This window comes from Gobius niger (assembly GCF_951799975.1).
Source record: "Gobius niger genome assembly, chromosome: 18".
NCBI classification, from domain to species: Eukaryota; Metazoa; Chordata; class Actinopteri; order Gobiiformes; family Gobiidae; genus Gobius; species Gobius niger.
In genome coordinates, this window is record NC_136869.1 from 2,447,127 (window position 1) to 2,569,022 (window position 121,896).

A 121,896-nucleotide genomic window follows, 5' to 3' on the forward strand; every position below is an offset into this window, starting at 1 on the left:
TTTCTGTGTAAATATACTTCGCATGAAAACACTTCACGTAACTTTATTTAAATAGGAAACACGTGGAAGAGCTTGGTAGCTTCTATCGTGAGCTTTTTTGGAGCTATGTGACATGTGGGAGAGGCTGCGTATGTGCTCCGTTTGCCTGACAGAGCGCACGGACAAAGACCAGACGGGGATATATTAACACGTCTAAAGTGAGGTAAGAACATATCTTAGTATGTAAAAACGGTGGCCTATTCCTTTAAGGTATGGCTTATGGTACTGGTGAAAAACCGGGACGCCTGGGACAGAACCTGTGTAAAACTGGGACAAATCAATGGTTTTGGAGAAATCCATTGAGACATGGGAAAGAGGGCGCACAACTAGGCCTGTCCCGGGTAAACTGGGACATCTGGTCACCCTGTTTTAACAAGTTATTAAGGAGACAGTTCCCCCTGAGACCCCTTTGTGTTCTCTGGAGAAATGGGAGACAGGTTTTCATCTGTAGCTGTGTCTAAATGGCCCTGTCTGAACATTAGGGCGAGGGATGGAGTGTCTGTATCCTGTAGAATCCTGTGGTCCAGGCTGTAGCCGTCTGCTCTCCCACAGACAGCTACAGCCTGGACCAGTGTCAAAGCGGGACAAAAAAATGAGGCTGCTGAAATCCACCAGGACACAGGACACAGAACTCAAAACCGAGGCTGTCCCAGGTAAACAGTTTGACTCTAGAGTTCAGAAGGTTGAGGTTTCAGCAGAGAATGAAGCTGGAGTGCTTAATTTTAGATATGTGAGAATATTATGCTAATATTTGTTTACGCAACACAATACGTTACCACTTAATGTAAGACATACAGTGGGGAAAAAAGTATTTGGCCAAAATCCAATAGAAAGTCTATGGGGAACTGACCAAATACTTTTCTCCCCACTGTAAGTGCAGTTGTGCATAAGACCTGAGGTGGCAGTAGTTTTAGTCCCTTTCTTCATTTTCCCTTTCAGTTGAATGTATTTTTGGAAGGAACATGAAAAAACATCCATATGGACTTTATTTTGCTTGACTTTATTGATGTGTGATAAATATGTTTTTGGTACAACAGAGTGAAACATTGTGATTCCCATGAGAGGTTTTCTGCCCCCTTGGCGAGGCCACTCCCCCTTATATTGTATTGTATTACTGTAGATCTATATGGGTTCCAATGGATTACCATGGCAACGCCCTAGAGTTCTATGACAGCTGTGTGGAATGTTTACAGCTGTTCTAAATGTGATGATGTCATCATCCCTGTATGACCTCATACCTCAGACAGTCATTCCTTCACACACACACGAGCCTTTCGACGCATTAGACACACTTTGACGTATCTCCACGCATTTTGACGGTTTTCGACGCATTGAACTGCATTTTGTAGCATTTCAACGCATCTGCCACATTCTCCGACACATTTTGTCGTGTTTTAACGCATTTTTCCGCTTTTTTCACCAACGCATTTGTGAAAAAAGCCATGAAAATGTTTGGGAAGAAGCGTTCTTCCGACGCCGCGCTCATTCAGGAGCTCCGGCTGGCGCTCTGTTCAGCGGAGAGGATCAACCTCTCTTTGCAGGAGCAGGTGCAGAGCGAGCGTCAAGTAAACTCCTCGTTAGCGAGGGACCTCGCCGACAAAACCCTGCGTTCACAGGACGAGCTGTACGTGGCCAGCGAAGCCCTGAGGCAGAGTAGAGCCGATGTCCTGGCTCTAAACGCCCAAAACCACAGTCTGAACGAGGAGAACTTAAGGCTTCAAGTCTCCATGTCGGAGAAAGATGCCAAAATCCTCCTCCTTCAGCAGGAAAACGATCACCAGACAGACAGTATGAAGCTGGTCATCAACGCCCTGAAGACGAACTACGGACAGTTAAAAGTAGCAGACGCGAGTCTTCGTCAGAAGATTAAAGACCTGGAGAACCAGGTCGGACACAAATCGCTTTTGCTACAGCGGCAGGACGAGGAGCTGGCGGAGAATCGTCTCAAGCTTGAACAGTTTATGCTGCTTGAGATGAAACACGCCGCCCTGAACGAGGACATCCACCAGATGGAGGAGGAAATGAAGACACTTCAACAGGAGCAGCTGTCCATGAAGGAGGCCCATAAAACCTCAGCAGAAGAAGCTCAGGAGACCATTTCTGCCTTGAGGAAAGAGGTTGAAGTCCTCAATAAAGATCTGGACTCACAGCAGAGAGCGAACCGGAATCTGCAGCTGACCCTAGACAAAAAAACGGTCTCCTGCAAGAAGATACAAGACCAGGTCCATCAGACAAGTCAAAAGCTGATGGAGGAGCAACAAAAGAACCTTGTGCTCCAAGATGAAGTCTCTAAACAGTACGACAACCTGGAGGAGAGTGTGAGAGACAGACTCCACGCTCTCCAAGAGTCTCATCGTCTGTTCGAGACATTTCAACAAGAGAAATTAGCCATGAAGACGGATTGTGACAAGGCTAACGAAGAAACGGACAGGTTTAGGCGAGAAGCAAGCGTTCTCCGTGGACAAGTGGAGAAACTGCACGAGAATTTGAACTCTTCTGCAGCTGCCAGAGAACGACTACAGTTAGATATTCAGGACAAAGATAAAATAATCAGTCACTTTGAAGAAATAAACAAGTCGCTTGTGTCTGAAAAATGCGTCCTCTCAGAAGAGCGAAAGACGTCTAAAGCACAAACATCAGGGACCATATTACAGCTGGAAACCCAGCTCCAGGAGGCCAAGATGGAGCTGGAAAAATCAAAGAACTTCCAACAGCAGCTGCAGCCGAATATGGAAACCGACCTGATCCTTAAGAAACTGGAAGAGGAGAAATTAGAAATGAAGGCGGACCGTGATAAGGCCGTGGAAGAGGTGGACAAGTTGAGAGAAGAAGCTCGGGTTCTCCAGATAAACAATAAGGTCATTTATGCGAATCTGGAACACGCCGCCAACGTCTATGTGGAAATGAAGGACGACATAGAGGCACTTCGGAAAGACAACATTAGCCTTTTACGCCAAAACATCGCTTATGAGAAGGCAGCGAAGGCAGCAGCCGCACAGCAGGAGACGAACGAAAAACCAACAGATCTGCTGAAAACCGTGGAGCCAGAGAGGAGCTCAGAACCTCAGGACACACGGGCATCCAACAACTACGCCTCACAAGACATCAGGAACCGGAGACAGAACGAGCAGATGAACGATTCAGACCAGAACACGCCCAATGTTCAAGGCCGGTGGAGGCAAAATGGCTTCAACAGGAGACGCTAGGAGGAGCAGGGTCAGAGGAGAAACGGTCACTGGGCCTGAGGGAACAGATCTCTCACGAGGTCTGAGGGAACAGATCTCTCTCGAGGTCTGAGGGAACAGATCTCTCACGAGGTCTGAGGGAACAGATCTCTCCCGAGGTCTGAGGGAACAGATCTCTCACGAGGTCTGAGGAGGACAGATCTCTCTCGAGGTCTGAGGGAACAGATCTCTCTCGAGGTCTGAGGAGGACAGATCTCTCTCGAGGTCTGAGGAGGACAGATCTCTCACGAGGTCTGAGGAGGACAGATCTCTCTCGAGGTCTGAGGAGGACAGATCTCTCTTGAGCAAGACACTTCACCCGCCTTGCCTCCAGTGTCTGACACTGGTGTATGAATGAGCGTGAATGGGTGAATGGTTCCTTGATGTAAAGCCTTTTGAGTGCCTCAGGCAAGTACAAAAGGTGATACATATATGGGACCATTTACCAGTTCCCCTTCTCTCTCTTCTTTCATTTTTTTCTTTTTCTGGGGTGACAGTGGCGCTGGGTCGTCGCTTAAGCGGAATGTCCTGTAGGCGCACACTGTCGTTGTGTCCTTGGGCAAGACACTTCACCCGCCTTGCCTCCAGTGTCTGACGCTGGTGTATGATTGAGTGTGAATGTGTGATTTTCTTTCTCTTTTTCCCTTCTCTCTGTTCTTCCCCCTCTCTTCTCTCCATTCCTGTCTTCTCTCTTTCTCCCCCGTCCTCTCCTCTCCACTCCTGTCATCCATCCTCTCCTGAAAACCATCTCGTTTCTCCTCCGCAGACCTCCTCCCTCCCACCAACAGATCCTGTAGCCTCTTTGTCCTCAAGCAGACCCCGTGTGTCCTCATCGCTGAACATCGCTGCTCAGATGAGACTCTTAACGCCTGACTTCTCGTCTCATCTCATTATTCTCTCTCTTCCTCTCTGTGTTCCAGGCGGCCGGTCGATCAGTCTTCAGCCCTGTCCACGGTTTACCACCGTCCAACAGCGACTGGACAACAAGGACTGAATCTCCAACAACTGGACGTTCTTTCACCGCGATCTTGGCCCCGCCTACAGAGAGACTCCCATCAGCCCCCATAACTTCTCCCCTCCTCCCTTCGGCCCTGGGTCTCTATAGCCTGTCCGTCCATGGGAGTGGATCTCTCCTTCTGTGGTTCTCCCCAAGGTTTCTCTTTTGTCCCGCTGGGTTTTTGAGTTGTTCCTTGCCGTACTGGAGAGTCTAAGGACAGGGGAAACCCGCGCCGCTCGCCGCCGCCTGCTGCCGACTTTTATTTGGACATTATGTTTGCCTGGATATTTCATTCACCTGAACTTTACACTGTCATATTTATTGCTCTGTTTTATTGCCTTAATGTTCGGTGCAGCCCTGTGAGGCGACTTCTGTTGTGATATTATACCGTTTGCACTGCTCTATTGCTCTATTGCACTATTTGTATAGTTTATTATTTATCTAAGTTATGTGTTTTATGTTTCATGATTGAACCAGAAAGAATTCCTGGTTGTGAACCTGTTCATTAACAATGGCAAATAAAACATTTCTGATTCTGATTAGTCTACGTCTGCTTTCTGGTCACATTAGCATCATTTTTCTTACCTGACGGCTTTACTTTTGTTTATTTCCTTTGAAACAGCTCGTCCTGGTAACATAGGCCTGTATAAAATGCTTGATGTCGTTAAACAAGGTTGAATGAACATCTAAACTTCATACGCAGGAAACAAATCCCAATCGAGGCGGGTTAGTGAGTTTCATGTTACTGACGCACTCGGATACACAAAAATATATCAACAAAATAAAACCATAAATTAAACCATACATTTAATCTCCCTATATTAAAGTATTGATTTTTCACACAGTGGTTGAAGTGGAGATTTTCTTCCCATAACATTTTAGTTTTCAAGTATCAAATTTGTCAAAACTTACACTGTGTGATTCTTATTTTGTGATGTTTTGAAGAAGCTGCAACATCTCTGTGGCGAATATTGACATATTTCATATCCACTTCTCCAAGATGACGCTGTAAACCAAATATGGAGTTTTTCCTTCTGTGAGGCACTCGGTTCAGGAAAACGGAGAAATGTTACTAAACAGTTTGGGCTTTTTATGCACAAAATGCCTTATTCTTATATGAAAACCAACGGGTGAGGAAAGCTCTTCTCTCTGGTCGTTTGCGCTGCTTAAAAGCCTGGCGAATCTGCAGTTACGCGTAAGACCTGAGGTGGCAGTAGTGAGTATAAAATGACGAACTTGCATCTAGTCCCTTTAAGTATAATTGTCAGGGGAGTTTCAGCCTCAGAGGGGATCATATTGAACATTTATTGTTTAAAGCAGTACATCAGACCATTTGGATTATTTTTATTGGCTTGGTGAAAGGGCCATATATTATAAGATTTGTCTTTGTGCTCCTGATTCGATCATGTAAATAAAAATGAACAGAACAGCACAATCACATCCATAGATCTTTATTGTCAAAGTACAAAATGGTACGAAATGAAACAGTTAAGGCACTGACGGTGATTTACCATCGCGTTTCTTCATGTGCAAAGTGGATCAGCAGCAGAGTCGTATGTGCAGATGTGCTCATTTACACATCAGATCTGGACTAAAGCTAGAGCTGTAAGAAACGCTATTTCAAATGGTAAACTAGGGCCACCCCGGCTACAAAAAGTAAGACCAGGCTTGTTTATTTATGCATTTCGTACACTGGGCAACTCAAGACGCCTTACCTTAAAGAAGATAATGCGAAATCACAATCAGATTAAGTTACAAGCACATATAGAAACATCAAGACATGGGAAATACACAGTACACGAGGTCACGTGCTGGAAGGACGACCGGCCATTGACCAGGGGGGGGCTGAGGAAACGTGTTGAGGCAGATGCAGAACGACGGGGGCGTGGTTCGGGGGGTATGTGTGTGCAGTTGTTTACAATCTTTGAAAGTCAGTGTTATACAAAATATGAGCCCGAGAGATCAGTCCTCATCTGGTTTAGCACCGTGGCCTGGCCTTGAAGGGAAAGTGTTGACGGCGTTGGAGAGATAAGAGGTCCAGCTGCTTTAAACCTCCTCTCAAAGGAGGAAGAGAAAGAAAGTAACGCTAAAAGGTCCCGAGATGGTACTAAAGAAAATCACTGGGTTGACCCAATTTACCAATAATCTATAAAAGACAAAAGTACTGGTTTTGCTCAAATAAAAATCAATAAATTATTTTTTTAAAAGATGAACTTTATCATTATAATTCATGCTTATGTACCGGAAAAGCAGATCATTCTGGCATTTATGTAAAACAGTTCCTTTTATTTCCCACATACCCCTTGAGCAGTGGCGTGACTTTTTCTTTCTTTTTTCTTTTCCCCAGGGGGCACTTATTTTTATGGTTTTGAAGCAGCACAACGTAAAGTGAGCAATAACAAATTCACCTCTGAGCCTTTAGACACGCCCCCTCCACACGCTGTCTGTGGCATCAGTGGGGAGGGGGTTCTGCTGAGGAGCAGTGGTTGGTTACTCGGCTGGTGACGAAAGCTCGGAGGCGTCTCCAGGAGGTGGGGGCGTTCCTAGGAGGACTCAGGCAAACCTATCCCTAAAATGGCCGCCATCAGAGTTTTTACAGATTACTCAGAAATACGTGAATGTGCCAAGGCAACACTTCAGGCATGTTTTTAATGAGGGAATGACAGAATAACATGATGGAAAGCTTGAAAAAGTCCATTTTGTCCATAATACCCCCCCTTTAAAATGTGTTATTTTGACGATTGTAGCATCTAGCTGCTGTAGCATATTGCTTTACCTTCACCGTTGCCTTGGCACCTCTGAATAATTCCATAAGGCAGCATTTGTCCACATCGTTCTCATTGGCTGACAAAACCTTTCAGGCCATCCTGTTGTTGCTTCAGTGATGCAGTAAACACATCTGTGGACCTGGGGGAGGGGTCAGGTGAGGGGGCGGGGTCAGATGGGCCACTTCACTAGTGGAAACCCTCGTGTGTACTGAGTTTACACATGATACATGACAAGTTATTTACTCATATGACTCTGTTTGTTTTGACAGGAAGACGGTGAAGTCGTCCCCAGAGATAAAGACACTTGTGGAAAGAAACAGCATCACTATGAGCAGTGTGGGAAGTCATTCAGCCTAAAATATACACTAACACAGCACCAGAGACTCCACACCGGGAACAACATGTTCTGCTGCTCCTTCTGTGACAAGAAGTTCACCACAAAACAGAACCTCACTGTCCACACGAGAGTCCACACTGGAGAGAGACCGTTTACATGTGACGAGTGTGGGTCGTCATTAAAAGACAAAGGAGTTGTGAAACATGTGGAAAAGCATGTCTCTCACTGAAAGACTTAGAGAGACACGAAGCCTCTCACTCGACAGATCGATGTCACGTCTGTGGCCAGTGTGGGAAACGATTCAAATGGAAACACACTCTCAGACTCCACGAGCGAGTCTCCCATGAGAACAAAAGGTTCCAGTGTGAGCAGTGTGACAGGTCTTTTACCCAAAGCCAATATCTGAAAGCTCATCAGAACCTTCACACAGGGACAGTGTTCTCCTGTGAGCAGTGTGGGAAAGAGTATTTTGATAAGAAGAGCCTGAAGCTTCACCAGCGCGTCCACACTGGAGAGAAGCCGTTCACCTGTGACGTCTGTGGAACATCTTTCTCTAAGTCAGATGATTTGAAAAGGCACCAGTTGGTTCACACAAGAGAAGAGAAACGCGCCTGTGACAAGTGTGGGAAAGCGTTTATTCACTTGGGAAGTTTGAAAAAGCATAAACAGAGTCATGTGCAGAACCGAGCGGCCAGACCCTCCTCAGACCAGGTCCCGCTCAAACCACTGGAAATCCGGCTTCAGCGAGTCCGAATGTGAGGCTCCAAACCACAGACTGTCCCTGAAGCTGAGTGTGGCTGAGCTCTGAGCCTTTGACCTGTGGTATTTTAGCTCTATAATGTAAAACTAATGTGATAGACTGAAACTATTCTTCTCACACGAGTTCATAAAGGCTCCTGTTGCCGTGACAGTGTTTCTGAGATGTTCAGATCAGTTCTGAGAAGTTTATTTTCCCATTTTCTGCAAATGATTAGCAGGTGTGAAATGTAAATGCAGTTTGAATATTAAAAATGTAACATCTTGGACACAATCAGCCATGTTTGTTGTCTATTTCTTTTTTTTTAACCTCATAACATGGCGTTTTCTATGGTAACGTTAAGCTTTTTCTGTGAATCCGGACGAATGGGAGCCCGGCAACATTAAAGCAACAGTCCCGTCCAAACTGTTTTTATGTTTTTATGTTTTTGTTCAAAATTAGAAGGCAGTAAATAGGTTAACAACATTACATTACAGCTCAGGTGGGGGAAACTGTCCACAGAACAACTATTAGTCGTACCTGCACAAATAAGAGTCCCGTTCTCTGTTTGCCAGAAGCCACAGACAGAAAATGGGACTTCTTATAGTTTTCTTTCAAAAATGGCTTGTTCTCTCCATAAGGGCTGTAATGAATGATGCGAAAACTGCTCATTCGCAAATGTAAAACAATGAAAGAAAGTAAAGAAATGGTCTGTGCGATGTCCAATGAGGCGGAGGATGCTGCGAGTGCAAAATACTATTTTACAGATAAAACTGAAGAACTGACCACTTAAGTATTTGCTCACACATTACAGATACTTCATTTCAATGTTACTCATGTACAAGTAAAAAGTACCATATGATAAAGCGACTCTAAAAAGTACAATTTCTTCAAAAAGCCTAAGTACGTGTACTGGAGTGAATGTAACTGAGTAGGTCCCGCCTCTGGTTTTAACCCCTTAACTCCCACCTGAACCGAGCACATTTTCTCCAGTTTGGCTTTACCCCAGTCCAAAAGCTTCTGGAAAAAAGGTGTGAAAATAACAACAAAACTGAGACGAAAACAATGATGGAAATGTGACAAAAAAGTGAGAAAACATTGACAAAACATTGACAAAAATTTGATTTAAAAAAAGACAAAAATGTGACAAAAAAAATGAAAAAAATTGATTAAAAATGACAAAAATGTGACATAAAAATTACAAAAATTTGATTAAAAAATGACAAAAAATTGACAAAAAAATGACTTTTTTTTTTAAATGACAAAAAATTGACAAAAAATTTATTAAAAAATGACAGTGTGACAAAAAAAATGACAAAAATTTGACAAAAAAATGAAAAATAAACAAATATTAAAAAATGACAAAATGTGACAAAAAAATGACAAAAAAATGATTAAAAAATGACAAAAATTTGACCAAAAATGACAAAAAATGGATTAAAAAAATGACAAAAAATGGATTAAAAAATGACAAGAATATGACAGAAATGTGACAAAATTTGACATAAAAAAGACAAAAAATTTTTAGAAAAAATGAGTTGAAAACCCAACAAAAAAATGATTACGTGATCTGATGACGTGAGGAAAAAGATCCTCTCGGTTCAGGCGGGAGTTAAGAGATTAAAGCACAAAATAAACCAGTCTGTCACTGAGCTCCACTGTGGGGAGCAGTTTCCACCCGGACAGATTCTGGTGTTACGCACAAACATGTCCGCCGTGTTGCTGTTGTTGAGCTAACGGTTCCCCCGTGAGCCCGAGTAACGATTAACCGTCCGGTCTGTGAAGTCATTCAGAGACAGAACCAGATTAAACTGTGTGACTTTATTGTAAACACTGTAATGAGTTTGTAAAAGGAGCTTCTTCTTCTTTATCTCCAGACTTCAGGCCTGGACCCAGAGCTGCTCATTCCTGCCCTGGACTCGGACTGACCCGTGTGTTTGCAGACTGACAAAATGGTGAGTAATATTTGAACCCTGAGCATAGACTGGTTGGATCGTGATATTGTTCAATGGAAAAACACTTAAATCCCGCTTGCACGCGCTCTTAGAAAGATGATCATTTCTGTTTATGAACTGGAAATGACGTGTGCGCTAAAAGACGCGCAGGAAACGGTGTAAACAAGTAAAGTCACGTGAGAAACAAAGTAAACACGAACTTGCTGCTTCAGTGGTTCAGTTCCGTTCGAGGCTGACACTTTGCATAAGCCTGTTTTTATGTTCTTCTTTATCGAAAATACATGATCATATAAGTGTGAGAGCCAGAATGTACTAAGTTTAACCCCTTAACTCCCACCTGAACCGAGCACATTTTCTCCAGTTTGGCTTTACCCCAGTCCAAAAGCTTCTGGGAAAAAGGTGTGAAAATAGCGACAAAACTGAGACGAAAACAATGATGGAAATGTGACGAAAAAGTGAGAAAACATTGACGAAAAAGACAAAAAAGACAAAAAATTTACCAAAAAATATATGACCAAAAATGGACAAAAAAATGACAAAAAAATTTGACAAAAAATGACCAAAAAATGACAAAAAAGCAGAAAAAAAGCAAAAAAAAGACAAGAAATTACAAAAAATCGCCAAAAAAGACAAAAAATATGACAAAAATATGACAAAAAAAAGACCAAAAAATGACCTAAAATTGACAAAAAAATGACAAAAAAGCAAAAAAAAAGCAAAAAAAGACAAACAAAAATTGACATAAAAAGTGACAAAAATGTGACAAAAAAAGATAAGAAAAGACAAAAAATTGACAAAAAAAATGACCAAAAAAATGTACTAAAAAATTACAAAAAATCGACAAAAAAGACAAAAAATGTGACAAAAAATGACAAAAAAGCAAAAAAAAAGCAAAAAAAGACAAACAAAAATTGACATAAAAAGTGACAAAAAAATGTCATTAGAAAAAAAATGACAAAAAAAAGAGTTACAAAAAAAGTTACAAAAATGAGTTGAATACCCCTCAAAAAAAAGATGGGAAAAAAATCTGAAAAAGATCAATTTTTGCTCTGGGTTCAGGCGGGAGTTAAGAGGTTAACTTGAGGTCACAAAAAGGAGGAAAACACGAGCAACAAACTGCAAACCAAAATGTGAGTCTGCAGATCTACTGCTGCAGCATCAGCCTTTAACATCTTTCACTTGATGTTCAGTGGAAACAGATGGAGGCTCAATGTGGGTTTCACACTCACAGGTACTGACGAGGCGAGTGCTTAGGTCGAAGCGTGTGGGAGACAAGCGTGTGATCTGGAGCCGCGGCGATATTGGCTCATTCAGTTTTTTCAGTCTTACTTTTACTCATGAACAACTGTGTTTGTTTTGACAGGAAGTGACAAAAAAAAGACAAAAAACGACAAAAAAAATGTTTTAAAAAATGACAAAAATGTGACAAAAAAGACAAGAAAAGACAGAAAATTGACCAAAAAAAATCGACAAAAAATGGACAAAAAATTACCAAAAAAAATTGGCAAAAAATGACAAAAAAGCAAAAAATGACAAAAAAATGACTAAAAAGTGACAAAAATGTGACAAAAAAAGACAAGAAAAGACAAAAAAATTACACAAAAAATGACAACAAATTGACAAAAAAATGACCAAAAAAATGGACAAAAAATGGACAAAAAAAATGGACAAAAAATGACCAAAAAATGACAAAAAAGCAGAAAAAAGCAGAAAAAAGCAAAAAAAAGACAAGAAAATACAAAAAATGGACAAAAAAATGACCAAAAAAATGGACAAAAAATTACAAAAAAATGACTAAAAAGTGACAAAAATGTGACAAAAAAAGACAAGAAAAGACAAAAAAATCACAAAAAAAATATGAAAAAAAATTACCAAAAAAATGGACAAAAAATGACAAAAAGGCAAAAAAAGACAAGAAAAGACAAAAAAATTGACAAAAAATTGACAAAAAAAATCGACCAAAAATTGACCAAAAATGACCAAAAATGGACAAAAATGTGACAAAAAAGACAAGAAAAGACAAAAAATGGACAAAAAAAGATGACAAAAAAATGACCAAAAAAATTTCTTCAGTGGAAACGGATGGAGGCTCAATGTGGGTTTCACACTCACAGGTACTGACGAGGCGAGTCGTTTTTTCAGTCTGACTTTTACTCATGAACAACTGTGTTTGTTTTGACAGGAAGTCGCCGTCCCCAAAGACTCTTCTGTGGAGAAACGGCACCGCTGTGAGCAGTGTGGGAAGTCATTCAGCTTCAAACAAACGCTAACCGAGCACCAGAGACTCCACACGGGGAAAAACCTGCTCTGCTGCCCCCTGTGTGACAACAAGTTCACTACAAAGCAAAACCTCACTCGTCACATGAGAGTCCACACTGGAGAGAGGCCGTTCACCTGTGACCAGTGCGGGTCGTCGTTTAAACGCAACAACGCACTGAAGCGACACTCGGTCGTTCACACGGGAAAACGAGACTTCAGCTGCGACGAGTGCGGGAAAGACTTCGGACGATTATCATCTTTACGAACTCACCAACTCATTCACTCAGAAGAAAAGAAGCATCGCTGTGAGCAGTGTGGGAAGGCCTTTCTTTTCAAAGCTGGGTTAAAACAACACAAACTCACTCACAGTAAATTGAGCTTCCCGTGTGGTGAGTGTGGGAAACTCCTCTCCAGTAAATCAGGCTTAGAGCGACACAAGCGGATGCACATCGGGCAGGACGTTTACTGCTGTGAGACGTGTGGCCAAGCGTGTTCCTCAACGAGTCATTTAGAATCACACAGAACCTCCCACTCGACAGAGCGACCTCACAGCTGTGGCCAGTGTGGGAAAACGTTCAAAAGGAAAAACGCTCTGAGACTCCACGAGCGAGTCTCCCATGAGAACAAAAGGTTCCAGTGTGAGCAGTGTGACAGGTCTTTTACCGAAAAACATTATCTGAAAGATCATCAGAGCCTTCACACGGGGACAGTGTTCTCCTGTGAGCAGTGCGGGAAGGAGTTTTTACATAAGAAGAGCCTGAAGAGTCACCAGCTCATCCACACTGGAGAGAAGCCCTTCAGCTGTGACGTCTGTGGAACGTCTTTCACTCGGGCAGGAAATCTGAAAACTCACCGACTGGTTCACACGAGAGAGAAGATGCACGTCTGTGGTGAGTGCGGGAAAGCGTTTTGTGACTTGGAAAATTGGAAACGACATAAACAGACTCATGTGGAGAAGCCTCGAGGATGTGGTGAGTCACCTTCAAGCTCGGTCTGAAACGGAGAAATAGTGAAAACATGATTCTGTGGGAGCAGTGTGGGAGGGACTTAGAATGTACAAGACACAACGCCGGATTTATAAATGCTACGTGTGGACTAGGCCTCAGACCAGATCCCGCTGAAACAACTGGAAATCCGGCCTCAGCAAATCCAAATGTGAGGCTCCAAACTAGAGATGCACCGGTCCAGCTTTTTTGCTTCCAATTCCGATGCTCCAGGTTTGAGTATCTGCTGATATCCCAAATAGAGCTCCACAGTCCCGCGGAAGAAAAGGCAAAGGTACAAGGCTGTGACATCATTCACTTCCTGACTATAGAAACTCCGTATCCCAAGAACCTTTGCGACATCGTCAAGGCAACGAGGTTTTCAGCAAACACGGCCAGTTTCTGTTACTTTGCAGACAAAAGTTCTATATTATTTCACTATTAAACAATCTGAATCCTGCTAATGGGAATAAAAATGATGGTGGTTCGTTTAATTGGATCGTTGGGAACATTTTTTTGACGTTTTTCTTACGGTCAGTGTTAGATCTGGATAAAACGTCAACTCTCTGCCTGCATTATGTTTGAATACATTGTTTATAATATATTGTCTACATTACAATAATAAACACGTGTGGGAACGTGAAGCTCCACCAATCAAAAGCCTCGTAGTAGATCATGGGACTCCCGAGCATCCTGGGTAATGTAGTTCTAGGACGAAGGCTCGCAGTTAAACTAGATGGATCTCAGACGTGCTTTTTTCACCTGCGTCTGACTTTGCGGTCGCTTTAGAACCACAGAGCTGGATTCAGCCCAAGAGTTAAAGACTTTATTCCAAATCAATACGGTCTCAAAGCAAGAGGGGGATTTTACTTCCGGACCGGAGAGGAGGCGGGACTGTGGAGCTCTATTAACCGATACCAAGAGACTTTCTTAAAAGTGTCTTTCTCTGAGTGAAAAAGTGAAAGGTCGTCTTATTTTCATTGTGAGATCAAAAAAGTATTTTCTTGTCATGATGTTGCAAATCAATTATACATTTTATCTAAACACTAACAAGACCAAAGAAATGTCCATCTGCTTTGGCAAGAAAAAGAACATTCTCCAGGCAAGTAGCGTACATGTACACGTACAAATATCGAGGTGTCCACCTGGACGGCAACTTGGACTGGAACATCAACACAGAGTCCCTGTACAAAAAGGGTCAGGCCAGGCTCTTTTTTCTGAGGAGACTGAAGTCCTTTGTGTGTAATCAAGTGCTGTCTATGTTTGATCAATCTGTTCAGGCCATCCTCAGTAACACCATCCATCCCTACAAACTTTTTCAAGCTTCACATCATGTTATTCTGTCATTCCCTCATTAAAAACATGCCTGAAGTGTTGCCTTGGCACATTCACGTATTTCTGAGTAATCTGTAAAAACTCTGATGGCGGCCATTTTAGGGATAGGTTTGCCTGAGTCCTCCTAGGAACGCCCCCACCTCCTGGAGACGCCTCCGAGCTTTCGTCACCAGCCGAGTAACCAACCACTGCTCCTCAGCAGAACCCCCTCCCCACTGATGCCACAGACAGCGTGTGGAGGGGGCGTGTCGGAAAGGCTCAGAGGTTCTTAAAGAGACAGAGGCCTATTATAAGACATTCACTACAGCCATTTTGAGAGAGACATTTTATACAAGGCAGTTATTCTAATTTACTGCATTTACAGACCAACAGAAGGTTTGGTCATCATTGTAGTGTGATATAGACTGGTGAAAAAAGCAGAATACCCCCTCTTTAACAGCTGACATGACGTGATCTGATCATTACAATGTGTGTTTTGCAAATATCGTATCAGTTTTTGTTAAATAGCATTACATAAACTAAAATACAAACACTCCAGCAGTGGCGGAGTTTAGATATTTCTAGCCCTTCAGTAGCTTCGCAGAGTGAGGCTAAATCACGCTGTGGCTGTTCAGAGCTGGTGTCGTTCCGATCAGATTCATGAGTCAAATTAATCTTATCTTTCCCTCCATTTCGCAGAGATTCACCCATCCTGCATCTTTCCAATACATCGTAAGACACTTGTTTTATTCACGCTGTGGTCAATCAAATAAATGTACAGACGCAAAGTTGTGGGTTTCCCGTGATTTTTACTTCTTGCTCAGTCAATGAATCAGAAAAACTCTTGGTTATAAATCTCTGGTCGGGTTTGTGGACCTGTTAGTTCATGCTTCACTGTTTATGCCAAATCCTTGATCATTCTAGCGTTAACCAGGAATCATTCCATTAATAGTCTCCGCAATTAACGCCTTAACTCCCACCTGAACCGAGCACAGTTTCTCCAGCTTTACCCCAATCCAAAAGCTTCTGGAAAAAAGGTGTGAAAATAGCAACAAAACTGAGACGAAAACAATGATGGAAATGTGAAAAAAGTGAGAAAAAAATTGACGAAAAAGTGACAAAAAATGTACAAAAAAACGACAAAAATTGACAATAAATTGACAAAAAAGTGAGAAACATTTGACGAAAAATTGAGGAAAAAATGGCAGAAAAAGTGATAAGAATAAAAAAAAAAAATGACGAAAAAGTGCCAAAAAATGTACAAAAAAATGACAAAAAAAACAGAGAAAAAAATTGAGAAAAAATGGACGAAAAAGTGATGAAAAATGTACAAAAAAAATGACAAAAATTGACAGAAATTTGAAAAAAAAACTGAGAAAAATTTTACGATAAATTGAGAAAAAATGGACGAAAAAATGACAAACTGAGAAAAATTTGACCAAAAAAAAAAAATCGAAAAATTTGACAAAAAAGTCACGAAAATTTGACAGAAATGAGACGACTGCCCAACAAAAAAAAGTGATGAAAAGAAATCTGATGACGTGAGGAAAAAGATCAATTTAGTTTTGTAGGTCTTTCAAATGAGGCGTTACACTGGCCTAGAGGATTTGGGTAAAGCTGAACTGGAGAAAATGCTCTCGGTTCAGGCGGGAGTTAAGAGGTTAAATGTTATGAGTAGGAAATATTTGTCACATCACATTTGCTCCTCTGTAATGAGTAGGAACTAATGTGTTTGGTTTCCACCCGGACAGATTTGAAAGTTACCCCGGAAACGTCTGCCGTGTTGTTGAGGCGACTGTTCGCTGTGAGCGCGAGGAACGCTCAGTCTGTGAAACCTGCAGAGACAGAACAAACTTAGTGTTTCTGTGTCTCTTCATTTGTAAATAATAATAATAAGTTTGTAAAAGGAGCTGCTCTTCTTTATCTCCAGACTTCGGGCCTGGAGCCGGAGCTGCTCATTCCTTCCCTGGACTCGGACTGACCCGTGTGTTTGCAGAGAAAGAGGACGGACGTTTCCAAAATGGTGACATAACACTTTTATGATCTACTTTATGTTCATGATCGTGGCGTAAAACGCGGTGACGTTAGATCTTTATTCGACATTAGCTCGAGTGAACCGGAAGAAGCTCTACAGCGGCTTCAGGGTGTCCGAGTTTATCAGCCAGCTGTGTCTCCTCTACACCTGATTGTCAAATGCAATCACTGTAGCTTTTGCCCCATTTGAGCGTCTTTTTTTTAGTTTATTTTTCCTGTCACTAGGCTATAAAGAGCATCGCTGCTGCGCTAATGTGGAGCTTTTGAGGACAGCACATCAGCGCTTACGCCTAATGGAACTTTCCACAAGTTGATCTACCAAACCTGTCTCACCTGTTCTTGTTCATATGAAATGTTTATGTCCGATGATTTATGCTCGATCTGTCAATAAACTTATCATCCTCCCTGCACTTCAATTTGCCTCTTTGGGGTTGGCGAGATAATGTGCGTCTCTGATGGAAAAGTGCAATGTAATGAGTACATGTGGTGGCGCAGCGGCTCGAGCTCAGGCCTCACAGCTAGAAGCTCTGGGTTCAATTCCCAGCTACCTTTTTTTTGTGGAGTTTACATGTTCTCCGTATCTGAAGACATTCTTAATCTCAGCGGGACTGTCCTGGTTAAATATAAAGGTCATTGGTTTTACAGACTTTGATTATTCCCATCAAAGTGGGTCGACGACCTCTGATCCAAAAGATACGATGTAGCCGTGTCTGACATGAGCACCGTCACTAAACTCCAGAACTACGACCATGGACATAACGGTCAGTGGTGAACACAGAGTTAGGTGGGTGGTCTTGGAATTGGAGAGTCGGAGAGTCACTTTTATGTCCTCGGGCTGGTGTATGAGAGAGTGGACCGTTTTATTTGCCCATTAAAAATTGCACTGTTTTCCATCAGAGAAATGGATTCAAAATATTACTAGACTGACTTGACATTATCTCGCCAACCCCGAAGAGGCAAACTGAAGTGCAGGGAGGAAGTTTATTGACAGATCGAGCATAAATCATCAGACATAAACATTTCATATGAGTGAACAAGAACAGGTGAGACAGGTTTGGTAGATCAGCTTGTGGAAAGTTCCATTGGGCATGAGCGCTGATGTGCTGTCCTCAAAAGCTCCACATTAGCGCAGCAGCGATGCTCTTTATAGCCTACTGATAGGAAAAATAAACTAAAAAAGACGCTCAAATGTAAAAGCTACATTATTTACATCCGTGCATTGAAACTACGACGTGAAGTCTGTAGAGGAGAAACAGCTGGCCGTCATGCTCGCTGTCAGGAAGTTGATCTGCCAGTAAGAGAAATTCGGACACCCCCCCCTGATTTCAGATTACCCCCCTCTCAACTGTTTGTAATGCTAAACTAAAGCTAACCTGACCATAGTCCTAAACTAGGGCTGTCACGGTATGAAAATTTTACCTCACGGATAATGTGACCAAAATTATCACGGTTTTCGGTATTATCGCTTTAATATGTTCAGAAAGCATTGATGGTCCTGCACAAACTGAAATAGTTTCAAAAAAGTTTAACAGTGCTTATTACATTTAAAAAAAAAATACAGACAAAGCCTTTTCACATCAAAGTAAAGGAACTATAACGATGTGTTGTTGATGTTTCGAGGGTTTTACATGAACTATTTATAGCGTCAGAAATGAAGATAAACCGTCTATATCAGGAACATTGTTGTTGTCCATCCAGTGAGCTTTCGCTTTGCAGATTTGGGAAAATGCCTCAGACAGTGATTATTGTTAAATTCATAAAACTGCGGCGAGAGTGAATCTATTGCAATCTGCCACCGGGAGCCCCGTGACGCATTGTGCCATTGTGCGGAGGTATCCGGACACGGCTTATGCTGGCGGTGGCGCTGCAGCCGCACTATGGGGCGACTCGTTACATTCTCCCTCAACCCAAAGTCCCACATCAGCATTTCAGCTAAAACGCTAACGTTAGCTTACTGCTATAGAGGGAGACGGTCACGCTAACGTTAGCTTACTGCTATAGAGCTGTGGAGACGGTCACGCTAACGTTAGCTTCCTGCTATAGAGCTGAGGGAGACGGTCACGCAGGAGAGTCACAGGTTCGAAGTCTCGCTGCTTTAGAGACACTTTTTCCTGCACGTTCCACAAACAGGAAAACTGTCTCTATCAACTGTCCTTCAGCTTCTTAAAATACCCAAAACATGCCCAGACTTCAGGCTCGGTCTCTGAGGCTGATCCTGCGCTGTCGTGTCGGACATGATTCCAGCTTCGAGACAGTTTAGTTTTGGTTGTAGCTACAGAGGCGCCTGTGGCAGCTTCAGCAGAGGAGACGGCGCCTCATGAGGCTCATTTTACCTAAACCGCGGGCGCCGTAATCCACTGCGGTAAAATATTTTTTCTAAAACAAGACGGTAATTATTATGGTCAACATTATTACGTGGGTTTACCGCTACACCGGTAACTGTGACATCCCTAACCCTAACCTTGAGGACAGTGAAGTTCATTTTCTACATGAACTAGTTCAAAGTTCAGTTCACAAATTTCAATATGAACTAGTTTGTTCATAGTTCATAATTGTTTATATTTCTTCTTTTGTTGTTGCTGCGAGCTTTTATTCAGGCATGAAAACAGATCAGGGGTGAAAAAGGAGAGAAGTTTATTTCCACTCGCAGGGAAATATTTTAAATTCCATATCTTAAAGCAACAATCATGTATTTTGTGATGAATTTTTTGCAAACCTTGAGAGCTGGAGAAAGTGGCCTCCTCTCTTAGTGTCAGGCTCTTCCATGTCGGCCTGTCACTGTTTTATCAGTGGATTTTGGATATCTTTGCTAATCATATTGTATTTTATTATTATTTATTCAGTTTAATAGGTAGATTCTTATTGGAAAGTGAAGCTACAAATATTCAATTGCATTTGTGTTAATTTGGTAAATTAATCATGTGAATAAGATTGTTTTAGGAGCTAATTTGTAATTTAAAAAACTCCACATTTATGCAAATGAGTGGCACCGCGGAGCAGACAGACGTTACACAAGGGAGACTCGCTTCGTAGCCTCACACTGTGGCTGCTCACGGGACCGTGTGGACCCGCTGGTTACACAGCAGAGTTCACCACCACAGACCTGGACACAGTCGGGCCGTGGGCGGAGCTGCACCGTGGCCAGAGTTTAGAGCCGCTGGTAAACTCAGACAGCGCGGCGAGGTTTTATAATTATATTCACTGATCCGCCGTCTTAAATCACTGGTATAAGAAATCTGGCACCAAAATGCCGCCTCCCGTGGGAGGTGTTCCAGGCATGTCCTCGTGGGACAAGGCCTCGTGGACGACCCAGGACACGCTGGTGGGACTATGTCTCCGAGCTGGCCTGGTGTGGCCTCGGGGTCAGAACATTTGGAGGAGGTGTGGCCTCGGGGTCAGAACATCTGGAGGAGGTGTGTGTGGATCAGGGAGTCTGGGCGTCTCTGCTGAGACTGCTGCCCCCGCAATAAAGCGGAAGAAAATGGATGGAACCATAATGAACGAACGTAAAAAGAACGGGATGCCGTTCAGACACCAGAATGAACGCGTTCATCAGGCAGTAACACTGAGTTCAGTTCACGCGTTCATGAACTTTGGTTCAGGTGCGTCACTGATAATGTTGTTACAATAAAAGCCAGACTGACACAAACTAATGTTGGATAGGGATGGGTACCGTTCGTTTTTTTTTCGATACCAAGTACTTTAACGATACCTGCTTTTCGGTTCCGGTGCCTTAACGGTACTTTTTTCGATACCAATGTTATTTTAATTCAATAAAAATGACGTGTATAAAAAAGTATAGTTCAGGAAAAAATCCTAAAACGGCACAGCAGAAGCTACACAGGAGCAGCAGCGTCGCCTGTGACTTCGTGTTTTGAGCACAATTTCCACTTAAGCAGAGATAAAGAGAAAGAAAGGACGTTATTACCTCTTAAGCTGCAGAGACAGGACAGATCTACATCAGGACATGGTTTTCTTTCAGCTAAACTTTTCTAAACACACTGCGCTGTTCGACGAAGCGAAAGCAACTTCACACTCAAAGATCCTTGCATGGTGTGAGCGCTCACTCTGCCACTGACAATTTACCAAAACTGGACCAACAATGTCTAATACAGAGTGAGCGCTCGCTTTCAACAAACCATCTTGGATATTCCTGTCGCTGCAGCTGCTGTAAAGTTGTAAACAAGAGCACGTAAGCTCAGCCTCCGTGGGTCTGTCGCTAAAGGTAAACACGTCTTTCTTGTCACTGCTCTTTTTTGCTTTTCAATTTGACTAAAAGCTCAAGTTTCTTATTCAGTCCTGGTTTAGTCCTGGTTTATAACTGGTTTTGTTTAGCTCTGGGTTTTACAACCGGTGTAGTATACGTCCTGTCTCAGTCCTGACGCAGACCGCGGCTCTGTCATCTCTATTACAAAAGTTTAGCAAGTTTTGCTTCGCTATAAGTTACATCTATAAAATATATCTTTGCTTCGCTCCATTTGCGCTGAAGCGGGTCAGTATCTGCGCACACGTTCATGTAGCTTTTTTGAGACTCACTGCGGGTCACATATTGACGTCTGGAGAGAAAAAGAACCGAAAGTTGGCACCGAAAGAATTAAAATTTTTCGATACCGCCCCCGACCGGAGCTTTTCGGTCGGTTCCAAGTAGGAACCGTTTAACGGTGCCCATCCCTAATGTTGGACGAGTAACAGAATCATGGGGATCGGTCAAATAAGCATTTTTTAGCTTATGTTTGTAAGTGATCAAAAGCAGCTACTTTAAAGTCAATGAAATACAACAAAATTAATTCAAAATGTTTCAATGAACAATCACAGTGTGAGGTCAGAGCAGCTGGAGCTGTGGGGAGGCGGAGCTTCTGTCCTGCAGTCGTCCAACAACTGACATTTACTCACATGAATAATTCTGTTTGTTTTAACAGGAAGTCGCTGACGCCGTCCCCAAAGATAAAGACACTTGTGGAAAGAAACGGCATCACTGTGAGCAGTGTGGGAAGTCATACAGCCAGAAACGAACACTAACACAGCACCAGAGACTCCACACCGGGGAAAACCTGCTCAGCTGCCCCTTCTGTGACAAGAAGTGGACGGCAAAACATGACCTCACTGTCCACATTACAGTCCACACTGGAGAGAAGCCGTGTGCATGTGACCAGTGTGGGAAGAGGTTTGCCAATAAGACGGCTCTAAACATACACTCAGTCGTTCACACAGGAAAACGAGACTTCAGCTGTGACGAGTGTGGGAAAGGTTTTGGACAATTATCAATTTTACGAGAACATCAACTCATTCACACAGGAATAAAGAAGCATCAGTGTGACCAGTGTGGAAAGGCCTTTTTTAAACAGTCCTATTTAAGACGCCACAAACTCATTCACAGTAAAAGGAGCTTCACTTGTGAAGAGTGTGGGAAAAGCCTCTCCAGTGTATCGGGCTTTAAATTTCATAAACGGATGCACGTCGGAGAGGACGTGTGCTGTTGTGAGACATGTGGCAGACCTTTTCCATCACTGAAGCATTTAGAAGTACATCAAGCCACCCACTCGACACATCGACCTTTCATCTGTGGCCAGTGTGGGAAAACATTCAAAACGAACGGCGCTGTGAGAAACCATGTGCGACTCTCCCATGAGAAGAAGAAAAGGGTCCCCTGTGATACCGGAGGGAAGCCCTTCACTTGTGACGTCTGTGGAAAGGCTTTCGCTCGTCCAGGATACTTGGAAAATCACAAACAGGTGCACACAGGAGAGAAGAAACACATCTGTGATCAGTGTGGGACAGCGTTTCGTCAAAAGGCACATTTGAAATATCATAAACAAACTCATGTGAAGAAGCCTCATGCATGTGTTCAGTGCAGAAGAGCCTACGCTCTTCCTGAGGAGCTTGAAGCTCACCTTCAAACTCACTCTGAACCGGAGAAAACCAGCCCAATAAACGAGGCTACAGACAGTATTTAGCTCAAGTGAGACAGGCCTATATATTATAAAACATTTACAAACATTCATCACTGTCATCAGAGTGCACAGTGAAATAAACTTTCATTTAAGACGCCATGAGTGTTTTTAGCCTCATAAAAAGATGTTGTCGAAGTTATTTGTGAAAAACAACCAGCCTGATGCATTAAGTTTACGCCGTATTCTGATTTGTTGATGATCTGTCAAATGACTTTCTTAGTCAAACTGTTAAGATGATGTTATTCACGTAAATCATTACTTTCTATGGGAAATGTGAGCAACAGCACATGTGTTCCAGTCATGTAATCTTATTTTCTTCTGATGGAAATGCCTTTTTTTTCATGTGCAAACTTCTTTGTTGTGGATACAGTTGTCACATATTACTGTGAGATGTAAATGTTTATTGTGTTGAATGTGGGGGAGGCGTTTACAACCTTCAAGCTTCAGCCGACTCCTCTTGAGCATCTACGACTGTTTAATGTGTATTATGTACGTTAGGAAAATGTAGCTGCTCAAATAAACAACTAAAAGGTAAATCAGGTACAAGTCCTTCAAATAAAACCAGGATAAACGCTACAATACAGGATATAAACAAGACAAAAACAGCAGAAAAAATACAGCAAAATATGAAAAATGCTCAGCTCAACTTTTGTTTAAAGCCTGTGCAAAAAAGTGTCTTTAACCCCTTAACTCCCACCTGAACCGAGCACATTTTCTCCAGTTTGGCTTTACCCCAATCCAAAAGCTTCTGGAAAAGAGCAACGAAACTGAGACGAAAACAATGATGGAAATGTGACAAAAATGTGACAAAAAATTCCTGACAAAGTGGCAAAAATGTCACAAAAATGTCAAAAAAATTAGAAAAATGTGACAAAAAAATGACAAAAAAATTAGAAAAATGTGACAAAAAAATTAGAAAAATGTGACAAAAAAGTGACTAAAAAAATAGAAAAATGTGACAAAAAAATGACAAAAAAATTAGAAAAATGTGACAAAAAAATTAGAAAAATGTGACAAAAAAGTGACTAAAAAATTAGAAAAATGTGACAAAAAAGTGACTAAAAAATTAGAAAAATGTGACAAAAAAATGACAAAAAAATTAGAAAAATGTGACAAAAAATTACAAAAAATTGATAAAAAATTGACAAAAAATGACAAATGTGATTTTAAAAAAAACTGACAAAAAAATGACAAAAAAGTTACAAAATTGAGTTGAATACCCGACAAAAAAATGATTGACTTGAGGAAAAAGATCCTCTCGGTTTAGGCGGGAGTAAAGAGGTTAAGAGACTCCGCAATGAAATATGAGTAGGAAATATTTGTCACATCACATTTGCTCCTCTGTAATAAGTAGGAACTAATGTGTTTGGTTTCCATCCGGACAGATTTAAAAGTTACCCCGGAAACGTCTGCCGTGTTGTTGAGGCGACTGTTCCCTGTGAGCACGAGGAACGCTCAACCGCTCAGTCTGTGAAACCTGCAGAGACAGAACAAACTTAGTGTTTCTGTGTCTCTTCATTTGTAAATAATAATAAGTTTGTAAAAGGAGCTGCTCTTCTTTATCTCCAGACTTCGGGCCTGGAGCCGGAGCTGCTCATTCCTTCACTGGACTCGGACTGACCCGTGTGTTTGCAGAGAAAGAGGACGGACGTTTCCAAAATGGTGACATAACACTTTTATGATCTACTTTATGTTCATGATCGTGGCTTAAAATGCGGTGAAGTTAGATCTGTATACGACATTCCCCCCCGATTTCAGATTACCCCCCTCTCAACTGCTTGTAATGCTAAACTAAAGCTAACCTTACCGTAGCCCTAAACTTAAGGATAGTGGAGTTTACGAGCTAACGCTAACCTTACATTAGCCCTAACGTTCTAGTATCACTTTATAGGTTCGTTTTGTCAGACACTAAGGTTAGAGATGTTAAAGATCTTTTACCTTTACATGTTTCAGCGCCATCTGCAGGCCGTCATCAGAAGCATCACCTGCGTGCTGTGACGTGTCACTTATCAGCTGTTCTTACTTCCGAGGCGTTACCAGTCTGAGGTCCCACACCTGGGACACCCTCCTCCAATGATCACGCCCCCTGTCGCCCTGAATCCACCGGGCGGCAGGGGGCGTGACCAGTCTGCCGGACCTGTTGGGACAGTCAGACTGGTCACGCCTCGGAAGTAAGAACAGCTGATAAGTGACACGTCACCGCACGCCGGTGATGCTTCTGATGACGGCCTGCAGATGGCGCTGAAACATGTAAAGGTAAAAGATATTTAACATCTCTAACCTTAGTGTCTGACAAAACGAACCTAAAAAGTGATAAAGCTAACCTTACCTTAGCCCTAACCTTAAGGATAGTGGAGTTTACGAACTAAAGCTAACCTTACCTTAGCCCTAACCTTAAAGGAATAGGCCACCGTTTTTACATACTAAGATATGCTCTTACCTCACTTTAGACGTGTTAATATATCCCCGTCTGGTCTTTGTCCGTGCGCTCACACATACGCAGCCTCTCCCACACGTCACATAGCTCCAAAAAAGCTCACGATAGAAGCTACCAAGCTCTTCCACGTGTTCCCTATTTAAATAAAGTTACGTGAAGTGTTTTCATGCGAAGTATATTTACACAGAAATGTAACATGTCGATTTTATAAGCAAATAAAAAGGGGGACTATATTGTGAGGCGTAATGATACGAGGATCACAGCGTCCGCGCAGTAACTCCTAAAGACTTCCCCGCTCACTTCCGTCAATAACCTTTAGGAGTTACTGCGCGGACGTTTTGCTCCTCGTATCATTACGCCTCACAATATAGTCCCCCTTTTTATCTGCTTATAAAATCGACATGTTACATTTCTGTGTAAATATACTTCGCATGAAAACACTTCACGTAACTTTATTTAAATAGGGAACACGTGGAAGAGCTTGGTAGCTTCTATCGTGAGCTTTTTTGGAGCTATGTGACATGTGGGAGAGGCTGCGTATGTGCTCCGTTTGCCAGAGCGCACGGACAAAGACCAGACGGGGATATATTAACACGTCTAAAGTGAGGTAAGAGCATATCTTAGTATATAAAAACGGTGGCCTATTCCTTTTAAGGATAGTGGAGTTTACGAACTAAAGCTAACCTTACCTTAGCCTTACACTTAAGGATAGTGGATTTTACAAGCTAAAGCTAACCTTACCTTAGCTCTAACCTTAAGGATAGTGGAGTTTACGAACTAAAGCTAACCTTACCTTAGACTTAAACTTAAGGATAGTGGAGTTTACGAACTAAAGCTAACCTTACCTTAGCCCTAACCTTAAGGATAGTGGAGTTTACGAACTAAAGCTAACCTTACCTTAGCCCTAACCTTACGGATAGTGGAGTTTACGAACTAAAGCTAACCTTACCTTAGCTCTAACCTTAAGGATAGTGGACTTTACGAGCTAAAGCTAACCTTACCTTAGCCCTAACCTTAAGGATAGTGGACTTTACGAGCTAAAGCTAACCTTACCTTAGCTCTAACCTTAAGGATAGTGGAGTTTACAAGCTAAAGCTAACCTTACCTTAGCTCTAACCATAAGGATAGTGGAGTTTACGAGCTAAAGCTATCCTTACCTTAGCTCTAACCTTAAGGATAGTGGAGTTTACGAACTACAGCTAACCTTACCTTAGCCGTAAACTTAAGGATAGTGGAGTTTATGAACTAAAGCTAACCTTACTAAAAAAGTAATGAAAAAGCAACAAAAAACATGACACAAATGTGACAAAAATGCGGCAACGTGACAAAAAGTTTCAATCACTTTTGTTGGCCTTAGCTTTCAAATCAGGCATTACACTGTTGCTGGTCAGAGTCCAGGGCCGACACAGGCTGACATTTACTCACATGAATAATTCTGTTTGTTTTAACAGGAAGACGTTGACGCCGTCCCCAAAGATAAAGACACTTGTGGAAAGAAACGGCATCGCTGTGAGCAGTGTGGGAAGTCATACAGCGAGAAACGATCACTTACACAGCATCAAAGCCTCCACACCGGGGAAAACCTGCTCAGCTGCCCCTTCTGTGACAAGAAGTACACTTCCAAACGGGGGCTCACTCGGCACATCACAGTCCACACTGGACAGAAGCCGTGTGCATGTGACCAGTGTGGGAAGAGGTTTGCAGATAATACGGCTCTAAACATACACTCAGTCGTTCACACAGGAAAACGAGACTTCAGCTGTGACAAGTGCGGGAGAAGTTTTGGAAGATTATCAACTTTGCAAGGTCATCGACTCATTCACGCAGGAATAAAGAAGCATCAATGTGACCAGTGTGGAAAGGCCTTTTTTAACCAGTCTTCTTTAAAACGCCACATACTCACTCACAGTAAAAGGAGCTTCACTTGTGAAGAGTGTGGGAAAAGCCTCTCCAGTATATCGGGCTTTGAATTTCATAAACGGATGCACGTCGGAGAGGACGTGTGCTGTTGTGAAACATGTGGCAGACCTTTTCCATCACTGACGCATTTAGAAGTACATCAAGCCTCCCACTCGACACATCGACCTTTCATCTGTGGCCAGTGTGGGAAAACATACAAAACGAACGGCGCCGTGAGAAACCATGTGCGACTCTCCCATGAGAAGAAAAGGGTCCCCTGTAATAACGGAGAGAAGAAACACATCTGTGATCAGTGTGGGAAAGCGTTTCGTCAAAAGGGACATTTGAAATATCATAAACAAACTCATGTGAAGAAGCCTCATGCATGTGTTCAGTGCAGAAGAGCCTACGCTCTTCCTGAGGAGCTTGAAGCTCACCTTCAAACTCACTCTGAAACGGAGAAAACGATAAGCCCAATAAACGAGGCTACAGACAGTATTTAGCTCAAGTGTTTTTGAGACAGGCCTATATATTATAAAACATTTACAAACAGTCATCACTGTCATCAGAGTGCACAGTGAAATAAACTTTCATTTAAGACGCCATGAGTGTTTTTAGCCTCATAAAAAGATGTTGTCGAAGTTATTTGTGAAAAACAACCTGCCTGATGCATTAAGTTTACGCCGTATTCTGATTTGTTGATGATCTGTCAAATGACTTTCTTAGTCAAACTGTTAAGATGATGTTATTCACGTAAATCATTACTTTCTATGGGAAATGTGAGCAACAGCACATGTGTTCCAGTCATGTAATCTTATTTTCTTCTGATGGAAATGCCTTTTTTTTCATGTGCAAACTTCTTTGTTGTGGATACAGTTGTCACATATTACTGAGATGTAAATGTTTATTGTGTTGAATGTGGGGGAGGCGTTTACAACCTTCAAGCTTCAGCCGACTCCTCTTGAGCATCTACGACTGTTTAATGTGTATTATGGACTTTAGGAAAATGTAGCTGCTCAAATAAACTATAAAAAATCAAATCAGGTACAAGTCCTTCAAATACAACCAGGATAAACGCTACAATACAGGATATAAACAAGACAAAAACAGCAGAAAAAATACAGCAAAATATGAAAAATGCTCAGCTCAACTTTTGTTTAAAGCCTGTGCAAAAAAGTGTCTTTAACCCCTTAACTCCCACCTGAACCAAGCACATTTTCTCCAGTTTGACGAAAACAATGATGGAAATGTGACAAAAATGTGACAAAAAATTGACAAAAAAATTTGACCAAAAATGACAAAAAATTAGAAAAATTTGACCAAAAAAAGTGAAAAAAATGACAAAAGTGTGACAAAAAAATTAGAAAAATATGGCAAAAACATTTTAAAAATGTGACAAAAAAGTGACAAAAAACTGAAATAAAAATGACAAAAATGTGAAAAAAAATTACAAAAATTATTTAAAAAAATTTAACGTGAGGAAAAAGATCTTCTCGGTTCAGGCGGGAGTTAAGAGGTTAAGAGACTCCGCAATGAAATGTTATGAGTAGGAAATATTTCTCACACATTTGCTCCTCTGTAATGAGTAGGAACTAATGTGTTTGGTTTCCACCCGGACATATTTGAAAGTTACCCCGGAAACGTGTGACTTGTTGTTGAGGCGACTGTTCCCTGTGAGCGCGAGGAACGCTCAGCCGCTCAGTCTGTGAAACCTGCAGAGACGGAACAAACTTAGTGTTTCTGTGTCTCATTTGTAAATAAGTTTGTAAAAGGAGCTGCTCTTCTTATCTTCGGACTCGGACTGACCTGTGTGTTTGCAGAGAAAGAGGACGGACGTTTCCAAAATGGTGACGCAACACTTTTATGATCTACTTTATGTTCATGATCGTGGCTTAAAACGCGGTGAAGTTAGATCTTTATTCGACATTAGCTCGAGTGAACCGTAAGAAGCTCTACAGCGGCTTCAGGGTGTTGGCTATTACCCCCCTGATTTCAGATTACCCCCCTCTTAACTGTCTGCTTGTAATGCTAAACTAAAGCTAACCTTACCTTAGCCCTAACTCTAAGGATAGTAGAGTTTACGAACTAAAGCTAACCTTACTAGATGAAAAGTTACGAGAGTTGTAGCTATTATTAGCAATTAACATCCGGGCATTTTCTATTCAACACAGCCGTGCCAAACAAACAAAACATATTGTGGCGGGGGTAATCTGAAATCAATTTCAAAGTACCGGGGGGATAGTTTGAAATCGTGGGGCGCAGCTGATTCGCCATGACAGTGCGCCCTCTGCTGGTGCAGCGGATCTGGACCGTCAGTTCACAAATTTCAACATGAACTAGTTCATTTGTAGTTGATAATTAGGCCCGAGCGGCCTGCGGCGCAAGGGCCTATTGTAATCGCAACGCAGGCCAGTGCGTGTAGCGCACGTACCAAGGTGCTCAAAAACAGCGCGGAGCTCTGTCCCCACGTCAACCGTAAACTCACCTGTAAAACAGTGACAGCCCACACCGAAGGTTGACCCCCTGAACATTGTCGAAAACTCACCAAACTTTGCCCAAAATTGAGGTCCGGCGAAAAATGTATTTAAATGTGTGTTTTTTATTGGGGGGAAAAAAATGGCGCGACAGCGCCACCTACAAAAGTGAAAATACATTACGCCTATGGGGCAGGGGCCAAAGTAAACTTTGTCGTAGAGCGACGGGATTCGGTACAGATATTCGTCATGTGACGACAAACAAAAAATATTATTGTGGCCACGCCCCCTGACAAACCGGAAGTCCGCCATTTTGACAGGAAGTCCGGAGAATGCTGAGTCAGCGTTTTCCTCGCATTTTAACAAACTCCTCTGAGGGAGTTTCACCAAATGAGCTCAAAATCGCTCCAGCTCATCTCCAGATGTGGGGCATCAAAAGTTATCCAAATTTTTTGGCTAAGTTTTACGGTTTGTTTGCGGCAAAGCCGCAATCTTTACTAAGAATTTTGCCATTCATCGTAAACTAAAAATTGCTCCCATTCGCACAAACAAACTCCGATTAAAAATTGAAAATATACATTTTATTGACCTTTCACCCCTGGACACAACAAATGTGAAAAAGTGACATTGGGCGCGATAGAAAAAAAAAATGCATTATGGGGAAAAAAATTGTTTCTCGGAAATGGATGAAATTTGGCACAAAAATAGTTGATGGCGTCCCGATCCAAAAAGCCAATGAGACCCATATCGTATTTTGTACGGTGTTGCCATGGTGACGCCCCCCATGTTATTCCAATGGGGCTGACACATAAATCTCACATTATACAACATAACAGCGCGTTAGCGCCCCCTGTCAGGAGCTTGTGGACAGTGGTCATGGAAGTACAGCCCGTTAGGGCCGACTGATGCCACTTGTGAAATTAAAAAGATTACGGGCGCCTTAGCGCCCTCTGCAGGCTGGAGCCATTGCTTACATGGAGAGGCTAAAAATGTAGATTAGATGTTTACTGACAAAGATAAATGGCACATCAGGACAATAAAATGCAGTCTGGCGCCCTTGGTAGGGTTACATAGATGCGGTAATAGAGGCGCTAAAGGAGGGTCGTTCGATGCCGCTTGTGGCTTTAATTGTTTATATTTCTTTTTTTTTTGTCATGTGCTTTTATTCAGGCATGAAAACAGATCAGGGGTGAAAAAGGTGAGAAGTATATTTCCACTCGCAGGGAAATATTTTAAATTCCATATCTTAAAGCAACAATCTCATGTATTTTGTGATGAATTTTTTCCTTGCTAATCATATTTTATTTTATTGTTATTATTTATTTAGTTTAATTGGTAGATTCTTAGTGGAAAATGAAGCTACAAATATTCAATTGCATTTGTGTTAATTTGGTAAATTAATCATGTGAATAAGATTGTTTAAGGAGCTATTTTGTTGTTAAAAATCTCCACATTGTGGCTTTATGCAAATGAGTGGCACCGCGGAGCAGAGGAGTTTGGAGCCACAGACGTTACACAAGGGAGACTCGCTTCGTAACCTCACACTGTAGCTGCTCACGGGACCGTGTGGACCCGCTGGTTACACAGCAGAGTTCACCGCCACAGACCTGGACACAGTCGGGCCGTGGGCGGAGCTGCACCGTGGACCCGCCAGAGTTTAGAGCCGCTGGTAAACTCAGACGGCGCGGCGAGGGTTTATAATTATATTTACTGATCCGCCATCTTAAATCACAGATATAAGAAATCTGGCACCAAAATGAATGAACGTAAATAGAACAGGAATGCCGTTCAGACACCAGAATGAACGCGTTCAGGGGCGGACTGGCCACATGTCCATTCTGGAGGAGCACAGAAGGGCCACTGGCTCTAGGGCCGGTCTGGCCTCTCAATTTTCTCCTCATCCCCCACCTTAACCAAGCTTTACCTAAATCTAAAAGCTTAAAGAAAAGCTTCAAAAGAGCGACGAGGATGAACACGGAACAAAAATGTGCCCGAAAAGCAACAAGAAACGTGACAAAAAAGCAACGATGAACCAACAAAAAATCCACAAAAACAAATCCACAACAAAAATATGACAAAAACACAACTACAAAGCAACAAAAAACACAAAAAGTGAAAAAACAAAAACCATGATAAAAACATAAAGCATGAAAAAAGCAATGAAATCCAATAAAAACGTGACAAAAAAGACGAAAGCACAACAAAGCAATGAAAAACCAACAAAATAGCCATAACAAAAAAACACAAAACGTGACGAAAAATGTGACGAAGACACTAAAAAAAGTTATGAAAAAGCAACAAAAAACATGACAAAAATGTGGTGACGTGACAAAAAGTTTCAATCACTTTTGTTGGCCTTAGCTTTCAAATCAGGCATTACACTGTTGCTCTTCGGTCAAGAGGTGTTGCATTTATTCTAATTTGGGCCAGGCTGGTCAGAGTCCAGGGCCGACACAGGCTGACATTTACTCACATGAATCACTCTGTTTTAACAGGAAGACGCCGTCCCCAAAGATAAAGACACTTGTGGAAAGAAACGGCATCACTGTGAGCAGTGTGGGAAGTCATTCAGCCAGAAACGATCACTTACACAGCATCAAAGCCTCCACACCGGGGAAAACCTGCACTGCTGCTCCTTCTGTGACAAGAAGTACACTTCCAAACGGGGGCTCACTCAGCACATGAGAGTCCACACTGGAGAGAAACCGTGTGCATGTGACCAGTGTGGGAAGAGGTTTGCAGATAAGACGGCTCTAAAATTACACTCAGTCGTTCACACAGGAAAACGAGACTTCAGCTGTGACGAGTGTGGGAAAAGTTTTCCACGATTATCAACTTTACGAAGTCATCAACTCATTCATGCAGGAATAAAGAAGCATCAATGTGACCAGTGTGGAAAGGCCTTTTTTAAACAGTCCTATTTAAGACGCCACAAACTCATTCACAGTAAAAGGAGCTTCACTTGTGAAGAGTGTGGGAAAAGCCTCTCCAGTGTATCGGGCTTTGAATTTCATAAACGGATGCACGTCGGAGAGGACGTGTGCTGTTGTGAAACATGTGGCAGACCTTTTCCATCACTGAAGCATTTAGAAGTACATCAAGCCACCCACTCGACACATCGACCTTTCATCTGTGGCCAGTGTGGGAAAACATTCAAGACGAACGGCGCCGTGAGAAACCATGTGCGACTCTCCCATGAGAAGAAGAAAAGGGTCCCCTGTGATACCGGAGAGAAGCCCTTCACTTGTGACGTCTGTGGAAAGGCTTTCGCTCGTCCAGGATACTTGCAAATTCACAAACGGGTGCACACAGGAGAGAAGAAACACATCTGTGATCAGTGTGGGAAAGCATTTCGTCTATTTGCAAATTTGAAATATCATAAACAAACTCATGTGAAGAAGCCTCATGCATGTGTTCAGTGCAGAAGAGCCTACGCTCTTCCTGAGGAGCTTGAAGCTCACCTTCAAACTCACTCTGAAACGGAGAAAACGATAAGCCCAATAAACGAGGCTACAGACAGTATTTAGCTCAAGTGTTGCCTGATGCATTAAGTTTACGCCGTATTCTGATTTGTTGATGATCTGTATGGTCAACCCAAATAGTCAATATGTGACTTAACCTCTTAACTCCCGCCTGAACCGAGAGGATCTTTTTCCTCACGTCATCAGATTTTTTTTCCATAATTTTTTTGTTGGGTATTCAACTGTTTTCTGTAACGTTTTTGTCAATTTTTTATCAAATAGTTTTGTCATTTTTCGTGCATTTTTTTGTAGTTTTTGGCCAGATTTTGATCAAATTCTTGTCATTATTTCGTCACATTTTTGTCATATTTTAGCAAATTTTTTGTCACATTTTTGTCATTTTTTTTGTCAATTTCTTGTGCCATTTTTGCCACTTCATCAATTTTTCGTCCCTTTTTTTGTCAAAGTTTTCTCACTTTTTTCATTCATCTCATCACTCATCGTTTTCGTCTCAGTTTTGTTGCTATTTTCACAGCTTTTTCCCAGAAGCTTTTGGATTGGGGTAAAGCCAAACTGGAGAAAATGTGCTCGGTTCAGGTGGGAATGAAGGGGTTAAAGTCACATGGACGTCACATGACTTACTTAGTCAAACTGTTAAGATGTTATTAATGTAAATAATTCCTTTCTATGGGAAATGCAAGCAACAGTACATGTGTTCCAGTCATGTAATCTTATTTTCTTCTGATCTAAATGCCTTTTTTTGTGTGTGTATACAGTTGTCACATATTACTGAGATGTAAATTCTTATTGTGTTGAATGTGGGGGAGGCGTTTATAACCTTCTTGCTTCAGCCGACTCCTTTTGAGCATCTAAGAATGTTTAATGTGTATTATGTAAATTAGGAAAATGTAGCTGCTCAAATAAACAACTAAAAATGCTCAGCTCATCTTTTGTTTCTCTTTAAGATATAAGAGTTTTGAAGATCTCGGTTTAAATAACTTGTCTCAGGAGTTCCACAGTTCAGGTCCTGCTCCTGCTAAAACTCGATCTCCTTCACTTTTCAAATGAGATCTTGGACGGTCGAGCAGACTCTGACCCGAGGATCACAGAGCTCTGACGAGTCAGATCAATAAGGCGGTGCCAGTCCAGTGATAGATTTAAAAACAAGCAGTAACATTTTGAAGTCAATTGTCAAAGCAGCAGGTGCCAGTGAAGAGAGGACAGAACAGGAGGGAGGCGGCCCCTGGTTTAGAAACATGAAGAATTAGAAGAATTCAAAGGAGTCGTGATCAATGAGCCGGGAAAAACTGACGTTAAATACGGTTAAATCCATCTCTGGTTTATCTGTTTCTCAAACTGAAAATTCTCAATATAAAATTCAAGACTTTTGGCGGATGAACAACAGTGAGACACGATAGAACCAAAGGGCCCTGAAGGCGACGTCAGGCTCACCAAAAAACACCATCTCTGTCTTCTCAAATCACAATGTAGCGACATCCAGTCTTTTCCCCCATGCGCACTCTCAAACACACTCTCATTCATCCTGGCCTATTGTACATGTTTTTAGTGGTAGGGGAAACCGGAGTACCCGTAGGAAACTTACACGGGCTTGGAGAGAACATGCAAACTCCACACAGAAAGGCCCCGTCCCTGGTGGGAATCGAACCCGGGACCTTCTAGCTGTGAAGCACAAGCTCTAACCGCTAATGTTTGAGTTTGAGGAGCTGTGGTTACCATGACAATAGTCACAGAGAAGTACATTTATGCTCAAATGAAAATGTCTTCTTTAAAATGACATTAAATACAATAGTGTGAATCATTATCTAATGGCCTGGAAATGGCCTAAACCAAAATATGGATCAATGTCAAAAGCGACTTTTGGACTCAGGTTCACTTCAAGACTTGCAAACTGGTAAAGCTGTAACTGCGCCACCTGCTGTCGGGGTTTGGCCCATGGAGTAATAATTAAACATTTTTTATCCACTGTCGTGTGTGGGAACTATTGTGTTTGGTTTCTACCCGGACAGATTTGAGTGTTACACCGGAAACATGTCTGCCTTGTTCGGCCGTGTTGCTGAGGCAACTGTTCCCTGTGAGCACGAGGAACGAACGCTCAACGCGCCAGTTTGTAAAGTCATTTAGAGACGGAACAAACTGAAACACAGTGTTTCTGTGTCTGCTCATGTGTAAACGGTGCAATAGTAATAATAATAGTAATAATAATATTACTCATAAGTTTGTAAAAGGAGTCTCGCTTTTATCTCCAGACTTCGGGCCTGGAGCCGGAGCTGCTCATTCCTTCACTGGACTCGGACTGACCCGTGTGTTTGCAGAGAAAGAGGACGGACATTTCCAAAATGGTGACAGAACACTTTTATGATCTACTTCATGTTTATGATCGTGGCTTAAAACGCGGTGAAGTTAGACGGATCTTTATTCGACATTAGTTTGAGTGAACCGCGTAAGAAGCGCTACAGCTCGGGGTCCCGCTGATTCGCCATGAGAGTGCGCCCTCTGCCGGTGCAGCGGATCTGGACCGTCAGGAGAGAATAAAGTGCAGATGATTTTGTTGACTGATTAATATAACTTCGAACAGTTTACAGATTACAGATCGTCCTGTGGAGCAGGAGCTGTGGTGGGCGGAGCTTCTGTCCTGCAGTCGCTCCTGCTCCGGACTGGACGAGTCTGACATTTACTCACATGAATCACTCTGTTTTGACAGGAAGACGCTGCCCCCAAAGAGAAAGACACTTGTGGAGAGAAACGGCATCGCTGTGAGCAGTGTGGGAAGTCCTTCAGCCACAAAGTAACACTTACAAAGCATCAAAACCGCCACACCGGGGAAAACCTGCACAGCTGCCCCTTCTGTGACAAGAAGTGGGCGGCAAAACATGACCTCACTGTCCACATGAGAGTCCACACCGGAGAGAAACGGTTTACATGTGACCAGTGTGGGAAGAGGTTTGGATATAAGGGGGCACTAAAAATGCACTCAGTCGTTCACACAGGAAAACGAGACTTCAGCTGCGGCGAGTGTGGGAAATGTTTTGGACGATTATCAAGTTTACAAGAACATCAAGTCATTCACACAGGAGAAAAGAAGCATCGCTGCGACCAGTGTGGAAAGGCCTTTCTGAAACAGTCCTATTTAAGATGCCACAAACTCACTCACAGTAAAAGGAGCTTCCCTTGTGATGAGTGTGGGAAAAGCCTCACCAGTAAATTAGGCCTGTCCCGTCATAAACGGATGCACATCGGAGAGGACGTGTGCTGTTGTGAAACATGTGGCAAAGCCTGTTCCTCACTGAAAGAATTAGAAAGACATGAAATCTCCCACTCGACACATCGACCTTTCATCTGTGGCCAGTGTGGGAAAACATTCAAAAGGAAAGACAGTCTGAGAAGACATGAGCGAGTCTCTCACGGGAAGGAGCTGTTGCAATGTGAGCAGACCTCTGTGGAAAATCTTTCTCTCAGTTAGGACATTTGAAAAGTCACCAGCAGGTGCACACAGGAGAGAAGAAACACGTCTGTGATGAGTGTGGGAAAGCATTTAGTCGATTGGCAAATTTGAAACGACATAAACAGACTCATGTGGAGAAGCTCAGGTTAGAACAGATCTCAGTGTGGAAAAACGGTGGCCTGTTCCTTTAAAGGAGCCAAGTAGACATTTGTTCAAAAAAATCTGCCAGATGCAGTAAGTTTATGCCGTATGATTTGTAGACCCGGATAGCATTAGCACGGTGCTATGAAGCATCATGTTAGCATTCTCTGTTATTTATGTATTTATGGGCAGTTGAACCACTTTGCTTCTCTCCATGTCTTTGTATCTTTGAGTAGAAAACTATATTTATAATTCAGCGTGTGTTGAAGTAGTTTTGGAATAACTAGAGAAAGTTTAGTATTTTCTCCAAATTGTTTTAGGCTTTTTACCCCTTAACTCCCGCCTGAACCGAGCGCATTTTCTCCAGTTTGGCTTTACCCCAGTCCAAAAGCTTCTGGAAAAAAGCTGTGAAAATAGCAACAAAACTGAGATGAAAACAATGATGGAAATGTGACAAAAAAGTGAGAAAACATTGACAAAAAAGTGACGAAAAATTGATGGAAAAAGTGGCAAAAATGTCTCAAGAAATGGAAAAAAATTGACGAAAAAATGACAAAAATGTGACAAAAATATGATAAAAATGTGACAAAAAATGACAAAAAATTGATTTAAAAAAATGACAAAAATGTGGCAAAATGTAACAAAAATGTGATATAAATTTGACAAAAAAAAGACAAAAATGTGACAAAAAAGTGACAAAAAATTGATGAAAAAGTGGCAAAAATGTCACAAGAAATTCACAAGAAATGTAAAAAAAAATTGATGAAAAAATGACAAAAATGTGACAGAAATGTGGCAAAAATATGATAAAAATGTGACAAAAAATGACAAAAATTTGACAAAATGTAACAAAAATGTGATATAAATTTGACCAAAAAAAAGACAAAAATGTGACAAAAAATGGACCAAAATATGACAAAAATATGACAAAAATGAGATAAAAGAGGTTAACTGTTTTAAACATGACCATATATGTGTAATTCCAGAGATGCCGTCTGTATCTTTGCGCTGTCGGACACATTATTCAATTTTCTCCCTAAAAAGACAATTTAAGTGATGTATTTTCTTGTTTTCTTGACTGATTGATAATTAAAAAAAAAAGCGTCCCAGATTTGATCCAATGAAAGCACTTTTATTGCACTGCTGTGACGGAGCCGCTGCTCTTTAGAAAAGTGTGGCTTCTTCTTTTTCAATGTGTACAAAACAGTTCACACGCACTGACCGTACAAAATACACGTATGTACAGACACTTTACACTCACCCACACGTGCACGCTCACACGCACGTGCGCAGGGGCCGAGGGGGCTGCCGCCGGCCGCGCACTCTCAGCCAAACCGGAAATAAAACTCTTCAGCTCGTGCCGTTTTCCTCCGCGATTCTCGCCGCGACGTCTCCATAAATAATAAATTGCATTGACAAAGTTCGTCTCGTTGGCAATAAATAGATCTTTGCAGCTCGTCGTCCACAGTTCGATCCACACAAGAGGAAAGAGTCACTTAGCAGCATGAACTCTTAATGATGCTCCATGTAGTACCGCTCTGTTCCTGTAGGAGGAGCTGTATACATTTAAAATCTTATTCATTTGATTGTATTTTTTTGTGTGTGTTTGGGACTTTCCTGGTGAGTTAACCTCTTAACTCCTGCCTGAACCGAGAGGATCTTTTTCCTCATGTCATCAGATTTTTTTTCCATCATTTTTTATTGGGTATTCAACTCATTTTTTTGGCATTTTTTTGTCACATTTGTCATTTTTTTTGGTAATTTTTTAGTCTCATTTTTGTCAATTTTTTTTTTTTTTTGTCAACTTTTTATCAAATTTTTGTCATTTTTTGTCATATTTTTGCTATTTTTTTGTCGAAATTTTATCACATTTTTGTGACATTTTATCACATTTTCGTCCGTTTTTTGTGACATTTTTGCAACTTTTTCGTCAATTTTTCATCAAATTTTAGTCATTTTTTTGTCACATTTTTGTCATTTTTTTGGGTCAAATTTACCATATTTTTGTCATATTTTTTGTAATTTTTTTGTCACATTTTTGTCATTTTTTTGGGTCAAATTTACCATATTTTTGTCATATTTTTTGTAATTTTTTTGTCACATTTTTGTCATTTTTTGGGGTCAAATTTACCATATTTTTGTCACATTTTTGTAATTTTTTCGTCCATTCTTTGTCAATTTCTTGTGACATTTTTGCCACTTTTTCATCCATTTTTCGTCACTTTTTTGTCACATTTCCATCATTGTTTTCGTCTCAGTTTTGTTGCTATTTTCACAGCTGGACTGGGGTAAAGCCAAACTGGAGAAAATGTGCTCGGTTCAGGCGGGAGTTAAGGGGTTAAAAGGTCAGATAAATTCCTCAATCTCATTTTCACTTAAAACCATCAACATAGCGAGCTCTAAATCATTTCCCCCATATTTTTTTGTCACGATCCCGATCTCCCCTCACGAAAGTCCGCGCCGTCCGCAGGCGTTCGGCGTTTTTCCTTCATTTCGTTGCATTGTTTTCCAGTCAAACTCAAGTAAAAACCTGCTCAGTCGCGCAGCACCGTCTCCATAGATTAATATTATGTCTATGTACAGTATATATATATTTTTACACACGTCCAACGCGGCCCCTGCACTGACACACACACACACACACACACACACACACACACACACATGTACGAGGGGAGAGTGACGTCCAAAGCACAGAGAAGTCTGCAGAGGAATGTGACAGAAACTGGGCTGACATGGATGCAATTTGGCCATTTTATACTCACTACTGCCACCTCAGGTCATACGTGTAACTGCAGCTTCTATATTAAGCTTGTAAGTAACAACTTTTTGAGTGACAGTGCAGGATTTTAGAGGCAGTTGTGGTGAACAGGTCACTAGGACATGGAGGAACATGTAGGGGAGGAAAATACTTAATTTTAGCTTTTTTTAAACTGTATAGTCCCTTAAAATGTTGAATTTTTTACTTTTTCCATGAGTTTAGGGCGAGACGCTGCAGGTGAATAGGGAAACCTTCAATCAATTTCTCACTTCTGCTGTAGATTACTGACATATATGAGGAAAAACTCTTTTATTTAATGTTTAAATATAAAAATAAGGCAGTTTATGGAACAAAAATAAACAACAAATGGCCAGAATTGCCAATATTTTTAGTGACAAAATCAGAATAGTCGATCAAGTCAGGTTATTTTTTTTGTATTTCAATACAATCTTTGAGTCTTTGAATGTCCAAAAAACGCTACACAAGTCATTATTATTATACATTTATGTTTTTGTTTTTCAAAGGGGATTTTGGATCTTTAAAGGAATAGGCCACCGTTTTTATATACTAAGATATGTTCTTACCTCACTTTAGTCGAGTTAATATATCCCCGTCTGGTCTTTGTCCGTGCGCTCACACATACGCAGCCTCTCCCATATGTGACATAGCTCCGAAAAAGCTCACGATAGAAGCTACCAAGCTCTTCCACGTGTTCCCTATTTAAATAAAGTTACGTGAAGTGTTTTCATGCGAAGTATATTTACACAGAAATGTAACGTGTCGATTTTATAAGCAAATAAAAAGGGGGACTATATTGTGAGGCGTAATGATACGAGGAGTAAAACGTCCGCGCAGTAACTCCTAAAGGTTATTGACGGAAGTGAGCGGGGGGAAGTCTTTAGGAGTTAATACGCGGACGCTGTGCTCCTCGTATCATTACGCCTCACAATATAGTCCCCCTTTTTATTTGCTTATAAAATCGACACGTTACATTTCTGTGTAAATATACTTCGCATGAAAACACTTCACGTAACTTTATTTAAATAGGGAACACGTGGAAGAGCTTGGTAGCTTCTATCGTGAGCTTTTTCGGAGCTATGTCACATATGGGAGAGGCTGCGTATGTGCTCCGTTTGCGTGACAGAGCGCGCGGACAATGACCAGACGGGGATATATTAACTCGACTAAAGTGAGGTAAGAACATATCTTAGTATATAAAAACGGTGGCCTATTCCTTTAAAATGAACTTGTAACCTATAAAAATTAGGGCAGGAGTTAAATATTATACAATTACCTTCATAATCATGTTCAGAAAAGTCTGTTGCCACTTATGACTTTCCTATTTTGAGGAAATGGCCGTTGGAATTACGACTTCTCAAATAAGTCTGTGTGTGTTTCCTTTTAGGAGCTTTTGTGCTCAGTGTTTCTCAGTTGTCTATGTAAACTTACAGTGGTACAGGAGTAGCAGATCCTGGTACACAAGCCTAGAGCGCCCTCTAGCGGCGGTCAGTGTGAAAATAACCACATGTGCAATTCTATATTTTACAAAACTCTGCCCAACTAGGAACAAAAATGCGACTTGTAGTCTGGAAGATACTGAACTTTCTACACTATATTTCAATAAAGGCTCAAACATCAAAAGTGAATTTGTCCATGTGTTTTTTAAAAGCCTTATAAGTCACATTCTATGAACAGAAGGTGGCGCTGTGCAGGCAGACAGTCAATGACTCACGACAAGGAGGAAGGTTTTGAAGCTGCAAAGTTATTGTTCTAACACTTGTTTCAACAGATTTGTAATTTTTACTTTGTAGAAAATACCTCAGCACTTTCACTCAGTAATATTTGATCAGTAGTATCTGTACTCACATAAGTAGCTGCGTTCAAATATTGACGAACTGACCTCAGATCAGAATCGTTGGGAAACATGATCTACTTCCTGTGTGACGTCACTCTCATGCCTCGAGAGAGAAAACACAACAACACCGCAGCCTCGAGTGCTCGCCTCACACACACACACACACACACACACACACATAATGTCCACGTGCACGCCCCTGGTCCCCCCCTCGTCGTCTCCTCTGCTCTTCAGTGCATATCTATGTCTCTATAACACTCTATCCCCCTCGTGCGCCCCCCTCCCCTCGTGCGCCCCCCCCTCTGCCCCCCTCCCGGCCCCTCTACATGTTGTAGGCCACGTAGATGGGGTCGAGCTGGTCCTGCAGGAAGCCGTCGCGGAGGTGCATGCGCTGCTTCTCGCCCCGGGAGTTGATGGGGATGACGCCGATGTCCGTCACCACGACGACGCCCACGATCAGGTAGTGCTCCTCCAGCACCGCCTTCGTCACCATGGGAACCAGGTCCAGCGCCTCCTGCTCCGAGCCCTCGAGCTCCACCACCACCACCAGCAGGTTGGTCCAGGGGAAGACGGCGCTGAGGGCGGGACAGAGGCGTTACAGTGATGAGACTGATGAGCTGGGGGTACCTGACACGAACACCAGGGGGCCTCACCACTCCACGATGCTCTTGTGCGCCCGGATCACAGACGTCTCGATGTCGATGGGGTGGTACCTCATGCCCCGCAGCTCCATGGCCTCCTCCAGAGCGCCCACCACGAACAGCGCGTCGTGTCGCTCTGCGTTTCGGGAGACACACAACCTTATCAGAGCTCGACAAAGTACACAAGAAACCTGAGGCCTCGTGAAGACATGAGGATTTTACTACAATAAACTGCATTCTGATGATAATAATCCCTTTATCAGCGAATATAAACCTCAAAAGGTATTAAAGTCGTGCCACATGGAAGTTCTAAAGCCCCACCTCCAGTATCATGTTTTTATTTAGTCTTTGTCTTTTCAGTAAATTATTATTACGTTTTAATCAAGATTTTGTAAAATAATTACTTTAACTTTCATTTAGTCAACAAATTGTCGTGTAAATGAATATACAGGGCATCTGCAAATTTAAGACTTTTTAAGACCTTTTTAACCTCTTAACTCCCGCCTGAACCAAGAGGATCTTTTTCCTCACGTCATCAGATTTTTTTCCCAACACATTTTTTTTAAAACTTTTTTGTCATTTTTTGTCACATTTTTTTTTAAAATTTTTATCACATTTTTGTAATTTTTTTGTCCGTTTTTTCTTCTCTTTTTTTGGTCACATTTTTGTCATTTTATCGTCAATTTTTTTTTCCAATTTTTTGTCATTTTTTGGTCACATTTTTGTCACATTTGTGATAAATTGGGCACAAAAGTTATTTGACAGGAAGTGACATAGATAGAGAAAAAAAAGTTCAAATTACACACTGCACAGCAACAGCTTATGATCGTTCGCCTTTATCTGTCACTTTAATTTTAGTCAGAAAATGATAGATAATGACATTTTAGTTGACGACATTAACTCTATAGAATCACAAAAATGGCGTTCGCTCTGAGTCTTTTCCTACAAATGATGCTTCTGTAGCAAAAAGCCTCATACAGATGCATGGAGAAGCCAGTCCCCATATGAAAGTATGGCGATTTGTGACATTTATATCATTCCTTTATCATTAATACATCAGAAGATTATGTTTAGAGGCCACTGGATGTATGTGACGAGGCATTTAGCTCAGAGGCCACTTTTATACACAAATTGTAAAGTCGGCCTCAAAACGTCTGTAAATGTATTAATGATTTCTAACGAGGCTTTGACATAAATGTGGTCGATGGTTGACAACAGCTGAAAACATCTGGATCTGTCAGAATATGAGATGTTTGACGGCTAATGCTAACGGCTATAGGAAACAGAACAGGCTAACGGATGCTAACAAGCTTCCCGAACTAGCCGACCGAATGATCTATTGTTATGAAGTGAGTGTATTATTCTTACTGGTGAGTATTCTGTGTTTTGACATATTTGTATAATTCTGGATGATAAAAACCTCCGTTGGCGTCCGTCAGCTCGGTCCTGCGCAGGAAGCCCAGGTAGCCGGTGCGCGCCCACACGGTCTGAGTGTCTCCGAAGCTCAGCCTGGAGTTGAAGTGGTCGGACTGAAGCACCTCCTCGCCGTAGCCGCTGTAGTAGCCGCTGCCGTTGTGAGCGCTGTGCACCCAGATCTGCGGGACACGGACACGAGCGCTTCAGGTCAAAGCTTACACTGCTCAGTGCAAGTTTAGGCCAACACTGAATATCATCGATGCAAGAAAACAGAAGGACGATGGGAAAACAAGCTGGAGACAACAGATGAAGTGTTTTCTGACCTCCCCCAGGTGCGAGTCTCCCAGAGGGCCCTTGGTCTCCGGGTTGGCGATGATGATCCTCACTCCAGGAAGGATCTGAGGAAAGGCACAAGAATCACGTTTGGGTTCATCCAGTTTTGTTTGTGCCTGAAGCTCCATATTTAAATGTGAAGTATTTGCGATTGTTCCTGGTATTGTGTATTTTCTGAATGATTCTCTCCCACTCACAGACTCACAGAAGCTGACTCAGTGTTCGTGGGAGGATGGAGCGAACTATTTCAGCTTCAGCCCAGATCTCACTGTGTTCTTTCTTTTTCTGTTCATTGATTTATCTTCCTACACTCCTGTTTATCCGTCAGTCTATTTGTCTACACTTGCAGTACTTGAAGACCTGCTGCAGGTTGGTTTATGTGTTTAATTTCAATATTCTGCCTCCTCAGCTTTTAAAATGATTATGTAAATGTGCTAAAACTAACAAGTCATTCAGTTTAAAGTCTATCTGCACGGTTTTACAGCAAGTGATGGTCAGCAAATAGTTTGAAACCAAAGCCTCACTGTAAACTGCCATCTGCTGATGAAACATGTATACCTTAACCCCCACCTGAACGGAGCACATTTTCTTCAGTTTGGCTTTACCCAAATCTAAAAGCTTCTTGAAAAAAGTGTCAAAATAGAGACGAAAACATGTCAGAATAAAGTCTTAAGCAATGTCATTGTATTCTAAGAAATTTAGATTTAAATCCAGATCAAATCCAAATGAATGACATTTAAGTGAGTTTATTTGTTTTGCCCTCGTTCAGCATATTGTAAACTAAAGAAAACAAACTTTACAATTTTTGCTAAATCATAGTTATATTTAATAATTATATGATGATTATATGAAGATTTTTGCTAAATATTATACCCAGCTTTCTTTAGTTTGACCATTCTTTGTGATGTTTTTGGTTTAACTTCCTTTTTGGACACTGACAGGAAGTGACTGCGCCGACCAAGCGATGTCACTGGGCCCTCTATCTATGTCACTTCCTGTCAGCAGCTTAGAAATTGTAATAAAAACTTTTCTGGCCAACATTTCTTCATTAACAGCATTTGCTGCTTCACAGAAATACAATGATAATTATTACCTAAAAATTATTGTCTAAAAATGTCATATTTTCAAAAGCATTAACACCAGTGCCTTTAAATGATTTTTAACCTCTTAACTCCCGCCTGAACCGAGAGATCTTTTTCCTCACGTCATCAGATTCTTCTTCCATCATTTTTTTTGTTGGGTATTCAACTCATTTTTGTAACTTTTTGTCATTTTTTTGGTCATTTTTGGTCCATTTTTTTATCACATTTTTATAACTTTTTGGTCATTTTTTGGTCAATTTTTAGTAATTTTCTTGTAAAAAATTTAGCACATTTTTGTCATTTTTTCGTCAAATTTTTAGTAATTTTCTTGTCAAATTTTTTATCACATTTTGGTCTTTTTTTTTTTTGGTCAAATTTTTGTCATTTTTTGGTCATTTTTATTTTTATAATTTTCTTGGTCATTTTTTCGTCACATTTTTGTCAATTTCTTGTGATATTTTTGTGACATTTTCCTCATTGTTTTCGTCTCAGTTTTGTTGCTATTTTCACACCTTTTTTTACAGAAGCTTTTGGATTGGGGTAAAGCCAAACTGGAGAAAATGTGCTCGGTTCAGGTGGGATTTAAGGTTAATGCTGTGCAGAAACTGTTTAGAGTATTTGGTCCTCACCTTTCCAGACTCCATCAGCGGCAAACTGTGAGGAGAGCCTTTCTCCACCAGCCGCACCCTGCCATAAGGAAAAGGCTTTATAGACACTCAGTGGTATGTGATAAAGTAATGGGATAAACCTCGGCGGCCGGCGCTGGTCACCTGTCGTGCCGCAGCGCCCGCATGTCCACGTAGACCGTGGTGGGGTCGGGTCCGGACGTGCCCTGTAAACAGATGGCCAGGTTGACCCTGCAGCCGAACGCCGTGCTGACTGAGCGCGGGTGCAGCCCCAGGTCTTTGAAGAGTTTGGAGAAGGAGTGAGTCAGAGCCATGCGGGGGCGCTCTTCAGCCACCACCACACAGGCCCGGACGCGGGACAGGTCCAGCCCACGAGCCTGAGGAGAGAGGAGACGCAATAAACACCACAGATGCAGGAAACACACCAAGGTTTACATTCTTAAGACCAGTTCTTTCACTTTTAAATTGTTTCTGTAAGAGGTGACATTCCCTGACTGAAGTGCAGTAGTCTGTGAGTGCGTGGCTGTACCTTGAGCGCCTCCGTCTGCAGCCCCAGCCCCTTGGTGCACAGCTCCATGACGCTGTAGGAGCAGAACGTGTCTCGGACCCGCAGCTGACTGACGGCGAGGAGCCACAGGGCGGGGTTCGTCTCCAGCTCCACAGGAGGGATCAGGATGGACTGGTGCCCCGAGTACACGCTGCAGATACAGGGAACACTTCAGCACAAGCAGCCACAGGAAGACTTAAGAACACCACCATGAAACTCTCATTTCACTCTGTTTCTGCTGGAGCTGAAACATGTAGAGTATTTATTTATTGGACAGGGACATGTACAGGAGCATTAATCAGCACATGAAAAGATGCTTTGTACCAGACTTTAGCTCTTGGAGATAATTTACATCTGCAGTCCCCTTTGTTGCCACTAACACAACATTTTTTAAAACCAATATAAGTTTACAAAGAAAAAATACATACAAAATCTGCAAATATGATCACTATGTCGCTCAAAAAAAGTGCAGAAAAAATACAGTACTTTATACCCTTTTTGGAGATATTAAACATCAAGTATAACATTATGTTTTTTTTTTCTGCAAGAGTTTTCTTCATTGGTCCCATGAGAATGAAGATAAACTCAATGTTGGAAATGTCTTACAAACAACACTTGTGCTAATATCTTCTCCAGTGGTTCTCAAAGTGAGGGTCGCAAGATGATTTTGAGACAATGTTTTTACTATTTTAACATTGAATTTTATGCCTTTTTGCAAGAAAACCGTATATTTTAGTAAAATGAAGCCAAATATCAAATTACACAGTATCTAGACTAACACAATCAAACCATATTTAAAATGTTTCCTGCAATTATTATAAATACCTATTACATTTTACAGACGGGGGGCCCGACTTGTTGGATAAGCGGCTTTGGGGGCCTGAAAAGTGGCTTGATGTTGGGGATGACAAGCCGCGACCCAAATGAAAATGTAATTTGTCAAATAAAATCAGAAATATTGTATTTTCCGCATAGTTTTGATTGAACAAGTAGTAATTATGCCTTTAAGACTGAAATGATGAGCAAAACCTTCCAATGACATTCATTTTAGCTTTAAACTTTACTGTTTCTATGCGGTTTCAGATGGAAAATATTTGTACAAAACGATCCCTGGAATAATCTGACCCACCAGCTGAAAATCACTGTTCTCTAGACGATACAGTAGTAGTAGTAGTAGTAGTAGTAGTAGTAGTAGTAGTAGTAGTAGTAGTAGTAGTTTGGCGTTTACCTGCACAGACACCAGAGCACGAAGCCCAGGCCGCAGTAGGGGTCGAGGCAGATGGCGACCTCTCGGGACGGATACAGCTCACACTGAAGCTTCACCGAGCGGCAGAACGCCCCCACGGCATTATGGGACATCTGAGAGACAGCAGACGGTTCATTTTAGTCAAATTATTTATTTCACTGAAACTTTAAAAAAATGTAGATAATGGGCCTAAAACTATGACTACAATTTCATTAGATTTAGCTAAAAAACTAAAGCAAAATAAGGGACTAAAGACGTTTGACCTGGAGTAAATAGGCCTAAAAGATTTACAGTCATAGTGACACTTGTCTTTTTAAAGCCATTCTAAAATGCAGATACTGTTTTTTTGCATTTATCATTTCTAAGCACTTGCAAATATTTGATTAAGCAATTGGAATGGAGTAAATTGTTGATATTTTTGACAAATTGGGCAATTATTGAGGATTTTTTTTAAATAAATTGGACAAAAAATACAGAACATTTCAACAAAACATGCAGCTGAATGTGTTTTGGATCATAATATTTCAGTCTGTGATCGATTTACGGTAAAGAAATGTACAATTAAAGCCCACTGGAAGGAAATGGCATGTTTTAAAGATCATTTAAGGCCTTTACTTTACCACAATTCATTCAACTTTCAAAATCTAGAAGCTGGAGTTTACAGCCTATGGGCTAGTGTAACGCCTCATTTGAAAGCTAAGACCTACAAAACTGATGTAAATGAATCTTTTCCCTTGCGTTGTTGCCATGTTGTCATCACGTTTTCAATTTTTTTTCCATTTCTTGTTGCTTTTTTTATGGCATTTTTGTCACAATTCGTTGAATTTTGTTACTTTTTTGCTGCACTTTCATCCATTTTTTGTCAAATGTTCTCACTTTTTGTCATTTGCTCTTTGGTGGCTTTTTTGTTGTACTTTCATCATTTCATTCATTTCTTTTCTTTTGGTTTTCGTTACTTTTCTTTGGTCTTCTGTGCCTTTTTTTTTGGGTTACTTTTTGATGCTTTTGTTGCGTTTTCATCCTTGTTTTCTTCTAATTTTTTACGCTATTTTTATGCTTTTTTTCCAAGAAGCTTTTTATTTTTGGTAATGCCAAACTAAGAAATATGCGCTCTGTTCATGTGGGGGTTAAGAGGTTAATGCCCCTCAGAAACAGTAAAACGGCTCAAACTAAATTGGATTTGTGTGAAAATGTGTGAGTTTGTGAAGCACCTGGACTCCCGCTAACATCCCGGTGGTGGACACGCTGAAGTCCAGGTAGGCCAGTCCGTCGGGGTTGGTGGGTTTGTACAGCGCCGGGGGCTTCTTCTTTGGGAGGTCATCTGGTTGAAAACATAATGACAGGGTTCAGATGGAACAGATGGAGACGAGGGGGGGGGTGTTTGAGCGTGTGTGTCTCTGTCGTACCGGTGTCGAGGACGGGAGGCCAGTTGCGGATGTCCACCGTGGCCATGGCCTCTTTGGAGCGCAGCAGTTTACAGATGACCGCGGTGGTCATCACGCAGGCCGAGTGGCTCACCTGGAAACACACGAAAACATCAACATACAACTCTTAGTAACTGGACAGGGAGAAGCTGTGGTCAGAAAGAAGTCTATGTCCACCATCTTAGAATTTAACCTGAACCGAGAGGATCTTTTTCCTCACGTCATCATTTTTTTTTGCATCATTTTTTTGTTGGATATTGAACTCATTTTTGGCACTTTTTTGGCACTTTTTTTTTGGTCCAATTTTTATCACATTTTTGTCAAATTGTTGTATTTTTTTGGGTCACATTTTGTCATTTTTTTGTCACATTTTGTCACATTTTTTGTCACATTTTTGTATTTTTTTGGGTCACATTTTGTCAAATTTTTGTAATTTTTTTGTCAAATTTTTGTAATTTTTTTGTCACATTTTTGTAATTTTTTTTATCACATTCTTGTATTTTTTTGGGGTCACATTTTGTCACATTTTTGTCATTTTTTTGTCACATTTTTGTATTTTTTTTTGTCAAACTTTTATCACATTTTTGTCACATTTTTGCCACTTTTTCATCAATTTTTCCTCACTTTTTTGTCAATGTTTTCTCACGTTTTTGCCAATGTTTTCTCACTTTTTTCGTCTCAGTTTTGTTGCTATTTTCACAGCTTTTTTCCAGAAGCTTTTGGACTGGGGTAAAGCCAAACTGGAGAAAATGTGCTCGGTTCAGGTGGGAGTTAAGGGGTTAAAGAACCTTCTTAAAAGTGTCTGCTGTGAGTAAAAGGTGAATGATCCTCTTCTGCAGCTTCTTTTCCAACACCAGACTGGTATCGATTAACTGTACCCAGCTCGACACTTAGGTTTGTTACATCACGTGAAGCCAATCTAATCGAAAGAACTGCACAAACAAAAAGGTCTTGGCAGCGGTGGGATTCGAACCCACGCCCCCGAAGAGACTGGAGCCTTAATCCAGCGCCTTAGACCGCTCGGCCACGCTACCTACGAGCCTGTGCTCTAAATCTGGACTCTGACACTTCAGCTGGTAACGTGATCAGTGGTGAACTTTAACCTTTGCTCCTCTAGAGCAAAGGTTAATAATAATAATAATCTCCAACACACCTTTATCGCTATCTTACATTTTACTGGTAACTAAATACAATGTTGCTCTAAATGAGCTAACACTAAACATCCAGTAGCTTCACTTCCTGGTTTTTGAGTGATCTGCCAATAAACCACTCCCACCCACCCCTCGTCTTGCTCCCCTTCGCTGTGCAGCTGTTTGAAAGATTACTCAAAGCGGCGCGAGTGGCTCCAAACACAGCTAGGTCTGAAGCCCCTTTAGCTTTGTAAATGACGCTGTGCTCTCACCTCTACAATCATCTTGACCGTCGGCAGAGTGGTGGCGATGTTTTGCGGATGCGGAGGCCTCACGGTGATGGGAACGCAGCCGGCGTAAAGGCAGCCGTAGAACGCAGCGATCAGGTCGATGCCTGCGGCCACAACAGGAGAAGGTACGTTTCATTTCAAAACTCACAGAAAACTGTTTCAAAGTTCGCTGTTACACTATAGCACTTCTTTAGCAACAAACTACAAGTGTTAATTTTGAAAACATATTTTAATGTAGTTTTGGTCTTAGTCTTTTGACGAAAATGCAATTCAATTTTAGTCGAGATTTAGTCAAAAAAATATCTTCAATTTTTAGTCTAGTTTTAGTCGACTACATTTAAGACAAAATAGTCGACTTCATATTTTTCTATTTAATCTTGTTCCTCTGCTTCATGGAGCTGCCCCCACATGAGCTGTTCCTTTGGCAGAGAATTGACATGATATCGTTAGCCACATAGCATAATTGCCTAGCTAATGTGCAAAGAATAAGATCTTCCAGAATGAGCATTTTTGCACTTGAAACACTAAACATCCTCTTTTTTTTTTTAAATAAAAGTGAGATTTATTGTCTAATTTTAAGCACAATGAGATGTTTCTTCTTCATATAGGTCGTTTTTTATTTATTTACCAACAAAAATCAAGAGCAAATGTACTTATTTTTTATTTAATTTATTAACAAATACATACAAATTTCCTTTCAAACTGAATCTTTTCCAATGGACTTTTTATAAACCGGCTTTTGGGGGCCGTCTGCCCGTCCTCTGAGGCCCCTGACCTCACTTTGCTCGGGGGGTCTCACAAGATGATTTAGAGACAATGTTTTTTACATTTCTGGTATTGAATATAATGTCTTTTTGATTGAAACCAGCATATTTTTGTGAAATTAAGCCAAATATCAAAATACAATATCCAAAGTAACATCTTTAAACCAGATTTGTTTATGTTTTGCCCCTTAAATTATAATAAATATTAAAAACATTTTACAGTAGGGGGTCCTGAGTGGTTTGTTGAGTGATTTGGGGGTTTGAAAAGTTTGGGAATCCCTGTGTTAGATCATTAATGTTGCAATCTCCCATCATGACCAGCAGAGGGAGACAGAAGGCTGAAGCATTGGACAAGTCGCCAACCACGCCTGGAAGTGTGATGTTCCTAAGTGTGAACAGCGTCTACAGCACCTGGAGGATAGACCAGCGCCACGTGGTCGCCCTCCTGCAGCCCGCCCCTCTCCATCAGCAGCGCCGCCACTCGCTCCGCACGCTTATGCAGCTGCAGACAGGTCAGGGAGTTGGACACTGCCCCCTGCAGGAGTGGAGGACAGTCAGCGTCAAGTCATTGCAGTAAAAAAAACAAAAGGTTTGTTTTTAAATGTGCTTTTACCCTGGAGCTGAGCAGTGTGTACAGCACATGGTCCGGCGTGGTCTGCGCTCGCCACTGCAACACCTCCGACAGGAACAAGAACTGGGGGAGAAAGAGAGAAATAATGTGTCAGATGCCTTCCCATCCTTCTGTAGTGTTTAAGGTGCTGCAGGTGAACTGGGAAACGTTAAAGATATCAATATGAAACCTTTGCTGTAAAAATGGCAGTAAATGAGGGCGGCGGCAGATTCAATGACTAATTAATAATCTGCAGAGCCCCACACGGATTCTATAATTACTTACTTGGTCGTTGTCGTCGCTCGTGCCCAAGTCCCGCCCACTGGCCTGAGCGATCCTCTTCCCCGACACCAGGTTCCCCACCATCACAGAGGCCGGTCCGATCTCTGCACGAGCAACAACAGGAGCCCAGAGTCATGATGTAGGCAGATGTAGAAATGGCTGATTTTAGGCAGGTTATTAACCCCTTAACTCCCGCCTGAACCGAGCACATTTTCTCCAGTTTGGCTTTACCCCAGTCCAAAAGCTTCTGGAAAAACGCTGTGAAAATAGCAACAAAACTGAGACGAAAACAATGATGGAAATGTGACAAAAAAGTGAGAAAACATTGACAAAAAAGAGACGAAAAATTGATGAAAAAGTGGCAAAAATGTCACGAAAATGTCACAAGAAATTGACAAAAAATGGACAAAAAAATGACAAAAATGTGACAAAAAAGACAAAAATGTGAAAAAAAAAATGATAAAAATGTGACAAAATGTGACAAAAAATTACAAAACATTGATCAAAAAATGATGAAAAAATGTGACAAAAAAATGACAAAAAAATTACAAAAAATATCATGAAAAATGTATGAAAAAATTACAAAAATGTGATAAAAAATGGACGAAAAAAGGACAAAAATTTGACTAAAAAATTACAAAAAATGTATTAAAAAATGACAAAAAAGTGACAAAAAATGACAAAAAAAAAGACAAAAATGTGATTAAAAAATTGACGAAAAAAAGGACATAAATGTGATAAAAATTTGACTAAAAAATTACAAAAAATTGACAAAAAATGACAAAAATATCATGAAAAATTGACGAAAAAATTACAAAAATGTGATAAAAATTTACGAAAAAAGGACACAAATTTGACAAAAAAAAAGACAAAAAATTGATTAAAAAAATGACAAAAAAATGTGACAAAAAATTACAAAAAAGTTACAAAAAAATTACAAAAAAGTTACAAAAATTGGTGGTTGAACACCCAACAAAAAAATGATGGAAAAAAAATCTGTTGACATGAGGAAAAAGATCCTCTTGGTTCAGGCGGGATTTCAGAGGTTAACACGGACTAGAAATAACACCTGATCACATGTCATTTAAAAATTTATAATTAGAAATGAGCCATTTGTCAGTGGGCATCGCCCTGTACTGAACCCTGCTCTGCACCTGATGCGGAGTGCTGGAGCGCTGTTTAGGTGGTTGTTCTGGGCGTGGCTCAGGTGAGACGGACCGGTGCTTTTACCTGGTTGTTTTTGCCGGGGCTTGGGCAGGTTGGTGACGCAGGTGTGGGGGCACATGAGCACGTTGCAGGGGTGCAGCCCTCCCTCCAGATACAGCTGTTTGATCTCCGACAGGTGGATCCCGCCCAGAGGAGTCTTGGGGAGGGTGTTCGCGGGGACCAGAGCGAGGCAGAAGACGCCGACGCCGTGGATACTGTCTATGGCCTGGAGACAGACAGAATATAACCATCTGGCAACCAACAAAGAAAAACTACAGCTGGATTTCCGATACAACTATAAAAGCCGTTCGTTCCTGGTTTGCGTGGCTTTTTCGATGGTAGTAGATGTTTACCTGTAAGACGCGACTCATCCACTGGAAGCTGTCCTCTTCTGTGGAGTCTGGTCTCTGTTCAGCCACGACCACAATCCTCTCGTCTCTCAGCACCGTGACAGAGAACACTGCTATCCTGGAAGACACAGAACATGGCTTAAATACACAGGTCTGCAGCACAGACAGGACGTGGGCTGGAGAGAGGACCATGTGCTGAAGTCTGAACTCGGCTTTCCAGAATGTGTATAGTGTCATAGTGAGGGTAACTCAAGCTGAAATGACCTGAACAACTGAAATGCTTTAAATTGTATGAGACACAAGACAAGACCACAGCAGGTTAATCTGAAACATGGCGTTTTACTCTGAAGTCAAGTTACTCTGAGGAGCTTTCAGTAGGTTTTAAAATAGCACAAGAACTAGTTTCTCTGGTTGGTTAGACTCTCTCTGCCACAGACGAATGACAAAGCAAAAGACAATGTGGAGCAGAGTTGTAGAAACGTTAATGAAATGTCATAAAAGCCACTCCCAGGCCCATACATTTAAAACTATGTGTATATGTCCTCTACAGCTGTTGTAAGGGAACACCAGAGGGTCAAAAAGAGCCTTGCCTCCCCGTCGGGGAATTGAACCCCGGTCTCCCGCGTGACAGGCGGGGATACTCACCACTATACTAACGAGGAAGGTGTCCTGAACCACTGCGCAGAGACGAGACAATAAAACTGAGTGAAGAGAACGTGCTCCTGGACTTCAGTCACATGGGTGATATAAAATAACACAAACAACACACAGTACTGTACTTCACACAGGCAGAACAGTATTTTTTTAAAACATTTATAGCATAAACCACTGGTATAAATGCAACATTGTTATATTAAAGCGCAGTTTATCAGCACTTTTATTTTGGGTTGGGGTCTGTTGCCCTCTGCTGGCAACAGTGAGAAATAGAACTTGTTGAAAAGGCAAATTAGCAGCGCAGTTATTAGCAACATGAGGGAAACTCCCCCCTTTCATAAAACTGAGTAAAAGAGACAACCTTTTTCTTAAACATAAATAATTTTAAGTCTATCTTGGTACAGTACACTGCTGAATAAGACCCAGCTGAGTCTGTGTGGCTGGTTTGTGGCTGGAGTGTCCAGCAGAATGAATGACAATAGACTGAGTATTGTTAAGAGATACAGATCTGCCTATAAACTCAAAGTATGTGTGAAATATAGAACAGGGGAGGGTCAAAAAGAGCCTTGCCTCCCCGTCGGGGAATTGAACCCCGGTCTCCCGCGTGACAGGCGGGGATACTCACCACTATACTAACGAGGAAGGTGTCCTGAACCACTACGCAGAGACGAGACAATAAAACTGAGTGACGAGAAAGTGCTCCTGGACTTCAGTCATGGAGCAATATCAAATATCACGAACACAGTATTTTACCTCACCCAGTGTGGAGTGTTTTTTACATTTATAACATAGTAGTTGTAGTACAGAGCAGTTTACATTCTTTGTTTTTTTTATATACAAAAAACAAACATAAAACAATATGTTATAAGAGTAACATATTGTTCCATAAAAGCACTTTTATTTTTAGTTAGGTTGCCCTCTGCTGGCAACAGTGAGGAATAGAACTTTTTGAAAAGGCAAATTAGCAGCACAGCTATTAGCAACATGAGGGAAACTTCTCGCCTTTCATAAAACTGAGTGAAGGAGACGATCTTTTCTTAAACATAAAACAATAACAGCCATGAGTGTGTGGCTGATGTAACACCCTCCTGCAGAATGACTGACAATGGACAGAGTAATGTTGAGGCACACAGAACCCTCACTGCCCATTAGCTCAAAGTATATGTGAAATGGGAAACAGCAGAGTGTTTGTGAAGGCTCTCGTTCGTCCAGGGAGTATCCATTGTAGGAAAGCTAAATCCTCAAACAGTGGAGAGTAAAAAAAAAGCCTTGCCTCCCCGTCGGGGAATTGAACCCCGGTCTCCCGCGTGACAGGCGGGGATACTCACCACTATACTAACGAGGAAGGTGTCCTGAACCACTACGCAGAGACGAGACAATAAAACTGAGTGAAGAGAAAGTGCTCCTGGACTTCAGTCACAGAGGCCTTGGTCTGTCAAGGATGAATAAACCTTACTATTCTGTTTGATCCAGCTCATACAAACAAACTCTGTGACCTCCTCCCATGTCCAGAAGAGAGGGCCTGTTTCTCTCCTGCTGAGCTGTTAAAACAGCGGCAGTTCACACTGTGCTGCTCCAAAAGCAGCCGTGAACCATGTGGTGAGAGAGACAGCAGAAATGAGTCTGCCTGTGCTCACATTGGACACGCACAATATATTCATGCGATTGTCATATATTTGTAAAATTTGCAAAAACTTCACGCAGGCAGTACAGTATTTTTTTTTTTTTTACATTTATAGCATAAAACAATGCTATAAATGTAGCATATTGATGTATTAAAGTGCAGTTTATCAGCACTTTAATTTTGGGTTGGGGTCTGTTGCCCTCTGCTGGCAACAGTGAGGAATAGAACTTGTTGAAAAGGCAAATTAGCAGCACAGCTATTAGCAACATGAGGGAAACTTCTCCCCTTTCATAAAACTGAGTAAAAGAGACAACCTTTTTCTTAAACATAAAAGATTTCAAATGTATCTTGGTATAGCACAGTACACTGCTGAATAAGACACAGCTGTGTCTGTGTGGCTGGTTTGTGGCTGGAGTGTCCAGCAGAATGAATGACAATAGACTGAGTAATGTCAAGAGATACAGATCTGCCTATAAACTCAAAGTATGTGTGAAATGTGGAACAGCGGAGGGTCAAAAAAGAGCCTTGCCTCCCCGTCGGGGAATTGAACCCCGGTCTCCCGCGTGACAGGCGGGGATACTCACCACTATACTAACGAGGAAGGTGTCCTGAACCACTACGCAGAGACGAGACAATAAAACTGAGTGACGAGAAAGTGCTCCTGGACTTCAGTCACGGGCAATATCAAGTATCATGAACACACAGTATTTTAAGTCACCCAGTGGGGAGTATTTTTTACATTTATAACATAGTAGTTGTAGTTCAGAGCAGTTTACATTCCTAGTTTTTATACTTTCATAAATAAAATAACACATCATAGTATTTTACTTCACGCAGGCAGTCCAGTAGAGTATTTTTTTTTACATTTGTAACATAAAAACAATAGTTTATCTGCACTTTTATGTTACTCATGTAACGTTTGGGTTAGTCCGTTGCCCTCTGCTGGTAACAGTGAGGAATTCAACTTGTTGTGAAAAATCTCAGAGTGCGCACTAGGAAAAGTGTTTGAGAAGTGTTCCAGAAGTGCTCTGAAGGACATGGCTTCTTTCTTGAACATGAATGAGTTCTCCAGGTCTATTTCTAATCTAATTTGGAGTCGGGCTCACACTACAGGAGGAGCTGTGTGGCGCTTCGACTCCCTCCTGCATGACAACAGACTGAGTCATGTGTGGAATGACTCAGGAGCTACACCAGAGGCTCAAAAAGAGCCTTTCCTCCCCGTCGGGGAATTGAACCCCGGTCTCCCGCGTGACAGGCGGGGATACTCACCACTATACTAACGAGGAAGGTGTCCTGAACCAGTGCGGAGGGGCAGAGAAAACAGAATGCTACACAAAGTCCACTTACATGACCGTTCAGTGTGATAGATAGATAGATAGATAAATAGATAAATAGATAGATGGATAGATGGATAGATGGATAGATGGATAGATGGATAGATAGGTAGATAGGTAGATAGGTAGATAGATAGATAGATAGATAGATAGATAGATAGATAGATAGATAGATAGATAGATAGATAGATAGATAGGTAGATAGGTAGATAGGTAGATAGATAAATAGGTAGATAGATAGATAGATAGATAGATAGATAGATAGATAGATAGATAGATAGATAGATAGGTAGGTAGATAGGTAGATATATAGGTAGATAGGTAGATAGGTAGATAGATAGATAGATAGATAGATAGATAGATAGATAGATAGATAGATAGATGGATAGATGATAGATAGATAGATAGATAGATAGATAGGTAGATAGGTAGATAGGTAGATAGATAGATAGATAGATAGATAGATAGATAGATAGATAGATAGGTAGATAGGTAGATAGGTAGATAGATAAATAGGTAGATAGATAGATAGATAGATAGATAGATAGATAGATAGATAGATAGATAGGTAGGTAGATAGGTAGATATATAGGTAGATAGGTAGATAGATAGATAGATAGATAGATAGATAGATACATACTGTAAATAGATAGATACATACTGTAGGTAGATAGATAGATAGATAGATAGATAGGTAGGTAGATAGGTAGATATATAGGTAGATAGGTAGATAGGTAGATAGATAGATAGGTAGATAGGTAGGTAGATAGGTAGATAGGTAGATAGGTAGATAGGTAGATAGATAGATAGATAGGTAGATAGGTAGATAGATAGATAGATAGATAGATAGATAGATAGATAGATAGATAGATAGATAGATAGATAGATAGATCGTCTAAACCCCCCCTCCACAGACTGACCTCCCTCTGTAGACGAACTTCATGGGCTCCACGGCGAGCGCGGTGGCCACGATGTCGTCGGCGTTGTGCCGCCGGCCGCTGACCATGATGAGGCCGTCCATCTTCCCCGTGATGAACACCAGACCCCCGGGGCCGATGAAGCCCAGCAGCCCGGTCCGGACGAAGGCGTACTCACTGATGAGGCCCCCGCTGGCGCTCACCGGGTAAACCTGCCGCAGCATCACAGTATTAGATTTACGTATTTAAAAGCAATTTGGACACAACGGGAAAATATAAAATATAAAACTGCAGCAGGGTGAACTAACTATTAACTATTATTGTTCTGATACTAGTTTCCCCATCTGATCTGATACTTGAGTTCAGAGTAGTCGCCGATACCACAGCAAGTGAATAAAAACAATCACAAATCCTGTAAAATATTATATTTCTCACAACAAATAGTACTCCATATAAATGCCTATAGGTTACTTTGGGATGGCTAAAATAGCAGATCCTTCAAACAAAGTCTGACTTCTGCTGCTCGATTCTACGTCGGCCAAAAGGGTAACACAAGTGATTATTACAAATCCGTTCCGCTAATCCATTCCAGTTCATGTTTGATGAAAAACTGCACCTGTTCAATCTGAGTCCATGTGTTTACAGATCCAGTCCGTGTTTTGCGCTCAGTGACTCAGGCCATGCTCTCGTGTTCTTTTGGGACATTGGAGAAACAGAGACAGGAGCTGCAGCTCCAGCACAAGTAAGTTTAACTAGAGCGATTACATGACAATAAGATTAACATAAAAAGCCCTTTGGCACTTTGTAAATGAGGAAATCCAACCCAAGCTGCAAGTTAGTTGAGTTTAGGTGAAGCAGTTTGCATTATCTGTTTAGTCACTGAAGTGAGCTCTGATTTTTAACCTACTGTAGGGGAAACACTGCTTAGATTTAATCTAAGTTTAATATTTATTCATTTACAGTTTTATCTTTATAAGACAAGATATAATGAGCCTAAGAATCTACGCCAAATGTCAGAAGTGTGTATAGTTAGAAAACTGTAACGTTAGAACTGTGTGTAACCTGACCTCTGCAGCTGTTTAAGGAACACTAGAGGGTTAAAAAGAACCTTGCCTCCCCGTCGGGGAATTGAACCCCGGTCTCCCGCGTGACAGGCGGGGATACTCACCACTATACTAACGAGGAAGGTGCCCTAAACCACTACGCCGTGGAAACGCAATGGAGCAGAATATACAGGAAACGTTAGCATGAGCTGAAAGTCCTGAACGCTCCTGAGTGACTAAACTTCAGCTCGAGTTTACATGCAAGGTCACATGACTGTTTGGATCTGAGAAATGGACTTGTAAAGAGCGAAACGGAAAAAGAGGAACAAAAACCAATGAACGATTTGTCTCTCACGTCTAAAACCCTTAATATTTCATCTGTAGAAACACAATTGTTCTTGTTAAAACTGAAATGGTGAAGTTTCTCATCAATGTTCTGTTGTTATGCTCACAAACAGAGTCTCATACTTTCATCAGGCCTTCCCAGTATAATATATTATTGAAACTCTTTTGTCGCACAGACCTCGAAGGTGTTCTTGGTCATCCCGGTGAGGCCGTAGTACGAGGTTCCCGTGGCGATGGAGCAGACGCACATCTCCCCGATCTCATCCGTCTGACACAGCTGAGGAACTCCCTCAGGCTTTACCACGCACACCAGGCCTGGAACCATCACAGCTTACAATGAAGACCGGAATACCAGTCCAAGCAGAGGTACAGCACCACACAAAATATAACTAGCTAATACTGGATAACCGTCAGAACTAATGTGATAAAAACATCATTATATTTTACTACAACACTTCAAAAGTCTGGACTAAAACTTCATTTTTGTGGATTATGTGGGCGAGTAGGACGTCAGGCAGTCACAGTTTTCACTATATCGACTTATCGACAAAGCTTTATTGTCATTTTTAGGCTTTAGAGTTCATGAGTTCAATATCATGACGAATTTACGTGAGTGCACCTTCACTGACAAACGATAGCAATAATTAAAACCCCTTCTGTTTCTGGTTATTCAGTGACCTTTGCGCAAATGTGTCTTTAATCTTTCTCACTTGTTGCCAATAAGGCGCTCCACCCCCACTCTCCCCTCTGCCCCGGGCCTCTCCTCTTTCCCCTCTGCCCCGGGCCTCTCCCCTTTCCCCTCCCCCAGAGCTACAGTTTCACCACACGCTTCTGAACGGAGACTCACTTCAGGAAGCAAAACGCCTTGGTCTTTTACTATCACAAGTTAAACAAACAAATATCGCTTTACTGGTCTTTTCCGAAAGCTCCAACTTTGAACTTGCTCCAATTTTCTTTCTATTTCATATAAGAACACGTTCAATCATTCACTTACAAATCAACGTCCACTTTCACTAACCTTAAACCAGGGTAAGGTTTAAATGCTCTTAACTAAAGACCTGAGTGGGTGAAAGGTGGAAAAAGTTGCCTCCCCGTCGGGGAATCGAACCCCGGTCTCCCGCGTGACAGGCGGGGATACTCACCACTATACTAACGAGGAAGAGCACGCTAAACCACTGCGCCACGGCTTTTTCCACATGTGGCACAGCGTGACTACAGTGTTTATAGACACGACTGGAGGCTTTTCACGCAGCTGCTTTCACGACTTTCAACCTGAGCTCAAGTTACAATCGCTCAACGCTGATATTTGTGAGTAAAGAAAGGGCTCAAACAGACATCAGCAGAGTTAAACAGAAGCACAGATTTCCTCATGTCAGAATCGAACAAAGCCTTTAAGCATTTGGGAATTACAACTAGAGTTTATATCTGCTCTCCTTTTCTCGTTAAGTAAGTGTTGTGAAAGTGTAAAGCATTTTCTGCCATTGAGTTTCTATAGGTGCAGTTTGTGTGGCGAACACTAGATGGCGCCAGATCACCGTTCAACCAGCACAACTTTCCCTTCGCTCTGCGTTTTTAAGGAAAATTGATCTCAAACCAAAAAGAAAAACCTGCAGTGTTCTGAACATGTTTTGTAATTGTTTCTCAGCCGTGGAACAAGTGATATAAATATGTGCTAGAAGGACAATCATCGTATTGTGCTTCTTCAGCCAGTCTTTCCTTATGACGTTAATAATAAATGTGGTCGTGGGGGAGTAACATGTCTGACCTCCGGGAGCGACGGTGCCCACGTCCTGCACAGTGAGCACGGACAGTCGCTCTTCTGTGTCCACTCGGACCACGCCATAGGTCAGGCCCTGCATGGACAGGACGCCCCGGCCCGGCGGCTGACTGCTGTCCTCCACCGGCCTGAGGGAGAGAAAGGGGAGAGAGGATGGGTTATTACACAAGATTTCCTAAATGCTTATTTGTGCTGATTTACTTTCTTAAGATTTGAAACATTCTTATATTCTAATCATAGAGACGAATAAGGGAAAATTGTGATATTCAAAAACAAATTGGACACAACAAGCCGCTTTTTTAGCAAAACCTTGTGTACATTTTCAGCTAAAACTACAGCTGAATTTGTTTAAATGGTCAAGAAATGTCATTATTTACAAGAAATCTGGATCTCACGCTAGTTTTAAACAAATTGAATGATTTTGAATGACATCCAAGGCCTTATTTTTGTTGCATTTTTTTCTTCAGACTTAATGACTTAATGCTATTATTATGTCTATTTCAATACCACTCTTAAACCTTTAACATGTACAAGTGACGACCACACTGTTAACACGGCACATGTTTTTGTAGGGATCAAAATGAACAACCAAAGAACAAAATGATGATAAAAATACACTCATCATTTGCTCAATCCCCTGAGTAAGCTAGCAGTTTAGCTTCTTGTAAGGTTCTTAAGGCAGATAAAACCAAACCCATTCTAGTTTTCTTCCACGTAAAACAAAGAGCCAATGAGCCGCTGTAGTGGAGCATCGGAGGGTTCAAAAAAAGTGTATTGCCTCCCCGTCGGGGAATCGAACCCCGGTCTCCCGCGTGACAGGCGGGGATACTCACCACTATACTAACGAGGAAGAGCATAACAAAGCGCTCAGACAAAGGGTCTTTGTTCTCAGCTCGGGAGGCGGTGGTTTGCGGCTCGCGGAGAGAGTTTTGGTGAGAAAGGGTTAAATATGAACAAATCTGTCTTTGATCTGAGCGTTTGTTTTGTCACAGAGCGAAACAGCGGAGCAGCACTGCCTCACTGCAGCAGGAAGTGACCTCATGTTTGTTTGTGATGTAATACCACCAGCGGCCACCAGAGGGAGCTGTTATCAGTGTATTAAAGCGTCCTGCAGTAGAGGAGCCACAGGCAGAGCAGGTTTAACCCACGTTTCCCTAAATATTCATGAACAGCCAGATGTAGTAAGAGCTGATACTTGGCACTTTACTCAGGTCTACCTTTTCATTGCCAAAAGTAAACATGTTTGGCATCCTCACCTGCGGATGGCGACGGTGAGCGCTTCGGGGGAGCTGGCGCAGGGGCAGATGACGTCCGCCCTCAGTCCTTTGGTCTGGAAAACGTTCAGGAAGGCGTCGCACGAAGAGATCGACCCTGAAATCCACAAAACACGTGAGAATCAGTAAAGGGAAGAGTTCTTCTCTCACGCACTGGTCAATGACGAGGTTATGTGCCTGTTTCTCCCAACTTAGACCAAAATCTATCATTACGATACAGGAAATAACTAAAACCTTCCCACGCTTATTCATTCACAAATACTGACATGTTTGGTATCCACGTGTAGCACAAAAGGCTGTGACCGAGATGATGCTGTAATCCAAATATGGTCATTTCCTTTGTGGGAGACAGTAATAACGGGACTAACGACAGGAAATATACACGTGTGTGTGTGCAGACGTTACATAACTCTCCAGGTTTTCATTCCGCTCTTTAACATCTCCACTTTAGTCGCTCCTACAGACTCATCACTTTACAGTCTTGGACTTAACATGATGTTCCTTTCAAAGGAAATTTCTAAATATCTTGTTCTTGCCTGATTTATTGAGCTTTGAACCCAAAAAACTTGAAATTTGAATTTTCACCTCTAAATACCACATTGAAAAACTAAGATTGAAAATCCCCTCTGAATTTGTTTGTAACTAACAAAACAATAAATTTAAACCTTGTTATTTAGAATACAGGCAACTGACGTTTTTCCCTTCCCACCTGCAGCGCCTCGCCTGAAACTCCCCGGAGGTTATTTCAGTTTTGTCGGCGTTTTGTTTTTAGGACAGAATCCACCTGTTGTCACCTGCTGCTTGTTATTTAGGTGCTGTCTGTCTGTGTCTCTATTCTCGTCCCGTGGCCCAGTTTCCCCCCCTCTCCAGAGACCCCCCCTTCGTCCCGCTCCTCTCTGCCGGAGACAGCGCTCCTTTCCCGGGTACGTCCGTGAGAGTGTGGACCTACATGGGTTGGATCCGTCGGCCACCAGCAGCATCCGCAGGGAGCTGAGGTTGATGTCCTTCTGGTCTTTGTGAGCGACCAGAGCCCAGTGCATGTCCCGCGACTTCACACAGGACACTTTCGCTGCAAACACACAGGACAGAGAGTCACTACAGGGGCTAACGGGGGACACAAGAACCTGAAGACTCTCGCTCGTTTATAGGGATAAACCTGGGGTGTCTATACCTGTCATGATAACAACATTTCAAGTTCAATTCACTGAGGAAGGAAATCGTGATTAACCTCTTACCACCCGCCTGAACCAAATGCATTCTGTCCTCTTTGGCTATTAAATAGGCCTGTGTAGCACCTCATTTGAAAGCTAAGACCCACAAAACTGATCTTTTTCCTCGCATTGTTGCTGTGTTGTCTCACCTTTTTTATGTTTTTTTTTCTTTTCTTTTTGTTGAATTTTTGTCTCTTTTTTTTTTAGTTTTTGTCACTTTTTGTTGAATTTTTGTTTAATTTTTGTCACATTTTTGTTGACTTTTTGTCACATTTTTGTTGAATTTTTGTCACATTTTTGTTGAATTTTTGTCACATTTTTGTTGAATTTTTATTATTTTTGTTTAATTTTAGTCACATTTTTGTTTAATTTTTGTCACATTTCGGTGAATTTTTGTCACATTTTTGTTGAATTTTTGTCACATTTTTGTTGACTTTTTGTCACATTTTTGTTGAATTTTTGTCACATTTTTGTTGAATTTTTGTCACATTTTTGTTGAATTTTTATCATTTTTGTTGAGTTTTTGTCACATTTTTGTCACATCTTTGTTGCGTTTACATCCTTGTTTTCTCTTGTTTTGTTTTTTTGTGGCTGTTTTGGTGCTTTTTTCCCAAGAAGCTTTTTGATTAGGGTAAAGCCAAACTGGATCCGTTCAGGTGGGAGTTAAGAGCTTAACAATATAATTAAACTCAGATTTATGCCACAGAGTAAAAATGACAGTAAACCCTTGTTAGAAACGTATTATTAAACTTGCATTAGGCTACCATTTCTGGAGATGTGTGCCAACTCAAAAACAAAACATATACTGATCTGAGGGCTCCATACACAGCCACCATTGACGGTCACTTGAATTTCCTCTGGATTTCTTTAGTAAAACTGATTCAGAATAAGGACACAGAATAGTGGACATGATGAGGAATAATAATCCAGTGAGAGTTTCGTAGCCTATATGGTATTGTGGATCATCTAAAGAAGTGGTTCTAAACTGAGGACCCACTGTCAACCTGAGAAAACCAGCTCAATCTGTATCAGAATTTAATTTGTTGTGTATAATGTGAAATCAGTCTTGAACAAGCTACAAATGAGATGTTACATATCATCAACTCACTTTAGAACACTACGATTTTATTACAAAGCAGCCTCATAATGAACATTTAGGATATTTCATTTTCAATCAAACCATCTGTGAGAGAGGTACTGGCCAGCAGAGGGAGGCAGAGTGCAGTTCTGGCATTATATTCAATACCAAACAAGTGCAAATAATCATTCTGGCAATATGCTGATGATTTGACTTGATGAGTGCGTTGTTGTGCAATGAAATCAAACAATATATAAACATGACAGCAAACAGAACATTTTTCACCAGTTGAAACATTAGGAGAACAAGAGTCCATACCTTTGTACTGACAGACTTTCTGTATCCAGCTCAGGGGGTTGACCTTCATCAGGGAGTAGGGCACGCTGATCACATGCATCATGTTCATCACAGTCTGCAACACCACATTACAACATGTTAACATATGACAACAACTTTAATCCTACAGCCTCAGCAAAAAGAATCCGCCATGAAAGACAAGTTTTACAATCAACTGCACGGACATGGAGGAGAAAGTTACATGTGAGTAGTTTTCGTACCGTGAGGATGCCGTGCCACAGACCCACGTCCTTCTTAAAGTCCAGCACGTTCACGATGGTCTCCGCTGCGCACACAACAGGACGGGCCCGCGTTAAAACATGGTGACATGGTGTAGAAGTGGACGTACAGAAGGCGGAGGCGCGGCGTCTTACCCTCAGTGTAGCTGCAGGCCTGAGTCAGAGCCTGACAGTGAGTTAGCAGAGCGATCCTCGTCACCGTCACTCCCAGGACACTGCCGTCTTTACACGACTTGTACTGAAAACGACAAGTGGAGAGACTTTTCAAATGACTTACAGTATAAACAACAAGAGGAGAGACTTTCTACACGACTTATGCTATAAACAACAAGGAGAGACTTTTTACATGACTTATACTATAAAGAACAAGAGGAGAGACTTTCTACATGACTTATACTATAAAGAACAAGAGAGACTTTCTACACGACTTATACTATAAAGAACAAGAGAGACTTTCTACACGACTTATACTATAAACAACAAGGAGAGACTTTTTACATGACTTATACTATAAAGAACAAGAGGAGAGACTTTCTACACGACTTATACTATAAAGAACAAGAGGAGAGACTTTTTACATGACTTATACCATAAAGAACAAGAGGAGAGACTTTCTACACGACTTATACTATAAAGAACAAGAGGAGAGACTTTCTACACGACTAATACTATAAAGAACAAATGGAGAGACTTTTCACATGACTTACAGTATAAAGAACAAGTGGAGAGACTTTCTACACGACTTATACTATAAAGAACAAGAGGAGAGACTTTCTACACGACTTATGCTATAAAGAACAAGAGGAGAGACTTTCTACACGACTTATACTATAAAGAACAAGAGGAGAGACTTTCTACACGACTTATACTATAAAGAACAAGAGGAGAGACTTTCTACACGACTTATACTATAAAGAACAAGAGGAGAGACTTTTTACCCGACTTATACTATAAAGAACAAGAGGAGAGACTTTTTACATGACTTATACTATAAAGAACAAGTGGAGAGACTTTTTACATGACTTATACTATAAAGAACAAGAGGAGAGACTTTCTACACGACTTATACTATAAAGAACAAGAGGAGAGACTTTTTACCCGACTTATACTATAAAGAACAAGAGGAGAGACTTTTTACACGACTTTTACTATAAAGAACAAAAGGAGAGACTTTTTACATGACTTAAACTGAAGTGGAGGCACTATGGATGACCCACTTATCAGCAATAAAGCACTGAAATGAACTCTAAGTAGAAAATACAGGTTTGAAATGATAACCAAAGGCAATAACACAGCATTAAATAATGCGTAACAGAAATAATTAATTTGCAAAAACGATAAGTGCTGTTGAAAACCTTACAAATTACAGTTTTTTCACTTCCAGTTTCAGTGACATGGAAATATTAAGTCATTAGTTCTACACAACTTTAGCTTCACAAGTGTCATCAGTGAAGCACAGTAACAAATATCCAAAACGGTTCTGGAAATGTTTTAAAACGGAGACATCTGCTTTTGCAAAATGAACTCTTCTATATAATCACTTAATTAAACAGGGGGAAAACATGCATGTGCAAAGTGCCAACTTAGCATAATAAACACAGGAAAAACAACATGAAATTGCACCTACATGAGTAAACTAAAGTGAAGTTTACCTTATGTTTAAAAACGCACGGTTAAAAGAAAGGTATAACTGTTTTTAGTCCTTAATTGGTCCAGCATCTCTGTGCCATGCGGCGGCCACCCCCCCACAGCATGTAGATAACGAAACCTAACACCAGGGGGAGCACTACTCGGCTTGGCTTTCTAACACAGAGCCTACTATAAACAACAAGTGGAGACACGTTTGAAATTAACTATGCTCTAAACAAGAGACTTTTTACACGACTTATACTATAAACCAGAAAAATCAAAATCAGGAGATCCTCACAAACTTCAAGAGGCATAAAATGGGGCAGCTTGTCCATATCCACCTAATGCACTCAGGCCTTTCTTGGCTTACAATTACCAACAAAATTGAACTAATTGTATTTATGGGGAATGCAATATTTTAAAAAAACAGCCACAGTTCTTCTCTGATCAGCTAGGTTTTTCTGAAAGTAGACACCGATATTCCAATATACTGACTACTTAAAACTTGCTCACCCGAGAACAAATGATCTGAAATCCACAGAGCTTTACAGAGCAATATTTAACAGGAATCAGCTCTCAGTTAGCACACGCAGAGTAAAAAATAAATACAGATTTATAAACACATCTACACATCAGATGACCATGTGTAAACTGGATATATATTTTTTCCATGCCATGTGCCACATTTCTGTAATTAAAACTGTTTTTTTAAATCGTGTTGTGCTATTTTATATAGTAAATTATGCAACTGCAATCTCTGAAAAGGACCTCAGAAAAACTAGCATGAATCCCGTCTGAAAGTCTGATGTCATAGCAGTTAGTCAGGAGAGCCACAGTGTTGCATTCTGACCTCGATGTAGGCCGTGTCGTTGTTGGCGTCTTTAATGTGAGGAAACCAGTCTCTGGGCGGCTTCGACAGGTGCTTCGACTCCGTCACGAACCACAGCAGCTTGGGCCAGCCTGGACACAGCGGCGCGAGAGGAGGGGGGGGGTCAAACAACATGGAACCGGGACAAAACGTTTACCATCACCAAAACTCATTCAGCAAAAAGATCCCGCTTCATTTGATGAATACATCAATCAAACTCTAATGACAAATCCCCTTTCCGCCCCCTCGGCCACTCCCGCCCCTCGCTGTGTGATGGATGGCGTGTGACCCCTGACCTTTGAACTGGGGGATCTCTCCGGTGGCGCTCTTGGGTAAACCTTTGTGGCAGGCGTCGCTGGTCAGGGCCACAGTGACTCCGCAGCTGCCCAGGAGGAAGCCGATCTGCTGACTGCCCGCGTCCTGCCGTCAGAAACACCACGTTACCATCTTCAAACTGTCACTCACGCTACAAGCTCTACAACGTGTTCTCAGTCCCACGGAGCACACTGCAGCACACTGAGGCACACTGAGGCACCGGGGGAAGGGGCAGGCCTTTCTGCTGCAGCCAGAGAGAAACCTCAAAGATCAGGGCAGAGGCTGAGCACCCGAGTGTGAGGAGAACAGGAGACGTTTACTGTAGAAGACAGGTTTTAATCTGGATTTAAACAGTAAAGACTATAACTGACCACTGACTCCACTGAGCGAACACTTATCTCCTGTAAATGATTCTGTAGAGTCAGGTGTAGCAGATATAAGCCACACAACTCCACATTCTTCTACACAGCCTCATTTCCTGCAGAGTCTCCTCAAAACCATTAGAGCAGGGGTTCTCATGTGGTTCAGGTCCTGCTCTACACAGTATTTGGACTCGGTTGAGCTTTAACTAATGCAGAATATGTGAAGAGCTGTTTGAGTCCGGGATTATTCCCTTTTGTCAGTGTCATCTTAAACATCTGCAGTTGTCCATTCCTCCAGCTGCTGTCTGCACAGGTGGTCCAAGTAGTAGCGTTGGCACGATGCTAACATTTCATAGTAAACAAACTAAATTCTCCAAACACTGAAACCACAACACACTTTAAATCCATATTGGATACACTTATAATCGTATATAGCTGCAGTTTTGGAAGTTTGAAAACAGTGACATTGTCAACTAGAATGTACTCGAAAAAACACATTGAACAAAGCCCCAGTCTGGTCTGTGTTTGTGTCGGTGAAAACACTGGTGTTTCCTCTGTGTGGACAGGGCATGTTGGGATGGTCTCATGTTGTGCTGGTCAGATTGAAAGACAAAGCTGGCAGCATTTGGCTCCAGGGCCTTACTTTGCCCACCTCTGTCCTATACAGTAGGGCCGATATCGAGTTATGAAAATTCAAGATATTAATATTGAACAAGCAACGATATATTGTTATTGCATTGATATCGAGTTTTGAACATTTAAAACATTAAAATGGAAAAAATCAAGATTCAAATGATATAGAATTTCATCAATAAAACTGCACTTTTTATTATTATGTTTTTATTTTTCTGAAAAATGCTTGGTTTTCATCAAACCCACAGTTATACCTTATTGCATCGATATCGAGATATCTGGAATGAATCGAGATATTAAATTTTGTACATAACGTTCAGCTCTACTATACAGTAGTAATCCTATAGTAGCGTAATTGTCCTATACGAGTACAACTCATTTGTCTTTTTTTTTTATACAGAGTTTATACAGGAGGAAGCAAGCCAAATTTAATGCTTTGTGATGCCATTTTTAATTCCTAAATACTATGTTTTAATGCAACAAATGTGGAAAAAAATCAGCACATATTTCATTTCTTAAGATAAGCAAACATTTCATCAAACAGAGGTTGATCAAACATCAAACATTTTTGTTTTTACAATTAACTTATACAGTAAAAATTGTTGAGCGATGTCATAATTTTCCAATACATTTAGATTTAATGACAGTCTGACTCCAATGTAATGCTTTTTAATGACATTTAAGACCTTGATTTTGGCATAACTGATTGAATGTATTCTAATGCCCCTGTTATAAAGCTAATTACGAAAGGTCTAATTATGATCTAGTTTGTGTCCCATGTTTAGAAACACTTTCAATGAATCTTTTTCTTCCAAACGCAGCAGTTGAAGCGTGGGTCAAACACAGAAGAGGTTTCCCTTAGAGAGAAATGCTTTAGTCCTGGCTCAGTCCTACCACTATAAGACCAGTGCTGCTGCTGCAGGTGAGTCAGAGCCTCGGCGCAGCAGTAAAACCCGGATGCACACAGAGTGATAAAGGCCTGTGAGACAACATCACAGAGATCCGTGATTCAATATGAAATGAATTACATCAAGTGTATTTTTAGTGGGAGGAAGCAGCTGTGGTTGTAGTCAGCTGCTCTGCATTTGTCTCTGAGCATAACAGTATCTGAGAGTCGTGTTACAGAAGATCCACAGACAAAAGCAGCAGCAGGTTAAATCTAATGCCATCTTAACGCCCAAGTACTACACTCACATCTGTGCATGGTAATTAAGATCTGCCTGTCTGGTAAATAAAACGACTATAACGTGACAACAAAGACGAAGGAAGGAAGTTTTGTGTGTATAGTGTCTCATAAAGTCACTATAATTACAAAGAGGTCCTGAACAAAGGAACCGATCAGCTGATTTCCATGCTTCTTTTGGGACTCTTCCTTTGGCGACGTTATGCGGTTATCATGCACTACGGCTCATTAGACTTAAGAGTGATTTACTATGGGTCAGAAAATTCAGACGATGAACCTATTTATAACCGTTGTAAATGTGAAAGCACTTAACCAGGGGATCTGCAGAGTCAAATTGAAGACTTTTTAAGACCTTTTAAAGACCACAAAATCTCAAAAATAAGACCTGTTTTTGAATATATAAATGGACTGTAAAGAAAATCACTGTCACAAAAATCCAAGTGTCAAACTGTTGTTTCTGATTTCACAGTGGGATGTACAAATGTAAGAACTTCATTTTTCACATTAGGCATTTTAACAACCATTCAAGTTTGAACAACCTTATCCCATAAAAAGAATATTGAGATTGAATAATTACTCACAATTATCGAATGAAAGAAAACAACAGATATTTATATTTTGGATTTAAAATGCTTTGTAATACTTGAGCTGGTAAACATTCACTGTTTCTAAAAATAAAAGCAGCTTTTCCACTCGTTTGCGTAGAACAAAACACTGTCAACTTTACAACTAATTCATTATCATAATTATTTTAATTATATTATTATTAGGCCAGAATCTAGTCTAGGTTTGATGTTTTCTAAACTTGTTTGTCAGATGTTTTGATGAACAAAGTGAGAAACGTGTTTCTAAAGTAACAGGACTTTCTCTTTCCTTCTGTCCCTGAGCAGAGGAGCGTTAGCTTTGTGTTTCCCAACATTTGGACAAACTTTATTGTGAATGATGCCGTTCATTACCTTGAGTTGGATATTTACAGTGAAGGATTATCTTCACGTTGTTTCATATTGGACGTATCTTTCCCCCGACAGCAGCATTACGGATCCATCAGCGACACCTCGGTCATGTTCTGGATTCCTAAACTCTGCTGACTTCAGTGGTTTTTTTTGGGCGGATAAAGCTCTGAAGGAGAGTCCTTCTGCCTCGCTCGACTATCGCTGAGTTTACGCGTGTTTGTGGCGGCGGCCAGTGCGTAAATGAGCGGCACCGGGCGGCTCCTCATCACTGCTTCTGTGCATTTATTTGTCTACTTTTTGAACTAAATTGTGCGCAAATAATTGGGTCGTTGAACGTTAATTTTTAAGACCAGTTTACCCTGGATTTAAGACCAAATAGTCGGCCTATTTGGTCTTAAATCCATGGTAAACTGGTTAGACTTTCTAAGACTTTTTAAGACCCGCAGATACCCTGTTAATGTTGACGTCTCTACACCTGGATTATAGACATATAGTTTAAGAGCCAGAGCTGTGCGTACCTTCCGACTGAGCGGGACCTCGATGGGCACAGGGACCACCTCGGCGAGCAAACATCCGTAAAACGCCACCATGAACGCGACGGGGTCGTTATTCGGGAACACCAGCGCCACCTACAGGAGAGGCACGACAAGGTGTTTACCAGAACGCACAGTTTACTGACTTGTGTGTGTCAGACGCAGGTATTCAGGTGATTATAAAGTTTGCTTTAGCGCCTCACCCGGTCCCCCGGCCGCACCATGGGCTCCTGTTTGCTGCCCAGCTTGTGCAGGATGTTGTAGGCCAGTTTGATGCTGCGCGACCACAGTTTTCCTGGAGACGAGACAGAAAGGTCACTGAGTCAGGCCCCGTGAGAGCTTTACATGGAGCTGTTTTCAAAGTCGGAAATTTACCACGGGAAAAAACAGGGAATTAACACAACTGAGACTTTTCTTTTAGGGTTGCAAAGGGGCGGAAAATTCACAATAAATGTCCAGAAATGTTTGTTGAATTTCCTCGTGTATAGCAGCTATTACATAAAAACTAATAGTTCAATTATTGTGCACTAGCCGGAAAAACGCAAAAAAAAACCTCTTTTTGGCGTAAGTTTTGAAAACTCACAACATTTTGGGAACGTTTACAGAATATTTTTGAAATTCATCAGGAATTCTCCGCCCCTTGGTGACCCTAATGGAACAGATGTATCTCCACTTTCAGTAGACTCATGTCTGTCTCACTGGGTAAGGGCTAAGCTTTACCATTATTATAAAATCACTAACAACAGCTGGGAAAGCTGTACAAACGTTTGACCTACAAACGTCTTTTCAAAAAGGTAACCTGTTAATATGTGGATCTTAGTAACGTTCTTCTTTTGCTGATGTTTGTCTTGTGTCATGTGGCATTTTCCAGATTTGTAACTCTTCAGTTGAAAGGAAGAGTGGGAAAATACGGATATTTTAAATGCAAATTTGGACATAGTGGGAAACCTTAGGAACATCACTATGAGGATTAATTTTGTATTTCTGATGACGTGATTGAGTAAAAAGAACAAGACAATATTTCTCAGAATCTTTGGTATAATGCGCTGTGTTATGTAGGGCTGAAACGACGATCGATTAATCGTTTTCTGGTTCACACAGACTAAAATGGAGCAAAAATGACATAAAAATGTAGCATTTTTTATGAAATCCTACTTTGTTTATATAGTTCGGGTCTGTGTACATTTTGTTCATTGTAAATTTCATGAATAGAGCCTCCAACAAACATTTCCCTTTAGTTTACTCCATCAACACCTCTTCAAGCAGCGCCACTTAAGCTATATGTGATTAAAAAAAATAGAAAAAATACAATTTTCCTACACCATTCACAGCCAAGCGATTACTTGCAGCCCTAGTGTGATGTGGTTATTTACGATAAAATAGAGAATGAGCTCTCACTGGTGAATATGTTTTGTAAACTAAGTAACTATGACGCCGCTGTGCAGTAGGTGTGTGTGTCGTACCGTAGGTGAGCACGTAGAGGGGCTTGCCGGCCGTGTCCAGGCTGGTGAGGCAGGGGGCTTTGGGGGAGATGGTGCCCCAGCGCTGCAGAGCCGCCTCCAGAGACGGCGGCCAGTTCGTGACCACCCCCAGAGCCTCCCCCCGAACGGGCAACATCTCGGCCCCCTCCGGCCGCGGCTGGTTCGGGTCCGGCTGCTGGACTGTGGAGGAGAGGTCAGACACCGGGTTACGGAGAGAAAACCCCCACTTTAACTCACTAAAAGGAAGGAGAATCTGTGGGTAATAGTGAGTTTGCTTCGTGCAGCTCTGCGGTTTATTTGCTGATAAACTTTGGTCACGTTCACAGAAGTGTCTGACCTTCTAACAGCTCGTCAAAGTCGTCCACGAAGAACTCTCGGAGCGGAGGTCTGCGCGGCTGCTTCAGCGTGTTCACCAGCTGCTGGATCTTCGCCGACACGCGGCTGCTCACCGGGACGCCTGCGGGAAATCAATCAAGGGTCTTCAACTTCGAAAATCCATCAGTCTGCTAGGATTATTTATCTGAATGTCCCAATCTGGTCTCACTCTTAACACCAGCATTAAGCTTTTTGCAGTGTTGAGTCCGCTTTAAAGAAAGTTCTTCCATATAGGGCTGGGAACCGTTAAACCAAACCAGTGCGGCATCAGAAAAAAAGTTTAGGTAATACTGGTATGGAGTAAATCAAAGCAAGCACCGAAAGAAAACATGTATTAAATCCAAGTTATGATGCTGTTGCATGAAAGCAGCATGAAAGGAAGCGACTTTTACCCATTTTTTTTTTTTTTTCGGCTCATTTTTGCTTACAAATATTATCCCTATTTCCCCCCATTTTTCCCCTAATTTCTTCCCCAGTTTATTCCTCCTTGTTCTATTCTTTTTTTGCACAATTTTACTTAAAGGGACTATAAAGAGTTTAAAAATGTTAAAATTAAGTATTTTCCTCCCCCTACATGTTCCAGCCATGTCCTAATGTGTAGAATGAGCTCAGACTGCCTCTAAAATCCTGTACGGTCACTCAAAAATGTGTCACTTCGCCCGAATTGCCGTCATGCACGAGCTTAATATAGAAGGTGCAGTTACACATATGGCCTGAGGTGGCAGTAGTGAGTATAAAATGGCGAACTTGCTTCCAGCCCCTTTAATGTTGACGTTGGAGATGAACCCAATATTCTAAATATGCAGATCTTCCACACATTGTTGTTCTGTTTTCTGGTTCTAGACGACAAATATTTTAGTTCAGAAAAAGTATCGTTCGAGCATTGGTATCGAAAACCAAGTATTGATAGGGACCAAATAGAGTTTAAAAATGCTAAAATGATGTATTACTCCAGCAAAGGCCTGATGTGTAGAATGAGCTCAGACCTGTTCACCACAACTGCCTCTAAAATCCTGCACTGTCACTCAATAAGGTGTTAATTCGGGTCTGAAGCTACGTCATGCGCGAGTTTAATAGAGAAACTGCAGGTACATGAAAGACCTGAGGTGGCAGTAGTGAGTATAAAAATGATAACTTGCATCTAGTCCCTTTAACCTCTTAACTCCCACCTGAACCGAGAGCATTTTCTCCAGTTCAGCTTTACCAAAATCCTGTAGGCCAGTGTAACACCTCATTTGAAAGCTAAGAACTACAAAACTAAATTGATCTTTTTCCTCACATCATCAGATTTTTTTTCATCACTTTTTTTGTTGGGCAGTCATCTCATTTTAGTGAAATTTTTGTAACTTTTTTGTCACTTTTGGGGGGGGGGGGGTTTGTCCATTTTTTGTCACTTTTTTGTCACCTTTTCGTCAAATTATTCGCATTTTTTTGTCGAATTCTTATGACTTTTTTGTCACTTTTTTCGCAATTTTTCATCAATTTTTTCTCACTTTTTTCACATTTTCATTCTTGTTTTCGTCTCAGTTTTGTTGCTGTTTTCACACCTTTTTTCCAGAAGCTTTTGGATTGGGGTAAAGCTGGAGAAAATGCGCTCGGTTCAGGTGGGAGTTAAGGGGTTAAAGTACTGGTATCGGGAAAAAAATGTGACAGTAAAGTCCTGATGTCCCAGAGTCAGGACTAAACATTGAGAGGCTGCACAGCTAGAGTAGAGTCCAGAACATGTGCGACAGGCCTCAAATTATTCATTTTAGCAGTGAATATGTCACTGAAAGTACTTGTTCTTCGCTCTTCGCTTTGAACGTAACTGATTAATGATTATATTGATGTTTTACGGATTGATCTGATCTGCCTGCTTGTAATATTATGCAGCAAAAGCACTTTGACTTGCCTTGTGTACAAATAAACTTGCCTTGAAGACTGACTAATGCACTACTGTCAACTAGAGCTTCAGAATCATGTCTGTCAACACAAATCTGAGCCTGTTTTCTCATTATTACATAAAGGTTAAGGTTCCTGAGTCCCTGGTGTGTCCGTGTCTGGATGTGTTCAGCCCGCACAGTGTGATCTCTGTTTACCGTCGCCGGTCTCCATCCTCTCCGCGTTGCCGTACTTCTGCGTGTTGCGGGCGATCGTTCCCATGTTGGACATGGGGTGGCGCTCTGTGTGCGAGTGGGGGGAGTCGGACGAGTAGCCGGTGACGTCTGGGGGAGCGGAGTGGTTCTCTGTCGGAGAGAGGGACACATACAGGGGGGTGACTCACACAGCTCTGACACAAGCTCACAGGACACACAGGCTTTATAACACAGTCCATCAGTCTGCTGTGAAAGTAGAACACAGTGATGCTATAAATATATTCCCATTCATAATGTTTAAACTAATCTATGAGACTTTAAATCAACCCACTGACACTGCATCGATCACAGCGCTGCTAATAAACCCAATAGAAGCAGTGTCTATGTATTAATGTAATGCCCAAAGTAACAGACAGGGGGCAGCACCGACAAATCCTGAGTTTATTTTAGTTTTTGTGAAAACATTTTTGTTTTAAATACCTCCCTGTTCAGTCAAGTGGAATGGTCTCTAACAAAAGAGACCATTCCACTTGTTTTGTGACTGTTGTTCATTGACAATCTGTAGAAAAACTTTTTCTTATGGAACAAAAAATCGCATTTTCTCAATTTCAATGTTCCAGAAACACCTCGGCTTGATTTTTAACTCGTTAAAATGGTGGTGATGCGCATGTCGGCTTTTTGTCTGATGCTGCTCAATCCGACCCTCTAACTGGCGTTGACGCTGGTGTCACTCACCGTCGGACTCCAGCGGCGGCGGCCAGAGCATGTCTGACCCGAACTCACAGGAACGACGCAACGAGCCGCCATTTTCTGCTACGCTCAGAGCCCCTTTCCTCTTCAGAGACAGGTGCCCGATACCTGCAAAGAAACACAAGGGTTAGTGTGGCAGAGCGGCGATCGCTGTGGGCTGTCTCTGATTCAGCGCTGACTGTTGCCGGAGCCTTCTGTCCGTACTCATTCACAGAAGGCCCACAGACTGAGTGGACACTTGAGCCAAATGCCACAGCATCAATCACTGACATTCACAAATATCTTCATTTATTGTGACACTCATCTTTTTCGGTTTTCAGGTTTTGAGCAAGTTTGCTCTTTGCTCTTATTGCAGTCAGTGTTTCTTTGTAGATTTAAAAGGGAGATGTGACAATTTTCCAGTGTTGTTGAATATCTAATTCCAAGCTTGGTTTCTTAAAGACACGCTGAGTAATATTTTGGATTCACCTGTTTCCATTAGAAAACATGCTCTTAATGAGCAACTCACACAGAAAAGCTATTTTTGCAGTGGGTAATCAAAGAATGGATTCGGATGAGGACCTAAACTATTTGAATCTCTATGGAGACGAGCTGGAGACGTCCCACTCCCAGTAAGGCCCCAGTCAGGTCTGAGGAGAGGTGAGCCGCTCACAGCAAGTGGACAGGGTTTAAGGATTGCTCAACAATAAAAATATCTGTAATCAAATAAATGCCTGTATTTCATTATATCTACTGAATGAAATGTTACACAATGTATTATTATTATTATTATTATTATTATTTTTATTATATTAATCATTATTGCGTAAGGACTGAAATGCCCTTGGACCAGTTTTCGTCTTAGAACCTTGGAATGGTTCTTACCGTGGTGGGACTGCGACAGGAGGCTCTGTTGGTGCAGGGACTGTCCCATGTGGGCGTGTCCCAGGTGCGGGTGTCCCAGGTGCGAGAGGTGGGCGTGCGCGAGCGAGTCGGCGAGGCGGCTGGCGTTCCCGCTGCCTCCGCTCTGCGTGGACGAGGACGAGGAGGAGGTGGACCCCAGGTGGGCGGGGCCTAGCTGCGACGGGCGGCTCCAGTGCTCCAATCCCGACAGGTCGTCCCCGGGCCCCGCCTCCTCCTCCTCGGAGCCTGACGAGGAGTCAGAGCAGAGCGGCGACAGGCCTGGGGAGTTTCAGAGATGTAAGAAAAGGTCATTTAAGTCAATGGGAGTTTAGGTCTTTTTTTAGGTTTCACAGTTTTTTATAAAATGTACAAATGTTTTCCCTCAAACAACATTTCAAACTTTTATTCAACTCTTGGAAGAAATTGTACTTTCATTTTTACACTGTAATGAAGTGTCTGTTTCTTTATTGAGTAAAACATAATTACTTGTGGGTAAATATTTAACCCCTTAACTCCCACCTGAACCGAGCACATTTTCTCCAGTTTGGCTTTACCCCAGTCCAAAAGCTTCTGGAAAAAAGCTGTGAAAATAGCAACAAAACTGAGACGAAAACAATGATGGAAATTTGACAAAAAAGCGAGAAAACATTGACAAAAAGTGACGAAAAATGTAGGAAAAAGTGGAAAAAATGTCACAAGAAATTGACAAAAAATGGACAAAAATGTGACAAAAAAAATACAAAAACGTGACAAAAATGCAACAAAAAAAATGACAAAAATGTGACAAAAATGTGACAAAATGTGACAAAAAAATGACAAAAAATTGACAAAAAAATTACAAAAAAGTTGAATACCCAACAAAAAAATGATGGGAAAAAAAATCTGATGACGTGAGGAAAAAGATCGTCTCGGTTCAGGCGGGAGTTAAGAGGTTAAAAGGCAAATGCTTAATTTTGAAATATAAAACAGATGCACAACTTACACAATTTATGGCGTCATTGATAATAAACCAGACTTTTTCGCTCAAGCAATTACTCAGGTTCCCACAGTACTTGAGGTCATGTGACCTGAACGTGGATAGGTCCATCAGATACAGAGATATTTGCCATAAACCAAGTCCAAAATGCAGAAAATGGACTGTCATCTTTAAACTATCGGCCGTTTTTTAAAGTTGTGTCCAGTTTTTGAAGGTGATCTTTGCGAGCTGCTGATACGAGATGTCTCCATAGTCAAACAGAGCAAGGATGGACATCTTGGTGGTCATACCGCCTTTGCTCTGTCCAATCCCGTCAGACCTTGGAAGCTAAGCAGGGAAGGGCCTGGTCGGTACTTGGATGGGAGACCGTTTGGTAACACCAGGAAGCCTAGCGAATGTAGTGAGTGAGTGAGTGGTTGGTGGTGGTCGGAGGGGCCGATGGCGCAGACTGGTTGCCTCGCTTCCGTCAGTCTACCCCAGGGCAGCTGTGGCTACAATGGTAGCTTACCACCACCGGGTATGGAGTGAATGAATAATGCAATGTAAAGCGTCTTTGAGTGTCCAGAAAAGCGCTATATAAAACCGATGCATTATCTTCACAGTCACATGTTTAGCTGCGAGGATGTGAAGGAGGAACTGTTAACAACAGGCTTGTCTGCATTATAGTGGGCATGCAGATGATGTCACAGCAAAAGAAGCAAACCGAGAGTCAGTGTTGACTTATTTGTGAGGATTGAGGGTTTTCACTTCACATTCTAAACCAGGCACGGACAAACTACATGTTTCATTTGGCTTCTGTTGCCACGCTGTGACATCATCTGCATGAGCTCTATAGCAGTGGTTCCCAAAGTGGGGCTCAAGGGATGATTTTGAGATATACAAAAGAAAACTTTGATAGAGCATTTAGCATAATTCTTCATTAAAAACAGCTTTTACTGACTCAGCTTTTAAATCTTTTTGCTTGACCTGATCCATATTTTGTTGTTTTTACGATGGGCTGAAAAATGTGCTGTTTTGAAGAAGACATTTTGTGATTTAACCCCTTAACTCCCACCTGAACCGAGCACATTTTCTCCAGTTTGGCTTTACCCCAATCCAAAAGCTTCTGGAAAAAAGCTGTGAAAATAGCAACAAAACTGAGATGAAAACAATGATGAAAATGTGACAAAAAAGTGATGAAAAATTGATGAAAAAGTGGAAAAAATGTGTCACAAGAAATTGACAAAAATGTGATACAAATTTGACAAAAATGTGATACAAATTTGACCAAAAAAATGACACAAATTTGACAAATAATGACCAAAAAAAATACAAAAATGTGACAAAAAAATAAATAAAAAAATGAAAAAAAAAATGAAAAAAATGACAAAAAAATGACAAAAAATGTGACAAAAATGTGATAAAAAATTGACGAAAAAATGAAAAATAATGGACAAAAAAATGACAAAATGTGACAAAAATATGACAAAAATGTGACAAAATGTGACAAAAATGTGATAAAAAATGGACAAAAAAATTACAAAAATGTGATTAAAACAAATGACAAAAAAGTTACAAAAATGAGTTGAATACCCAACAAAAAAATGATGGAAAAAAATCTTATTACGTGAGGAAAAAGATCCTCTCGGTTCAGGCGGGAGTTAAGAGGTTAAAGACATATTTTTTCTATGTTTCATTTGATCACTGACAGGTAAGAGCTGTGAGCGCATAACGAACTTGTCAGAATATGTCAAGTTAAAATCCTCATTCTTTTTCCTAACCCCAGAATTTGCCGATACTTCCCCGGAGACGATGGAAGCCTGTTGTTTGTGTTGCTGACTGAAGCGTCCCGCCCAGAGCAGCTGAAAGTCTTTGTCTGTGGATGACGTGCGCTCGGTTCTAAAATCGGACTCTGGCGACTCGTCAAACTGAGTCACGGTGCGTTGGTTCACTTCCCGACACACGGGCAACGCACATCGCCAGAAGAGAGAGAGAGAAAGAGCTCGAGGAGGAAGCATTCAGCCCACAGCAGATTTAGATTCAGATTCGGCTGCTACTGATGGTCTGTTTCGACAACAATTATACATTGCCAATAAATTATACACTACAAAAAAAGGTCACAAGCTCTAATATCTGGCTGGACGCCTTTAGCACATTTGCTGCAATGGCCAAAGATCCAGTGTTGAGTGTGACCACTGTGTAAAGCCTTCTCCAGCACATCCCAAAGATTATCAATGGGGTTCAGACTCTGTGGCAGTCAATAAATCTCCTTCTCCCTGAATCACTCTTTCACAACGTGACTCCATGAATCCTGGAATATGCCCGGGCCACCAGGAAAGAATAAATCCATTGATGGAATAACCTGGTCATTCCGGATGTTCAGCTGATCTCATCCTGTGGGCACGGAGTGTTGCTGAACTCGACTGTTGTTCATTAGAAATAAAGAATAGGTCTAATGCTCTGAGTTTGGTGGTCTATACTGTATGCTTTACAGCAGGGGTAGGCAACGTCAGGCCCAGGGGCCAAAACCAGCCCTCCATAATCAAACTCTGGCCTTCGAGATGATTTTGAGAAATACTATGACCCAAATCAGAGCTCAAATGCCTGTTAAAGTACTCTAGAAATGGTAAAAATACTGTAAATTCCTTTAAATGTCTTAGCAGAGCATCCTTTTGGCTATAATCCTAAAAGAATACTCTAAGAATACTTGAATTAAGGCATTAAATCTAAAGATTGAGTGGATTTGGTCTGGCCTTAAAGCAGATAAAACCTATTCTTGCCAATGGAACAAGCACAATATTTGTTTTACAGTAAAAGTTAATTTGTTTGATTTCTAGTGGGATTTCTATTAGTTCAATTGGCATTGGTGTTTTTATCTGATCTTAGATTAGTTCAAAAACCTTTATTCAAGCGATTTTAAGTAATTTATCTCATTTATGATGGACATTTTTCCAGTGTATATGATGTACAACACTGACATATGTAGAAAGTGACGCTTTACTTCAATTACTTCAATTGGAGGGTCCGGCCCTTGGTCTTTTGACGATGAAGAAAACCGGCCCTTCACCGAACAAACGGTATAGTTAAAATATCGGCCAACCCTGATGAATACGTTAAAAATCCCTGATGGCTGTAACGGGCCAGAGAAGGCACGGACTGTCCAGACAAATCTCCATTAGAGTTTACGGACGACAGTTTGACTCAGAATTTCCTCCAAAGGTTAAAGACACAATTAGCTTCAGATAAAGCGATGACGTTTCCTTCATTAAAATTCTGCGGAGCGTTCTGCTGCGATCACGTCCGGCCCGGTCGATCCCGGGGAAACGATTTTGTCAGAAAAGGTCAGACCTGTTTCTGAGGTGAGCCAGGTTTGTGAGCGGGGAAACCTTCTCTCTGCTGGAAATCTATGAGCGACGCTGAACAAAGTGTCAATTCAGGGGATTCTTCTGCTTATTCTAGCAGACAGGGAAGGAGAGAGTTCAGCTCCCTGACAGCCTGGTGGATGAAGCGGTCGTTCACCCAATTAGACCCCAAATCTCATGTTGTAGAGGCAGTTACCAGTCTATACCGGCATGGTATATTCGGCATGGTCATTGAGTGCAAAACACAAACTGGATCATTAGAAAAACAGGGACTGGATTGAGGAGGCAAAGTATGTCAGAAAAACACAGACTGGATTTGTAAGAATACATGAGTTTATAATAGAGTGGGTGAAATGTAATTGAAACGGAGCTTGTTGTAATGATCGGTGATTAGCAATGATCGGTGATTAGCACTGCATAAAGGGGCCCATCCTGCCAAAAACTTGCCAGGCCATCAGGCTCTGGTGTTTGGGAGTTTGCTAACAGCCACTCAAATCTTGAAAGGTTTTAAATCAATACACAGAGCACGTTATCACGTCAGCAGGGCTGGACTGGCCATCGGGAGATTCGGGAGTTTTCCCGGTGGGCCGACGTACTTTTGGGCCGGTTGGGTCAGTCAGACCGAGATAAGGCCCGTTATACCTTAACACCGGCCCACAATTAGCGGGAAAAGCCATTGGAGTATGTATCTTTATGTAGATGCAATTATACAACTCCTCCACTAGAGGGATGTGACGCCTTTTATACTCTAGTGGCGCTTTCTTGAGTCATGGTTCCCAGATAATCTATGTCTGGGACATAACACTCCCTCACATTGTGAATATAAGAGGAAATCGTTTATTGTAACTCCCTCCAGGACCCACAGAACCTCAGACCTCTATTTTTATACATTTTAGACAAATGTTTGCAGAGAAGTGCATGCTGGGAGTTGTCAGGTGACTCTTGCCCCGCGTTGTCAGTGCAGTTTGGAAATCTTCTAGTTTCCATTAAAAGGATTTACAATGTTTGGCCTTTTTGGGACTTCTATTCTCACTCCTCACCTCCATAACTCTGTGGTGAGTTTTACCGTTTCATCTTCATCTACAGTGGGATCATTTGGTTGGTTTTGAGAAGTTTATTTGTGTTGCAGTCGCGAGTGGAACTTCATTAACGGAACGCACATTTTAAGATTGTTAAGTTATTTTACAAAAGTTCCTTCAAGTTATAAATGACAAGATTAAAATGTTGAGTCTCTGAGGTGTTGAATTCGGCAGAAACTATTGTCCTCGATTCGTAGCTTATACTGTTTTAGTTCAAGCCAAGGGCTTATTGTTTTGCTCATCACCTCGACTACTGCATTGAATATGACAGTTTTTTTTTTTTAGAGGGCCAGTGACCCAAAAGTCCAGGGCCGATTTTTTCTGCCAGTCCAGCCCTGCATGTCAGGATGACCGATATATTTTAAATGTACTAACGAGAATGTACCTTTATCTTCTCTAAGAGGGTTTTCCTCTTCTTGCGATCTATCAAAAGTCTTCTTGTCCCGTTCCAAATGTGCATTGATTTAAACACCTGCTACACATTCATGTTGAATTCTCCTCTGTTTCAAATCTGTTGCTAATGACTCTTTGCATCCTTAAGTTTTTGTGGCAAAAAAGACATAGATCGTTCTCATTTGTCTCCATTTCTCCGTCCGATCGTAAAACCACTAACTTCCTGGTTTACCAAATACGCTGCATGTCCGGCTGTTCTCTGATTGGTTAACCCCCTTAACTCCCACCTGAACCGAGCATATTTTCTCCAGTTTGGCTTTACCCCAATCCAAAAGCTTCTGGAAAAAAGGTGTGAAAATAGCGACAGAACTGAGACGAAAACAATGATTAAGATGTGACAAAAAAGTGAGAAAACTTAGACAAAAAATTCTCAAAAAACTGACAAAAAATTGAAACAAATTTGACCAAAAAATTATGAAAAAATGACAAAAAATGACAAAAAAGTGAGAAAACTGGTAAAAAATGACGAAGTGGCAAAAATGTCACAAAAAAATTACAAAAAAGGACCAAAAAATGTACAAAAAATTACAAAAAAATTTACAAAAAATTATGAAAAAATTATGAAAAAGTGGCAAAAATGTGACAAAAAATTGACAAAAAATTGACAACAAAAGGACAAATGTGACAAAAAGTGACAAAAAGTGACAAAAAATTTACAAAAATGAGTTGAAAACCCCCCAAAAAAAAGATAGGGAAAAAATCTGATGACGTGAGGAAAAAGATCCATTTCAATGAGTTTTGTAGATCTTAGCTTTCAAATGAGGCGTTACACTGGCCTACAGGATTTGGGTAAAGCTGACCTCGGTTCAGGCGGGGGTTAAGAGGTTAATATGCTTGTCAATCACGGTCATCGGGAATTCAATGAAACCACCCCTGATCCCAGACCACACGTTTAGTTTAGTTTGGTTTATTTGAGCAGCTGCATTTTCCTAATTTACAAGTACACATTAAACTGTCATAGATGCTCAAAAGGAGTCGGCTGAAGCAAGAAGCTTATGAGCTCCTACCCCACATTCAACATTATAAACATTTACATTGCAAAGAATAGGAAAAGCGTGTATTCGGGCTGGCCTGGCAAGTAAAAAAAACAGGTCACCCCGAGGATCCTTCACTGCGACGGGGCGACCAGAAGCAGTGACTCACCTCTAGATGTAAATTTTGTATTGCTGAAGAAAACTGGAGCACTTGGAAGAAACCCATAACACATTTTTCTGAATTGATGCAACAACAATCATGGGAGACGCTGTTTTGTCGTAGTGCAGTCCACTTTCTGCAACAACCTTTATTTTTGGGTTATAGTAAGAGCTTTCCAAAGTGGAGTTAATCCTGTCGTGGGCAGCGGTGCGTTCAGGGCTTAATGCGAACCACTTCAGCTAAAAACATGGAGAAACAGCTGACGGCCTCTGCACAGGTTTACAGCTAATTATTAAGGAGCGTAATGACTGTGCAGTTCAGCCACGAGGCGGCCCGGCCTTTACATAATGTCTTTTCATATACTCTGCATATGCTCTTATCCCCTGGCTTTACTCTTCTGAAGTTGCCCACATTCACAGATTGATCCGGGTTTAACCTCTTACCACCCACCTGAATCAAATGTATTCTGTCCTCTTTGGCTATTATATAGGCCTGTGTAACACCTCATTTGAAAGCTAAGACCCACAAAAATGATCTTTTTCCTTGCGTTGTTGCTGTGTTGTGTCACCTTTTTTATGTTTTTTTTTTTTTATTATTATTTTTGGTCACATTTCTGTTGAGTTTTTGTAATTTTTTTGTTGAGTTTTTGTCACATTTTTGTTGAATTTTTGTCATTTTTTGGTTAAGTTTTTGTCATTTTTTGTTGAGTTTTTGTCACATTTTTGTTGAATTTTTGTCATTTTTTGGTTGAGTTTTTGTCATTTTTTGTTGAGTTTTTGTCACATTTTTGTTGAATTTTTGTCACATTTTTGTTGAATATTTGTCTTTTTTTGGTTGAATTTTTGTCACACTTTTGTTGAATTTTTGTTGAATTTTTGTCACATTTTTGTTGAACTTTTGTCACATTTTTGTTTAATTTTTGTCACATTTTTGTTGAGTTTTTGTCACTTTTTTGTTGCGTTTACATCCTTGTTTTCTTCTCAGTTTTTGTGGCTGTTTTGGTGCTTTTTTCCCAAAAGGCTTTTTGATTCGGGTAACGCCAAAATGGAGAAAATGGGATCCGTTCAGGTGGGAGTAAAGAGGTTAAAGCTGGATGATCTTCTGATATAACCTCTCCATAAGCGCCGCACCACGGGAGAAAGAAACTGTGAAAATTGAATACAGCGGCTATACTTTCCACTTTTTGTATTTCCTCATAGTTGTTTATCCTGCTGTGCTGCACTTTGGATTGGATACAGATACAGACAGAAATGAACTCTGTTGTAGTTATTATTTCCACTCTCTTTAGACATTTTCTGCCGGACTATAAGCATATTTAGCACACACCAATAAAGTCAAGTCCAAACCGGGTCTTTATGAATGTTTTGTCTCACTTGAAGAAACGCTCTGGCTAAATGTAACCTTGAGTGCGGAGAAGGCCTTTGTTCCACCTCACCTGGAGGAGTGTAGGCGTCCATAGAGGTCTGCACCACCAGGGAGCGCCGTTTGGATGGCATGGGCACCGCCACCTTCCTCTCCACGTGCCGGGCCAAAACCGCCTGCACCGCCTCCGTGTGGACGTCTGTGGAACATCAAGGACCAACTTCAGAGCCAACAACAACCATCGGAATCACTGGAACAACTTTTCATGCTGATATCAATACTTTTTAGTTTCCTGTCAAGATTATCTTAGACCCATTTGAATAATCAGTCATTTCGTAAAGATTTTGTAAAGATTCCGTGGAGGACAATGAGTTCCTGTAGATGATACTGACTGCGTGTTAAATACTTGATGTAAATGCTTCAGAGGAGGCTTTGAAAGGCGATAAGGCGAGTTTTTCTCGAAGCTTAAGGCTCGTGTTAATTTGATGAATTATATTATTTAAAATAGTGCCTCAAATATAAACAAACCTACATAAAAACAATCGTCTTGACCGGGGTGCCCAAAGTGTGGACCTCAAACCAATTTTTGTTGTGGCTTCTTGCTGAATTGGCACATTCGCTAGAGATGGTACTTTTCACTACAAGTTTCATAATTTACTAGAATTATATAGATTTTTTTGGGGAAAGAGTTGGTTTTAAAGTTCTCATCCTAAATAAAGGTATAGGGCGTGTTTTAAAACTCTGCTCAGTTGAACTTTTCGCTGTATTGAGCTGTGGCCTTCAACGAAAAAGGTTTGGACACCCCTGGTCTTGACTACTGCATAGTCTTCATTTTATCTCATTTATTTTATTGAATTGTTGTTTGCAAGTTAACCTTTTGCTTCAAGACAACAGCCAGCAGCACGTTGTTGGATGATATTACGCGCTGCTGTTGTAATCTCTCATGTCGGGCTCTGAGTTAAAGCACGTTAGATGTGAAGCAACAGGAATAGTTTGTGATCTGCTCCTTGAGTTTTGGACAAGGAGCAGCCGAGGCAAAGGCTCGGTGATTCCTCTGATCGTGTGTTGCAGTGCACTGTCTCCTTCCTCAGTAAAAGGTGAGATCAGTGGCGTTATCACGGGTGACTTATAAATACACATTTCTATGGCGGCAAATACAGCGGCGAATCGTAGTGAATCATTACCCAGATGTACCACAGACCAGCCTGGATGACTAACTTCCAGGTGCTTTTCAGTTCAGTTCAAATGTTTTATTCAGCCATGGCGTTATTACAGACACAATAATAACAACAACAGCAACAGCAAAGTATTCAATGCTGAATAGGAGCATGAGGAAGACATTGTCTTATAAATTTCATGCATCTGAGCTGGCTCTGAACAGACGGCTCACACATTTTTGATTTGTTTTAGCCTATATCAAGGTTAATAATACTTTAAAGGAGCTATATCATGCTATTTTAGCCATTCCAAAGTTAAGTATAGGCATTTATATGATATATTATACCTCTACCATTATGGAGCACTCATTTTTGTGATAAATATAAGTGTTTTCTGGAGGTATTTTTCGAACCCGGAAGACACAACGCTTCGATTCAGTTAACTCCGCCCCCTCTCTCCGCGCATACAACTTTACCGTAATATAAATAAACAACAATAAGTGAAGTTACTTCACGATGCAGTTATACGGAGTTGACATCTGCAACACAGCTTCATAAATGGCTAACACACATGCTAATATGCTAACACACAAGCTAACACGCGCTTGGACTGACTCACCCTCTGCTCCATCGCTGTTTACATTATGGGACTCGCGTTGGTTATAAAAGTTAATCCACTTTGGTTCTGGCGAAGGTTCCCCAAACATCCATCAGTGACAGTCACAGAAAAACACCATTTTGGCTGATAGTCGCTGAATCCCGGAGAAAAAAACAGCTGAGTGGCCTCTTCCTGAAAAGGGTTGAATAAACTCCTAGTCCTAGTAGCCAAACGCGCTTCTTTTTCTCCGTGACATTATCGTTAGTTAAGAAAATAGAACAGGTGTGTCCAGAGTAGGTTATAACGAGCTCCATCTTCAGCTGCAGCGCAAACATGACTGATCTGTTCAGACGCTCAGGGATGTGTTTGTTTTGGCCACAGCTGACCTGGAAGCACTTCGGGCACATCCTTTTTTTTTTTTTTTTTCACTCTTTGTTTCTTTCTTACGACAGAAATAATGAAAACGCTGTTTTACAAATTAAAATCAGGCCGTAAGCATAGAATTAAGACATTACATTACAGACGTCGAGCACTTCCGTTCCGCTGTTACGACACAACTGAACACTCAGTCGTTCAGGAGGAGAGGGCGGAGCAGCTGCTCAGAGAGCAGGATTCAGGAGGATTGTGGAGAGCTGCGTGAATGAAGCCACAAACCACTCTGGGGGGGTTTTTGATGAGGAAATAGCATAACAACATGGCTAAAAGCTCCAAAAAGTCGATTTTGCATGATATAGGACCTTTAAATCTAAATCAATGACTGTTTCACATTTGTCAAACATTGGTTCTTATGTTTCGTTGACTTCGTATTTTCCAAGTACATTTTTTTATACATTTTATTGAATGGAGTGATTGTGTTACATGATTTTTGAACAATGTCCAAAGAATTCCATAAACTGATCCCTTTTACAAGAAACCCCTTTGTTTTTGTGAAGTGTGTGAAAATGGAACCCAGAAATTTCTCTTTCTTCTGTTGTTACTATCTGTGATTAACATACATTTGTTTTGGACATGTATTGGCACCAACTTATTTTTCACTCTCCACATCATTTGTAGTATTTTAAATTTGACCAATTCATTAAATTTCAAGGTCTGCAATTTTATAAACAGTTTGTTTGTGTCTCGTGGACCTTTGAGAGTCATAAATAGCTTTCTTCTGGAGTAGGAACAGCCTTTCTGTATAACCGGTGCCTGCACTACCCCACACTTCAATACAGTATGTTATATAAGGAACTATTAAGGCTGAAAAAGCTGTAATGAAGCCTGATCCAACGTGTGTTTAACCTTACATAGGACACCAATATTTTTACTAACTTCACCTTTGATGTGGTCGATATGAGGCTTCCAGCTAAGTTTGCTGTCTAGGATAACCCCCAAAAATGTTATTTCGGAGACACATTCAATATTTACATCCTCAATAACTAGTTTTGTACATGCATTTTTCTTATTTCCAAACACAATATGATTTGTCTTATCCCAGTTTAAGAACAATTTATTATAATCAAACCATGTCTTTAATACTGTCATTTCTTTTTCAATATTGGCCATTAATTCATTTAAATCTGTTCCAGACTTAAACGCAGTTGTGTCATCAGCAACAACAACAAAATGTACGTCCTTGGAAGCCTCAAATATATCATTAATAAATAATATTAAAAGTGTTTAGCTTTTAGCTGGGAGTTACCGCGGGCGTTAACTCACCTGATCTGTAGCGCTCGTCTCTTGTTCCCGAAGTGCGTCGCCGATGGAACCGGGCCGCGGAGGGGGGTCCGAGCGGGGGCCGGTGGGACAGGGGCCCCTCCATTCCTGAAACAGCAGAGAAGCAGCACATATACAAACAGATACAGGGACGAGTACGGGAGCGGGACGGCACCAGAGTCACCACACGGACACACACGGAGCACGAGGACGTGGAGATGAGCGGAGAGCAGAAAAATCAGCTTTTTCTGACTTACAAAACACAAAATAAATCAAAACAATGTGAGGTATAACCACGAGAACATCCCTCAGTCTGAGTGGAACCTTTCTGGGGCGAGTTATTGGGGAGTAATGGACCAGAGGGCAGAGACGTTTCAACCAGAACATGTAAAAACAGCTGCAAGTCGAGGAGCTGGAATGATAATACAGTAGATGTTTGGAATGTTTGGAGAAGCAGTTACAGAAAACCTGCTTTGGTCAATCTCAAAGAGTGTTTCCCAAATACTTTGCAAAGATTTGAAACAGCAGAAAAGCAGCTCGACTGTATTTACACTGTGCTATTTCATTCTTCTGAGGCTGAAGTTAATGTTAGCCACAGTTTTACACCAGCGAAGTGGGTGATCTGATGAAAAAAGGTTGCGATAATTCTATTTAGCACACGCACAACTAAAGTCAAGTCAAAATCGGGTCCACATGAACGTTTGGACACAGCAGGTTGTCCAGTAGAAGTGGAAAAACTGGCACTCGAAGCTACCCGTTAGCATGAAGCATGACGCTAACATTAGATTTATGGTTAGCAAAATGACACCTGTATCTATTGCTCTTAGATAGTAGTACCTACGTCTGCTACGTCCTGTGTGGTTCAATAAGGAAGGGAAATCATATTTTTGGGTCTGACAGCTGTTTTTACTCCCATTAAGAGTGTGAAAAGGGCTAAAGTTTGTTTTTTGAATCCTGCCCTGGTCCATTACTCCTCTATGGTGGGTGTAGTTTCCTCCTGTGGCGCTGAGCGGTTTGTAAAGGAGCAGGCCCAAGCTGAGCTGAGGAGAGGACGCTGTGTTTGGATGTTCTGCTGCTGCTGCTGCGGTGACTGTTTAAACCAGCGCTGTCCAAGGGCTTTCAACCAGAGGGTCACGCGGCGGCAGAGTGGTTAACACACTGGCGGGTAAGTGTATATAGCATCGGATGTGTTTGGTTCAGGAACTCGACTACACCGATACCAAACCCTTTTTATTTGGTGCCATGATTTACAAACCAGGCACTTCATTTTAGCGCACGCGATTTTAAAGTGTGCCGCACCTGCTTTATTATTAGAAACAGTTTCTATTATTAGTGGCGTAAATCTGATATGTAAATGAGTTTGTGCTGTGGCCTTTCAGTGTTTATTAGAGACAAGCTGCACGATTTAACAACAAACCTAACGTTCTTTAAACATGAGACTGGTAGTGAGAACATTACATTTCATGAAGCAACAAGATGCAAATCTGAAGAGGCATTTGAAGGAGTTGTCAGCAGAACCTTTTTAGTATTAATCATGCTCAAATGAATCCCTCTCTCTCTCTCGTTCTCCCTCTGTGCTTTGACTGGTGGTGTTTCGCTCAGGGGAGCAGACGTCAGGTAAAACCAACTCACAGGCAGACACATCGTGGACACAGGGGAGCGCAAGCTGCATAAGAGCATTCTCTGAATTATGAATCAAAAACCTGCTGAGGAGATGTTACAATTAGACACGGGTGGGGCTGAGTACCGTTAAATGAGAAAGAAAAAAGTTCACATACTATTGGCATCACAAAAACAAACGTATCTTTAGATCCAAGTTTTGATGCTGTTGGTCCAGGGACAGCATTAAAGGAAGTGACCTGGATGTTTCCGCTCAAATAAATGATACAAATTCAAATGAAATAGTCTTAAAAGGAATGTATTAACTAGGGATGTATCTGTATTGGTAGCCGATCCGGGCATTTTGAGAGTATCGGACTTGATAGGATTTGATGACAGGACTATTATTGTGTTATTGTTCTAATTTAAAATTCAAAGCTAAAGCCAAAACCTCTTGCATGTTTATTAAAAAAGCCAACCGGTGAAACTACTGTACTATCCATAGCTTAAAATATATAATGATACACATTATATAAAAATATAATAATACAAAAAGACATTATTGGATCGGTATCGGCCAGATGAAGGGTCAAAATAAAGATCTGGAGCTCAAAAAAGTGGATCGGCGCCTCCCCAGTATTAAAATGAACGTTCTGCTTTCTGGTTGTAAGTGAAAAATATGTTAGAAAAGGTTTTGATAAAACTATAGTTAAAATACTGGTATCAAAAATGATGTAACGACACCCAGCCCGAGACGCAAGCCAAATCGAATGCTTTACAATGACATTTTTAAAGCCCAAATACTACATTTCAATGCTACAATCAAAGGGAGGAATCGGGAGAGCTGGACAAAACTTTAACTTTGGTATATTCAAAGAGCTTAAACAGTAAAAGTTTGAATATTTTGAATCCAAGTTTGAAGTTTGAAACCAATGCAATGCTTTTTAATGACTGGATTGAGGCACAATATATTTAATGACTTTGCTTTTTAATGCCCCGCGGAAACCCTGAAAGATAAGCAAAAACAATCTGCTTTTCCACCCCCCCCCCCGACCCGCTCCACGCGAGACACGCTTTGCTGTTTCTCGTGGTGAGGATCGTTTGCAGTTTGCACAGCGCGAGACACACGTGGAGTTGGTTTCCAGCGACTGCAGGGCATAAACACCATTCTCCTGCAGATTCTTTTGATTTGCGAGCAGGTCAAAGGCAGCGAGGCCTTTTGAGGTTCGCCAAATCCTCAATACTCATTAGATAAAGGTTAATCGTGCAGCCCTGGCTTACATACCCTTCTTTAAAACGCCTGATCGAGTTGTTTAGTCTATAGCCCTCCCTAACTCGGACAGCCCTGGTTTAAAGCCTTCAAGTGCGGTGCTGGTTTTGGGGGCAGAGCTGCTGAGTTACCTGCAGCATGGGTATAAGCCCTGATCAGCTTGGACCTCTTCTTCTCATAACCCTTTTGAGTGATGTCCCCTGGAACAGAGAATAACACCGCCGGTGACTCAGTGAGGGAGACAGGGAGAGGACGACGGTGAGGGACACTGCTGCTGCTGCTGCTGCTGCTGCCGGGACTTCAGGTCGCTCCTCCTCTGGCTCCCTCAGTGTCAGGTGGGGATTCATAAAACAGGGAGTGAAATGAGGAAACATGCAACAAACAATGCCAAATTAAATGTTAATACAAATAAGAAAATAAAAGCAAGGGAAGTATGGTTTCACTCCAGTTCCTTATGTCCTCTGAGCCTTTTCGTTTTCTGTTTGTTCACGTTTTGTCTTCTTCACGCTCTTCCTTCGATTACAATGGAAATCCCAACGACATGAGTGGGCGGGGCTGACAAAGGTGAGGTCCCGAAGTTTGTGTGGATGAGCGCGAGAGGAGCAGGTTCTCAAAGCGGTTTGCAACACGTCAAACGGATAAAAAGCCAAGTGGAACCGTTTTAGATCAAATGAAGCGTTTTCTAACCAACAAAACGTGAGCAAGTGCTTGAAGTTTAAACTAAATACATGAAAATACCTGAGAATACTTTGCTTTACCACAACTATAAAGTAAATCCACCTTGTTTGCCTTAAGCTGCTCTCATGAAGCTTTAGACTTCGCTCATACCTGCAAGTGTTTCCTACAGTGTTAATTTCGTCGACTAAAATATTTAGCCTTAATTTTAGTCAAAGTGATATTTTTGCAGACTAAAATTGGACTAAAACTAAATTAAAAGTTTCTCATGAGACTAAAACTATGACTAAAATGTCCAGATATTTTAGTCGACTAAAATAAGACTAAATAAAAATAAAAAGGAGAGACTAAAATCATCCAAACTTCTGCTGACAGTCTGAAAAAGCCTCATATCATTTAAATTCACTGCCAAATGAACAGCTCTGAGCTTTGTTCATGTGGAAGCAGCTCCATGAAGTCGAGGACCTTGATTAAATATGATTTTAATGACTATTATAAATATAAGTTGACTAAATTAGTCTTAATTTTAGTCGACTAAATTGACATGCAATTTTAGTCGACTAGCAGGAATCCCACCTCCTCTAAAAAAATACATTTTTTTAGAGCTTATTTCTATCAACAAAAACAGACCTAGAGCTGAACGCCCTGACGAAGATACTGTGTTTCAGTCAATCCTCTTCAATAAAGGACTTTTTATTTATCTTCGGAGTGCCTCGGATTTTTGCCCATTTCAACACAACTCTACTAATTGCTCCTTATCGTTATTTGATCACTATCCACCCTCGAAGAGCACCCGTTATTATTTTTACTGCTCTGTGTTGCAAGGCGCTCGCGCATCTTTGAGTAATCCTTGAGTGTCTGTTCGTAGCAGCTCCTTCAGCTCCGACGTGTCCAGGTTTCCTCATCTCTCCATCTCTGACTAAGCTTAATGCGTTCGTCACAAGTAAAAACACTGCTTCATTGAAACAGCTGTGCAGCAAAGGAGGAGGGAGGGGCTTAGGGTGAGCTCGCTTGAACAACCAGGAAGTGAAACTACTGGATTTGTTTTCAGCAGTTTTTGATCAATTATACATTTTCTCAAAGTGTTCAATAGCGATAAATGTGTTGAGATGATTGGATTATTCTGTAAAAAGCCAAATAATTGCTCTTTAACCCCTTAACTCCCACCTGAACCAAGCACATTTTCTTTACATTACTTTACCCCAATCCAAAAGCTTCTGGAAAAAAAGCTGTGAAAATAGCAACAAAACTGAGACAAAAACAATGATGGAAAAGTGACAAAAAGTGAGAAAACATTGACAAAACGTGACAAAAATGTGACAAAAATGTGATAAAAATGTGATAAAAATGTGAAAAAAAATGACAAAAATGTGACAAAAATGTGATTAAAAAATGACAAAAATATGACAAAAATGTGACAAAAAAAATGACAAAAATGTGACAAAAATGTGATAAAAATTTGACCAAAAGAAGACTAAAATGTGACAAAAAATGACAAAAATGTGATAAAAATGTGAAAAAAAATGACAAAAATGTGACAAAAATGTGATTAAAAAATGACAAAAATATGACAAAAATGTGACAAAAAAAATGACAAAAATGTGACAAAAATGTGATAAAAAACAGGACAAAAATATGACAAAAAATGACAAAAATGTGACAAAAAAATGACAAAAATGTGACAAAAAAAATGACAAAAATGTGACAAAATGTGACCAAAAAATGACAAAAATGTGATAAAAAAATGACAAAAATATGACAAAAATATGACAAAAAATGACAAAAATGTGACAAAAAAATGACAAAAATGTGACCAAATTGTGATAAAAAATTGCCAAAAAAATGACAAAAATGTGACCAAATTGTGATAAAAAATTGCCAAAAAAATGACAAAAATGTGACCAAAAAAATGACAAAAATGTGACCAAATTGTGATAAAAAATTGCCAAAAAAATGACAAAAATGTGACAAAAAAATGACAAAAATGTGACAAAAATGTGACAAAAATGTGACAAAAAAATGACAAAAATGTGACAAAATGTGACAAAAAAATGACAAAAATGTGACAAAAATGTGACCAAAAAATGACAAAAATGTGACCAAATTGTGATAAAAAATTGCCAAAAAAATGACAAAAATGTGACAAAAAAATGACTAAAATGTGACAAAAATGTGGAGAAAAAAAAAATGACAAAAATGTGACAAAAATTTGATAAAAAATGGACGAAAAAATGACAAAGATACAAAAATGAGTTGAATACCCAACAAAAAAATGATGGAAAAAAAATCTGCTGACGTGAGGAACAAAAAAGAGGCTCTCGGTTCAGGCGGGAGTTAAGAGTTTAACCCGTGCACTCACATGGACTCACACAGTTTATTTGAATCACCCTCACACTGTGACGCCAAAGGCAGAGCAGTAACGTGATCGTCCTGTACTCTCCTCTTCACCTCCGTGTCTCCCCCTCTCTCTCCTGCACACCAGCGTTAGCCCGGGGCGAGCTCAGATAATGGGAGCTAATTCAGCGCTGGGTCCTGGTAAATGTAGTTAAACTGGCACGCACCAGTTCACTCTGCATCGATCCCCATCGAGCGGCACCGGAATACTCCAGCGCGCAAAACAGTCGAGGCGAAGACGGACGGAATCAACAGCACAATTATCCCATCGCGGAGGCAGCCATTATTTTAGTAATGTTATGTCCTAAGCAGAGAACTAAATGTCCCTGTTCCACGGGTCTTATTACGAACAAAAGCTGCTCACGCTGGAGTTTAACCCTCTCCACTCTGACATCAGTATTAAACCAGACCAGTGATGGAATCGGAGAAAAAGTTAAGCTACTAATGGTATCGAAATAATAAAATGGTAAATGGTCTCAACTTATAAAGCGTTTTTCCATCTACATTAGGCACTCAAAGCGCTTTACAGCAAGGATCCACTCACCCACTTGTAACCCAGGTGACAAAACACTATTAAATATTCTTATATCCTTTCTATTGGTTGCCGGTTACGTTGTGTGCGTTTACGTTACGTGCGCGTCATTGCGTCACATGGTCACGTGACCTAGCGCTGCTATCAGACTAGCATAATAGCTGGTAGTGGGTAGCTACCGGTAAGAGCGAGAGGGAGACGCTGTATGAGGTTGCTGCAGGTATGTGTTTGTTTTACGCGTTAATCATGAATCAGTTTTCTACACTGAAATGCTATATGTTGAACTGTAGGAGCCGACTACCGGAGCCGTGGGTCGTCGCGCGGGAGTGTCTGTGCTTGCGTTTATCTGCGGAATTGGTAAGTCGCGTCTGTAGCTTTTCGTAGCCTAGCCGCTGCATTTGTTTTCAAGGGAGCGCTTGGCATTCACGTGGCCGTTTCTCCGAATATAACTAAGTGAAATGGTATCACTGAGTTGTGTTATCATGAATGTACTGCTGCTTCTTTAGCATATGGTTAATGTTTTGATGTGTGTTAATGCTACGCATCCGAGGCACTTTACGATGCAGTCCAGTCAACTACTGTGTCTGCTACGCACCTTATTTGAGGATGCGGTGTTTACATTTTGAGATTATTAGAGTGATGAATATTTTAATAGAACAATTATTGTATTATCTATTCTAATTTATGCATTGAACCAATCTATTGTACAATAAGGAAATGTTTTGCTATTTTGATACTTGATATTTAGCATTTAGTATTTGAATGTATTTGTGCGCACTAGAAACTTAACTGGTCCTGTCCTTTTACGCAGGCCAGGTTGGATGGCGAGCTTAGAGCCCGAGCTAGAGCCTGTTTGAAACGTTGAACCTGGATCCAAATGAACTGAACGAGCTGAACTGAATTCACCCAACCGAACCCCGGGCTAGTAGGAGGCTCCTCAGCAGCCGCCCTCTCTATTTTTGTTTCTTTTTGGTCGCCAACATCGCAACCCGTTCATCGCGGTCCCTTTATGAACTGTTACTTCCCCTCACCAAACCCCCTGGACTTTGCCACCCCAACGTGGAAGTTGTGGGGGCCGTATGAACTTTTCCACCTGTTGCTTAATACCATCGTTGGTAGAAAGAAGACTTGAAGAGAGTGTAAATAGTGTATATATTGACAGTGTGAAATGTGTGAATGGCCATTCGAATATTGTTGATACACATGTTTGTTTATTTTTTCCTTTATCACAATATATTATTTGGTACCACTTAACCTTAATCCTTGTGTTCAGTTTTCATTACTCCATTCCTAGAGCCGAATTTAGAACAGTATTTGATACTCATCTAAGTAACTACTTAATAGAATAACTTATAGGTTACACACTCATACTCTCATTCATACACCAATGTACGCAGACAATGGGGGCAATGTGGGTGAAGTGTCTTGCCCAAGGACACAACAACAGTGTGCACTTTCAGGAGGTGGGATTCGAACCCCCCCTCCTGGAGCCGCCACCTTAACATGGTGGAGGGGTTTGAGCGCCCGAATGGAGCTCTGTTGTCGGGGGCTTCGTGCCCCTGTAGGGTCTCCCAGGGCAAACAGGTCCTATAGGTGACGGGTCAGACAAAGAGCGGTTCAGACGCCCCTTATGAGAGACCAACAGGCCCGGTTGGAACCATGAGGCCGTCCTCCTGTGGACCCACCACCTGCAGGAGGAGCCATAAGGGGCTGGTGCAGTGTGATTTGGGCAACTCCAACAGTTGCCCCCACGACCCGGCAACGGACAAGTGGAAGATGGATGGGATTCGAACCCCCGACCTTCCGATCATGAGACGACCGATTCTACCATCTGCACCACTGTCGCCCCTAAGTAGAGTAAAAGTAGGAACCAAAACAAATATTACAGTTTTGATGCTCTTGGTCCAGGGAGCATTTAATTAATCGAAATTCGATTACGATTTCGATTATTACACTAAACGATTACAAAATTAGCATAATATTTTTTTTTCTTTTCTTTTCTTTTTTTTCTGGCAAAGCAGACTTGCATTATTTCACGGCACTGGGATTATCTTCCCTTCACATTTCATGTGCCACGGCTCATGCTTTTGCCTGACATAAAAACAAACAGCGCTGTGTGATGATGTCATCAGGCCGCGCTGCTCAGTTTACTTGCGCAGGTGTGAGGGCTGGCCAGCAGGGGGCGGGTGTGAAACAGAGACCTCTCCTTAATCGAGGCAAACATGAAATCATTTTGTACTTTTATGACTGTTCAGAAAACAGAAAATATTCAGCATCGGGTTTTTTTTTTATTAATTAATATATAAACAAAATAAAGACTTTTTTTAAAGGCAACAAATAATCGTTTGAATAATCTTGATTTCAATTATGACAAAAATAATCTATGACCCACAATTTTTCTTCTTTTTTATTTCACAATTTCTCCCTGTTTTTTCCACCCATTTTTCACACATTTCTTGACATTGGACCCGATACTGTAAATTTGCATATCATTATATTTGTATTATTGTTCTGTTTTCTGGTTAGTTGGCAAAAAAAATAGTTACGGTATCGAAAAAAGGAACGTTCAGGTATCAGGTATCATAAACCAAGTACCAACACCCAGCCCTGTAAATGACAGACAGAAAACTCAAATTGCCTGAGAACTCATTTGCTCAGAGGTTTGGCATTTTCATTAAAATGACTAATGCTTTCGGCGGGATTAATTTAACCTTTCAAATGCAAGTGTCACCTGAATAAAACTTTATGCCACAATTAATCAAAAGAGGCAACAGCTGCCACACTTTTTTCTCCTCATTTGAGCAAAATTGTAACAAAAAAAATGGGAAAAAGACCCCGATCCTGCAACTAAAGGCAAACTATTAGACTATATGTATGTATGTGGACTAAACAAGCACAAATCTAATCACACAGTATCAGTCCGTAACGAAGGCCCGGACACAGGAACCGGCCCACACGCTGAACTGCTGAGTGTGACCCCAGAAAAGCGTTGGGTTTCAGATGTTCCACAATGGGCTGAAAATAGACGACAGCATCATTCAATATTCACATATATCTGGGTCCAAACTTCACATATAAAAGGACAAAGCGACACACGAGCGACAACGAAAGCAGCTTTGGCCAATGAAAAGGTGCAACTACAGCATAAACAACCACGTTAAAGACAGTTAAAGCCACACTGCGGAACAGTCCGGGTTAAATGTTGCTACATCAGCAGAGCGACCGGACGATCACAAAACACTAACAGTGATACCAAAGGGTTCCAGCTGAGGAAATGAAGAATAATAATGTATTTAAATCGACGGCTCAGTTAGTTTAATCATGAGTAGTCTATTAGGGACAATTTTCTTTTTGAGCGAGAATGCGAAGATGTTTCCAGCCCATTTCTGGATATTTTTGATGGTTCGCAGAAACATCGCTGCATCATTGTTATCGAGAAAGTCCCCACAAATGTTGAGATATTCATATTTATCAAAACAGCCCTAATGGTGAGAGTCACAACACAACATTGACAGAGCGTAGGCACATTTTAAGACTATATCCACACGAAGACAAAACGCTCATATTTTCAGAAACTTTCTCTGTAAGCCTGAAGCAGCTTAGTAAATGTGTGCGTGCGCAGTTCATCCTCCAGGCCTGTGTGAGGCGCTGTGACGCTAACACAGATAATAGATGTAGAGGCACATGTGCAGTAAACGTTTGTGGAAACAGTGAAAATGAAAGTGATTGAAGGATTTAGGATCTACAGACGAGACGAGGAGGAGAGTTTATTCTTCTGTCGGTGACTTTTACTGTCGGTCCAAAAACACAGACTGACTCGTGTTTTTCTACTTGTCACCTGTGGCTTGTGGAGCAAAGAGGGGCGGAGTCAAACCATCATAGGTCCATGAGGAAAACTCATTATAAGGTCAGTAGATTATGGATCACAGACTCTGGAGCTGTGATGTCGTAACAACGGCGCCATGTAAACGGCGTTTTGAGATCTTTCCTCTGGGACCTAGTTTGTAAATGTTGGTTTACAAACCCCCAAAACGCCGGCTCGTATGGACGATTCACTGGACTGATCAAATATCTTTGCGTTTGGTCCTCAGCAGGGCCTAAATCTAAACAAAGCAGCTTTTCCAACTGGCCGCTCAGTTTGCTGCTGTGGCCGTGATGGAACGGTCACGGCCAGGCTGTCGCAGGGTTATGACATCACACGCATACCCTCTATAGAGCTCCACAGTCCCGCCCCTTGCAGTCTTGTTGCTCCGGTCCGGAAGTAAAAAATCCCTGTCTACACGACCGTCGATTTTCCAAAAATTCAAATATTAAAGAGGGGGTATTATGCTTTTTTCAGCCACATAGCACCAGTCTATGGCACACTACAATGATGACGAAACCTTCTGTTGGTCTGTAAATGCAGTAAATTAGAATAACTGCCTTGTATAAAATTGCTCTTTCAAAATGGCGGTAGCGAAAGACTTGAAATAGGCCCCTGTCTCTTTAAGAACCTCTGACCCTTTCCGACACGCCCCCTCCACACGCTGTCTGTGGCATCACAACACTGCGCTCGTTGTCTCAACTGTATTGAAACTACGATCGGTGCATTTTAATTTTTATTGTTGGAAAGGAGCTACTGTTTATCACTTTGTGAACAATGGCCACACAGGATATTATTTGGAGACAAACCTTCCACACCGGACGCTTGGACGGGGCTCTTGCCTGAAAAATAACTGCTGTTTGGAGGCTATCTCTTTGCATCTGCCCTGCCCTATGGATCTCTAACTATACCCCCATGGACGACACCAGGATCTGCAGGAGCCCATACGATTCAAAAGACGGACATTATCTCCGCAGGTGGACAGTGGTTTTTCGAGGTTACCCGTTAGCTTGTTATAATCGACAACAGCTCATTGTTGATGAAAAGTCTGCAATAAACCACAAATGTGTAAAGCCAGGCTCATTGTGTGATCATCGTAAAGGCTGCTTCAAGTAGTTGCCTGCTTTATTGACGTTATTTGTGCATAATATGCTGCGTGTTTTCAATGAATGTTGTGAAGGTGAAGGTTGTTAGCTTGTCGTGGCTAATAGTGCCTTAGCTCCGGGAGAAAACCACTCGGCTACGACTCACTGTAGATGAAATGTGAGCAATAAACTACAAAATCAACAAGCCAGGCTCCGTGTGTGATCATCATAAAGGCTGCTTCAAGCAGTTGCCTGTTTAGTGACGTTTTCAATGCATAATATGCTGCTTGTATTCAGTGAATTTTCCCGTTAGCTTGTCGCGGCTAGCTTGTTAGCTCCGGGAGAAAACCACTCGGCTATGACCCATTGTAGATGAAATGTGAGCAATAAACTTCCAAATCAACAAGCCTGGCTCCGTGTGTGATCATTGTTAAACGGTTCTTTATGTGTGTGGTGGTTTTATTGACTTTATTTGTGCATATTTCTCGTTTTCACGTGATGACTCGAGGTTTAGCTTAGCATTAGCTTTCTCCGGAGGCTCTGTGCATCATCAAGGCCTAGCGCAGAACCAGACACTGAAATAAGCGTTCTTGTCACCGGTTTTAATCCTGGGTGTTTCGGTAACAGAAACACTGATGTGTGTCTTTGTAAAAGTCTGCTGTGGCTCCGGTTCACAACACATGAAGCTAATCCTCCATGATGACTCTGTTTACATCTTAGGGCTAGACACTGCGGGGAGGGGGTTCTGCTGAGGAGCAGTGGTTGGTTACTCGGCTGGTGACGAAAGGTCGGAGGCGTATCCTGGAGGTCGGAGGCGTTTCCTGAAGGAATCAGGCGTTTTATCCCTAAAATGGCCGCCATCAGAGTTTTTACAGATTACTCGAAAATACGTGAATGTGCTAAGGCAACACTTCAGGCATGTTTTTAATGAGGGAATGACTTAATAACATGATGTAAAGCTTGAAAAAGTCGATTTTGCATAATACCCCCCCTTTAAGAGTTTAACGTCACCGCAAAAGCTAATCAGCGATGTAGCAATTCGTGACCATAAAATGTTTCATTTCAATCCAAAAAGAAGACGACATGTTGAAGAAAAGGCAAAGGTACAAGGCTGTGACATCATTCACTTCCTGACTATAGAAACTCCGTATCCCAAGAGCCATTGCGACATCGCGCCCGCTGGTCAAGGCAACCAGGTTTTCAGCAAACACGGCCAGTTTCTGTTACTTTGCAGACAAAAGTTCTATATTATTTCACTATTAAACAATCTGAATCTGCTAATGTGAATAAAAATGATCGGTGGTTCATTTAATTGGATCGTTGGGAACATTTTTTTGATCCTTCCTTTTCTTACTCTCAGTGTTAGATGGGGATAAAACGTCAACTATCTGCCTGGATTATGTTTTAATAAATTGTTTATAATATGTTTTCTACATTACAATAAATAAATACGTGTGGGAACGTGAAGCTCCACCAATCAAAAGCCTCGTAGTAGATCATGGGACTCCCGAGCATCCTGGGTAATGTAGTTCTAGGACGAAGGCTCGCAGATCGATCTCATACGTGCTTTTTTCACCTGCGTCTGACTTTGCGGTCGCTTTAGAACCACAGAGCTGGATTCAGCCCAAGCTGACGTAGTTACGGATTTAAAGACTTTATTCCAAATCAATACGGTCTCAAAGCGAGGGGAATTTTACTTCCGGACCGGAGAGGAGGCGGGACTGTGCTCAATTCCAATCCAACATTAGTTTTGGATCAATGCCTCCTAATTTCAATGTCAGGATTTGACATTATTTCATGTCTAACTTCTTCACACATGCCTCTATGTTCTTACCGTCTTGCTTAGGTAATTATTTGGGTGACGGTTTGCTCCTTGTGCTGGAGTGAAGTGACTTTAAAGCAGCGTTCCTCTGTCTGGCTGGTATAGGAGGACCACAGGAGTATAGGAGGACGGAGTGTATAAGCAGCACAAGACTTCTTTTGATCTAAACACTGAGCCTCTGTGATGCTCGGGGCCCACAGGGAGACGCCATCTTCAACGCCGCGCCGAGCAACCGAGGAGAGAAGGAGGGGGGGGCGTCTCCTAGCAACGGCTGCTGGAGGAGGAGGGACGCCATCTTCGATCGGGAGCGTCAGAGTGAGAAGTGGGTTAATGATACCTGCCAGTGTCTGCCCGGGCGCACCACTCCAGCGCTGCCCCCGGGCCCACGCCGCTTTAAATACTCTCCGGGGAGATGTTCGTCAGGAGGACCTGCCTCTCCACGACTTTAGCCAACTCTTGGAAAACGCTTCCAAATATAGATTAACGTGAGGAGAGAGGAGTTTCAGTTTTGAACAATGAGAAGTGAATTGGTCTCAATGCAAAGTCAAAAGCACAAGATGATTTTAATAGAAACAAAACAACACGGGCCTCACAGAACTTTATCTACTTATCATCGTATTATCTTCAAAAACAGAAGCCATTTTAACGAGGAGATAAAGTTATAACATCATTCAAAGCTCAAGAAACGTGGATTCTGCACGACTCATCTCGTTCTTAGCAATAAACAGCAGGGTTTTCTACAGGCAGCAAACTACTATTACTCAAAAAACGTTTACTTCAGTGAAAGTACGGAAGTATTTGCTGTAAGAAATACTTAAGTACACGAAGTTGAAAGTGCAAATCCGTTTAAACAAGTGAAAAGAAAAGAAAATGAAGTCCCGCCCTCCTGCCCTCCTGATTGGATCTGAAAGCCAGTCCTACTTTGCAAACTGTGAAGAGGGAGAAAAAAATTGGACATTAAACGATCAAGCTCCCTCCCCCTCCCTCCTGATTGGACCTGATGAGATGAAAGCTCGCCTCATTGGACAAAGAGATTGCCCTGGGATTCTGATTAGTCGCTGAGATCAGCAAAGTGACTGACTGAAGAAAAGAGAAAGTATTTAATATAGCTCATGTATATAGCCATTTATACGCAATCGATAAAGCATTTAAAGTTACAGACTATCACTTTAAGCCCAAATTCACTGCTCCTACGGCAACACGACGGGGACAAACCTTCTTGTTTGTCAGCACAGGCATTGACTTTGGATAAATGAGAGTAATGTAGAGTAGAAAGTAGTATTTTACTGTCTTTTAAATGTAGTGGAGTAAAAGTAGTAAGTTAAATACTACAGTACAGATCCTCAAAAACTGTACAGTACATAGATGACCACATTTTGAACCTAGATTTTTGTAATGTCGATGAAGTTAAGCAATATTTTCCACAAAATTACGTTTTTGAATCTAGAGCTGAAAGATTTGTTCCCCCCAAAAAACTCAACTTAAATTTGATTAGATTTTTTTTCTCCCATTTAACCTCTTAACTCCCGCCCGAACCGAGAGCATTTTCTCCAGTTCAGCTTTACCCAAATCCTGTAGGCCAGTGTAACACCTCATTTGAAAGCTAAGACCTACAAAACTAAATTGATCTTTTTCCTCACATCATCAGATTTTTTTTCATCACTTTTTTTGTTGGGCAGACATCTCATTTTTGTCAAATTTTCGTGACTTTTTTTGTCACTTTTTCGGCAAATTATTCGAATTTTTTTTTGTCAAATTCATATCATTTTTTTGTCAATTTTTTGTCACTTTTTCGTCAATTTTAGTCATTTTTTGGTACATTTTTTGTCACTTTTTCGGCAAATTTTTCTCACTTTTTTGTCAAATTTTTGTCACTTTATCGTCAATTTTTTCTCACTTTTTTGTCAATTTTAGTCATTTTTTGGTACATTTTTTGTCACTTTTTCAATCCAATTTTTCCTCACTTTTTTGTCAATTTTAGTCATTTTTTTGTCCATTTTTTGTCACTTTTGCGTCAATTTTTTCTCACCTTTTTGTCAAATTTTTGTAAATTTTTGTCATTTTTTTGAATATTTTTTGTCACTTTTTCGTCAAATTTTTCTCAATTTTTTAATCAATTTTTTGTAATTTTTTTGTCACTTTTTTGTCAAATTTTACTCACTTTTTTTTCAAATTTTTGTAATTTTTTTGTACATTTTTTGTACATTTTTTGTACATTTTTTGTACATTTTTTGTACATTTTTTTTCACTTTTTTCACATTTTCATCCTTGTTTTCGTCTCAGTTTTGTTGCTATTTTCACACCTTTTTTCCAGAAGCTTTTGGATTGGGGTAAAGCTGGAGAAAATGTGCTCGGTTCAGGTGGGAGTTAAGGGGTTAAAACACATTGCTTTTAGTTAAAGTGCAGCAGTAAAGCCAAAAATAGCAGAGGCAATCACTGTAAAAAACTGAAAAGTCACTTCATGCACACTGAAAATGAAAAAAATCGCTTTTCTAAAAATATTAATCATTTAAAAAAAACAATATTTAAGGCCTTAACTTTGGCAGAAATCATGTAACGGCTTTAAATGTTTTCTGAAGCCCCGTGGGAACGCTGGAGAGACTAAAACGAAGCCTGAGACGGCGGCGGTGCAGATGTTTTCCTGTGTGAGTCATTAGCAGAGCCACCGTCTGCTGCTGTGGAGAGATTCCCGGCTCACCTGTTGGACTCGGAGGTGTTACGTTAGCGAATCGTCACTTCGCTCGAACTGAGAACTGCTTCACACACAATGAACGCGGCGCCGAATCCAAGCGGCACTATTATTAGGCACAGAGAGAGTAACAACAAGCACAAACACAGCCTCACACTGACGCAGCAGCTTCAGAGACGCTCTACACTTTACTCTCAGCTGTCCCACTCACAGAAATGTGGCCAAAATAACGCTCGCACAGGCCGCAGTCACACAGGTGAGGGGGGGGAGGCACTGTAGGGTCCACAAGGTACTGCAAATTGAAAACAAAACATAAAAAACCTCGAGTGTGTTTGTTGTGGTACTATTTTCTCTGGGCCTAATCCTGAAAAGGCGTCGCCCTGTAAAAGCATGACGAGGTACTGTATGTTTTGTCCATTTCATGGCGTTTATATGATCTCTGTGTTTAATCATTATCATATTTATAGATGAGGTTTAGAGGCCACTGGATGAGGCCGAGACCACAAAGCATTTTACCTCAGAGGACTAGATTGGCTAAAGCTGGATTGGATTGGATTCTAATTAAACTTTGACCTCATCTAAATGTAATCGATGGGCTGTCAACAGCTGAAAACATCTGGATTTTTCCGGATGCTAACAGCTATAGGACAAATGCATAGAGCAGGCTAATTGACGCTGAAAGGTTTCCCGGACTAGCCGACTTGCTAACTGTCTGCGTACGTCAGTATCCAGAACACAGCTGCCAGAATATTAACAGGGACCAGAGACGAGAGCAGAACTCCTGTGCTGAAGTCTCTCCACTAACTTCCTGTTGAGGATAGAAGCAGATTCAAAATTCTGCTTCTCACTTACAAAGCCATAAATGGTGTCGCTCTGATTTATCTCCGAGAGGCCGGAGTACCAAACAATATGAACCAATTAGAGCACTTCGCTCCCAAAACTCACAGTTGCTTGTAATTCTTCTCATTCTCAAAACCACAATAGGAAGTAGAGCTTTCAGCTCTCAAGCTCCGTCTTACGTCAAAGACGCAAACACTGTCCCCATCTTTAAGACTGGGATAAAAACGCTCCTTTGTGAAATGGCCTGTGGTCAGGTCAGCGAGGACGAACTGACTTTATACACATCGTTCTTTATATACAGCTCAGGGGCTGAGCAGGCCGGCCCCCCCTGACTTTCTACACTTTTTAAACATTCAGATTATAATACAGAGTGTTTTGAATGTCTGTATAGTTTTTATGCTGTTTATGGATGTTTTAATTGCATTGTTTGTATTTTTTCTTTCCTGTTCTAGTGCTTTGAGACGCACTGTGCATGAATAGTGCTTATATTGATTATATATATATATATTGAATGATTGATTCTTTTATTTCTCTGGTGATCAGTGTAGAATAAGCCTTTATTAGCCTCAAATTAGCTTTTATTTACATCTGAAGCTAAGTTATTTGCATGTTGTCAGTAATTATCCAACATCAGTAAGTTCTCTGATTCAATATATTTTTACTGCTAACAAGATACTGCAATTATGCCCAGAAACTGTCGATCCTCTTGTTTTGTAATGATCGCTCTACTTCCTGTACCTGGAACTCAAGCTCTAGTCACTAAAATGAGATTTTGCTGAATTTATATATTCTTAAGCAGAACTGACCCCACTGTTCTTTAGCAATGCTTTTCTGGCATTATAAAACTATATTTTTCACACACCCATGACTTATTTTAAACACAGTATTATCAGAAATAGGCACTGGCAGAAATGTAGCTCACTAATATGGTTGGTATCAAACTTGGCCATGTTACACCTTCAATCAAACAATCATGATTAATATTTCCTAATGACAGATAAATGACTGATATATTCCTGGAAACGGTTCCTTTCTAGCTCCAAAGTGATGTAAGTGATGGTGAACGCAGCTGTAATGTGTGCAGCGCAGCTTCTTAGCCACGTTTGGATGTTTCATTAGACTTTTCAGATTCCTCGGCCTCAAAGCGCCTCCATGGAAACCTGCTCAGCCCTGATCATCACCAAACAGTCTCTGCTATTTATAACTCGCCGTCGTGCACTCGGACTCACCTTTACAACATGGACGCCGGCAGATCCTGGTCTCAGTACAGACAGTGCAACTACATACTGTACAAACGGGTATTATATAGTATCGATACCACATGCCTGTACTCATACTCGTACTCATTAATGTGGTCCCGATACCAGAAACCGTCATCATGTGACTTAAGGCTAAAAGGCAACAACAAACTGTGTAATTCTTAAGTGGAAACACAATATTCCACATTGAGCTGGCGTCATCACAGACGACACTCCCTAAATCAGAGTCTGTGCTGAATTCAACCTGTGCTAAATGTCTTCATAGTGTCTCAGCGCTGGGTCTGTGTGTTTACAAGACGAGCTAATGTTGCAAACGAGTCTGTGATTCTGAGCCGCTTTCTGCTCAGGGACTTAAAAGTAACCACTAAATAGTACCATATTTTCCGGACTATAAGTCGCACTTTTTTCATAGTTTTCGCAGGGGATGCTTCTTATACTGCAGAGTGACTAATATATATATGTCAATGATATAATTTCACGAGCCGCTAGAGCAGGGGTAGGCAACGTCAGGCCCGGGGGCCAAATCTGGCCCTCCAGCACAGAACCTCTGGCCCTCAAGATGATTTTGAGAAACATTATTACACAAATCAGAGAGTACTTTTAACATTATTAGAGTTAAATGGGAGAAACAAAGGTAAAAAAGACTGTCAATACATCCAGTTCGGTCATATATTATGTACAACACTGGCATTAGGAAGAAGTGCATCGTTTTAAGGAAGAAATGACATAAATCTACTCTAAGGTTTGAGTAGATTTGGTCTGGTCTTAGATGAGATGAAACCTCTAGTAGTCGTTATTCTCTTAATTCAGATAATTTTTTGTCATTTCAAGTGAAAAACAATTATTTGTCTGATTTCAAGTGGGTTTTATTCTTGTTCCATTGGCGCTATAGCTTTTGTATCTTGGATTAGTTCAAACCGACTCAAATTCAACATAGAAGAACTTTTATTCAAGCAATTTTAATTAATTTATCTCATGATGGTTATTTTTCCAAGTGTTGTGCTTTACTTTGGGCTAATAATCAGCGGCTTCGGCCCTCGGTCTGTTTACAATAAAGAAAATCGGCCCTCCGGTAAGAAAACTTGCCTACACCTGCGCTAGAGGGCACTGCAGGCTAATCGAGCTGCAGAAAGAAAGCTTGGAGTGAGCGAGAAGCCGTAATCACGGGCTAAAAGCTCGATGGCCAAAGCTAGAGGAACGAGTTTGCAAATGAAGGCTTGAAAAACGTGGTGCCGGGAGAGGCTTGTCAACGGTGCAGTTACGCCTCTGTGTCCAAGTCGTTGCCAAGGCGATTGTTCATGTGACACCGAGGATGAAGATTTCAATGGCTTTAGTGATTTGGATTGAGATGGAGAGTTTGGTATGTTCTTTCTGAACTGTTTATGTGACGCTAACATACAAGACACCGATATAGCTCGTTGTTTATGCTTCATGTGCTAATCATCAACGTTAGCATACTGTACGCCTATTTAGCCTGTTGTTTTTTTCTTCATTATGCATATCTTGGCTGGTACGTCTAATACTCCAGGGCGACTTATAGTCCAGAAAGTACGGTACTCCGAAAATGCAAAATAAAGAGACACAGCGTGAACATATTGAGCAAAATTCAGCTGCAGCAGAAAAGATTAAAATGTTGTGCTATATACACAAACACACAGCGAAGTCTTTCTCGTCATCAGCACCGCCAGAGTCAGTCGGGACTCAAACCTCCAGCCTTTCCGTGATGGGACGACTGGCTCGACCATCTGAGCCACTGTCCACCACACACACTTTCACGTGCATCCTCTCTGAGCATCAGTGTGTCACAGAGCACCCAGGGCTGCACCGCTCTCTGCCCGACCTCACTGCGCTGTTCTGGGCCAAAGACGTGTGACTCAGGGGCCACATGTCACTGGTTCAACTCCAGCGTTCGGCCAAGGGGCACGAGGGCGCTGCTGCACTCATTAACATCTGCTCTAACCTTTAGTGGAACTAGTGTGGGTCAAAAATAAAATAAAACGTAAAGAGAAGAAACTCTCCAGCCTCTGACAGGTAAATGGAGGGACTCAGAGAGATACTTTTCACTACAACATCGCAGCACTTCCTTGTCTTTCCCACGCGCATCCATTCACAAATCTTGACATGTTTGGTATCTATGTGACGCGCGAAAGGCGACCGAGATGACGCCGCAATCCAAATATGGTCGTTTCCTTCCTGGAAGACAGCAGCGGCTAAAGATAGGGGAATGTACATGAAGGTGAATGAGGTTTTTCTTGCTTTAGGAGCTCCTACAGACTTGGACTTGAGAATATTTAAAAGAGGGATTTGTTTATATCTTAGTTAGATTTATTGAACTGTGAAAGCCCCAAAAACAAGATGATCTTTCACAGAATTTCTCAATAATAACAACCTCTTAACTCCCACCTGAACGGAACCCATTTTATCCAGTTTGGCTTTACCCTAATCAAAAAGCTTCTTCGGAAAAAAGCACCAAAACAGCTACAAAATATGAAAAGAAAACAAGGATGTAAACGCAACAAAAAAGTGACAAAAATGTGACAAAAATTCAACAAATATGTGACAAATAATTCAGCAAGAAAAATGACATAAATTCAACAAAATGTGACATAAATTCAACAAAAATGCGACAAAAATTCAGCAAAAATGTGACAAAAATTCAGCAAAAATGTGACAAAAATTCAGCAAAAATGTGACAAAAATTCAGCAAAAATGTGAGAAAAATTCAACAAAAATGTGACAAAAATTCAACAAAAATGTGACAAAAATTCAATAAAAATGTGACAAAAATTCAGCAAAAAAATGACAAAAATCCAACAAAAAAATGACAAACATTCAACAAAAATGTGACAAAAATTAAACAAAAATGTGACAAAAACTCAGCAAAAAAATGACAAAAATTCAACAAAAAATCAACAAAAATTCAACCAAAATGTGACAAAAACTCAGCAAAAAAAATGACAAAAATTCAACAAAAATTCAACAAAAATGTGACAAAAACTCAGCAAAAAAAATGACAAAAATTCAACAAAAATGTGACAAAAATTTAACAAAAATGTGACAAAAACTCAACAAAAAAAATGACAAACATTCAACAAAAATGTGACATAAATTCAACAAAAATGTGACAAAGAAGTGACAAAAATTCAACCAAAAAGTGACAAAAATTCAACAAAAAAGTGACAAAACTCAGCAAAAAAATGACAAAAATTCAACAAAAATGTGACCAAAATGAGGCGTTACACAGGCCTATATAACAGCCAAAGAGGACAGAATGCATTTGGTTTAAGCGGGTGGTAAGAGGTTAAAACTAAACAACATGCAAAATCATCATGTAAGTAAATCTTTGTAACTAATGCCATGAATGAAACTACACATTTAAATCTGGCTCCATCCATTATCCACATTATGTCACTGAAAATAGAGGCCATTTTTCTGCTACACACCAGAATCATTCCGTTACTGGTCCTGCTGCGCAACGACAATGGCATTAACGTGAGTCATTTACATCCAGCACTTTCATGAAGTGAACAAAGCGAGTCGTCTCCAGTGAAGAGCCCTCAGACAGACCTGCTGCTCTTCAGTAAAGCGCCCTCTCTCACTCACAAACACACACACACACACACACACACACACACACGCACACACAGGGGGATTAATCTCACACTGTGGGGTTTTTTACCTCCCAAACGGAGGAGCGCCGGCTGACCTGGAACGTGGGCGCTGCAGGCCACAGATGCTCCCTCCACAGAAACTAGGCCTCACGCTTAATTAGACTCCATTGTGCGGCTCCCAGTGAATATGAAATTAAACATGTAAATCTCATCAGCGGCGTCTAAACAGCGGAGAGAGGGGCCGACCTGCTGACGGCTACAGGCGCTTAAGTGTCACGGCGACTGTAAAGCCGGTCAATGGGACGGCTCTACAGGTAGACACAGGTTCCCACAGATTCTACTATATAATGTAATAACTCCAATAATAAAAGGGCTGCAGCAAAAACCACTTCATACTGACATTGTTCACAAACTAATGACAACAACTGCGCCGATTCAAAACTGGTATCGGATATCGGCTACAAATATCTGATACTGAACCTATTTCGGCTCTCACCACCAGTGTTAATTTTGACAACATATTTTAATTTAGTTTTAGTCTTAGTCTTTTGACGAAAATGTAATTCGATTTTAGTCTAGTTTTAGTCGACTAAAATTGCAAGTAAATTTAGTCGACTAAATTTAAGACGAATTTAGTCGACTTTGCATTGACAATATTCATCATAATCATATTTACTCTTGTTCCTCTGCTTCATGGAGCTGCTCCACATGAACAAAGCTCAGAGCTGATCCTTTGGCAGAGAATTTACATGATCTGAGGCTCTTTCAGTCTGTCAATAGAAGTTTGGATGATTTTAGTCTCTCCCTTTCATTTTTATTCAGTTTTAGTCTCATGAAAAACTTTTAATTTCGTTTTTAGTTTCCAATTTTAGTCGTCAAAAATAACACTTTGACTAAAATTAAGACTAAATATTTTAGTCGGCGAAATTAACACTGCTAACCACTTTAAAAACTCAACTTTGACCGACTAAATCCAAGTGAATATGGGCGTGCCAGGCTGTACCTCATTTTGAAGGGCAGAACCTGGAGAATTCAATCGCAATATGCTAATGCTAACGTCAGCTAATCACCTAAATTTGATCACCTAGTGTGGCCTAATAAAACAACTGTTTGTATTTTAGTTTATGAAATGCTGTTAAGGAAAAACTGATCCAACACGGAGGTAATTGAGCACTTAGCTTGGACTCATCTCAGACTCAAAAATAAAGTGAAACGTTTTTCAGTAAAAGGTTTGATTTTGAGAGTAATTTAGCTTCATTTTGAACACAACACACTATTAAATACTGAATAATCCTAGTTTAGTTGATCACTTTTTCGCGGTTGGGGTACTCAGAGTATAAATGAACGACTCATGGGGTGTGTGAGGCATAAAAGGTTCAGAACCACTGATCAGACAGATCTGTTATGCACTAGTTCAGGGATAGGCAAGTTTGCGTTGTGGAGGGCCGACTTTAATCATCGGCAAAACACCAAGGGCCGAACCTTACCATTTTATCCTAAGTAAAGAACTTTTTAATACAAATGCCAGTGTTTTACATTAGTGGTTCTCAAGTGTGATGGCTTTGGGATCCACCATAACCAAAGGGTGACAAGCTGCAACCCAAATAAAACTTGTCATATATCATCTAAAAAACAAGCCCAATAACATTCATTTTAACTGGTTCCATGCAGTTTCCAATGGAAAATCTGCTATAGGCTCGCGACCCACAGAAAATGGTTCCATAATCCACTTTCTGGTCCCGACCCACAAGTTGAGAATCATGTTTTACATTATATATGAGTAAGTGGGGCGCTCTGCCAGGAATTGTTTTAAATACTGACACTATTTCTCGCATTTTTAGAATTTGATCTCATATTTGCATTAAAATATTCCTCAAAATCCTCTTGGGGGGACAGAAGTTCTGTGTGGAGGGCCGGATTTGGCCCCCAGGCCTGACGTTGCCTAACCCTGCACTAGTTGTAATGATCAGATCAGTGCAAGTGTGTCGATCATATTAATGTAACCTGAACAGTTGGTCATATATTAAGTTTATAATTATTCTTGTTAATGTTTTTCCATTATAGTTTATTAATATATAATAAATGACACTTTGTTGACTGGACAATGGAGAAAAGACCAACTTTTTCATTGACTCTTGTTTAGTTAACATCAGGTATTGGCAGATACTCAAACACCCAGTATCGGTATCGGAAGCTCAAAAGTTGGATCGGTGCATCTCTTAATGAAGGCTCTTCATTTGGCCGATACATAGGTCATAGGTCATATTGGGCTTATCGCTTTATAAAAATCACTATTTTGAACAGTGGTGGAAAGTAACAAAGTAAAAAGTACAAATTATTGGTACTTTGACTTTACTTAAATACATTTTATGATGAATACTTTTTACTTTAGTTTACTACATTTTAGAGCCTGTATCTGTACTGTCTACTCCACTACATTTTTAAGTTGGGTTAAAAGTAAAAGTATTTCATTTTCAAAGTGACCGCTCTACGATGAACTGGTTTAGTCCCAGTTTTGACTTGGTTTAGTGGTTTACTCCTTTAGACCTTGTTTAGATCTGGTTTACTTCATGTTAGTTTTTTTATTCGTCTAGTCCTGGTTTGATTCAAAGGATTTAAAGCAGTACTGAGTAACTTGTTTACTTCCTTCCCGTAGTCCCTGTGGGGGTAATACAAGTGTTTATGGGGTGATTGGGGGTCTCTCATCTCCCCCTGGTGTCTCTGGCCAGAAAACCACAATTGCAACTTGACTGCCACCGGACCAGACCCACCAATACACACTAATAGAATCACGAAGAAGAAGCTAACAGGCTAATGGGCAAAGCTAACTGCGAGCTAGCGCCACTTAAACAGTATTTACAGCCAAGTTTGAGTCCAAAAAATATATATTTCCATTGTGTAATTGGATGAACAATATCCCTCTGTCCCTTTGTCTTTTCTGTCAGCGTAGTATTTACTCTCACAGACAATTAAATCATTTTACTTTTTACTTTTACAATGCATACTTTTGTACTGTTACTTAAGTAAAAAATGTTATCAGATCCTTTTACGTTTTCTTAAGTACTTTTTGGGTCCTGCATCTGCACTTTTACTTCAGTAATAATATTGAGCACTTTTTCCACCACTGATTTCGAAAGACAAAATCTGAAATCCGAGGCTCAGAGCTGCTTTTTCAGTCGATAGAGTAAGAAAGGTTCGGTTCCACATCATCAGAGGAGCACGCGGCCGCTCTAAACTACTTTAATACATAGGATATTTCCACACACTACTGCAGTTTTTTTGTTTTGCTGCAGACACCTCGTAGCCCAGGTCAGTCCAAATCCACTTTATGAGTCACATTTTTATGCATTTTCGTTTTGTTCTTTACAAGTTGAACACAATATGCAGGTAAATATAGCCAAGTATATAGAGGAAAATGATGTCTTTAACTCTCCAGGGTGTTCGTCGTCAAAGCTAGTTTTAGAGTATTACTATACTAGAGTATTTCATCCCAACATGCCGGGTTTACAGCTCATGCTACAGTACACCCTGGCAGCTTTCCTAACTCTGGTCAATATGTTGCTGTGGACCGTCCCTCCTACAGGTAGTAGCCACAAACATCTGCGCATATTTTATCTCTTAGGATTTGCAAACATTCCATCAAACAAAGGAACGAGGGGAAATTTCAAAAACTACACGATATGTTGATATTTTCATGCTCTAAAAATAGTTGAATGCCAGTTGAAATCCAATGTAATGATCTTTACTGACCGGGTAAGTCGTGGCTTAGCTCTTACCTCCATCAGCATTTTTAAGACCAGATGGTTTGAGTTTTGTAGCTCCACAGACTGTATGGAGCTGATGTGAGCGACAGAGCAGCAGCTGTGTCTCTGCAGGTCCATACGTGACATGGATCAATAACGTGTGATGGACCTGTCTCCTGCTTCACTGTGACTCCAACACAACAAAGGACAGACCACACCTGCCCACAGTCTCTCCCTGTCACATGGCTTTGAATCTACGGTTTGAGCTGAAATGTGAGGCCCAGAGGAGCTACGCACTAGAGCAAGACCTGAAATAGGAACAAAACTACAAAACAGAGAGAGCTTCGACTCAAACCGATCCGACCAGGGCCGCACCGTTTGGGGAAAACACCTCATTCGATTATACTGGAAAGCATTGAGACCGATTAGATTTGCAATTTATGTTCAGCGACAACTTTACAAGCATGAACTTTAGTGAGACGACTGAAATACAAACGCTAAACTAACAGAACATGTTTGTGGAGCTGGAGCAGCTTTCAGACATTTCAATTGGGAAACAGTGAGCGCCAGTACTTCCTGTTCCAGTTAATTTCCTGATAAGATTATCTTAAACCCGCTCGAATAATCATATTTTGTAAAGATTCCATGGTGGAAAGAGAGTTCCTGGTAGATGCTACTGATTCCTTGTTGTAAACTTGATGTAGGATGTTGAGGAGTCGTAGGTCCTCCTCTCCTAAGTCGTGGCGCAAATATGTTTTAGGTAAAACAATCGTTTTGTCTATAGTTATAATTTTATATGATTATTATTGTATGTTAGCCTTTAGCTTCAAGACAAACTCTCAGAACTGTCTTACAAAGATGTCAGTGAAGAACATCTTGCGTCAAGTATGTAAGTGAAGTTAAGATGTGAAACTGTCCTCTGCACTGACCCTTCACTGTGACCATAAGAAGCAGTGAGCAGCCACATGGCGCCCACTGCCCACCTCCAGATGTTGTGCCAGGCTATTACTGTTGGATTACCCCAGTGGTTCCCAACCTTTTGGTCTTGCGGACCAGTGAATGGACCGGTCCATGCACCCCCTACCTCGAGGGTGTTGCAGTTTAATCAGAAAGCAATCACTTAAGAGCACTATTTGTAAGTACCGTGTAAAATTCTCCCAAAACTACACATTTTACTGCAAAACATAGCTTTTCCTGTCAAACACAGAAGGCTTAATCTTTAATAACAAGCTTTGGTCCTTGAAGAAGAGAAGTGGATGATGTATAAAAACATCCAGGTGGTTAAACCTTCTGTGTTGTATTTACCTGGATGATTGAAGTCAATCAAAGTCAATCAAAATAATGGTCAGTTTGTCCCAGTTTGAAAATCTGAAATAGTTCCTAGTACCCCTTAGGTCAGGGGTAGGCAACGTCAGGCCCGGGGGCCAAATTCGGCCCTCCACCATAAAACCTTTGGCCCCCAAGAGGATTTTGAAGAAACATTAATTCATAAATCAGAGACCAAATACATGAAAAGGACTCTAAAATGTGGAAACTACTGTCAATATTTTCACATTTCCCAGCAAAACACCCCATTAGGTCATACATCATGAGCAAAACTTATATTTGTAGGGAAAAAGTGCGTTAATTTGGGCTAAAATTGTGAGTTTCGGCCCTTGGTGTTTTGGAAATGAAGAAAATCGGCCCTCCATGACACAAACTTGCCTACCCCTGCCTTAGGTCCTCAAGTACCTCTGGTTGGGAAACACTGGATTACCCTATCGTGCATGTTTTTACTGGTAGGGGAAACCTATGCTAGAAAGGCCCCGTCGTGCCGCCCGACATGTCAGGAAATCATCAGGAACTCACCGTCCACCACGTCATCTTTAGAAAATGTCTTATTTAACTCATCTCCACGGGGACTGAAGTGCGGGCGTTCGGTTAGCGGAAGTGGCATAGCTAGAAAATGCTAGCAGATGTATAAAATGATCAGTCTGTAGCTGTGGGAAAGCTGCCTGCACTGTGGACAAGTCAATCAGCACATATTAGTCCACAAAGATCTACTTTCACAAATGATGCCGGTCGGAGCTCGGGTTTGGAACTGAGCTAGACTATTTTGAGTGTCCATTTTTCTCCATAGTAGCATTACATGACGGTAACTTATTTTGCTGAACATGTATTACCGAAATAACCGCAGTCCTTTGTCTTTTGTGGAGGCCTCGTTCCCACTCACTGCACTCCCAACATGTCATAATGATGAGGGTTTGACGACTGTAAACAAACAGTCATCGATTTCTTCGTCCGAACATTTATCTTGAAGCACGTTTTATCTCTGCGCAGTCGGCCTGAAAACCAAAGGCTCTAATAGTCCCCCTCGGAAGACTCCCTGAGCACAAAGTGTGTCTGTCATGCTCTGCTCTGCCTCCTGCATCTTTAAACAGGAGCATGGATGTGTCGTGGACTGTGTAGAAGCTCCGATATGTGCCTGAGCCAGTAGCCCACTTCCAAATCAAGTAAGATAAGATAAGAGTTCGGGGGGGAATGTTGTAAATCGAGCGTGAGGGTACTAGCAAACACTGGCCGATCCGCGGACTAGCTGTAAGCACGGAGGAAAGCGCTGTTAGCTGCCGACACTGTGCACTCCTACTCGAGCGTTCTACAGTTTACTATTCCATTCGGTTTACTATTCCGGAATGGAATCTCGGAAATCTTAGCAGTTTGGACGCCACTATCTGTTGTTCTATAGATACAGACGGCATCTCGTCAAAGAAGGGGGCATGGCTTCGCCGAGGGGGAAAATAGAATCTTTAGAGAAACACAATTTTCCACTCTTTTTAGCCATTTTCTTATTTATCACATACAAATAAAGTCCAGTGTAAATCAGGCCCATTTGGATATTTTCTCACAGCAGATTGTTCAGTAGAAGTGAAAAAACGGCAGTTGTAGCTAGCGCGAGCTAACCGTTAGCATTAGGCCGATGGTAACATGTAGCATCATGTTAGCATTCTCCGTTATTCATGTATTTATGGGCTGTTGAACCACTTTGCTCCTCCCCATGTCTTTGTATCATTATTTAGTAGAAACTATGTTCATATTTCAGCGTTTGTTACAGTAGTTTTTGAATAATTAGAGAAAATATATATTTTTTCAAAATTGTTTTCCCCCTTAACTGTTTTTAAAAATGACCATATATGGGCGACTCCAAAGATGCCGTCTGTATCTATCAGGGGTAGGCAACGTCAGGCCCGGGGGCCAAATCCGGCCCTCCAGCACAGAGCCTCTGGCCCCCAATATGATTTTGAGAAATATGATTATGCAAATACCTGTTAAAGTACACTAAAAACGCGAGAAATAGTGTCTTTTTATGGTGTATTTTTTAAATGTCTTTGGAAAACATCCCACTTGGTCATATATAATGTAAAACAGTGATTCTCAACTGGTGGGTCGGGGACTCAAAAGCGTGTCGCGAGCCGAGGGAACTTTCTTTCAATATTTTCCATCTGAAACTACACGGAAACACACTGGAGTCTGTTGAAATTTATACTATTGGGTTGTTTTGATCATAATTTCAGTCTTCAAAGCAAATCTACGGCCTGTTCAATAAAAACGTGCAATATTTTATACGATACATGACAAATTACAGTTTTATTTGGGTCACACTTTGTCATTAAGGTAAAGACGGGTCTCGGAGCCGGACCACTGATGCAAAACATTGACATTTGCAGAAAACGGTTCATAACTTTTGGCTACGATAGTGAGGTTCGGCCCTCGGTGTTTTGGCTATGATGAAAATTGGCCCTTCGTGATGCAAACTTGCCCACCCCTGCTCTACGTCCTCAACGGAGAACCAAACGTCCCTGTTCCTCCATGGGTGTCTGCTCATCCCGCAGCTCAGACCTCAAACATGCTCTGAAATGACTTAAGCAGCTCATATTCCACTCCTCTGTCAGACGTAACGAGGACGATCTCACGAACCGAATCACAAACGCTTTGATTTGTCTCCACGTTGCTCCACACACTCTCTCTTATGGGGGGGCTGTTTTTGCATTAGCGCCACGCACGGGGCCCTCACACAGGTAGCTCCCCCCCCTGGTTGTGTCAACATCTCAAGGTCAAAAAGCGCGGCTCGTGTATCCGGCCCAGAGCGCGCAGTGGCCGGGCTGAAGGGTCCCGGAGGCACCGCTCGGAGCCTCCCCCCCCCCCCCACCTCCCTCCTCCCCGGCGGCCCTCTCGCGGAGCTCGCCAGGCCGCTGTCTGCTCCACAAACATCTGGATGGGGAGGTGCGGGAGGAGGAGGGGGGGGGGGGGTTTGCGGTGATGGAGGGTTCGGCTCGTGCAGCTGGAGTAAACCTGTAGCTATTTTTTTTGGTGATATACATTCCCACACGTTACAGAAATCTCGCGAAATTACACGTTTTTGGCCTTTTAGCATCACGCTGATACACCTCACAAACACCTTACGCACTCACTACAACAAACGTGCCCTTCTTCCAGGCCTAACCACAACACAACCCTGGAAGTAGGACAAAATTACAATGTCTACTCGCCTCATTCAAAATTCATATTTAGCCGCGACGTGTCTTCGCTGCCCCGCCGACACACGGACGCTTTCACCCCGCTCGTTTCGGCTCCTGACACCGACCACATTTACATTTTTGTCACAAACACGAGTAATAAAACACACGAGAGGAAACCGTAGCCCCCACGAGCGAGCGGCTAATCTAATGTCACCCGCTTTTCCCCCCTGCTCGACATCATTTAAAATTCACTACAGCGCTTTGCTAGCGACAGGAGATCGGCGCTCGCGCTTATCCTGCGACATTCGCGCTTTAATCTCGTTACGTTTGCCCCCTTTTTTTTTTTTTTGGGGCTTTTTTTTTTTAAAGTGAATTGGTAAGAAAAACGCAGGGAACTCGTTTTTAACACGAAAAACACCGTGTTGGCGGGGAAATGGCAGTCGTGTTTCGGCGAATCAATGTTTTCACGGCGCCGTTAGGAGGACCGTTGGAAGCCGTTAGCGGTGATGGAAGGGAGGGAGGGATGGAGCCGGCGGTCCTTACCCTCTGACAGCTCCAGGTCCAGCTCCGCCAGCCGGGCTCGGATCTCCAGCGGAATCGGCGACGCCTCACGGTCCATCCGCCCGGCCCCGTGGTAGACAGCTCGTCCCCGTTCCAGAGCTGCTTCCTCGGTGTGAGCCTCCCAATGCTGCTGCCGCTGCTGCCGCTGCTGCCCCGCCGCTTCCCTCAGCGTCTCTCCGCGATGCCCGCCTTCTCCTCGCCTTTCTGCCCGCGGGTACGGCCCCTCGATCGGTGTGGGAGAGTGGAGGCGTCGAGCGGTGAACAAAAGCGAAAGGAGGGGAGGGGGGGGACACACACACACGCTACGCACACGGGGGGCTGTTTTCCTACCGCAGGCCCGCCATGGCGCCCCGCTCTCTCCGATGCCTGGTCGTGTGCTGCCGCCGCTGCCGCTGCTGGGTTCGGTCCGCGGTGAAGATGATGATGAGGAGGAGGATGAGGCTTCGGTTTGCAGCTTCTGCCGCTGCTGCCGTCACGTGACCAAGCGCGGAGGGAGCAGGGGGGGGGGGGGGGGGGGGGGGATGCGCTGTGCCCCATCACCGAAAGGGGGCGCAGCGCACACGGGCCTCCGAGCATCGAGTCAAGTCATTTAACCGCTTAACTCCCGCCTGAACCGAGAGGATATTTTTCCTCACGTCATCAGATTTTTTTCCCATCATTTTTTTGTTGGGTATTCAACTCATTTTTGTAACTTTTTTGTCATTTTTTTGTAATTTTTTGGTCATATTTTTGTCCTTTTTTTCGTCAATTTTTTATCACATTTTTATCACATTTTGTTAAATTTTTGTCATGTTTTCATCCATTTTTTATCACATTTTTTTGGTCATTTTTTTTCATTTTTTTTTTTTATTTTTTTCGTCCATTTTCTATCACATTTTTGTCACATTTTTAGTCATCTTTTATCATATTTTTGTCATTTTTTTGTCACAATTTGTCATTTTTTTGTCACGTTTTTGTCAATTTTTTGTCAATTTCTTGTGACATTTTCGTGACATTTTTGCCACTTTTTCATCAATTTTTCGTCACTTTTTTGTCAATGTTGTCTCACTTTTTTGTCACATCATCATTGTTTTCGTCTCAGTTTTGTTGCTATTTTCACACCTTTTCTCCAGAAGCTTTTGGATTTGGGTAAAGCCAAACTGGGGAAAATGCTCTCGGTTCAGGCGGGAGTTAAGAGGTTAACCGCTTAACTCCCACCGGAACCGAGCGGGTTTTCAACGGTTTGGCTTTACCCAAATCTGAAAGCTTCTTGAAAAGAGTAGAGGTGAAGATGCGCCGGAAAAGCACACAGTATCACGGTAAAAAAAAAAAACGGAAAAAGAGACAGAAACACAACAAAAACAGACAAAAACGTGCTGTAAACGCAACAACAACAACAAAAAGCGACAAAAATGCTTAAAATTAAAATGGCCACCGTTTTAAAATACTGTGATATGTTCTTACCTGAGCTCAGACGTGTTGATACGTACCTGTCTGGTCTGTGTGCGTGCACGTGGAGGAAGCTTCCAACTTCACCCCCGTTTGGAGCTATAGGAATATGTAGAGAGAGGCCAAATGCTAACAGCATCTTTCGTTGTTTTGCGTGACTGAACGCACGCACAAAAAACAGACAGGTACGCATCAACTTGTCTAAGCTCGGGGAAGAACATATCACAGTATGGGGGAAAAAAGAGTTTAACCTCTTAACTCCCACCTGAACCGAGAGCATCTTTTTCCTCATGTCATCAGATTTTTTTCCATCCTTTTTTTGTTGGGTGTTCAACTAATTTTTGTCACATTTTTGTCATTTTTTCGTCCATTTTTTTATCACATTTTTGTCACATTTTTTGGTCATTTTTTTGTCCATTTTTTGTGATTTTTTTGGTCAATTTGTTATCACATTTTTGTCATTTTTTGTCACATTTTTGTCCATTTTTTGTCAATTTCTTGTGACATTTTTGTGACATTTTTGCCACTTTTCCATCAATTTTTCGTCACTTTTTTGTCAATGTTTTCTCACTTTTTTGTCACATTTCCATCATTGTTTTCATCTCAGTTTTGTTGCTATTTTCACAGCTTTTGTCCAGAAGCTTTTGGATTGGGGTAAAGCCAAACTGGAGAAAATGTGCTCGGTTCAGGCGGGAGTTAAGGGGTTAAAAAGCTTTAGTATTAATAGTATTAATAATTGTACATTTGCATCATTTTCTTCCCAAATGAACCCCTTGGCAGTGTTAAAACATTTAAAAACACGCTTATTGAAGCATGAGTAAGACAGGTCTGATGCTTTTTACATCACAGAGAAGGGCCAGAACAGAAACGTGCAAAATGAAATAATACCAGCCCAATGAGGACCATACATTTAGTCTTTAAATGTTTTATTGCTTAGAACTTAACTAAATCTAGATTATATTTTTGGCGAAAGGTTAGAATTAAATTAGGAATTGTTGTCTTGATTCATTATTATTCAAATTATGCTGTAGTAAACATTAATTCCTGTCTGAATCCTTATCAAACATGTTATTACAATACTTTGTGACTTCATAACATATTTACACTATGGTTTATTGATCCTGTGCAGTGATATTGACTGCCCTCCGCCTCTTTACTGCGTAAGCGCGCTGTGGAATAATAGGTTTAATGCGCGGAGGTCAAGAGGCCGTTCGTTTGGACGTGTCGGACCTAAGTGAGCGTCAATCTGCGCCGTTAATGCCCGGGATTTCATTACGCGCGCGCGGCCCATTCATTACGGCGATACAGGCGCAAATCAGATCATCCTTC

General features: G+C 41.3%; 3 protein-coding genes across 3 annotated transcripts; 2 read left to right on the forward strand and 1 right to left on the reverse strand.

Moving 5' to 3' along the window:
* The first annotated feature begins 16,508 nt into the window (after positions 1-16,508).
* On the forward strand, positions 16,509-22,602 carry LOC306977710 (uncharacterized protein). Its single transcript, XM_079576138.1, has 2 exons — positions 16,509-16,635; positions 21,566-22,602. Exons 1-2 carry the CDS (start codon positions 16,633-16,635, stop codon positions 22,598-22,600), a joined length of 1,038 nt encoding a protein of 345 aa, XP_079432264.1. The 5' UTR covers positions 16,509-16,632; the 3' UTR covers positions 22,601-22,602.
* A 1,530-nt stretch (positions 22,603-24,132) lies between these two features.
* LOC306977871 (uncharacterized protein) lies at positions 24,133-36,601 on the forward strand (the record flags this gene model as incomplete). The annotated part of the gene is made up of 4 exons (XM_079576310.1): positions 24,133-24,259; positions 26,486-27,239; positions 36,317-36,476; positions 36,592-36,601. Exons 1-4 carry the CDS (start codon positions 24,257-24,259, stop codon positions 36,599-36,601), a joined length of 927 nt encoding a protein of 308 aa, XP_079432436.1. The 5' UTR covers positions 24,133-24,256.
* Positions 36,602-41,201: 4,600 nt separating this feature from the next.
* On the reverse strand, positions 41,202-119,280 carry LOC306977676 (disco-interacting protein 2 homolog C-like). Its single transcript, XM_079576084.1, has 37 exons — positions 119,122-119,280; positions 91,702-91,770; positions 88,705-88,809; positions 85,325-85,450; positions 76,889-77,185; positions 76,010-76,132; positions 75,278-75,424; positions 73,162-73,281; positions 72,807-73,004; positions 71,547-71,638; positions 71,329-71,439; positions 67,661-67,784; positions 67,347-67,456; positions 65,003-65,105; positions 64,850-64,914; positions 64,611-64,704; positions 62,953-63,072; positions 61,986-62,100; positions 60,718-60,857; positions 59,131-59,267; positions 57,568-57,776; positions 53,039-53,153; positions 52,710-52,911; positions 51,483-51,583; positions 51,201-51,281; positions 50,999-51,122; positions 49,806-49,927; positions 48,386-48,497; positions 48,191-48,300; positions 46,962-47,092; positions 45,716-45,884; positions 45,331-45,563; positions 45,190-45,247; positions 43,469-43,543; positions 43,150-43,324; positions 41,742-41,865; positions 41,202-41,663 (listed from the first exon to the last, which is right to left on the reverse strand). The coding sequence occupies exons 1-37, from the start codon at positions 119,195-119,197 to the stop codon at positions 41,411-41,413; spliced, it is 4,866 nt and encodes a 1,621-aa protein (XP_079432210.1). The 5' UTR covers positions 119,198-119,280; the 3' UTR covers positions 41,202-41,410.
* Positions 119,281-121,896: the final 2,616 nt, after the last annotated feature.

What these genes read in the sequence shown, in the direction of transcription:
- LOC306977676 (XM_079576084.1), bottom strand. Translation starts at nt 119,197, where the DNA reads ATGGACCGTGAGGCGTCGCCGATTCCGCTGGAGATCCGAGCCCGGCTG. An exon ending in GGACCTGGAGCTGTCAGAGG is followed by an intron (nt 91,771 to 119,121) that starts GTAAGGACCGCC and finishes TCTCTGTTCCAG; the next exon opens with GGGACATCACTCAAAAGGGT. An exon ending in GTGCTCTGGTGTCTGTGCAG is followed by an intron (nt 45,885 to 46,961) that starts GTAAACGCCAAA and finishes CTGTATCTGCAG; the next exon opens with CGTGTACTCGGGGCACCAGT.